General features: G+C 38.3%; 1 protein-coding gene across 1 annotated transcript; it reads right to left on the bottom strand.

The window, feature by feature from the left end:
• Positions 1-19,153: 19,153 nt before the first annotated feature.
• Positions 19,154-120,005, bottom strand: MRC1 (mannose receptor C-type 1). The gene is made up of 30 exons (XM_045085022.1): positions 119,755-120,005; positions 107,321-107,722; positions 103,874-104,047; positions 99,395-99,559; positions 91,046-91,159; positions 88,063-88,209; positions 84,302-84,487; positions 75,745-75,902; positions 74,054-74,164; positions 66,729-66,844; positions 64,343-64,491; positions 61,722-61,921; positions 57,931-58,058; positions 56,910-56,997; positions 54,866-55,010; positions 53,266-53,307; positions 51,655-51,818; positions 50,226-50,293; positions 46,744-46,844; positions 45,933-46,075; positions 45,436-45,550; positions 42,346-42,512; positions 38,938-39,040; positions 35,463-35,695; positions 33,181-33,346; positions 32,182-32,331; positions 23,033-23,146; positions 22,336-22,500; positions 21,188-21,229; positions 19,154-20,086 (listed from the first exon to the last, which is right to left on the bottom strand). The coding sequence occupies exons 1-30, from the start codon at positions 119,813-119,815 to the stop codon at positions 19,836-19,838; spliced, it is 4,368 nt and encodes a 1,455-aa protein (XP_044940957.1). The 5' UTR covers positions 119,816-120,005; the 3' UTR covers positions 19,154-19,835.
• Positions 120,006-130,135: the final 10,130 nt, after the last annotated feature.

The following is a 130,135-nucleotide window of genomic DNA, read 5'->3' on the forward strand; positions in this document are numbered from 1 at the left end:
TCCTCTGAAATGCTGCTGATGATTTAGTACCTATTTTATGTGAGGATTAAATGAGAGACTGGGTAGAGTACATCAGCTAGCACTGATAATGTGAAATGAACATTATTGTTATTATTATTAAAACCAGGATTTTGTTAGATTGCTTTCTTTGAGTTGAACCAGTTTCCCATAGATAATCTGTGACTGCCCAAACCTGGGTCTTTCTCGGATGTGCTCCATCATTACCTTTTAACAAGACTTCCGGTTAAATGTGGTATGTGTTTATCTCAGAGCTCTCCTCCAAACTCCATTATAATGACAACAGAGGATTTTTTTTTAAATAAAAGAAGCATAATACATCAAATAAAGACAACAGAGAAGGGACAACAGTGTGAAAAAAAAGGAAGAAAACCTTAGAAGGATGAAAATGGATGAGTGGACACTTCTATATGTACATGCACACACACATGTGTGTGTGTGTGTGTATGTATATAAATACTACTGTTGAAAGTTTCTTATATATTCTTCCAGAGAAATGCGCATATATAAATAATGTATGTATGTGTATCTATACATATTTGTGTGTGTATATATATACACACACACGCACACACACATATATATAAATATATATATATATTTGATCTCTAGAAGAATACACAAGAAATGTCCAGCTGTGGTCACCAGTGGCTAAGGGAGATGGTTGTAGGGGTAGGCAGTGTGGTGGTTCACCATCCTGTTGAATCTTTTAATTTGTGTACCCTGTATATGCATTATCTATTCATTCATGATGATGACAAATGTAACAAACACAGTGAAATACCTGACTCATTGTTCGCAGTACTGAAATTGGCAATTCAGCTCGAAATCCTTGATATCACGCCCTACCCAAAAGCCCCAGGGGGAGGAGTCATCTGGAAAAGGAGGGGTGGGTGGAGCTTGGACACCCGCCAGCCTTACATCCCCACCACTATGACCCCTTGTTCTGGGAGGCTGTCTCTGGTGAACACTGCTTTGCTGCTGGTGCCTTTGGGCCAGCACACGGGCCTTTCCATTGGGTTTCCCCCCCGGGAACCATCTCATGGCCAGCTCCTAGTCTGCCTTTGATGACCTGTGCTCCCTCTTGCCCAGGAAGGGAGTTCAGACAGATAAAAACCCTTGTTTTCCCTACTTCATTTCCTTTTTTATTTTTTTTCAAAGTCAGCTTATTGGATCAAGAGCCAGACTTCCCAGGCTCCATTCCTTGTTCAGCTACTTGTTAGCTGTGTGAACTTGGATGACTTTCCTAAACTTTCTATCAGTTTTCTCAGTGAAATGAACAGCTCTTGCCTTCATAGAGCTGTTATGAGGGTTCACCCAAATTAAATTAAATACTAGTACAATTAATGATTGTACATGGCACATAGGAAGTGCTCAATGAGCATTGGGCATTATTTGCATATTTACATCGTATCATACTCAGATATTTATTGAGCATGCCTACATCACCATATGCTGGTGAGATGATGATGAATGGAGCATGATCTCTGCCCACAATCACAGTTTGTCAGAGAAAAGCCTGACAAAAAGTCCAACAGCATGCAGCAAGCTAAGTACTATGAAACATACAACATGTTCTATGGGAATCCCTTATCGTCCATGGGCGCAAACAAAAGGCAAGTTGACTTGGGCACTAGTAAAATAGTGAGGTCTGTGTGAAATCAAGTGGAGGAGAGAAACTGGAAATGCCCTTGAACAAAATAATTATCACTGAGCCCAAATTGCCATCTACCTTCAACTCTCAAGGTTTCCTTGGATGATATATAAATAAGACTTCTGAAGTGACCCCATGGGGAGTCACACCTTATTCTGGCTCATTAGCAGACAGAAGCCTTCCAGCACTTCCTTGATCTAATAGCTTAGCCTATACAGGCTTCTCTGAGAGGAAGGTGAGAGAGTGTTGAGAAAGGCAAGGGCAGCTCAATCTAACAAAAGTTAGATCCTGAATGCACTGGGTTCACATTTCTGTAATCTAAATAGATATCTGGTAGTCAGATTTCATAGTCTCTTGGGTACAAAAAATTTTATAACACAAACTTAAAATTTTTCTTCCATTTTCTTCATCAAATGTGTCCTGCTTGCTGAAGTCAACAGGGGTATAATAGTGTAGTAGTAAGGTACATAGACTCTCAACAAATACTTAAATTTCTAAAGCCTCCAACCTTGAACTCAGCAGACATCATGATTTTCTCTCCCAGACTGACACTGTTCTCTACAGGTGGGGTCAGAGAAAGAAGTCAGCAGTTTGGCCTATCTCTTCCCTTGCATACTTTGTAAGCCTCCGGCTATCTTGTATCTTATGTAAAATGAGCAGCAAAGATTTACCCAGAAATGAGCAGCACTGAGAAATAGAATCTGCCCTCCTCACAACACTCTAGGATTCAGAGTGAGAGAAGCCTTTAGACAAGGCTGTGTGCACATGTCTTCCCCAGAGAGGAAGAACCCTATCAGAAGACATGATTTGTAACTGTAAGCTTTTCTTTATTTTCGAGATGTCAAAGATTTCTACAAGAAAAGGAGAGACAGAGCCTTGCTAAAGTCTGAGTTACCCAATCCTAGTCTCCCCCAGAGAGAGGGTGGAAATCCATTGAAAAATCCAACACCACCTGGTATAGCCTCACTTAAGAAGTTCTCAAATAAAACAGAGCTACCCTATGACCCAGTAATCGCTGGGTATTTACCCTAAAGATACAAATGTAGGGATCTGAAGGGGCATGTGCACCCAAATGTTTATGGCAGCAACATCCACAATAGCCAAACTATGGAAAGAACCTACATGTCCATCGACAGATGAATGGATAAAGAAGATGTGGTATATATATATATATATACACAATGTATATACATTGTATATATATATATATATACAATGGAATATTATGCAGCCATCAAAAGAAATGAAATCTTGCCATATGCAGCTACATGGATGGAACTAGAGGGTATTATGCTGAGTAAAATAAGTCAACCAGAGAAAGACAATTATCATATGAGCTCTCTGATATGAGGAATTTGAGAGAAAGGGTGGGGGGCTCTGGGGGGTAGGGAAGGAAAAAAATGAAACATAATGGGATTGGGAAGGAGACAAACCATAAGAGATTCTTAATCTCACAAAACAAACTGAGGGTTTCTAGGGGGTGAGGGGGGAGGGATAGGATGGTTGGGTTATGGACACGGAGGAGGGTATGTGCTATGGTGAGTGCTGTGAAATGTGTAAGCCTGATGATTCACAGACCTGTACTCCTGAGCCAAATAATACATTATATGTTAATAAAAATAACTTTAAAAAAGAAGTTCTCAAATACAGTGAAAGTGGGGGCACCTGTATGGTTCATTTGGTTCAGTATCTCACTTTTTTTTTCCCCCAAAGACTTTATTTATTTATTTTATTTATTTGCGTGAGAGAGAGCACAAGTGGGGTAAGGGAAAGAGGAAGAAGAAGACTCCCAGCTGAGCAGGGAGTCCAACACCAGGCTTGATCCCAGAACTCTGGGATGATGACCTGAGCTGAAGGCAGATGCCCAACCAACTGAGCCACCCAGGCACCCCAGGTGTCTCATTCTTGATCTCGGCTCAGGTCATGATCTCAGTGTTATGGGATTGAACCCCATTTTAGGCTCCATGTTAGGCGTGGATTCTTTCTCTCTCTCTGCCCCTCCCCCACCTCCACTCGCAGGCACATTCTCTCTTTCTCAAATAAATAAAGATCTGAATCTTTTTAAAAAAAATACTAAAACTTGGGTCATGATCTCAGGATTGTGAGACTGAGCCCTGTGGGATTCTCTGTGCTCAACAGGGACTCTCCTTGAAGAGTCTCTCCTCCACCTCTTCCCTCCACTCATCCATGCCCTCTCTCAAATAAATAAATAAATCTTCAAAAAAAGAAACAAAAAATAAAAAATAGCAAGAGTAAAAATGAACAATGTAACCACCTCACATATTTTAGGTAGCTACTTTCAAAAAATAAATAACAAAAAACAGTTTTGGGAAGGATGTGAAGAAATTAGACCTCTTCTGCACTGCTTGTGGGAATATAAAATGCTGTAGTCATTTTGTGGAAATGACTACAGTGGAAAACAGTATGGTGGTTCCTCAACAAATTAAAAATAGAATTACCATAGGATCCAGCAACCCCACTTCTGAGAATTACCCAAAAGAATTAAAAGCAGGGTCTTGAAGAGATATTTGTATACCCATGCTAATTACAGCATTATTTACAATCACCAAGAGTAGAAGCAATGAAGTGTCCAAAGACCAATGAATAGATAAACAAAATGTCATCTATACATGCAATGGAATATTATTCAGCCTTTAAAAGGAAAGGAATTCTGGGGCACCTGGGTGGCTCAGTTGGTTAAACATCTGCTAGGTCATGATCTCAGGGTTCTGGGATGGAGCCCTCTGTCAGACTCTGCATTCAGCACAGAGTCTGCTTCTCCCTCTACCCCTTCCTCCCACTCATGCTCTCTCTCTCAAATAAATAAATAAAATCTTTAAAAAAGAAAAAAAAGGAAAGGAATTCTGACACATGCTACAGTATGGATGAACCTTGAGAACACTATGCTAAGTGAAATAAGGCAGTCACAAAAGAATAAATGTGCATGATTTCACTTATATGAGCTACTTAGATAAGTCAAATTCATAGAGGCAGAAAGTAGCATGGTAGTTTCAGGGGCTGGAAGTCAGGGGAATGGAAAGGTATTTAATGGGCATAGAGTCTTAGTTTTGCAAGATAAAAGAGTTTTGGAGATTGGTTGCACAACAATGTAAATATACTTACTACAGAACTCCATACACAAAAATGGTTACTGTGGCCAATTTTATGTTATGTGTATTCTACCACATTTTTGTAAATGAATGTATGCATGGATTTAAAACAATTCGGCTGGATAAAGGTAAAGTTACCCACTAATTTCTTCACCCCTTCCTGCTGACACCTGTCAGCTACCTTAACTCAGTGTTTGCCTAACTAGGAAACCTCCCCCAATTGCAAGTGTTATTTCAACACACAAAAGAAAGTTAAAACAGTTACTTAAACTGGCATTTCTTAACCATGGTCTGCACATTTTGAAGAGACTGGCTGCTTTATAAAAATATCATTATCTAGACCCCATGCCTACAGATCTGCTTTAATCGAATTAGGGTAGGGCCAAGGACACTGGTACTTTTAAAAGCCTCCCAGGTGATTTTTGGGGCACCTGGGTGGCTCAGCGGGTTGGGCCTCTGTTCTCGACTTGCTTCGTGATCAAGAGGTCCTGGGATCTAGCCCCACGTTGGGCTCTCTGCTCAGCAGGGAGCCTTCCTCCCCCTCCCCCTCTGCCTGCCTCTCTGCCTAATTGTGATCTCTCTCTCTGTGTTAAATAAATAAATAAAATCTTAAAAAACAAAAACAAAACCCCTCCCAGGTGATTTTCACAGTAACTCTAGAGAAGTCTCCTCTCCTCTTTCCTCCACTTGGGCTTTGGGTTCCATGGAAGTGGATGATGGGGGGTGGGGTGCTGTGTTCCATTGATCATAGTCTCTCACTGCTGGCTCTTACACTTCCTTCTCTCCTAGGTCCTTTCTTAAACTCAATCATACTGAAATCTTTCCCTCCAGTAACTTGTGCCTGATTTCTCCTTCACCAGTCTTCTTGAAACTGCTATTGCCAACATCACAAATGACGCTTGTAATGCTAAATACAGCAGACAGCCTCACCCCATGTTTCACCTGACATCTGGCAGCATCTGGCCAAGCCTACTCCTCCCTAGCCCTCCTTCTTGAAATGCATCCTTTGGTTGGCTTTCAGAATATTCTAGCAGAATCCTTCCTCTCTGGCTTCTTTTGAATTTCCTGGTAGGTTTATATCTTGCCCCCTCAAAGTTGATGTTAGCTCTCTCCTGGATTCTGCCTAATGCTCTCTTTTAATATTTTAATATTTAAATTCTTCCATTAATTCAGTTGAGTTAACAAATGTTGTTGAACACCATCATGAGCCAAGGACTGTGGAAGGCACCAGAAATTCACTGATGACATTGGTTCCTGCCTTCGTTACATGGGGTGGGGGAGGAGGGCAGGGAGGAGAAAGGAAGAAACAAATAAAGGAAATATTAAGGAATTATGAGTGCTATGGAAACAAGCAGGAGGCTGAGTTGAAGACCAACAGAATCAGAGACTACCTTAATGAAAATGACCTGAGGGATCTAATAGCTCTAGATCTTGAAGCTGGGAAGAAAGCACATTCCATGTGGAGGGATCAATATGTGCAAAGTCCCTGGGGTGAAAAAGTTCTACTTTCTGAAATGCTGAGAGAGGATTAGTTGGCTGGAGTATTGGTGGTGAACATGTGGTAAGTCAGGGGCAGATCACATGGGTCCTACCAGCCATGGTAAGAATGTTGAGTGGTCTCCTAAATGAAACTGAAAGCTATTGAAAGGTGTTGAGTTGTGGAGCGACATGATATGACTTGCATTTTAATAAGGCCACTTGCTGCAAAGTGGAGGACAAATGGAGGACAACAGAAGCAGAAACTGGGAGATTGGGTAGCAGGCTTTTGTATTTTAGGCAAGATAAAATGAGAGCTGGACTAGGGAGCAGCCATAAAAAGAGAAAGACATAGATAAGACCAAGGACTGATTTGGGGAATTGAATTGAATAGACTTGGTGACAGATACAGAACATTAGGGATAGAGATGAAGTAAGAATGGCTCCAAGTTGTCTAGAGTGAGTGGTTGGATAGCTCATATTGCTATTGACAAAATGGAGACCAGAGGGGTAATAGCATGGGGGCAAGCCTGTGTTCTATTTTGTTAAATGTGAGCTATCTATGAAACATTCAAATAGACCAGTCAAGTAGGCAAGTTAAAAGTTCCAAGCAGAAGTTAAAGCTAAAGATACAAATTTGAGAATTATCAGCATGAACAATGTATTTTTTTAAAGACTTTAAAAAATCATTTGAGAAAGAGAAAAAGCAAGAAGTGGGGGGAGGGGAAAAGGGAAAAGCAGACTCCCTGCTGAGGAGGAGCCCGGATGACACGGGGCTTGATCCCAGACCCTAGGATCATGACCTGAGTTGAAGGTGAATGCTTAACTGAGCCACCCAAGCACCCCATGAACATGGTATTTATTCATTCTCATGCTTACTTATTTTTCTAGGATCTTATTTTTCTTTTCATTAAATGACTAGTTATAAAAACAATACTAAGTACTCACCATATATTTCACAAAGTTTCTAACTAGAATGGGCTATAAACATAACATTGTTTTAAAAGGCAGAAAAAAGTCAAGATCCACAAGGATTCTCTCTTTAGATCTGATCAAGCTGAAAAATGACCCAATAAACTAATTCTATGGTGAACTTGGGATTGCTTACTTCTATGCTGACAGTTACTACACTTCCCTGGTCTATAACATTACATTTTTTTCAATTTCAAAAAGAGGAGGGAGCTTTTAATTACAACATTAGTTTTATAACAAATCTATTAAGTATCTGGCTTCTCTCTTCAAACAATGCATAAAATAATACCTGATTCAGACTTAACAGATCACAAAGGAAGGAGAAATGTCCTTCCAGATTTCCAAGCACACTTAATACAGAAATTGTTTTTTGTGTAAGTATCCTTCCAGTAATTCCTACATAATCACCTAAAGTCTACTAATTAAGAACTTTGTGGGTGTAGCTCTTCTTGAAGCTTTTAAAGATAAATATGACAAGAGAAATTAAAAGGGGCACCAAGGGTAAAATCTGGTTAGGGTCATTCAGAAGCTTTGTGACAACAAGCACATATGACCCAATGGATCTTTCCTGTCTTGAGTTTGTTGCTGGCATCTTCAGCATTTTTATAAGCTCTGTCAAGACAGTACTGACAACAGCCTCATCTCTAGATTGTTCTGTCATCAGTAATCGGCGTAGTGTCTCAACCATGTTCTTGAAAGTTGTAAGGTTTCGTATTGTGCCTGTGTTGGGTGTGGCCTTCAGCCCCATGGGTGGTATAGATGGTATCCTCATTTCTGACTCAACTTTTCATGCCCTGATGGTGATCATTGCTGTCTTAGACAGGACTCCTTAGGGGTGATGGTGTTGATCATCCCTGTGATGGTACTTTTGGCCTCAACACTCAACCAAATGGATGTAGGTCTGCTTTCTGTACTAATACAGAATGGCCTGCCAGAATTGCAGGAGTGACCAGCTTCACAGATCTGTCAAATATTCGGGGAAGTTGTCATGTTATGATTGGTGTGTTCAGAAGAACAGGGTGTGTCCATCTAACCATTTACCTCTGGCTAGGTCCCAGCAACAGGTTTTGAGTTTGTAGCTTATACAGTTGTCATTTTTCTGTTGTGGTTCTTTATAGCACTTGACCCCTGGACACTTCTATCAGATACAATGGAAACTGAAATACCATTGAATGAAGAAAACAAAGTGAGAGCTAAAAAATGCATGATTATGGATATTGATGGCTACCCGGGTGTGGTACCAGTTATGGTCACTGAGGTACAACGTTTCCCATTGTTTTAGTTATTTTTGAGGGACACAGAGGAGGTGGCATCCACCAAAGTAGCTTAGGTTGGCCGATCACAGGAACTCTTAGAAGGGGATTGACTGTGTTCATTCCACTGAAAACTCACTCTCGTTCTCTTTAGGCCTTTTTTTAATCTTTTTTTTTTTTTTTTTAACTGTCTCAGTCTATGTGATATGTGTTGGCAGAAATGTCCTTTTAGCAAAATCATTCTGCTTCTTCTGAGAGAGAGAATATTTTGTGAGTGGTTCTTTGATATCCTGAGGTTTGGCACTGTGGGAAACGCTTGGTTGAAGACAGTCCAAAAGAACACAGTGGCTTGGATACGCTAAAGATCTACTTCAGGAAAGGTTACCCGATACCGCCCTGGCCTCCCCAAGCTTGTTCTCCCTGTTCCTCTCTGCCCTTATGGCAACCCCAGAGGACTGAGATTTTGCTGTCTGTCCAGGGAGAAATCTGGCTTTTAAACAAGAACAGGGAGGAAGCAAAACAAGCACAATGACTATACACATCTTGAGGGGGAGCTCAGAAGAAAGCTGTGGCTTCCAAAGTTCCAGTTGGCTGAGGCTTTTCGGGGATTGTGCCAGATTCTCCATTACTTGGCAGTGGAATCTCTGTCAGCTACTCAAGCGAAGAAGGCCCCACACTGGATCTGCTTCCTTCTTTGTGCTCTGCAAGATTGGCCTGGTGGTCCTCACTGGGCGAGGAGTGGCCCCCTGGATGGTAAAAGCAAGAGTCCCATTACCTGTCTTGTGGCACACACACCACAAGTGCTCCTGTCTGGTGTTTCCCGCAGAGCTGCCATGCAGGTGGGGAGGTGGCCCACAGCAGTCAGGGCCCGATGGGGTACCTGGGATATGGAAGCAGACTCTTCTGACAAGAGCAGTTCTTCCATAATCCATGTGTATTCACAGCCCACCGACACATGGGCGCAAGGCCCAGAGAGAAGTCCGGACGCAACCAGAGAAAATCAGGACTTTGTATTGAGACCCAAGGTCAAGAACACTAAACACATAGAGATCTTGCGTATCTCTTAACCTGGTATTTCCTCAAGGAAGTAAATCTTGCCTGATAAGCAAACTGTCATATTCAGAGACGCAGATAGCTAGAGACTGTCGATCCCATACCCTTCCTTCTTATCTGTTAGAAACGTCAAATCTCCTTTTCTGTCCCCACAGCTCAAGAGCCAGGACTTGGGGGTTTGGGAATTAACCCCTCAGCGGAATGTGATATTTGGCAGAACACACTTTAGGACCATCTGGAATTCATTCAATTACAGGCCACTGTGTCTAGCATGATAGGAAATTATCCCTATTACCTTCTTCCCAAGAGCTGCTCCTGATTTCCAGGAAACTGAGGGAAAATAAGAGATAGAATCCTCTTTGAAGTATTGCAATTTTTATCAAAGAAGCTGGTGAGGTTTCTTTTCCACCTTATCAAGACAATAAATGTGAATTACAGAGTTCTGATGGTCACAGCATTACAAGGTTTCCATGGACTCCCTTTTATAACATGAGCAAACCCTGACCCATCACAACTGACATTTCCATGAGACAGGAGTCTCTCTAGGGGCAATTTCTCTGCTTTCTCCCGCAGCAAAGAGAAATGATGCTTTTCACAAGGAGCTAAGGTTCTGTCCAGGACCACATAATATCTAGCTTTTCCCTTCCCTGAGTTAATATTCTAAGATTGGACAAGAGAGACAAATCATCAACTCACACATATTTGTTAATGGTAACTATAAAGGGGATAGAGGCACAGGTTAGTGTCGGGAGAATGTCTTAGACCCCTTTGGCTGCTCTAATAGAAAGCCATAGGCATTCTAGTAGATTCCGTAGGCCAGGAAACAATAAACATTTATTTCTCACAGTTACCAGCAGATTCAGTGTTGGGTGAGAAGCTGCTTCCTGGTTCATAGACAGTTGTCTTCTTTCTGTGTCTTCACATGATGGAAGGACAGGAAGCTCTCTGGGGTCTCTTTTATAAGGGCACTAATTACATTCACAAGGGCGCAACCTTCACTACCTAATCACCTCCCAAAGACCCTACCTCCTAAGACCATCACACTGGGAATTAGGTCTCAATGTATGAGTGGGGTGGGGATGAGGGGAAAGGCAAACATTCAGTAGAGAGATTAAGAGAGTTTATGAAAAGTAGTGCAGTAAGATTTTAGCATCAACAGCGCCTGGTTAATTAACAGAAAGAATGGAAAAACTGAAACTCTGGTTAACTCCCATGCTATTTGGCTATCCGGCTTTTACCTCAGGGATTATGGGATTATGTGAGATTTCTCACAGCTTTAAGGAAATGCTATCTCAATGCAAAATGATTCTGAAATTGAGCTCATCAAAAATCATAGCCTGAGGCCATCAGAATCTCCTGGGATGCTTGCTGAAAGGCAGATTCCAGGACCTCAACCCAGCTCTTCTTAATCAGAATCAGAACCATGAGCCCAGAGAATCTGTATTTTTGCATACATTCCCTATGTGGCTCTTATGCCCATCACGGTTTGAGAACCCCTGCCAAAACCCCAAATCAGGAGCAAGCCCACGGAGTCTCGAACTTTCCTGTCCTTAAAGAAAACATAAAGTTAACAGAAAAGAGAGCATGATCGCCTTTCGGAGTTCTCTCAGACTCCAGGAGAACTCTGTGTACATGAACTGTAATCAGACCCATAAGGAGAAAGCTGTGATAGGAATGGTTTTCACTCAACCCACAGAGCTCATTGCGTGAGATCAACAATCTTTGCCAAAATCTAATCGTGCAGGGACACCATGAATAACTTTTAATATTTTAAAGCCCCCACAGCACAGCCAGGATTTCCAGCCAACTCAGGGAGCCTTTCCAATGTCAGTGCCATCTTTTGTTCAAAATTGCTGCCTGTCAGGGACTCTTCCAAATCAAAAACATTATTTATAGAATGCTAAGGAAATTCTAATACCAAAATATGTGTTGCACCAGTTTGGATAAAAGTTCCAGTGGAAGAAATCTCCTGAAACATTTTTATGACAACATCTATTTAGGCTTGACCAAAAACAGTGTTTTAAGGAAATTTTCTTATTAGATATTTGGATACAATATGAATTCTCTAAGAAAAACCAGAAGTATGCAAGGGCAAATTGTAATATTACTATTTTTGGCTATATCTTCTTTTTAGTAAAAAAAAAAAAAAAAAAAAAAGTTACATTAAGGGCAGACATCCTACATCATGAAATTTACCAACTGCCCTCTGCTAATTTTGAAAACTATTACCATATTCCTGTTCTCAAGAATTTTGACCTGCTAGGAAACCCTGAGGAACAATTAACACCTTCAAGCCTGTACTGGTTAACCTTATTTCTTCGTTATCCAGTTCATAAGGTCACCTGGGAAGTTTTTATTGGTTTTCCTTCTTCTGTGCTGCTGGTCAAGTGGCCAGCGCCTGAGTCCCACTCCCAGATTCTCATTTTACAGGTTCGAGGTGAGGCCCAGGCAATTATAAAGGGCAACCCGGGTGGAGATGCCCATTTATAGCCAACGGAATAGGTTTTCCCTAAGATATTAGCAGAAAAGAAATTCTCACTAATACAGGGGCCTTATGTTTCTCATAATTCAAGGGTTCCTAAATTAACATTTTTCAGCCTCTGGTTTTGCCATGCCAACAGACTTGTTCTTTTGCACATCCCACAGTTGGGTAACCTAAGTCCCCAGCAGTCTCAGAGCCTAATTCTTCCTGCATCTATTAGAGTAACTTAGTGGCTCCAAACACAAAGGTCTGAGAAAAAAGGAGTGTGAGTTCTGAGGACCTCCGGAAGCGAGGCCAGGTTACATATGCAGCTTTTCGTGTGTTAAGGCACCAAACTAGCGAGACACGTTATGTCCTTGGTTAGGTCAACTGGGCCGAACCTGACACATCAAGGTGCTCTGAAGGTAGGGGTGTCTGGTGGCTCAGAGCATCTGCCTTCGGCTCAGGTCATGATCCTGGGGTTCTGGGATCAAGGCTGCAATCCAGCTCCCTGCTCAGGGAGGGAGCCTGCTTCTCCCTCTCCCTCTGCTTGCTTGTGCGCTCCCTCTCTCTTTCTCTCTCAGTCAAACAAATAAATAACATCCCTAAACAAACAAACAAACAAACAAAAAGGTGCTTTGAATGCAGATGAATCGAAGGGAGGACCAAATGGAAGGTGCCGGCTCTCTGTGTCTGAGGGTGTGACTCCTGAATTCTAGTCTCTACCACGTTCACCCCACTTTACTTCCTATCTACAACCAGTGGATTCTCCTCTCTGGTTTTGCTTCAGATTTCCTCTGTCTGGCATCTATTCCTACCGTCCCCGTCACCACCAAGATACTCTTTTCTCTCATCTTACAGGACTGTGCTCAGGTCTTCTCTCCAGTGGCCCCTCTCTCAGAAACTCGTCCTGACATTCAGAGTGGTTCTCTAATGAAGCTTTCAAATGAAGCATAATTTGGGGGGGCCTTCCCTTGCATGCATCCCTTTTAAGCTCTTGGACAGGGTCCTAGCCGTGTTTTCACACAGTTGTGTTTTTTAAAATAAGATGTGCCAAAGTAGGATATTCTAACCCTAAATGATTCAGCCTCTCTACTCCTACTACCCTTCCATTAAACTCCTTCTTGTGAGAAGGAGCATGAGCACTTTTGGGGATCAGGGAAAAGGGACATTGAGTTCGGAATGTATTTGGTTGGTTTAATGGAATAATATGTTTATGTGGTTGTCGGTATAGGTATATCAGTCAGGGTTCAGGCAAAGAAAGGGGACCAGTAGGAATTATTAACATGATAGATGGATGATAGATATAGATAGATAGATAAATGATAAATAATAGGTAAAGTTCTCTAGAGACATAAGGAATTGGCTTATGTAACTGGGCAGACTGTCTGAGCAAGTCTGAAGTCCACCAGGGAGGCCATCACAAAGGGAAGATCTGGAGCAAGTTGGAACTCCACGGGCCAAAACAGTTTCCTAAAAGCAAGAGTCTGCCCCCAGCCCCACCCCAGGGAAAGTCTAAGCCCAATTCTGAGAGACCATTTAACTGATTAAGCCAGGCCCACACACAATAATATCCCCAACTTAAAGTCACCTGATTTAGGGACTTCAATTACTTCTGCAAAATCCCTTCACAGAGCAGCTAGATTCACATTGGACTGAATACTGTGGTTCAGTCCTCTGAAACCACCATGTCAGTCAGCCACCTCGAGGCTTCTGGGAACGCACCCACCATCCACTGTATCAGATTGTCCAGCCCTCTGGAGAACCAGAATTTATTCAGTAGTGTGAGCATATCCTAATGTGCCCAGGATCCATGTAAGTGGATTTAGAAACACTTGAAACATTTGCAACGAGAGGCTAGTCTACAGAAATTCCTCCACTTACCACAGGGAAGAAAACTGAAGTAGAAATTTCAGTTGTTATCCAACCAATTCAAAATGGAAGGGTCAAGAAAGGTAGCATATACAATTTACCTGTAAGTTGGAAAAATGTTTTGGAACATCTCAGAAAAACAACTGAGAAATTCTTTTATAATTCCTGGCAGACTGCACATTTGGATGTCTAGAAAGTATACTTTATTTTGTCATTTTAAAATGTATTCATCAAAGAAGGCACCTGGATAGCTCAATCAGTTAAGTATCGGCCTTCAGCTCAGGTCCTAATTCCAGGATCCTGGGATCAAGCCACACCCGGGCTCCCTGCTAAGTGGGGAGGCTACTTCTCCCTCTCCCGCTGCCTGCCCCTCCCCCTACCTGTGCTCTTTCATGCTCTCTCCCTCTCTGTCAAATAAATAAATAAAATCTTAAAAAATATTTTAAGGAATTAGAATAAAATGCAAGTCGCATTTAAATTATTAGCTGATTTGATACAAAATACCAACCTCACCAAGCACTCATAATATACCATTATAAAAATGTCAACAAACTGATTAGAGATTATGGCCAGATTCAGAGGTATTTACAGTTACTTGTTACATACACATACGCACGCACAGGAACTCAAATGAATGCCCTAAGTATTAATGCTTATAGATGAATGAAATTCAAGAGGTTTTTCCCATAGTTTACCTTAATGCTAAAATGTATACTATATTATCAATCACAAGTTAAAGAGTTAAACTATAAACTATGAAAGAATTTTTCAAAACTTTGCTCTATCATGCTGAAGACTGCATTATCTTTCTATTCTTTCTATAAAAAATGCTGCAAAACCATTGCCATTTAAAGGGGTGTGGTGGTTAATTTTACATGTCCACTTTGCTGGGCCATGAAGCCAGATATGGGCTCAAGCATTATTCTGGATGTTTCTGTGAAGGAGTTATTTTGGATGAGATTAACATTTAAATCAGTGGGCTTTGAGCAAAGCACATTATCCTCCTTAGTGCAGGTGAGGCTTGTCTAATCAGTCGAAGGCCTTATCAGAACAGAGACTGACCTTCCTTGAGTGAGTCCCCCCGCAGACTGACCGCCTTCAGACTCAAACTGCAACTCTTCCCTGGGTCTTCAGCCTCCTCACCTAACCTGTTCATTTTGGAGTTATCAGACACCTGCAATTGCATGATGCTTTTCCTTAAAATATCTTTCTATCTTTAGATAGATGAGAGCTAAGTAGATTAAAAAGATAGTTGAATGTTAGATAGATAGACAGACACATTCTATTGGTTCAGGTTCTCTGGAAGACTCTGACAAATACAAGGGATAATCAGAAAGAAGGGTTCTGAAGTATGTGATGGGCTGAATTGAGTCCTTCCACCCCCGCCAAATTCCAATGGGTGAGCCCTCATCCCTAGTAACTCGGAATGTGACTATATATGAAGACAGGATCTTTAAAGAGGGTATTAAGTTGAAAACATAGTCTTTAAGGTATGACCTAGTCCAGTCTAACTGGTACCTTTATACGAGGAGCTAGGACCCACACAGAGACACAGGAACTCCTGCACACAGAGGGACCACTATATAAAGGGGTTGGGAAGAGGGCAGCCATCTGCAGGCCAGAGGGAGAGAAACATCAGAGCACCCCACCTCCTCCCGGCCAGTACAGTGACCTTGAACTTCCAGCCTTCAGAACCGTAAGCTGTAGGAAAGCTGAAAGAAAATAAACGTGCATTGTTTAAGCTACCAGTCCATGGTGTTTCATTATGGTAAATCCTAGAAAATGAATACAAAGTATATCAGGCAGTTAATTATTAAAAAATAAATCAGGGATGCCTGGGTGGCTTAGTTGGTTAAGCTGCTGCCTTCGGCTCAGGTCATGATCTGGGGTCCTGGGATCAAGCCCCACAGTGGGCTCCTTGCTCAGCGGGGAGTCTGCTTCTCTCTCTGCCTCTGCCTGCCACTCTGCCTGCTTGTGCATTCTCTCTCCCTGACAAGTAATTAAATAAAATCTTTTAAAAAATATTTAAAAATAAATAATAATTTGTCCTGAATTTATGATATTTATTGTAGCTGCCAACTTTTAAAAATGTTATTAAAATGATATTAAATGATATTTTGATATTTATGATATTATGATATGATATTTAATGATATTAAAAAATGTAACTTCTTGTTTCTTTTTTCATTTTGAATAAATTTTCACTTTTATACCTACTTTTTCATATTACCTTTCTTCAAGAGGGTACCTCCCAAAGTTAACCTCTTGGACACACAAAACTCAGCTCTGGCATTGCTGAAACCATGGCTACATCCGCCACTGCTCCATTAAAAGCTTAAGACAAATTATATTTCAAATTGTAACGATATGAAGTGAGGGCTGTGCTACCTCCCCTTACTGTGGTGATCATGCTGCAAGACATACAGATAGCAAATCATTATGTTGTACATCTCAAACTGACACGGTTCTATGTCAACTCTATCTCAAGAAAGCTGAAAAAAATGTTAAGATTTTATTTATTTCCTTGAGAGAGAAGAGAGAGAGAGCGCGAGCACATGAGCAGGGAGAGGGAAAGAGGGAGAAGCAGACTCCCTGTGGAGTGGAGACCCTGATGTGGGGCTCAGTCCCAGGATCATGACCTGAGTTGAAGACAGACGCTTAACCAACTGTGTTGCCCAGGGCCCCAAGTTGAAAAAATATCTTAAGCCTATTTCTACCAGAGGATCTCCCATATCGTTGTAAAATGATCTGGGCTGTGCACGACTGTGGACACTCACTGCTCCGTACCCGTATTTGAGTCTCCAGTGGGTGTCTCCATGTCTGGCCCATGTGACGGGTGCTCCTGAAACACCTGACGGACGACTGGGCAAACATACAACCAGATGCACTAGCAACTACTGAAAAGTGAATTCAGAATCTGCCAGTCTCTACAGATACCAATTCTAGTTTTAGAGTTCAAGTTACAGATGATTCACATTGTCTGAGCTCAGCTGGGGGAAAAAAATATCCTTAAGAGTCTTCCGGCTGCTGGATTCTGATGCAAACCTAAAGCAAGCAAGTGGTCGAGGAAAGCAATTAAACATTGGGTCTGCCAGATAGAATTTCTGGTAAAGAAATGAAACAAGTCACCTCCAGCAACCAAGACCCAAACTGCATACAACTGCTCTTCTCCACCCTAGCTGTCTCTTGCCCACCAAAATATCCCTGATATTTTACTGCTGTGTTTGGATATTTGTGTAGATACAACTGACTTAACTATTTGATTATATATTCGAGTAGATAATGTGAGTGCAGATCTAACACTCAACACTGCGCCAAATGTGGACTGTCTGTCAGAAAGGCAAGATGTTTCATTCTGAAATACGTGTTTAACGTTTAAAATGTTTTCTGTAAATATGTGGCTCTGAGTTTAATGACTTTTGTAAATAATTTTTAAATCATGCTCTTTTATGTATTTCTCCTTATTTTATATTTCTAGCTCTCTCCTGTATCTTATGGGAAAAATATACATGTATTAGGAAAAGGAAATATACAGAGACGATACAGTGTATACATATATAAGGAATATATACTGCATATAATATATATGTATAATATATTTTAGTATGTATAGTATATATGGATATATACTTATTATATATTATATAATATATAGTATAGTGTATATATAGCATATCTATATACTATGTATAGAGATAGTATCTATATATGGTATATATCTTTCCGTATAGGATACATATACTATGCATACTCTATGTATACTATGCAGTATTTATTATAGATACTATAATATAGATTATATATAATATATATACTACAGGGGCACCTGGGTGGCTCAGTGGGTTAAGCCTCTGCCTTCGGCTTAAGTCATGATCTCAAGGTCCTGGGATCGAGCCCCACATCAGGCTCTCTGCTCAGCAGGGAGCCTGCTTCCCCCTCTCTCTCTTCCTGCCTCTCTGCCTATTTGTAATCTCTCTCTCTGTGTCAAATAAATAAATAAAATATTTTAAAAATATATAATTACTATTATATATATATATATATATAAAAAATAGGCCTCATATATAATATAGACCTCTCTGCCCACCTGTGATCTTTCTCTGTGTCAAATAAATAAAATCTTTAAAATATATATATAGTCTATATAATATAGTATATATATACACTATATATCTATAATAGTTATATGTATACTATGCATATATATAATATATATCTGTATCTATCTATATGATATACTATATATAGCATCTGTAATATACTATGTATATATAGTATATGTCTATATATACTATATAATATATATAATAGATACTATATATGGTATATATGTGATATATGTATAGTATATATTGGTATATATGATATATATAGCATATATTCCTAAAAACATATCCTAATATATATATATATATTATATTAGGAAAGTCATTCCTTTAGCATAGTTCGCTACAGACAGCTGTGATTCTACAGTCATCGTTCCCCATTGCTATTTCTTCAGATGGAAAATGCTTCATTCTTACCAAGAAAATAAAAAGCAACTTGTCCTCTGCTGTTTCAAGTGAATTGTTTGTGCTCAGCAACCTTTTCTACAACTACCTGCCTCTCACTTCCTATTTCTTTCCACCTGTTACTCATCTAAGTTGGGGTATTAGAAACTCCATCCTCATCCTACCCAATGTTCAGCTTCTTCATCTATTTTGAATTACAGACTTACCTGAAAATCTGCCATTTTATTGCCAGTAAAGAAAAAAAGAGCAGGCACAAACACAAATTAGTACAGCATTATGCATGTAATTTTTGGATGTTCCCAGACCTCTTGACACTATCTGAGTCCAGTCCTGGGATTGCAGGTCTTGATAAAGGCCGGGATGAGCTGATAGTGTGGTAGCTGTGCGAGATACGAAACCTCCCAAGTATTACACAATGAACCAGGAAGCTTTATCTAAGGCAACATTTTTTAAGACAAAAAGGAATGATTAATTATTAAAGTGAGAAAAAGATATTAGAGACCTAACTTTCAGTAACAGTGCCTTTGTTGAATTCTGACTTGAACCAGTGTTACAGGAGAAGATCTGGGGAAATTATGCAAGTCACTGTGGGGAAAAAAATTCATTTTACACCTATTTTAGCAACACATCTCTCCCAAATAGATGGAGGGTTTAAAGAATTCCTCTACTAATCATATTATTTATTTTCAAAGTAAAGTATATGGTAAAACAGATAAATAAGTCTTACTTAAAAGAAAATGGACATTTACCAAGATCACCAAAATACACATATATTAAAAATAGACCTTGTCTTTGATGTTTATTTCACATTATCTACGTACATCCAGTTACGCAAATTTACATTTTTATTTCACATCTTTGTGTTCCCGATATACATATTACAGGACAAAGAACACCTTTGCAAGATTCAGCCTGGGAAACCCTGCTAGAAAAAAACAAGATTCTCAGCTGCCTCATTCTTTCTGCATGTGTACAAATACAATTCTAAGTAACTGAAGTAAAAATCAAGACTGGTAAGTGAAAACAGGGACTAAATTTTCATGCCACCTGAGGTTATCTGTACCTGAATTTTTAAATGGTCTTCTAATTACCGAACATTGCTTTGGGAGCTCCTTGATCTATTTCAGGAAGCTTAGGTCTTTGGGGTTCTTCTAACCCACATGCAGTTGATCCTGGCTACACACTAGTGATGCTTAAATTTTAAGTGGGCATTCTCGTGCTCTGTGTTCACCTAAGCTATTTTTCAAGTGATAGTCCATATCCTTATACTTCTTTCATGAAAATCCCTTGCCAGACTGGAACAGGAGCAATTATTTCTTCAATTAGGCAAAGAAAAAGGACAGTCCATTTCACGACAGTACAAATTTTTAAAGAAACAATCACATTGCATTAAAGACCTTAACATTTTAGTTATAATGTTATGAAATTCAAATATATCGAAATCCCATTAGGATACTAGATGCCTGCATGTTCATTCTGTTCAATGTTGCCCATGAGATCTTTCATATCACTAGTTCCTGGACTTGATCTGCTGTTAAAATAGAGAGTGTTCTCAAAAGTGCTTTCTTGAGGTAAAGGCACACGTCTTTTCTTATAAAAGAAATACGCCGCAAGGCCAGCACCCGCCACGATCAGGAGGACCACGATGACCACAACTCCTGCCACACTAGAAGACGGTTTGGAAGGGTCCATCTTCCTTGGGTCAGCTAGAAATAAACAAAATCGTGAGGAGAAAGATGGAGAGAGGCCAAAGATAGAATGCTATGGAGAACAAGACAACTTTCTTTTTGGAAAAGCTAAAATGCATAAATGTCCTTTCATGTCAAATATTCCTTGACATTGGTCAGGCAGAAATGCAGGACATGAAAACAGAGTCCACGTGACCTAGAGGATTGTTTTAGGTGTAAGATTATTATTCAGTTGCAGGAATATTCCATTTGTTAGTTAATCAGGGTTTTTTTTGTTGTTGCTTTTTAAGGATTTATTTATTTATTTGAGAGAGAGAAAGTGAGAGTGTGAGCAAGAACAAGGGGGAGGGACAGAGAGAATCTCAAGCAGACTCTGGACTGGGCAGTGAGCCCTGCACAGGGCTCGATCCCAAGACCCATGAGACCATGATCAGAGCCAAAACCAGGAGTCAGATGCTCAACCAACCGAGCCATCTAGGTGTCCTCTAAACATCGGTGTTTTAAAATATGTACACCTGTTTCAAAAGAATTTAATGGTGCTTACAAATACATCATAGGAAGATAAATAGATAATCATCATCATGATGATTTTAAAAAAGCAAAGGAGAAAACTAAGGAAAAGAGAAAATCAGAGTAGAGGGAATCTGAACTCATGAGTATAATTAGTTAATAAATAACGCCAAGTAGGCTAATAAGGAGATTCAAGCAAACCATTAATGTCACTCTGAGTTTTTCTAGCTGCTGACAAAATGGGTGAAATAAGATCAGTTACCTGGTTCAAGTTGTCTATAAAAATAAAATTTAAAATATTGCTTTTTAAAAAAAGAAGAAAACCACAGGGATTCTGGAGAGGAATCTCTCCTGTGGTTTCTACAAGACACCTCTGTAATACAGCAATATTTTCGATAGTATCTATGGTAAAAACCCCAACCTGACTCCCAGGCTTGCTTTCCTAGAGCATCATTCAAGGGAGGCTGATGACATATTGACAAAGGTTAATGTAAGTCACAATTCTACTGAATACAGGGGATATAGGAAGGTATTATTATGGTTTTTAAAACAAACAAACTGTATTGATATATTACGAGTACAGAACTTAAAATCTCATAGTGATCTTACCTCTTGTTGTAACTGACGTATGTGTAGGTTCAGGATCAACAACTGTTGGTGAAATAAAAAAAATTAATTAAATACTTATAAAACCCCAGAATAATTGCATGCAGATAGTGACTATTATTTGTTTCACAGATGCATGGAATCCTCCATATTTGGTCCATGGGGATATGATATGTAGAGATAGATGATAGAGGATAGATAACTAGAATTTAGAAGACCTATGTATGTATCCATCCATCCATCCATCCATCCATCCTGTATCAACATCCTACAACTGTAGGGAGAGTTTGAATACAATGAAATTCTGAAAATACAATCCACTGAGTTGCATTTGACCCACTGTACTGACCCTCAAAAGATCCCAACCCATCCAAAAATAAGGCATTCTAGGCTGTTTTGAAATTGGTCTACTGAAGCCTAAGGCACCACAAGGCACTTGAAAGAAAAGTAAAATAAAACTCCAACACTCCACCGAAGTGTCTAAAACAGAGTTTTACAAGACTAAAGAACAACACAATTCCTAAATAATAAAATCTACTGGGGGGTAGAGTATTAATTTACCTAACTTATTTATTTAATTCTATTATCTAATTAATAATTTTATCTCTCAGGAAGGATATTATGTGAAGTGGAATGGCATAAAAATATTATTAAAGTCTAGAAAGTACTACATCGTGGGCATAGAACATTATTAATTCCCTCAATTCTTGTATTTACATGATCTGCTGCTTAATCTCAGAAGGAGATTTAACTGGTCTTACATGATTTATCCCACAGTGAATTCTGATCCCTCTCCAGAACCCCAATCCCTTCTGGTTTGGTGGAGAGGGCAAACTTTATCCCTTTTTCCTTTTATGCCATAAGGCTTTGCAAGCTGACTCCTCAAACCACCTGCAACTCTATATCTGTATGTCTGGGGATCCCATCATAAATGTATGGATATATCTAAATCATTATGTCAGCTTCGCACACAGAGTTTGGTCCCTCAGAGCTATGGACAACTGATCACCGGGGTTTTATCGCTTTCATGGGGGAGAGCTTGTATAACAGGATCCGTAACCACATTATAATCCCACACCTGACCCCTTAATATTTGAAAGAAACTAGGATGGACTGTGAACACAGGTACTGCAAGGAGAATTCTTACTTACTTTTTGGTCTTTTACAAATATATCCTTTGTAGGAAGAACAGTGAATATTATTCCAAAATCCAGAAGACGCAGATAAAGCTACACAATCATTTCGTTCACCGGAAGGATCTCCTGTGTTCCAGTTCACAAAGGAGACTGGATTGTTGTTTATCCACAGCCATTTTCCTGATGATCAAATAAAGTCAGTAAAATCAGAGGTTAAAAATCAGCCATCTTAAAATAAATTCCACTTATTCATGCAAAATTTCTAAACGTATTATTTTATACTATAATCACTGTTGTTGACAACCAGACTTTTAGTATGCAAGATTATAATAACCAATTATTACAGAGCAAAAAGACTGAAAAGATTATGTTTCTTATTAGCATTATTTGAAAACTGATTCCTAATTAGTACAAAAATATATACTTAAGCGTCCCTATTTTTTTCTTCCTGGCAAAAGAGAGAAATTATTTTTTAACTCTTCTTAAACTAATTCAGCTACAGAAAACACTTTAAATCAACAGCTTTCAAGATAGCATAATATGAAGTCATTTAAAATTTCAGTTCTTATTTTAAATGGAAGTATAAGTTTGAATTTCTAAACTCTTCACAAATTTATCATTATTTAAGGCAAGACTTTCTGGAACAGAAAACTTTTTTTTGCACAGAACACTTTGAAATGTTTGTGATTAAATAATTGTTCTGCAAATTTACCTTCAACATTTCTGAACAATCCTATCCAAAAATTGGTTTTGCTTTGAAGTGGCTCTACTCGATAAGACAGAAAACTTGATTCAGCAGCACTTTCAATGGAAACCAAGGAGGAGCCTGCAAAGTATAAAAAAACAACATTGATGGAATGACATTTAAGTAGCTAATAATATTTTTATAATGACAGTATTGATAGAGCAATAAAAATCACCCCAACATCTCCACTTAAGGGGAAGAATGTCAAAAAGTGGACATTTATCTTCTCAAAGTTTCACTTTCCCTGCTAAAAGTAAGATTTGGAGGGGAGGTTGCCTGGCTGGCTCAGTCAATTAAGTGGCCAATTCTTGATTTGGGCTAAGGTCATGATCTCAGGGTCATGAGATCAGACCCTGAACTGAGCTCTATGCTGACTGTGGAGCCTGCTTAATATTCTCTCTCTCCCTTTCCCTCTGCCCCTCCCCTGCTCATGCTCATTAAAAAAATTTTTTTAAGCATAATTTATTTTTTAGTTATTTTTATTAACATATAATTTATTATTTGCCCCAGGGGTACAGGTCCAAGAATCATCAGGCTTATGCATTTCACAGCACTCACTATAGCATGTTGGGGAGGCCCAATGTCCATAACCTAGCCACCCTCTCCCTAACCCCCACTTCCCAGCAGCCCTCAGTTTATTTTGTGAGATTAAGAGTCTCTTACAGTTTGTCTCCCTCTCGATGCCATCTTGTTTCATTTTTACCTTCCCTACCCCCCACAACCCCCACCCTGTCTCTTAACTTCCTCAGAGAAATTTAAGGAAATTATCAGAGAGATCATATGATAATTGTCTTTCTCTGATTGATTTATTTCACTCAGCACAATACCCTCTCATTCTATCCATGTCAGTTGCAAGAGGCAAGATTTTATTTCTTTTGTTGGTTGCATAGTATTCCATTGTATATATATCTTCTTTATTCATTCAACTGTAGATGGACATTTAGGCTCTTTTCATAGTTTGGCTATTGTGGACATTGCTTCTATAAACATTCAAGTGCACGTGCCCTTTCAGATCACTACATTTGTATATTTGGGGTAAATACCCAGTAGTGCAATTGCTGGGTTGTAGGGTAGCTCTATTTTCAACTTTTTGAGGAACCTCCATGCTGTTTTCCAGAGTGGTTGCACCAGCTTGCATTCCTACCAACAGTGTAGGAGGGTTCCCCTTTCTCCGCATCCTCACCAGCATTTGCCATTTCCTGACTTGTTAATTTTAGCCATTCTTACTGGTGTGAGATGGTATCTCACTGTGGTTTTGATTTGTATTTCCCTGATTTAAGCATAACTTTTGTATAAGACACTAAACGAGCTGCTGAAAGACATGCAAAGACCAATAGGACATGTCTCTCTCTCTTTTTTTTTAAACTCTGCTGTAATGTTTCACCGGTACTGCAAGCTCAACATGTATAAAACAAAACTCATAGAATTCTTGTCCTGAAATATTATTTCTCCTTAGTGCTTTATGTATCAGTGAATGGCAGTGGCAGCATCTTTCCACTGGCTCAAGCCTAAACATGAGAATCATTCTCGACTTCCACACTTTCTAGTGCCTACGCCTAAATTCTGTTGATTTTACTGTTTAAATATTTGTCACATCTGTCTGCTTCTCTATGTTTCTACTACTTTTACCTTAAGAATGGCCACTAGTATCTCACATTCAAATTACTGCAATAGCTCTCATGGTAGACAGAATCTAAGATGGCTCACTTTGATCCCTGCCTCCTGATATTTAAGTATTTATGTAATATCCCCTTTGGAGGGGAGTTTGGTTGTAGCAATGTGTCTGTGTGTGAGTTTTTTTCTATTTGACTACAGTTGACACACAATATTACATTAGTTTCAGGTGTACAACTTAGTGACTTGACAAGTTGATATATTATACTGTGTTCACCAGAAGTACAGTTACCCTCTGTCCAATTATATCACTATTATATTATCACTGCATTCCTTATGTTCTGCTTTTATTCCCTTTACTTACCAATTCCTTAACTGGAGGCCTGTATCTCTCCCTCTCTCATGTTCACCCATTTTGCCCAACATGCCACCTCCCTCCCCTCTGGCAACCATCAGTTTGTTCTCTGTATTTATAGTTCTGATTCTGCTTTTTGATTGTTTATTCCTTTTTTAGATTCCATTTATGAATGGAATAATATGGTATTTGTCTGACTTATTTCACTTGGCAAAATACCCTCTAGGTCCATTGTGTTTCTAAAAAAAAAAAAGAAAGCACAATCTCACCCTTTTCATGGCTGTGTAATATTCCATTTCATATATACCTATATTACACATTTTTCCTTATCTTCTTGTCTAATGATGGACATGTAAGTTGCTTCCATGTCTTGGCTATTATAAATAATGTTACAATAAACATAGGGGTACATATATCTTTTTGAGGTAGTGTTTTTGTTTTCTCTGGGTAAATACTCAATAGTGGAATTATGGGATGATACAATAGTTCTATTTTTAATTTTTTGAGGAATTTCCATACTGTTTTTCCACAGTGGCTGCCGCAATTTACATTCCCAGCAACAGTGTTTGAGGGTTTCTTTTCCTCTACATCCTCACCAACGCTTGTTATTTCTTTTCTTTTTTATTTTAGCCATTCTGACAGGTGTGAGATGGTATCTCATTGTGGCTTTGATTTTTACCTCCCTAATGATGAGTGATGTTGAGCATCTTTCCATGTGTCTGTTAGCCATCCGGATGTCTTCTTTGGAAAAATGTCTATTCAGGTCATCATAGAGTGTGCCTTAACAAGGTTATGGCTCAGGAGATAGCATAGATAGATGGATGGATTCAAAGAGAAAATAGGTATGATATGTAACTGACATGTCAAATGGAGAGAAGATGTTTTTAGGTGGAGCCACTAAAGGAGAGCATGCAGAAAAAGAATTTAAGATATTGAGAAGCATAGGATTTCAAGTGGAATGAATAGAAAATAATTCCAAGAAGAGAAGGAATGAGAGAGGAGACAGAGAGAGAGGGAAGCCTAGAGCTTCTTTGAGAATATGGCATGCAGATACATGGATTCCTCCGTATTTGGTTCATGACAATACGACATAGACAAATCATGGATAGATAGACCTATCTACTGGGAGGAACTTAGAGTGTTACTAGATGGCTCAGTTTGGATGGACTACTCTAGTCAACATATGAAAAAAGACTTGGGTTAGGCCTCTCTGAAGATGGAAACAGATTGGTATTTAAGGTATTGATAAAGAACACTTAGTTTTTTTAGGCAGCAGGGTTAATTATTAATCTTGCTCTTAGGTATAGGACTGTACAAAGTAAAAAGAGAGAGGAAAACTGAAAGACTGGTTACATTACTATGACATCAACATCTCTCATTACATTAGAGTTGATTCAGTATCAGCATTAGAGTTTAGAGTAAAAATCTATAGCTTTATAATAATAACAACTAATATATTTTAAGCACTTTATGCCAGATATTTCACATTGTGCATTACAAGTATGATCTCACTAGAAATTTACAATTATCTTATTAAATGAGCACTACTGTTACCTCACTTTATAGATAAGGATCCAAAAGTACAGAGGGGAAGTAATTTGTCAAGATCCCAATGATAGCAGAGGGCATGATCCAGGCATTCTGAATCTCAGAACCCTACACGTAACTCTATGCCTGCATCACATGGTACTGAGTCCTGGATGATCCCCTTGGTGATTGTTTTTATTGCATGATTACATATTTCATTGTTTAATATATTTCAAAGACAACAACCAATTCAAAATATTTTGGACATGTTTTGATAAATGAGAATCATTTATTTTATTTATGGGAAAACATGTTACCTAAAATTGAAAACAAAGTTTCTCCTTATTCATTGCAAGTTAAAACTTGCATTGAAAACTTGGATAAAGAGTGAGCTTCATGGTGTTTTAACTTGTTCTAATTTCATTGTCTTATCCTCAGTCTCTGTTTACCTTAAAAACAAATAGCACCCAAATCACAGTGAAACCAGCAGCCTAGAAGCCACCAGAATACTCAGAATGGGGTTGGAGCTCTTTCAAAGTCCCAATTCAAAGAATTTCCATTATTTTATCTGACAGTTCCATGGAAAGTCTCACTTGCAAAGTTTGGCTTTATTTATCCTAATTCAGAACTCAACAGTGTAAACAGCCTCCTTCCTGATGGCATTTTTCTTTTTTTTTTTTTAAGATTTTATTTATTCATTTGACAGACAGAGATCACAAGCAAGGCAGAGAGAGAGGAGAAAGCAGGCTCTCTGAGGAGCAGAGAGCCAGATGTGGGGCTCAATCCCAGGACCCTGGGATCCAGACCTGAGCCGAAGGCAGAGGCTTTAACCCACTGAGCCACCCAGGCGCCCCTGATGGCATTTTTCCATAAAGAAATAATGGTCAAAAATTCTGAAATTTGGGGTGCCTGGGTGGCTCAGTCATTAAGCATCTGCCTTTGGTTCAGGTCATGATCCCAGGGTCCTGGGATCAAGCTTCAAGTTGGGCTTCCTGTTCAGTGGGAAGCCTGTTGCTCCTTCTCCACTCCCCCTGCTTGTGCTCCCTCTCTCACTGTGTCTCTCTTTGTCAAATACATGAATAAAATCTTTTAAAAAATAAAATTTTAAAAAATTCTGAAATTTGACAAAAAACATTAATGTATACATCTAGGAAACTCCACATTTATCCAAATTCCAAGTAAGTTAAAGGAAATTCACACCACAAACTGCCAAAAGAAAGAGATTCTTAAAATCAGAAAGAGAGAAGTGACTCATCATGTACAAGAGAACCTCAAAAAAACTAAAACTGATTTCTCAACAGAAACCATGGGAGCCAGAGGGCAGTGCATGAGATACTCAAAAGGCTGGAAAAGAAATACTCAAAAGGCTGGAAAAGAAAACGATTGTTGATCAACAACTTTCTATCCAACAACACTATACTTCAGAAATGAGGGAAAAAAATAAATTCATAGTTAAACAAAAATGGACAGAAATTGTCACAAGCAGATATATGCTACAAGAAATACTAAAGAGAGTTTTTGAGGCTGAAGTGAAAATATACTTGACAGAAACTCAAATCCACATGAAGATATAATAAGCACTAATAAAGGTACCTAAGTGAAAATAAGAGACTATGCATTTATTTTTTGTTTATAACTCATTTTTTAATAACAAGGAAATTAAAATGGTACATTAGAGATTATCTATTTAACATGAAAGAAAGTGGAAATGGAGAAATAGAGGAGCCAAAAGACACAAGATATATGGCAAATAAGTAAAGTGGCAGATGTAAATCCTACCCTATCAATAATTATATTAAATATAAATGGATTAACTGATATAATAAAAAACGGATTGGCAAAATAAATTTAACATTAAAATAAGAAAATAAAAATAAATTTTAAAATTATCTAATTATACGTCACCTGCAAAATACACACTTGAGATTCAAAGACACAAAAAGATTGAAAGTAAGAGCATGGAAAGAGATATACCATGCAAATAGTAACTTAAAAAAAGTTGAAGTAGCTATACTGATACTGGACAAAATAAATTTTTAGACAAAAATTGTTGCTAGACACAAATAAGGACATGTATAATGATTAAATTTTCATTTCATTAAGAAGATATAACAATAATAGGCACATATATAACATACATATAAGAAGATAGAGCAATTATAGACATATATATGTAACATACAAAATATGTATGTCCCATACATATATTCTATATATATAACAGGTATGTATGTATGTATTTGTGTGTTATATATATATATATATATAAAACATATCTATAATACCTCTCTATATAACATATCTATAACAATTAAAGACACACATGATGTTACATAGATATGATAGTAGAAATGAAGAAATAAAGGAACTAAACCAACATATGATATATATGATATTTATACCCTACAATAAAGCCCCCCCCCAAATGAACAAAGAACAGTCAAAGAGACTTCACTTGACTCAGAATTTGAAGTCAAAACTTACAGCAAGGGACTAAGATGACAAAATAGGAGGTTCCTGAAATGTCTTCCTTCAAAGGCACACTAATGAACAGTTAGTTACACATGGAGCAACTACCTCAGAGAAATCCAGAAACAAGCTGAGTTACTCTGACATATGGGGTAACTGAGAGTATCTCTACATCTAAAGGAGTAGGAAAGGCTGAGACATACTCTATAAAGCCTATCTCCAGTAGAGCACCACATAATCAGGAGTAGCCAACTCCCAGCTTTCCCCTGAGGAGAGAAGGGTTTGGACCACACCTCTAGCACTCCAAGTTTTAAAGCTTCCCCCTAAGGGACAGGCCACCAAACTATCTCACTTTGAAAACCAGTGGGGTTTGCAGCCATAAGACCCACAGGATGACAGAAAAACAAAGAAACAGTTCTTAAATGGTCCCCACCCCCACACTCAGGACTCAGCTAAGAGGAAACAGCAAAAATGCCCATTTTCCAGCCTTTTCTTGGAGAGGGACTGACTGTGTATTTTACAACCCACTGCATGTGGTCCAGCTGCTAATTTGCATGCATCTAGGGGCAATGTGTGATCTTCCATAAAGTCTGGGGTATCTGGGGGGGGGTAATTCCACCACCTTTTTTCTCTGATTTGCCACAATGACAAAAGCACGTCACCAATATTTCTCGGGAAGGAGCATGTGTACACACCTGGCTTACATATTTTCCTAGCTGCCACTTGAGAATCTGGCTTCTGATCAGCCTGCATTTATGTGCTGACTGTGATTTTCTCCTTTGGGACATCACAGGTTCCTTGCACACCCTCAACTACTGGGAGCCACTAAAAACAAAGATGGCAGCTTAGACCATCACAAAGGGTTAAGGGACAAACAGGAGGTTGGGTTGGGTTGATTGATGAGGTTCATCTCCTACATGACACCGGGCTTTCAAAACTGGAAGAGGTATTTGTTTTATCAAATGTGCAGCAACCAACACAGAGAATCAAGGAAAATGAAGAAAAGGAGAAATATGTTCCAAACAAAAGAACAAGATAAATCTCCGAACAGATCTTAATGAAACAGCAGTGACTGATTTACCTGACAGAGTTCAAGGCAACAATTATGAAGATGCTCACTGAGGTTAAAAAAGTGATAAACAAAGTGAAAATTTCAACAGAGAGAGAGAGAGAAAGAATCAACAAGTACCAAACAGAAATCGCAGGGCTAAAGAATAATGGAACAGAAACGTACAGAGTGGGATTCAACAGCAGATGGGTAAAGTGGAAGCAAGATACGATAGTCTCCAAGAAGAGCCAACCAAATACACCCAGAGGAGCAAAAAGAAGAAAACAGGTGGCAAGCTACCTGTTTTAGGTATCTATCTATCTATCTATCTCCCCAAGAACAATGACTATACACACACACACACACACGTACACATATATACATATATACGTGTGTGTGTGTATAGTATTTGAACACCAAAAGCAAAAGCAACAAGAACAAAAATAAACAAATGGGATTACCACAAACTAAAAAGCTTCTGCACAGCCAAGGAAACCATCAACAAATTGAAAAGGCAACCTATGGAAGGGGATAAAATATTTTCAAACTGCATATCCTAATAGAAGTTTAAGATCTAAAATGTACAAAGAACTCACACAATTCTATAGCAAAAAAAAAAAAAAAAAAAAAAAAGACTCAATTAAAAGATAGACAAATAGACCTGAATAGAATTTTTTTTCCCCAAAGAAGATTCAAAAATGGCTAACAAGTACAAGGAAAAATTCTCAATGTCTCTAATCAACAAGGAAATACAAATCAAAACCACAATGAGATGAGGTATCACCTCACATCTGTTAGACTGGCTATTATCAAAAAGACGAGATAAATATAACAAGGATGTAGAGAAGAGATCCCCTGTACACTGTTGGTGGGAATGCAAACTGATATAGCCCTTATGGAAAACAGGATGGGGGGTTCTACAGAAATCAAAGACAGAACTGTCATATGATCCAGCAGTCCCACTTCTGGGTATCTATATATGCGAAGGCGACGAAATCACTTCTCAAAGGTAGCTTTCCACTCCCATGTTCCCTGCAACATTATTCACAACAGTCAAGGTACAAAAACAACCTACGTGTCCATCAACAGATGACTGCATAAAGAAAATATTGTGTGTGTGTGTGTGTGTGTGTATGTGGGCATGTGCATATGGAATTGAATGGATGACATGGTGACTATAGCTGATAATGCTGTACTGTAAAAAAATTGAGATTTACCAAGAGAGTAGAACTTAAGTGTTCCAACCAGAAAAGAAAAAAAAGGTAAATATGTGATAAGTGATATGATGTATTAATTAACTTGACGGTGAGAATCCCTTCACAATGTACACCTGTGTCAAGCCACCACATTGTATACTTTAAATGTCTTATAATTTCATTTCTTGATTATACCTCAATGGAACTGAAGGGGGAAAAAAGCCTAAAAGTAAAAAGAAAAGGTCAAAACTCAAGGTCAACTTTTCAATGAATTTGAAGGAAATGAGAATACAGCTCTCATATATATATCGCTGTTGGATAAAGAACACTGACTTAGAAGATAATCAAAATTTAGTATAAGAACAATTCAGTAATTTTTAAAGTAGAATTTAATTTAGTGGCATTTTTAAATGCACCCTGATAAATTAACTTAATTTAACATTTTTATTTTGAGAGGAAAATTATCCATTTATGTCAGGTCTATTTGAGTTTTTTCTTGTTTTTCTTCACACATGAGATAACACAGGCTACATGCTTTTCTATTCACAGTAAAGCAAAATGGCGCCTGGGCACTGTGGGAACTTGAGCTTTTGGGAGAAGAGGTGAACATAATACTTTGGACAACTGATAATGACCATCCAAACAATTTAGAATATTAGGGCAGAAAATAAGAAAGACTTGTTCGGCAAATGATTACTTTCTACTGTATTTCTTTAAAACATTGAGGCTATAGTGTTGTGAATTACATTGGGGGGGTTGATGTTGAGCATTTTGTTATGGTACAAATTATGGAGAAAAATAAACAGGTATCTTCACATTCCATATGATTTAAAGTGCAGTGTTATTTGTATGACAGTAGTCCAGAATAGAGGATGATGGCATTTTCTGACATCGATGTGGCACTTACCCATTCGGAGGCATTCCAGAGAAGCTTGACCCCAGTTTCTTGTGTACGAAGATTCGATATAGTAGCAGTGACCGTGGAAAGGAATCCATGCCGTGTGTTCTGACTCTGGGCATCTGCCGGGTAGCTGTGGGGGCTCAGTGGCAGGGATTTCTGTTAATAAAAAGACAGTTCAAATAAAATAAAATCTAAAGTTTCTGTAGTGTGATAGAGTAGCAGCTAAGGAAAATTTTATTGACGATTATTTTTATGAAGTCCTAATGGTAATTATTTGGATCTGACGTTTTTGTTATTGGGTGTCCTTTTTACTTTATCTTTTTGGTTTCATTTTAAATATATTTCAATAGACTGTATTCCAATAGCATAGAAATCAATCACAGTCATCCTGAAGAAGGCAGATTTATAAACACTTACAAAGATGTTTAGTTCCTTAAAAAAAAGGTCACCTAAAAATAATTTGCTGAGAAAGTCCCCCTTTAAGTCACTCTTTTCTGGAATCCTAACGCCTAGTAACACTTGTTAGCTATGACTCATGTCTCTGATATAATGAAATGGGACAGTTAAAACTCTAGGAATGTATCCTTGTCCACTTCTAGGACTGTATTCTACGAAAGCTAAAACCATAATCTCACTGACTCTGATTAATCTACATGCACCCTGATAAAAATTACTCTGATACAGATATGCTGTTGATATAAAAGGTAATCATAATTTCCTGACAAATCTGACATCATAGATGCAGAGGATAATCTCAATAATAAAAATTCAAAAATCGAAAAAATGCAAATAAACTCTAGCACTGAAGAAAATTTTCTCTATTATTCAGATCTCTATATATTTGTTTATTCCCAAATCAGTCTTTTTGTTAGGTGAAGGGACAGGTTTTATTATCTTATTCTTAATTCTCCAAAACATGTTACTGTTTAATAATATCAATAGCAGTAGGTATTAGCTTATTGAGAAAATGCCAAACCCCTTGATTGTTTTTGTGTATTCAATTACCATCTGATCTTTTGCAGAGAAAATAAAAACTTTCATTGCAAGATGCGGTCTTCCAGTAGCCATCAGAATCCAGATAAACGCATGCTGATTTCAGTCTGGGCTCATCAGCAGCCCAGTTAGTGAACCTCATCTTCCATTTGTCAGTCCAAGCATACTCATTATTGGTCTGCAAGAAGAAAAACCAGCATTAACAGAGAGTCTCGCCTCATTTTGAAAACACCAAAAAGACCCAGTGAGGAGCAGTATATTTGAGACGACGATTTGACAGTCTCCAACATTTGGGAACAAAAAGTACATTGTCTAAATAAGTTCTACCAACTTAAATTCAGTAAATGTCACTTTTCTTTTAGAGAGACTCTCAGAGTTCCCCTTAACTATACCCTTGGAAACTAATTTGAAAAACACAGACTTCACCTACATCTTATTCTATGAAACTCTTTCTTCACAGGTTTTCAGCATAATACAAATTTTGTCTTCGGAACAAATAAAATGTTTATTATATTATCAATGAAATGATAATGAAAGTTAAGTGATTTTCACTGATAGGTGTTGGAGAGAAACACTTATCTCTTCTGATCTTCTCATTGGTTAGCTTTTGAAAAAGTATACATGACAAATGACAGGTGAGATCAGATGGATAAGTAACAGAGGAACCTAGGTGTCTTGCTTTCCAGTAAGGTGGTCTTCCAGCAAATAATGAGAGTATTTTTACACAGTTGATTGTTTTATTCAGTTTGTACATTTACTTTTTTATTAAATTTTGTAGAATAAATTTATGATCACATATAAATTAATTAATAACATCAAAAATATTACTAATCAATAATATCCTCTTAACAGCCTGAGAGATTTTATAAGTAATGCCTAAAAATAAGATATATAGTATTAATGAGATAAATGAATTTTGAAATGATTCAAATATCTCCCATTTTAACCACATTATTTCATTTACCAAGCCAATTACCAAAGATTTAATGACAAAATCAAAAGCATGTGTTATTCCAAGTTGGGATTTTGTAGTATTCTATCACATTTAATCACATAATACTTACATAGTCATTAATTCCACAGACATAAGGAAGATAATACTACTGTTTTAATTATAAAGGTTCGGAGAGTGGAAAATCTACTTAATCTTTCTAAAAATAAATACAAGCCTGTTTTAAACTCATGAGAGATCTGTGACCATGTCTATAAGAAGAAAATGAGTCCATAAGAGAAAATGAACTATCAAGAAAAGTCAACATAGACACAAAAATGTCTTGCCTAAGTTTCATCACAGAAATCATTATGGAACCACTTTCTTTTAAATGTTCACTTCCCTACTCAAGAATTACTCTGCCCATGAAGTGCACCTTTTTATCCCTGTAGCACAGAATTAGAAGCTCTCTCAAATCTGACACCAACCTGCTTCCCAGTTCTAGCTCCTTCTGCCTTTTTGTCTCTTCGTGGTACTCTTTCTTTATATCCAGCCATCCCAGACCACATCTACAAAGCCCACTTTCTCTGAGAAGCCATCTTGACCTTCTACCCTCACTCAACCCATACCTTTTGTCTCCTCTTATTAGTGCTTTTATACAACTCTCTTGGACATTTTCGATCTTGTCCCTTAGTTACTTGCTAATAGCTAGTCATCGCTATTCTATTAGGAACTCTGCCGGCTGGCTAGCTAAATAGATGGAGGACAGATGGCTCACAGGGCATCAGAGAAGGCTCATTATAGGGATATTTTGGCAACTTCATCACCACTCTTCTTTCCGTGCCCACTGCCTCCGCCCACCACTCCAATGCTCCACCAACCTGCCTTTTTCTTTTATGCCACACAGAGAATTGACTGCAGTGAAATTCTTCGCACAACTTTAGAGCCAATAACTCTAGGGCTTGCCTCGACAAAGAAAAAGTGTCTCATGATCCAGGAACCATGCCCCCGATCTGCTTCCTTAATTCCAATGGCATAGTTGTAATTGGGACACCAGAGAGGAGTAAGTTAATAAATAAAAATGCTTAGATGCAGAATCTACTTTTAATATTCAAAAGCAATTTTATAGTTAATATAAGCTATATAAATCTTTGTTTGATTTCTGACAGAGATCACCAGCTTGCCAGATCCTTGAAGGCACCGGGGTCCTTGCAAGATTGGGTCTAGTTCACGTTCACATCTTTCACATTGCCCGGCAGTGTCTTGCATGTAACAAATACCCAACAGAATGAACAGAAAGAGAATCGTATTTAATCACAATTAACCAATCACATCAAGTCCCCACATGTTCCCAGCATCTTACCAAGTTACTGTTCAGGGCGATCCACACAGGTTCATTAAATTTTTGCATTTGCATCCATGCAAATGCATTACTATAGGGATCTAGAATGCTAGCAATAAGGGAACTGTGAAGCTTGCAATACTTCTCCGCTTCATGCCACTCTAACTTTAATTTCATGAGTGAATAGTTACTTTCACCATATTTAACAAAGCCATCTGTTGGAATTGTTGTTGGAGGATTAGGCAGGGAAGAGGCTGGAACAAAAAGATTCATTTTTCATTAGCATTATCAATCACCATTTCTTTGAGGGGTTAATGGTCATGTCGTCTATTACCATATCTCATACGTTATAAAGATAATCAGGATAGCATAAATCTAAACCATCAGGTGTTAAAAATATTTTCATGAGTCATTTCACACCAAAAAACAAAGCTCTGGTTTTTAATCAGTATGGCTGGTTGAATGAAATAATTTCCAAACTGTATTTAGACCATTAATATAGATATGTAATCAAGTTTTTAAATTAAAAAAAGAAAAAGAAAAAAAAAACCCAAAGGCTTGCAAATTCAATGAGATCTAGTATCTGAATGAAAGAAATGACACAGTTTAATTCCATCGATTAAAGAATATCTACCATCCTGTCGTTACTAATCTTTGTTTTACCATCTTGGTCATATTTCAAGGGCACCAACAGAGCTTCCTCCCTCTCCTCTGTCCGCTGTACCCTCTCCATGAATTTGCATCTATTTGACTCTACCTGTTAGTAATAGACCTTCCAGAGCTGGCTTTAAGTTTTGGCATGAAGCCAGACACCAGTCCTGGGTCATTTAACCCTTATCCCGGGATCAGCCTCTTCTCCTACTGATGATTGCTTACACCCTTCATCCAGGGCTCCCATATCTTGACCAAACCGACTCAGGGAGTAGAGCCTAAAACAGAGTCACTTTGGCTTTCTGAACTTTTCCCCTCAGTCTTCCAGTATGCATCTCTAATGGCTGTTTAAGGCCCACCCATCCTTTGTGCCCATTACTGTCAACACCCCAACAAGGGTTTCTTTCTGTGTCCCTTAATGGATGCCCTAAAGTGAGAGGTTAGCAAATGACAGCCAGAGGGTGAAATCTGGCCTGTTTGTTTTTGTAGCCAGTGAGCCAAGAATGGCTTTTAAATGGCTGACAAAAATAACAACAATTAAATAAAAATAATATTTTGTGACATGTAAACATTGTATGAAATTCAAATTTGTGTCCATAAATAAAGTTTTATTGGAACCCAGCCACATTCACTTGTTTACATGTTGCCTGTGACTGCCTAGCATCATGTCAGAGCTGAGGAGTTGCAACAGAGAATGTATATTTGTTGCCTAAAATATTTACAGTGTGTCTCTCTACAGAAAAAAAATTGCCAATTCCTATTTTAGGGTTCTAGATGTCCTTGCCTACCAATTTTGTCTTGGCTAATTCACAGACGTGTTCCACTATAACACCGACCTAATCTACCATCTGCCTTGGTCTGTCGCTATCCAAATGCCAAAAGTGCTTTTGATTATGCCTAGTATGGTAATGACTTCATTTCGGCCAAGGCAGCTTCCCCTTTCTTCTGCTGTTGCTGCCACCTTGTGTTGGTAGAAGAATATCAGTAAACCAAGAGACTCCGACCAGCACCCTTCACGTGGTACATACAGCCTATAGAGACTGAATGATCTTACCATTTCCCAACTTGTGGAGGTCTGGATTTGTCTTAATACCCGTGGAGAATGTGGGGACCACTAAAACTGCCAAATGAGACTTCAAGTAAAGCTTTAAAAAGTTTCACGGAAGGCTATAGGCTATAGGCAATTAGGAAATCTGCCCAATTTGTTTATTAAGACATTCATAAAATGACTAAGAAAAAACTAAACTGTTGAGAAATTATTTTCAGGTGGTTGGATTGTGGGTAATTTTTCCGCCTTCTTTATGCTTTACTGCATTTTCTAAAATGTCAACAAAGAACATGTGTTACATATTTTTTAAATGGGTTTTATTCACATACATACATGAATATATATATATGAATAAAATCATGAAGGCATATGTGAATGATGATAAATATTTTTTATTTTTAATAAGCTTTTATTAGTGGAAAATATTCTATCACTTATGTTTATAATAATAAGAAAAAAATTTTCAAAAAGCTTGTGTGTCAGCATTCACTCCTGGAAGGATATCCTGGAAGGATATTCCCTCCTTTCCTCAAAACATGGGCACAGATGGCATGTGTACTTTTCTGGTGGCCTAAAATTCTGCAGCCATAGGACAGAGCATAGAGGGAAAAGCAACAGGTCCTAGACCAGCTTTTGAATTAATGAAAGCTTAGAATTTCTGCAGCACCTTTCAATCATCTGAAAATATCTCAGGCGATTTTCACTCATGGTCATGAGTTGACCGTAGTTGCCTGATTCCCTGGAGAGTGTTGGAAAGTCAGTTTGATGTATTAGAACAAGTACCTTCTAGTTCAAACTCACAAAGAGCTGTTCTCAGAATGAAAGCAACCCCCCACCTGCACCCTCCCCTCTAAACCACCTTTTAATTTCTGGCCCTCTTTTTGTGTAACTAGACATTTGTATTCTTCTTTCACTGGACACGAAAGTGTGTGCAACCATAATCTGGACTCTAAGCAAATATGCACATTTTATGTTTTATTTTTGTTTAACCGCAGGGCTTCCTAAGATACGAAGTGAAACACAAATCAGGTATCTACATTTTTAGGGGCACCTGGCCAGCTCAGTGAGTGGAACATGCAACTCTTGATCTTGGGGTTTTGAGTTTGAGCCCCACACTGGGTACACTCTTAAAATCATTAAAAAAAAAAAAGACATCTACATTTTTAAAGGCAGAGTATATAGAATGATGGTGCATATATGATGTTCTGTGCCAATGGTTCTCAAATTAGGCAAGCAGAACCGAAGTATTCTTACTGTGACATTGTTAAAAAGGAACAGGTAGGCGAATATCCTACATTTTTTATGAAGTTAGAAAAAGTTCCAACTTCAAGGGTAATCTGCACAAATTTTTTTGGTAGTGGATGAAGGGTTACACTCATGAATAGTTTCTAGAAAATGTCACCTTTTCTCTTGTGCTTGGGAATGGCCATTCTTTAAACAAAATTTTATGTTTTTAGAGTAGTTTAAGGTTTAGAGCAAAATTGAGAAGGAGGTCATTTTTTAAAAATATATTAAGGGGCGCCTGGGTGGCTCAGTGGGTTAAGCCTCTGCCTTTGGCTCAGGTCATGATCTCAGGATTCTGGGATCGAGCCCCACATTGGGCTCTCTGCTCAGCAGGGAGCCTGCTTCCTCTCTCTCTCTGCCTGCCTCTTTGCCTACTTGTGATCTCTCTCTATCAAATAAATAAATAAAACCTTGAAATATATATATATATATATATATATATATATATTTATATATATATATATATATTAAACCACCCAGCTCTATGGGCAGGCAAGGTTTGGGAGAACCTACCTGGAAGGGTCTGGCATATGTAACCTCGTTTACTGTCACACGTGTCATCCATCCATTTTCCTGCATCCCTCGACTTCCCTCCAATAATAACCACACAGTCAGCCTGTACATTTGTGGAGAAAGAAAAATAAAAAGTAGTGTGACTCAATAATTGTTTTAATCAATTCATTAATAAGTCAGGAAAAAGCCTCATTCTTAACCACCAAATTTAAAGATGATCCTGATTCATGTACAGTCACATTCAATTCATCCTTTTTTCCAGGAAACTGCTTGCACTTTCCAAATGAATCTCTCACACTGAATTCTTGCTATTTTTAATTAAAAACCAGATAGATTGGGATTATTTTAGAGAAACTTTGTTATCATAAATGGTATACACCTCTATCAAAGTTTTGCAATCAAATGTTAGGAGAATACAATATCTTCTCCATATAAATTCTCATGACTCAAATCCCAAAACAGGTATCCCACAGTTAAAGAGAAATGAGTATAATCTATATTTCTTCATTGTTAATTTAATTTATATGATTATCATTATGGATTCAGAGCAAATGGCTGGTATGTAACTAGAAAGTTTCACATGTTATTTGCAAACGTACATGGACGTATGCCAGGCTGGAAAGACTTTTCTATTTTTTGTTGTGGATATGTTTGCAATATCAAACTTCCAGAGGACAGTCTATGAGCCAAAGCAAGTAAAGAAAAACTTGCACCTGCCAGAGTTTTCATCCAGGGTCAGATGAAGTCTTTGATTTATCATGTGTTACATTTCTTTACCCATAGGCTCTAGCAGTTAGAGCTCACATCTATAATAACTGACATTGTACTAAGTACTAGATGCATATTAATTCCTGTAAGCTCACAGAAATCCTTAGTGGTTGGTCCTAGGAGTATGCCCAGTGCATAGATGAGAGATATGAGGCGCAGGTTCATTGAGGCACAGGTTAACATGCCCACAGTTATTCAGCTAATAAATAAGAGTTAGGATACAAACCCCAGGCATCCTGTCTCCTGGCATAGATGACAGCACTGCACTATCTTGCTCCTCAACAAATGAGGAATGCAAAGCATACTGTGAGCAGGAGTGCTCCCCAGGAAGGGTTTCTTTTTTGGTAAAGAGCCACAAAGGAAGGAAAGATTGGGTATTATCTTGAACAGACAGGACGACTGAAACTTCTCTCCCATGCGGCAGTGAAGACCTAGGCCAGCATGCCAGTGCAGAGGAGAAAGATGGAAAGAGCCCCAGTCCTTAACTTTACCCCCTATTCCCTGATCCACAGCTTGTGCTGCTCTAGCTGCCCCCAGCCTTGTTATCCCGTGAACTTCAACTCCTAGGAACTCCCAGGCCCACATTTAGATGCTCCGTTCCTTCCCATCTTCTCTCTTGGCCATTCTTATCTTCTTATGTTCTTATCTTATCTTACGCTGGCTTCCAGCCCATGCTCTGCTCCAGAAAACCTGTACAGAGCAAGCATGTTCCCACCACAGAACCTGTACGAAGAGTTCTCTCACACTCTCTTTATCACAGTGTAGTGAATCCTTGTCACTTTTCAAGTCCTGAAATTGTAATGACACAGTATGTGTGTTTTGATTCCATTTTTGCGAAATAAACTTTATTTTTCATGCACTAAGAAAAAGTCTAAAAATAAATTCAACAAAAAATTAACTGTTTTTTCCCCTGGGTGGTGAGATTGTAGATTTTTGCTTCCATTGTTTCTGCTTATCTTTATGTTCTCAAAACAAAACAAACTTGGGCAACAATAATTTTTTTTCTTTTTGCTTTACATAAAATTCACCCCTCACACAAATTTTTCTAAGCAAACCTCACCTCACTCCATTCTACTTTAACTTCTTCAGTAAGTTTCTAGCCCTCATGAATGTTATGAAGATTCAAAGAATTTCTCGATAGAAAATCATTGACCCATCATCTAAATGTATCTACCCTACACAGAGCTCAGCCAATTAACTATCATAAAGGTACCATTTTGATCAGATCATTTTTCTGCTCTAACCTTTTCTCACTGCCCATCTGACAAAGTCCAAACTCACTCCTGGAACAACTACATTTCTCTAAATTCTAAACCTTTCCAAGTTTACCTCTACTCCTTTTCTGTATAAAAGCCCTACTACAACCCAAGTCATTTACTCCTACCCAGACCTACCTGCTGCTTTTTTTTTTTTTTGGGTGAAGATTTATTTATTCACTTGACAAAGAGAGATCACAAGTAGGCAGAGAGGCAAGCAGAGAGAAAGAGAAAACGAGAGGAAAGCGGGCTCCCTGCTGAACTGAGTGCCCGATGCAGGGCTCAATCCCAGGACCCTGAGATCATGACCTGAGCCAAAGGCAGAGGCTTTAACCCACTGAGCCACCCAGGTGCCCCACATACCCAACTTCCCAGATCATTGTTTTAAACCTCTTGAGGAAAAGACCCAGAGCTGATTTTTTCCCCTCTCATATTCCTTCTCTTCATCAAACGAGAGCCTCCCTAAGTGAGTACTGACTGACTAGATCACTCTATCCTACAGTAAGCTTCTTTCCTCCTGCCTACTACAGGGCTCTATAACTGAGCCTGTTAACACACACTCACACTTCGTACTCTCTTCTTTCCTGTATCAGACTTGCGGTCTAACATAAGCATAGGCTTCTTTAATGTCAGAACAGAAGCTGCTGTTTCTTCATGGTTTTCTCAAAACCTAACGTGGTGTTTAACATAGACCCGTTAACTGTTCAATGATGCCAGATTAAAAGTATGAAAATACGGGCACCTGGGTGACTCAGTGGGTTAAACTTCTGCCTTTGGCTCAGGTCATGATCTCAGGGTCCTGGGATCGAGCCCCGCATCAGGTTCTCTGCTCAGCAGGGAGCCTGCTTCCTCCTCTCTCTCTCTGCCTGCCTCTCTGCCTACTTGTGATCTCTCTCTCTGTCAAATAAATAAATAAATTTTTTAAAAAGTATGAAAATAAACACCCCTCTGTCTCTTAGGCTAACATGTGAGAGCAGCTAGCAGTGTTTGGCACATGGTAAATCCTCTATGAATGGCAGATAACTTCTACCTTTAGAAGGAGTCATAGTTGCGTTAATACTACAAGCTTCAAGAGTTTCGAGGCAGCTGATACAAATAAAATTGGCAACTCTGGGCTCAAGTATACATCCTGACCGAAACACAGATCCAGAATGGAGCTGGTTTTCCCATCCCTTGAGACCGCCACCACCTACGCCACAAGCTGAAGAGTTTGTAATTGAATTTATACCCTTTCCCTCAAGGCGGGCTGAGTCTGAAACACTTAAGATCTGCAAGAATGAACCAGATCAAGAACCCTGGTAGATGTTTCACAGATGAATCAACAATCTGCTGCCCTTAAGCAGGCTGACCGTACGCAGAGAGGGGACCTGAAACTGATATTTACATCTTCATAGGAAAGACTGCTCCGTCTTCCTCCAGGATAACCTTTCCCCCAGTTCGTATAATGAACTCCTCGCCCATCTGTCCAAAGGAACGTGTGCTCTGAATTCACATCATTCAGCCCAGTCCAGGCATTAAACGTGGAGTCCTTCATATGATAGGTAAGAAATGCTGAAAGAAAGTTCCACAAGATAATTTTAACCTTTGGGGAAAAATACTCAAAATACAGAAAATATTCAAAATATGTAAGTTTAAAATACTGAGTATGTGATTAAGGTCTTTATTACTGTTTAAAACCACTTACCATGAAAACAAACACATTCTAACCTTACATTCACCTTATCACTTCAGTTTGTACTTTGGAAAGTTTCATATAATCAAAGTCTAGGTTTTATCTGGGCCACTGCAGATAGCTGGACAGGCTGGGCCGTGCCCAGGGGCAGTGGGGAACTGGGACAAGGGTGGCTGAGTCCATCCCTGGCCCCGGGAGTGCCATGTCATATCCCCTTCCCCCCAATCTGGGCTGGGGCTGCCTGCCCGCCTACAGGAAGCGCTAGTGTTTCTAACACACACACACTCATCCTAGGAGTTAGCAGGTTTCCTGATTCTTTAGATAAGATAACCCTAGGGAGGCAAACAGGGCTCTTAACCCAGAAAACATCTAAAAATGAAACCTACTTGTCCCAATAAGATGCTTGAGGCTGTCAAGTTATCACTACACTGGATTTCCAAACCAAAAGAGCTACCCGATTAGAACTTTCTTTGGCAGCAACCCCTAAGGGGCCAGCAGCATCCACCCCATGTGCTCGAACCCGGGGGTGTGTATGTGGGGGGGGGGGGGGGATCACTCGCATCATTACGAGAGAAGATCTAGAAAAATGCAGCAAATGTAGAGCTAGGGTGGCCTTTTGCTTCCTTGCCTGTTCTGTGGCCGAAAGGAGGGTGGCAAATGCCCAGAAGCTGTAAAAGGCTTCAACGAACACATGCCCCATCCCGTGTGTGTTTGCCCGTGAGCATGTATCCCACACCCCCCCAGCCACCCCCATGGCTGGCAGCCTCTCGGGCCAGGAACCAAGGCTGCCCAGGTGAATGAGCACTAGCTCGACAGAACAATTTCCCAGCACCTCTGCTTAAACCCAGGCTCCTGAATGCGAATGGGATATGGAGTGACTAAGTGTCCGAGTTACTCAAAGAAAATACAAAACAGAGAAGCTGTTTATTCATGAAACAAACAATTCCACAGAAGGGCCACTGTTAAGTGTTTATTCTCCTGTTAGAGTATATTCTCCCTCTGCTCAGGGATTTGCTTATTTCTCAACTAAAGGTTAAGGAAAAAAAAAAATTTTTTTTTTCAAAAATTTTCAGGGGGAGAAGAGCATGGCTAGATATTTATTTTGGTTTTGTTTTATTTCCTAAATAAGATCTTAACTTTCCTCATCCCCAAATTAAAATGAATGTGGAAAAGCACTACCTGCCAATATTTCAGCACTGACTTTTTTTTCTGCCAACAACCACAAGAAGAATTCAACGTGTGCCGGTTTTGCCAGGAATAATGTTATTTTATCTGAAAATTGTTTCCTTCTGCACATCTCTATTACCCAGGTTCTAATTCTGTGATGCCAGGAAACAGCACTTTGTGGTTAAGAGAAGAAATCAATTATTATGTTTCTCTGTTGGGTAGTTAAGCCCAAAATATGGTAGTCCAGTTAGAGAAATATTCTATTCTGTTCTACTCTATTCTATTCTGAAAATGTTTCTATTGTGTGTTGTGTTTTAACCCTTTTCTTTCAGGGTCTGGCAAGTTGCTGAGCTTGACAAAGGCTCTCAGTGAAACCTTGGTTGATTTATTAAATTTCGTGTTCCAAGAGAGACCATGACAGCATTTACAGAGGATAGGAAACATTTGAGTGAGGGTTATAGAAGTTTCCTGGGTCTTTCTTCTTTGTATATTTTCGGAGACATGTAAATGATTCTGGAAGTCAGAGAATCCCAAAACCAAAAGGGAGCCTGAAATTATGCAGTTCCTTATCTCCCCCTCAAGATCTCACATAAATTCATTCGTAAAAATATTTACTGAACATCTTTCCTACTACGTACCAGTCAGTCTGTGTGACTCTACAGCAGCCAACTGAGAACTTTCCAAGGTAAGCCTTTTCACAGCCCTTCAGAGAACTTATAAAGCAGCTCATTTAATCAGTTCTAATTATGAGAATGGCCTCCTGATTTGGAGCCTAAATCTATTTCTTCATAACAGCCCTTCATTGGTGCCAAGTCTTCATTCTGGAACAATACAGGTCCACATCTTCTCTTTACAAAGCCCACACCCTCTCTTTTCCAGGCTGTGAAAACTGGAAGTCTTTCAGACATGCCTCACTTGCTGCTGCTGTGGCTTCCAAACCCTCTACGGATTTAGTAACATCATCTGGCTGGTCTACTGGTAGTTAGTATCGTCCTTCAGGTGACGAATCACTCATTTAGCTTAGTCTCTATTTCCGGTAAGGTGGCCATGGAAAGACCATGCAGGATTGGTCATCTCTCTTTCTCTTGACCCGCTATATGGATATGGTCCGTTTTCTCTTTCAATATTTTCTTCAAACCTCTGGTTTATCCTTAATGGTTATTTTTTGAGGGAGGGGGGTGTCTCAATTTGTTCAATGTTCCTATTTAAAATTAGTTTTATTGCATTTTAAGGTATGTGATTAAGTGATTAGAAGTGCAATAAATTAGCAATTTTCCATTTCACTCCTAGAGCTACTCTACTTCTTTGGCTCTTTGGGGAATAAACCAGTTTGGCGGAAACAGAACGGAATGTAAGTCGAAGAGCCAGTTTGATTCCTTAGCAACGGGCTCCCGGACAAGTGGGGTGATGATAACTGACTTCACAGAATTGTCCTAAAAACGAAAAGGTTCTTTTCAATGCCCAGGACGGTGGCTACCACTGAATAAAATCGTTCTCCCTGTGTCTTTGGGTTTTCTCCCCTGCCAGGTTTTCTCCCCTTCCAGGTTTTCCCCTGGAAAACCAAAATATCATTTACTATCAGCAGGGGGAGAATTACATATTTAAATGCATCACTAACCGTACAAGTCTGCATACCTTGCTCTTTTTCATTGCGGATCGATACCAGATTTCCCCCAAATCCTATGCAAGCTTTCCGTGCCTCTTGCCAATTTTTTCTTTCTTCTTCAACAAATCCAAAGATTCTGAAACACTTGGATGAAAAAGGGAAAAAAGGGACTAAATAAAGATACTAGTGTTTGCTCTAAAGAAATGAAAATTTTTCATGAAGCTGATAGCTACGCATAAATTTTCTACAACCAAATAGAGATCCAAAAAGTTAAGTGAGATTTGTCACCCATGAACTTCCTTTGCAAAGTTTTTTTCTTCCTTAGAAGAAAGGACACACCCATTTGGAGACTATCTCCAAGCATACTCTCCATTTCCATAAAGAATTTGGCATAGGAGCCTCTATCTATTCTTGCCTAAAATTTTCTAAAGTCATTGATAAGCCAAAGTTACCTCCGAGCTGAAAGATGTGCATTATAGCTCTCTGTATTGATCAATGCCAAGACTACAACTAATATTCGTAGTACCTTGTTATTGTAAAAATTCCAGCCTTCCTTGCAACCTCCTGGGACTGAAGGCACTGTTGGAATAACAGTGGCATTGATGCTGCTGTTATGTCTCTGGCAGATGAAGGCATTTGGATAACCACAATTAATGTCATTCCAGAACCCTGGTAAAGGACAAAGTAGCCAAGTTAGACTTACATATTTGCATTTAAAAACATTCTTTTAAAAAAACATACTTATGTTTTATAAAGATTCTCAGAAATGGCTGAGACTACAAACATTTTTACACAAGTGACTAGAAAGATCTATGCCCTGTTCTTTTGTTCTTTCACTTAAACTGGTAATAGTTCAACTTTCTAGACAGCTTCCTATGAGCCCAGAATAAACTCAGTGTTGCAGATGTATTATCTAAATAGCCCTTAAGAGCTAATAACAATAATCTAATAATACCTAAACTTAGCTATACCAAGCATTTGCTTAGTGTTTTAGGTATATTGCATCTTTAATCTACTCAACAACAGGTAAATTCTGCCATGATTCTCATTTTACAAAGATGTGGAGAGAGATAAAAGAGATAGATAAGTATTCTGGATATTTTGCTCAAATCAAAACATGAAGAAATGTTACATAAAATGAGAGGTAAGATGTCTGTGTCATGTAGTAGAGCAAATGTCAAACTTCCATTCTCACAAACCAGTGATGCTACTGAAATTAAACTTTTTCTCTGCTTTTCTTGCCTGATTGAAGTGCATGACTTGCTACATTTAGCCTAGGGTTAGGGGAGGGTCAACACAACATGCCACAAGGCAAACTCAAGATTTTTATAGTCTACCTGAATTTGAGTACATGGTCACGCAGTTTTCATCATCATTTGCAAAATTAGGTTCACCTGTGGCCCAAGCCACATAATCCACTTTGCTTCCATCCATCCAACTGTAAAAGAAAATTCAGGCAGTTAGCAAAAATTATCCAAACATTAGGATAATAGGCTACAGCTTGGTGTGCGGAATGGATTAGCCAATGAAGATGAACAGGGCATAGGATCTTAAGCAAACAGAAGAGAAGATTCTAAAGAGACCAGCAGGAAAACTCCCAAGTGGTTGGTGTTTCCTGTGGCATTTTGCTCCTCTTCAGCAACCCAATGTCTTGGCTCGTCTGTCTTCTTTTCCCTCCCTAGAAGAAGCTACCTTTAGTCTTGAAGTGAGAAAGGTCATGGAGATCTCAGTTTCTTTGGAAGGGGACCAGAAGCAAAAAGCCTCTCCAAGTACATATTAGGCATGATTCCCACAAAACAAAACCACCCATAGAGAGAGACCAAGAATTCAGAGTTTCTCGTTAAGCCTATACTCTGATTTTCATATTTATTCTAGGTTTCTCCTAAGGTATGTGGGCTGATGTTTATTTTCATAAATTATGGAAATTCAGGGACTATGAGCTGGAAAGAGAGCAAGAGATCATCAAATGCGACCCTCTCATTTTAGAGATGATTAAAACGGTGCTTGCCCAAAGAAGCATCAAGCATTTCTGATGTTTAAAAATAATGAGTGTGAGTTTGGATCTCTATCTCAAAAATGGCAACTAATGGTCACACAGAACCCATGTGGCTAAAACATCTGTGCCTGAGCCAGGAAGACATATCTGCTCTTCAAACTCAGGAGAACATGTGTATTAGTGAACAAGGAAAGAAACCCCAAAAAATGTATTAATTTCCTCCTTCCCACAGCTTTTCCTGGACCCTGTATCTAATAGAAAACAGTACAGCCATTCCTTTGAAGGGAAAGCATTTCAAGCAGTTGAAAGGGTATTTTAAAGTAATGCTGTGAAAGCACACGTGGGGCAACATAAAAGGACCCTTTAATTCTGTCCACCAAGGATGGTCCAAATGGGAATCATAATTTTCCAAAATAAGTTCAGTATTCATATACGTGTGATACATCTTCTTAGTAGATCACCGGCTAACACATGATGATACCCTAAAACAAAGATAGGTGGAATTATGCAAGATTAAATCTTGAGTTAAATTTGAGTTTTTTGAGAATTATGATGCTGAAAATATTCAACAGGATTTTTAAAAAATTCTTTTTGTCTTTTTAAAGACACTTTTTAGGCAAAATAGATTCTCTGCAGACTGACAGAGACAAGAGGCCACAGTGAAGCAGGTCAGCCCCCTCCAGTCACTCTTGGCAGGGCCCCATCAAAGTCGTATCACCAGCTGGGCTGTGTGTAAGCAGCCCAGACGAGGGCCAGCACCACTCCAGTGTGAGTCCAGCTCCAGGGAGAGGGGAAGAGAACCACATGCCAGTCTGACCGGAAGCAGGCAGCTAGTCTGACTGCAGGCCCCGCCCAGCACTCAAAGCTTCTCAGGGGACCACACAGGGAGAGTGCCTGCAGTCTGGTGCTACTTCATCTCTGATAAACTCCCATCTCTGACTCAACTCAAGCCCAAGGCAGCCCCCAACTGGCCCACGAACACCAGAGGGACCAGACTCTGCCCACAACAGGCAGAGAGCCATCACAGACTGGACCGAAGGTAAATATAGCTCTGCCACAATGGTAGGAACCCCTGTGGTAACACATATAGGTGACAACCTGGAAGCACCATTTTCTGGTGAAAAGGAGACATTGCACTGCAGGACCTCTTCTTCATAAAGCCACTACTTTCAAGTGTGGGAGGCATAGATGACTCTCCTAATGCAGAGAAACAGACACAACAACAGACAGAATGAGGAGAGAGAGGAATACGTCCCAAATGAAAGAGCGGAACAAAATCACAAGAGACCTAAGCAAAATGGAGATAAGAAATATGTCTGATAGAGAATTTAAAGTAATGCTCAAAACAAACTCAATGGACTTGAGAAAAGAGTGCAAGACCTCCATGAGATCCCCTACTAAGAGACAGGAGATGTAAAAAAGAACCAACTAGAGCTATTGGACTCACTAAATGGAAATAAAAATAGGCCACCTGGAATAAATAGCAAACAAAAAGACATAGAAGAATGGATCAGCCACCTGGAGGACAGAGTCATGGGAAGTAATCAAGCTGAACAGATGAGAGGGGGAAAACACACAAAATGACAATAGATCCAGAGAATTCAACAACACTGTTAAGCATAACAGTCACATGACAGGGATCTCAGAAGGAGAAGGGCAAGAAAAGGGGGCAGAAGATTTGTCTAAAGAAATAATAGTAAAAACTTCTGGGAAAGGAAAGAGAAATCCAGATCCAGGAGGCACAGACAACCCCCTACAAAAGTAACCCAAAGAGGTCTGCACCAAGACATAAAGTAAATAAGTTGGCCAATAGTAGTGGTAGAGAATTTTAAAAGCAGCAAGAGAAAGGAAAGCAGTGACATACAAGGGAAACCTCATATGGCTATCGGTGGGTTTTTCAGCAGAAACTCTGCAGGCCAGAAGAAAGCAGCATGATAAATTCCAACTGCTAAAAGGAAAAAAAATCTACAGCCAAGAATACTCTATCCAGCAAGGCTTTCACTTAGAATAGAAGGAGAGATAGAGTTTCCTAGAAAAACAAAAGTTAAAACCAAAACAAGCCGTGTCCCTGTCACACAAGTCATCGGTCTGTGGGTCCCAAATTCACAATCCAGCTGCCCTCCTGCCCAAGTCAGCATGCACGCCCTGCTACCTACTCAATGCCAAGTTAACTCACCTTCACCTCAGATTGCCAAGGGCTCAAACTGAAACTCTTCCCCTCAAATTCTAGCCCCTGTGCTCAAGTTTGTGCACAAAAGTCAGCCTTAATATAACCGCAGAATGAAGCAACCCAAACCATGATACTAATTCTGTGGAATACACAATGGATAAAAGGAGTGTGCTAGGCTGAGAACATTGCCAACAAGCACACCAAAGAACAATACATGCAGTATGTGTCTGGTTAGTAAAAGAAACAAACCTGGGGAAAATAAAACAGGATGAAACCAGAGAGGGAGACAAACAATAAGAGACTCTTCTTAAGCAAAGGAAACAAACTTTGGGTTGTTGGAGGGAAGGTGGGTGGGGGGATGGGGTAGTTGGGTAATGGGCATTAAGGGGGACACTTGATGGAATGAGCACTGGGTGTTCTATGCAACTGATGAATCACTGAACTCTACCTCTGAAAGTAATAATACACTATATGTTAATTAATTGAATTTAAATTATAAAAAGGAAACCCACAAAAAAAGTAAAGATGCTTTTCAGATTGAGAACTCAGTAGGATTTTTAAAAATGTATTCAGCAAAACTAGTCTCAAAGTAACTCTTAGATGTTTATCAAATCATTCTCTGAAGCAAAGTTGTTTCATTTTGATGTACTTACATAAACTTTTTATCCAAGCTGATCTGTAAGCCAATAAAATATGCTGGTTGTGCATCATTTCTGTTTACCTAAAAGGCAGAAGTTTACCTATAGTTCATTCCTTACTTATATAATAAGTAAATTCTTTTTTTTTTTTAAGATTTATTTATTTATTTGAGAGACAGAGAGAGCATGAGCAGGGGGAGGGGCAAAGGGAGAGGAAGAGAGAGAATCTCAAACAGACTTTGTTCTGAGTGCAGAGCCCAGTGTGGGGCTGGATCTCAAGACCCCAAGTTATGACCTGCACCAAAACCAAAAGTGATGCTCAACCAACTGAGCCACCCAGGCACCCATATAATAAGAAAATTCTTAAATAAACTTTATTTATTAATGAGGCAGCCCATTTGGGACATTTTCTAAGGGAGGATTCATGCAGAAATTTTGTTGTACATTCAAAGTTCTGTTTTTTATAGAAATAATAAGAAAAATATTGAGGTGCTTGGTTAAGTCAGAGAAGCATGTGACTTTTGATCTTGGGGTTGTGAATTTGAGCCCCACGTTGGGTATAGAAATTAAATATGCTTTAAATAAAAGAAAAAGAAAAATATACACATCATATAAGAACCTGAATTTTAAAACAAATACCTCAAATCATTCTCTCTTATACCAAATGCTTATAGTAATTAAATTATTGAAGATATTCTTTTTAAAACAAAGTAACCATTTGGTATTTTGCTTCTAAGGAAAGCATATAATTTGTACAATTTAAGGAAATATCCTAAAAATTCCAAACCAAGATATACCCACAAAGATGAAAATAAGTCAGGCTACTCTTTAATACCTTTGTAAGCAAATGAATGTTTATTCTTTCATTATGTTCACCTTATTTTTGTCTGCTCTCTTTCTTACCTCCCTTCTGGTAAGGATTCCATGAAGATCTTAAAAAAGAAATACTGAGCTAAGGACCTTTGGAAAGAATAAACTGTACTCTACTATATGACAATTTTGGTACAGCAAAGAAAGATGTTTATGTAAATAATCAAGCTGTACTTTTAACCAACAATTTGGTCCAGCTAAGATAGATATTTAAGTAATCAAGCTACACTATACACAAAGCGTCCAGGATTGACATATAACAAGTAGTTAAGAATTATGATCTTCGAAAATCAAATTAGTGAACTCAAAGCCATGATGTCTGGGTCCATACAAAGCCTCAACTAAAAACATTCCAGGTTTTGTGATTCTGCACTGAATATTTAAGCCATCAGGTCACTCATTTCTGCTATAGCACCACCACCACCCCTCCCTTGGCATGGACATCTTTCTCCTGACCTGAGAAAATTCAAATTCAGCCCATAATTTGAAACTATACCATCGGGTACCAATAGTAGACATTATAATTTTTTTTTATCACGTCACTGTTTCATTCTTCAATTGATCAAATTCTTACATATTTCCACAGAAACTTCTTTTTACTTTCACTTTGAATAGAAACAAGATCACCAAAGTTCCTCTTGCAAAATTCTCGGGCATTGTCCATGGTTTTCTTCTCTTTGCTAAAATAATACTGGTAGTCTTTGTAAATAACCCACCCATCTTCGGTGACTGGTGGATCTGAAAAATTAATGAAAAAAGGATGATGAAGTTTACTTAGACAAATTCAAGAATCTGGTTCTTGTGGTACACAAAAGTGGAAAGGACAAAGTAGCTTTGTCAGCAATCTCTGCAACTCTGAGAGACCAGAATAAGCAGGATAGTTATGCCAAATACAGACTGAATTACTGAAGGCCAGATAGCTGCTTTGCTCCAACTCTGGAAGTTTTTCTCCTCATTTAAGTTCCATGTACGGTCAGTCATTGGGTAAAAGAAGTCCCAATGTTACTTTTATCAATGGGATTGCATAGCTGGCAGGACTTACATACCTGCACATATGATGTTCTGAGTTCAAGAAGTGGAAGCTGGGAGAAATCAACTTTCATCTCAATATAACAAAGAGCCTGTAACAGATGAACTTGGGCACTTCAGTATGTAACTGGAGAAAAAAGGAATTCACACACCAGGCGGGCTCCTAAGCCTTCTCCCAAACCATGGTGTTCCACAATCTGGGCTACTGTAGGCTCAATATGAGCCCCCAAAGGTATCCATGGCCTAATCTCTGGAATCCATAAATGTTACCTTGTATAGAAAAGGGAACTTTGTACAGGTGATTAATTTAAGGGTCTTGAGATGGAGAGAGATCCTATTATCATCCGGTGGGCCCTAATGTAATCACAAATATCTTTTAGGAAGGACATCCGACTACAGACGAATGTAATGTGATAAATGAAGCAAGGTGCTACACTGCTGGCTTTTCAAGATGGAGAAGGGGGCCACGAGCTAGCAAATGCAAGGAATGCAGTTCTAGAAATTAGTAAAGGCAAGGAATCAGATTCTTCCTTAGAGCCTCTGCAGGAAGCACAGTCCTGCCAATGTTGGCCCGGTGAAACTGACTTCAGATTTCTGAATAAGTGTGTGTTGGTTTAAGGCAATGAGTTTGTGAGGGGCACCTGGTGGTTCAGTCACTGAGCAGCTGCCTTTGGCTCAGATCATGATCCCAGAGTCCTGGGACCGAGCCCCAAGCGGGCTCCTTGCTCTGCCAGAGGCCTGCTTCTCCCTCCCCAATCCCCCTGTTTCTCCCTCCCCAATCCCCCTGCTTGCGTTCCCTCTCTCACTGTGTCCCTCCCTGTCAAATAAATAAATAAGTAAAATCTTAAAAAAAAAAGGGGGGGGGCACTGAGTTTTTGGTAATTTGTTACAGTAAGCCCTGGAAAACAAACTTTTTACATTACTAAAAAGAGGAGATCTGGCCCCTGGGATATGATTCAAGAGCCCTTAAGACTGCATTAAAATGCCTTATGTTTGTGCCTAAGATCCACACTTTCTGTCTAGAGGAAAAGATCCAACTTTCACAAGATTCTCAAAGATACTGAAAATTCCTAGGTATAAGTACATTTCATAGAGAAAGGAGAAAGAAAGAAAAAAGATTATCAGTATGCAGATCAGAAAACAAGGAAACACCTACTGTCTTGAGGAGCTGGTGTTGGCTCAGGTTTGGGTGTTTGTCCTGAAAAACAAAAGGAAATCAGATTTTTTAAAGTGTGCTTGAACTTCTGCAATCCCATGTCCTTCTGATTTTACTATTTTCATGGGTCAAAATATCTAAAAACACAACTGTTCTCTCTTTGTCTTTCTCTCTTCCACTCTCCAATTCTCCCATCAGGCCATGGAGTTGGAGAAGAAAGGACAGAAGAACTAGGTAAGTCATTGCCACCAGAAATTGGAAGATACTTTTCAGGCCCAACAAATGGTGTCATGGAAAGAAAAGAAAGGAACAGAGGTGTTGGATTCAGAAAGCCTGGCTTCAAGTCTCAGATGGGGTTTAAATCGCGTACCTTCAATTCTGTCAACAGCTAAAAGGAATTAGTCATACGTGTAAAGAGGTGGGGTAAAATACATGTGTTACTGGTATGGAGGAGATACTCAATAGATGTTTGGTTGACAGTTACAACATCTTATAATCAGCTGTGAAACTACTTAAAATTTCATTATTTGAAACCGTTAGAGATGAACTTTTTATTTATAAAATATTTTCTTCAAAGAATCTTATTTTTATTAAATGTATTGTTTTACTAAACCTGAACAAAATATTTTTCTTTCTAAGTAGTCAATATATCGGGATGTTGCGAGAACCTGATAAAAGGCAGGTTCCCCAGATGGTCTCATGCCATTAACACCTGTAAGTATAGAGCTACCAACAGTACATGGAGACGCTAGTCATCGGTGGCATGGAGATCCCTAAAGAAAAACTGGCCACTACTTATGCCTTCATTCTGAAAACTGTGAAAGCACTAATCTATGAGAAGTGAGGAAGACTCAGAGGGACAGTGAGAGAGCAACAGTGTCTCTAGCAAGTAGCCAAGGTCCCCAACAGCAGAGGGCAATGTGGTTCCACTGAACTGTTTACAAAAGAGGAAGCTTACATACATGGTGGTTCCAGGGAAGATCTGTTTATTCCTTGATCTTAACCTAAGAACCTGGATCCTTGGACCTCAATGCCTGACTTGGGTTTGTGGAACTTTCTGAGTTCCAGATCATGACTGACAGCATGCAGTAATATTTTTTGGCCACCAGTAACAACGCTGGGAATCACAGCACCAGAGGTCTCAAAATGGTGCTTGTTCTTTGTGCTAAAAACATTTATTTAAGAAATCCATATTTAGACTATTTGGGAAACTTTCACCTATCGGAGGGCTAACATAGGTCAGAGGGTAAATTTTCCAAAAAAGGAATGGCGTTTGCATGACTCTGCTTGCCGAGTAAAGTACCCACCCACTTCCGCCCCCTATAGAACCTGAGCCAGAAACACAGCTTGTGAGAACGACTTTAGAGGACGTGACTCTTGTCCAGGATTCCCGGGTGGCCTTTTGATCTTCTGTTCCTTTGGAACATTTATCTGTACTCAGTGACTTCATTCTGATCCTGTGAAATGATGGCCCCTGCCAGTTCCCTTATTTAGTTATTTTTTTTGTTCGTTTTTTGGTTCTGCTAATAAAGGGAAAATACTGGGATATCAGGAGGTTAGTTCTCCAACGTGAGATAAAATAAAAGACCGGTTAACATACCTTTTTGTATCTGGCAAATCCAGTTGTTAAGATGTTCACAGTTAATATCGTTCCAGGACATACCAGAGTCCCCTTTCAACTCACCACAGTATTCAACATTTTGATAATTGTTAGGTTCTCCATAAGCCCAATTTTCATATGAAACCTATGTCCAAAATATTACATTGCAACCATTAATCATTTTTATCAGGCCATTTCCTATCATTTATCCAAGTAGGAAAGTAAAGGTATATTAGTATTTTTTTTTAAATTCCATTTACTTTTCTTTGCAATAGCTTTGTTTTGAAAACAAGGTTTATGAAAATGGGTGAGAAAGAAATAGCTTGCCTTACATGGAAATTCTCAAAGTTGAAGAGAATATGCTGTTACTATACTATAAAATCCTCTTTGGTCTTATTCATAGAATGGATGCAGGGTCACAAAAGTGGGATTTATATATGGGAAAAACTTGGCAAAAAAAAGCCCCACTTCTCAGTGTTGGGAGTTCCTCAATCTCTAATATCCCTAATTCTTAAGGGCTAATATTTCAGTGTGTTGTTGGAAACTTTTCTCTTCATTAGACAGAGAAGTACAATTAGTTCTTCTTTTAAAGGAAAAAGACTTATGAAATACTGCTAACCAAGTGACCAGCCTTCATGTAAATTAACAGTGGAAATCAATGGCGGGCTGGGTTCCGGTCTACTTTGTAGTTTTCAGTGTGGAATCAGAGCCAACAGTTCTAGACAAAGTATTTTCCAGATATCAATATGAAATCTGAGTGTCAATGGAACTACCAAATAAATCACTTTACTCAAGGGCCTTGAAAAGTTGCTGATGGTTTCTAAGAGGAGGTAGAACTGAAATTACATAAAATCACTTCCTGGGATGACTAGAACACGAAATGTGGCCGGCATGTGCCCAAGCCTCTCACTTCTCCATTCCCGAGAATGGGGAAGGCTGGCAAGGCCCAGGGGTTACTAGTAGATTCTCAAAAGTTGTTTCCAGATCTCCTGATCTATAAGAAGCTATAAAATGCTCAATTTTTTATATTGTTCTTAATTATAATTCTAATACAGTTAACATACTGTGTAATGTTAGTGATTCAACAATCCTACACATTGCTCAGTGCTCACCAAGGTAAGTTCACGCTTTGTCCCCTCCACCTACTTCACCCATCCCCCACCCACCTCCCCTCTGGGGAGCACTACTTCGGTCTCTATAGTTAAGGATCTGTCTCCTGGTTTGTTTCTCTTTCTCCATTGCCCGTTTGTTTTGTTTCTTAAATTCCACCTGTGAGTGCAATCATCTGGTATTTGTCTTTCTCCAGTCCTGACTTATTTTGCTTACCATTGCACTCGCTAGCTCCATCCGTGTTGTTGCAAATGGCAAGATTTCATTCTTACCTTATGGCTGAATAATATCTCATTGCATATAGATATATATATACACCACATCTTCTTTACCCATTCATCCATCACTGGGCACTTGGGCTGCTTCCCTAGTTTAGCTATTGTAAATAATGCTGCAATAATGATAAGGGCTCATGGGTTCTTTTGAATTAATGTTTTCATATTTTGGGGGTAAATACCCAGTCGTGCTATTGCTGGATCAGAGGATAGTTCTATTTTTAACTTTTTGAGGAACCGCCATACTGTTTCCCAGAGCAGCTGCACTGGTTTGCATTCCCAACAAGAGGGCACAAGGGCTCTGTCTTCTCCACATCCTCGCCAACACTTATTTAAAATGCAACTTTTGAGAAATTTAACTACTTGCACACCAGTTTTACAATGATAGAATGAAAACATTATCTTATTTAAACAGTGAAATGAGTTTTCTAATTTTTTTTTCATCCAGTCCACCGTGTTTATAAGCTTGGGTGAACAGGAGAACTGTATCAGGGCAGGAGCAGAATAATGATCCAAAATAACATTTACTTTTGCATAGAAAAATGTTTGTAGCTATCACAATAGCCTGTCTTACCAAAAATTTGGATTAAGCCCAAGGATAACATCAAAATAAATACATGATAAAGAGAGAAAATGATATATTAAATCAAATTACTCACAGGAGAACCATCACTCCAAGTAAAGCCCTCTGAAGGACTTCCATATGTCAATCCCAACCAAAACAGCTCATGGTAGCTTCCGCTAGCCCTGCAATTTACAAGACATAAAGAAAGCTTATGTTATCGGATGAAACAAGTCTATATATGGGAAAAACTTGGCAAAAAAAAGCCCCACTTCTCAGTGTTGGGAGTTCCTCAATCTCTAATATCCCTAATTCTTAAGGGCTAATATTTCAGTGTGTTGTTGGAAACTTTTCTCTTCATTAGACAGAGAAGTACAATTAGTTCTTCTTTTAAAGGAAAAAGACTTATGAAATACTGCTAACCAAGTGACCAGCCTTCATGTAAATTAACAGTGGAAATCAATGGCGGGCTATAAGCTATTAGCTATAAGAGCTAATCAAATTTGAAAGTTACCTTCCAAACCAGGTCATGAGATTCAGTGACTAAATATAAGCATTATACAATTGCATTTTGGTACAGCCTATAAGTATACTGAAAACAAGACACCACTTGAGAATATATACTTGGAAAGCACTGACAGTCATTCATTTATTAACATTTCTTTAACATTTAATACGATTTATTGAGTGCCTTGTACTTTCATTTTTTTTTAAGATTTTATTTATTTATTTGACAGAGAGAGAAATCACAAGTAGGCAGACCAGCAGGCAGAGAGAGAGGGGGAAGCAGGCTTCCCGCTGAGCAGAGAGCCTGATGCGGGGCTTGATCCTGGGACCCTGGGATCATGACCTGAGCCAAAGACAGAGGCTTAACCCACTGAGCCACCCAGGTGCCCCGTGCCTCTACTTTTATAGAGCAATTCATCACAGGATTTATACCTATAAAATTAAAGCACTGGAAGTGAAACCAGATCAAAAAGGTCCTTTGGATTTGAGACACAATATAGGCACTCCAAGTAGCATTATGAGTCGACAGTTTCAAAAATATAAGAATTTTCTCAACATCATTAGCACCAAATAGGTAAAAGAAAGGAGTATTACACAGAAAAGACACTTACGTTATTAACCGCCATATTGCTTGCTGTTCTTCTTTATTATTGATACTAGCTAGGTCACCGCCCAGAGCTTTACAAAAATCTCGAGATTCAAACCAGGTTTTCTTCTCATGCTTTCCTTTTGCAAACAGCTAAAGATGATATCATTTCAGAATTTATTTTATACTCGATTGCTTATCAAATCAAGAGAGATAATTTTTTACTTTTCTTAAATTTATTTTTTATTTATTTTCAGCATAACAGTATTCATTATTTTTTCACCACACCCAGTGCTCCATACAATCTGTGCTCTCTCTAATACCCACCACCTGGTACCCCAACCTCCCACCCCCCCACCCCTTCAAAACCCTCAGATTGTTTTTCAGAGTCTATATCTCTCATGATTCACCTCCCCTTCCAATTTCCACCAACTCCCTTCTCCTCTCTAGCTCCCCATGTCCTCCATGCTATTTGTTATGCTCCACAAATAAGTGAAACCATATGATAATTGACTCTCTCTGCTTGACTGATTTCACTCAGCATAATCTCTTCCAGTCCTGTCCATGTCGCTACAAAAGTTGGGTATTCGTCCTTTCTGATGGAGGCATAATACTCCATAGTGTATACGGACCACATCTTCCTTATCCATTCATCCGTTGAAGGGCATCTTGGTTTTTTCCACAGTTTGGCGACCGTGACCATTGCTGCTATAAACATTGGGGTACAGATGGCCCTTCTTTTCACTACATCTGTATCTTTGGGGTAAATACCTAGTAGTGCAATGGCAGGGTCATAGGGAAGTTCTATTTTTAATTTCTTGAGTAATCTCCACACTGTTCTCCAAAGAGGCTGCACCAACTTGCATTCCCACTAATTTTTTACTTTTGATGAGATTTCACTCTATCAAAAGTAAGACACTGCTATGGCACAAAGCAATGTAATTGTCTTGGTTGAAAATCAATTTAGGGCTAAGTATTTGGGTAACAAAATGTGTAGAATGATATTTTGTTGAGAAAACCTTAGAAAATAAAAGCATTTTACAGCAAAGGAGAAATTAGATTAAAATCTTGCAGGTATACTGAAAAGTTATAAAAGTATATAAAAATTTCAGGCATATTGGTTAGGTATACAGCTCATTGTAGAAGACAGGATTAGTTTGGTTAAGTGTTAGATGGAAAGAGAGAACAGATTTATTATTATTATTATTATTATCTTAGAGAGAGAGAGAAAGCATGTGCAAGCAGGGGGAGGGACAGGGCAGCAGGAGAGAAAGAGAGAGAATCTTAAGCAGGCTCCCTGATTTGAGATCAAGAGCCAGACATTCAACTGACTGAGCCACCCAGGGGCCCCGAATAACTTTTTTTTTTTTAAAGATTTATTTATTTATTTATTTGACACAGAGAGAGAGAGATCACAAGTAGGCAGAGAGGCAGGCAGAGAGAGAGAGGAAGGGAAGCAGGCTCCCTGCCAAGCAGAGAGCCCGATGCGGGACTCGATCCCAGGACCCTGAGACCATGACCTGAGTCGAAGGCAGCGGCTTAACCCACTGTGCCACCCAGGCGCCCCTGAATAACTTTTGATACAGAGAAATTAAACACAAATAAGGAAAAAACTTCCAAGCAAACAAAAATTGTGCCAGAGTTTGTTATTCTGTTTAGCTTAAACAATGCATAACCAGGCAGTCTTTCAATACTTCGTTTTTAGTGTCTTTACTATGGTCTTGTCTTTTTTTTCCTTACAGTTGCGTATTTTAACAACTGTTGGAGCACATGCCACAAAAGACACTTGCTTGGCAAAGCATCTAAAAAGGTGATAAGCTGAACTAAATTTAACAGATTATGTAAATTAGGAAATATCTCATATTATCGTGAGGTCTGTATGAAATGGAATTGCAGACTGGGAAATACCTACCTTTATGCAAACACTATAGGAGTCCATTGTATCTACCAACTTTTATAATTTTTATTTATTGCTTCTCATGAGTCATGGTCCCCACCATCACAGGTTTGTGGGAAATGGGATTTGCTCGCAAGAGACCATGGCTGCCCAGCTGTCACTAAGCAACCCAAGGCAATCTTCACCTTGACCCTATCTTGAGCCATCTGGACAGAAGTATCTTGAGCAAGTTTCCAGTAATTCCCAAGACTCCTGTGAGAACTTCAACCTGCTCCACTGTGACATAAGATTTTATTTTCTTAAATAAATTTACCATCACCTAAGTTTTAATAATAACTCCCTTACCTTCATATGTACAAAGATAGTCCATCTATTTCCAAAAAAATTTTTGGAAATTTTTTAGTGAAGCACATATTCCAATTTGTTAAATACCTACCTGGGCAACATCTCTCCCAGAACCCTGTTCGCTTCACAGCTCTGAAGAATTCTGCTACTTCTCTCAAAACCCTGCAACAAATCTGCTCAGCCTACCACCTTGGGGGAATGACTGTGCATAGGATGAAACAGGCCTTTGTGTAGTCAATGCCAAAGTTTCCAGATGCCACAACAAACACCTGACTTGCTTTGTGTTCCTCCTCAATTAACCCATTTACAAAATCCTCTCCTGTCTTGCTCCTATACATTCCCTTCTAGGTAAATTACATGTTTACTCGAAACTGCCTAACCAGGATTGAACAGGTTATCAGTCTCTAGCAGTGGGAGTGACTAAACCGACTAGCCACACCCCTTGAGTTACAGAAGACTAACTACCTCATTCTTCTTCTTTTTTTTTTTTTTTTAAGGTTTTATTTATTTGAGAAACAGAGAATGAGAGGGAGAGAGAGCATGAGAGGAGAGAGGTCAGTGGGAGAAGCACACTCCCTGCCAGGCAGGGAGCCCAATGTGGGACTCGATCGCAGGACTCCATCGCAGGACTCCAGGATCATGACCTGAGCTGAAGGCAGTCACTTAAGCAACTGAGCCACCCAGGCACCCTAACTACCCTCATTCTGATACATGTTAGTAATTCTAGTTTTCCCTCAACTTGAGCTATCTTACAAGGCATGCCATGGCCATGTGCCACTGAAGGGACTGAATGAAAGAGGTCCTGAGAGGGGGACACTAGAGAATAATATCATTAAGCAGGAGATACGCACATTTCTGTATTTGACTAGAACTAACCTTCTCCAGAAAGGATATGACTTATAAGAGTGAAAAAAGTACCCCAATGCATAAATCACTGATGTTTTTGTCTCATTTGTTTTGGTCAACTTGACTCCCTAAGGAGAGAATAGATGGCGTGACCTTGGAATGGATGAAGTGAGAACAGAATATCAAATTATCATTTAAACGGCACAGAACAGCCATGTGCCCCTACCTAGCTGAGCCTTCCTCTCCCAGCAGGTGTAACAACCAGGGGCTAAATCAGAACAGTGGAGCATCACCTCTAGGATGCCTATGGGCACGATCTGTCCACGTACCTAAAAACTTGGACTCTAAGAACAGGGCGAAATGAGACACAGTGGGAGAGCACGAGGGCAAACAGAAATGTTCACTAAGATGCAAAGAGTTGGGAGCTCAGACTAAGCCGAGGAAGCTTGGCAGAGAGAAGAGACAGAGGGAGGGTGATGAAGGCAAGCGAGTGAAGAAAGCTTCTGTGAGTCACGTTTGTTGGTTGAAATGCAATTTGTCATTAGTGTGAACCCAAGGAGAGCTTTTTAAGGAACGGAAGCCCAGATCACCTTCCAGATGAATAAAATTGGAATTTCTGCAGGTCGAGCCTGAGCGCCGTGGTTTGGGGTTCTATTTTGATTCCTCGTGTGATTCTTAAGGCCGAAACCCATTCCACATTCTTTATTGACTTAGCGATCGATACTCACCTTGAAACACAAGCTTGTTTTACCGCTGGTGCCCCAATCCTCTGGACATTTGGGTTCGGGGGTTGTCGTGGGCTCCGGTGGGCGAGTGACTCCCTCTGCCCAGTGTTTGCACACATATTTTGCTTTTTCTTCACATCTCAAAACATCCCACAAGCCCCCTGCAACTCCAGTTCTCATGGCAACACATCCTGTTTTCCGCCCTGTATTAAATACACAAAGCCAAAGTCACTTAACGGGTGCTACTGACGGCTGGCCATGCTCGCAGAAGACAGTACACACTGGACTGTGAACTATGTGGTGGAGTCTGCACATGAACAAGGGTGCCTGTGTGGTTCAGTGGGTTAAGCATCTGCTTTCATCTCAGGTCACGATCCTGGGGTCCTGGGATCAGGTCCCTCATCGGGGCTCCTTGCTCAGTGGAGTGCCTGCTTTTCCTTCTGGATGCTGCACCCCCTGCTTGTGCTCTCTTTTAGTCAAATAAATAAACAAAATCTTAAAAAATTTTTTAGAAAGTCTGCATATGAAGAGAAAATATAGAGGAGAAATCTGGCAGTGTTTGGCAATTCATTTATGCTATTTTGACCTGTTATTTACCTTTTCTTTGCATGGCCCACATCCCTAACAGAATTTTGATCTCCTACATCAGAGTTTTGTTTTGTTTTTTTTTAAGATTTTATTTATTTGACAGACAGAGATCACAAGTAGGCAGAGAGGCAGGCAGAGAGAGAGAGATAGGGAAACAGGCTCCCTGCTGAGCAGAGAACCTGATTCGGGACTCGATCCCAGGACCCTGAGACCATGACCCAAGCTGAAGGCAGAGGCTTAACCCACTGAGCCACCCAGGCGCCCCCTACATCAGAGTTTTGATAACATTTTGTATTTCTAACATCTTTCAGGGTGCTCCCCATATAGATATCTAATAATATAATGATTTTAGTATGACAAAATTTACCATAATGGCAAAAGTAGTGGTTTAATTTTTTTTAAGTTTTTTAAAAGCCATTTCCCCCCCCATGGGGCCCTTATAGGTTTCTCAGAACAGAAATTTTTCACAGACTTCAAAATGAAATACAACTGAGCTAGAGATTTTAGTTATTTATTGACTTTGCAACTACCTTGGACCTGTTTCCTCACCTTAATATGCAAATATCACCTATCTTGGAGTTGTGATGAGGACCAGCTTTAATGGATAAAAAGGCTCATAAAATGAGGACTATAGTCAGCTTAACAATTTATAAATCTATTTTACAGTTGTGATTATTTCCAAATGGTAATTCATTAAGATAGAACTTTGAAAACACCAAGAATCTATGCTGCTAGCATGAGATAATCTTGTATTATTATTTTTTTAATGGACACTCAGGGTTTAGAGGTAACTCTAAAAGTTCTGGGAAGGCACATATTTCCCAAAACATTTTCTCTAAGATCTCTGATTTCTCTAAGATCTCTGATTCTCTATGGCTCTGATATCATCCATTTTTATTCCCTAAGGACATTCCAAAATTAATCCCTCAACATCCTACCACTGAATGATCAACACCCATAAAAATAAGGAGTTTGACCAAGAGAGTAAGAATTATCACTCCTACTGATGCTAAAATACATATATATTTTTCTTATATTTTTTTTAATATCCTCCACTTAATTTTTTTTTAATATCCTCCCCAGTTAATTTCAAAACAACTGAAATCCTACTGCCTTTCAGAACATTCAGTAATTCACCAAGAATCCCACTATCCACATTTTCTCTGTCAATAACTTGAGAATACAAATTAAAAGGACTTCTGAAGATTAGGACTTGTTAGGCCAAGTAGTAAGTTCATGCACTTGAACTAACAGTTCTCCTTTAGCTTTTCACCCAGACACAATGAAACATTTGCTGTTAAAGATGTGGAATTTTTGGAAGGTGTCACAGTGGATAATGTCACATGCTGTGATACCAGTGAATAAAGGCGGAAAACAATCATTCGGAGACTATTTCCGGAACTACTTACTAGGGAAGGTAAATCCAAACTGATGGAGAGGCATGGCGGTGTTCACGCCAAGTGACACAGATTTGGGAGTCACACAGGCTAGTCTAAGCCCACGCCTAGAATATTTCTACTCACATATGTTTTCTGAGTTCTAGTTTCCACATCTTTAAAATAAAGATCCTTCAACTTACCTGGAAGATTTCTTTAAAAAGATAAAATAAGATCCGGACATACAAAAGGCTAAGCAAGGCAGTGCACACAAGACCGTGAAATAATACATCCCACGCAAACATGGTTCTTTGCCCTGCCACCAAAGACCAGTGATGGTTCTATTCATCGTTGCACTCAAAAGTTTCAAATCCCTTTCATATAGTTTCAAGGGTACAGGAATAAATTAGCCATTTAGAACATCTGTGGCCATTTAGAATTTCCTAAATATTTTTCAGAGTAGTAGCAGACAATGAGTAGTTTTATCTTCTTTATTTTCTTAGACCAATGTGAACTAGTTAGAAAATTTAAAAAAAAAAGAAAGTGAAATACAAAATGCTGAGAACATAATTAATATATACAGTCTGTCTGGAAAGGTACACGGAAAGATAATGGACTGGTAGAATGAATGAAAACCTCAGCCCCAAGCAATTCACATACCTGGCATATCTGAATTCCAATGGGTGAACTGAACCTTTTCCTCAATGGTCCATTGAAAGGTCCCTTTGTTTTGCACATCTGAAAGTCCCGTCCAAAAATACCTTTCAGGCCTCAATCCAACAAAACTGGTCAGAAAGGCTTGTTCATATCTTAAGAAAAAAAAAATTAACTACATTTTAGAAATGTGAATTTTTCCAATTAGCCACATGAAATGTAACTCAGTTTTATGTTTAGGTTATGGTTTAGTTGGTAATCCAAACATCTTGTGTCCTAGGGATAGGTCATTTAAATTATGCAAATTTCTACTAAGGAAATGAGGGGGAAATATAAGAGAGCTAAGTAAATAAAATCATTCAAATATACTCAAACAATTCCTCTCTATTCCTCACCAGCCCCTCTGCCCCTTCTCGAATTATAAGAGAATTCTGGAAAAGCAAAGGAGAAGACTACAGCATTTCAAAATACATTGTTTAAAAACTTAGTCCAATTTCCAAATATTTAAATGTTCTATACAATTCTTGGTTAAGAAAACTGTGAGGTCATAACGTTATCAAGGAGGATACAGATGGAAAAATCTGTTGGCTGTCGACCATACCACCCTGAACGCGCCCGATCTCGTCTGATCTTGGAAGCTAAGCAGGGTCGGGCCTGGTTAGTACTTGGATGGGAGACCCCCACAATTTTATTCTCATCTCAGGTCTGAAACAGAAGAGAAAACTGAGAAAAATAGAGAAGCAGAGATTCAAACTCTAGAAAGAACTGGGAGCAGAGTCAGAAATTCCCACATTTTCTCTCCTTTTGGCTCTCATCCACGTATTGGCATAATCTGGTAATGACACAATTTGGTTAGTAAAGCGACCAAAGTTTGTCTTCACAGCCAAACATTACACAATAAGGCAGCAATGTAGGCAAAAATCTTTCTTTGGAGCAAAATAAAAATGAGACTCAAAGTTTCCAGGAACAAAGAGAGGTGGATGACTTCAGAGAGAGTAGAGAGGGAAATGGAGAGGTTACCATAACATAACATTTGTATGATCTTAATCTGAGTAATTTCATTCCCTAAATTGAACAAACAAAAAAATTTAAAAGTCCTAAACTCAGTATTTCTCAAATGTCTAGAAACCAAATTTGACCACAATTTGTGAGCTCCTGAATATAAATATCATAGAAAACAAAACTAAAATATAAAATTGTTTTATATTTTATAAATATAATGCAAATATTATAATATTATAATTTATAAATATTATAAATATAAATATTATAAATATTGGAGCAGCAATCTCTGCTCCAATAAACCAAAAGATCCACTACAGGGAAGCTCAGAATATGTTCCCATAGTACTTACAGTGGTAAAGTTCACCTTGTCATAAGATAAAAAGTATCTACATTCAGATTTTCACGCATTAGCATTATAGGAGTTTGCTACAAATATTAGACATTAAACCATATGTGAAAAAGAATATGGTTGAACTACAAGCACTTTTACCGAGACTATACAAATTCTATGATATCTTTCTTTTTTGGTTTTATCAAAGGATTTTTTCATATCAATAGTATTCTCTATATTTTATTGGGTGTGTCTTGAAAGGCCAATGGACATAATTTTTTGTATTTAAACTAGATACACTTTTCCCTTTTTATTACAAGTCAAATGCACATTTTAGAATTTAAGTATCTTCTATGCCTAATCCAGTGCTTTGAAAATATTAAGGGAAAAATAAATAAAAACTAAAACCTTAAAGATGGCTGGGACTCTAGAAGTAAAAATTATATAAAATGTTCTACGTCTATGTGATTTTGATATTTCTGACCTATCAGTCTAGTAAACCTAGCAATGCACACACACACACAAAAGCAAACAAACAAACAAACAAAAAAAAAAACAAACAAGCAACAAAAATAAGAAGAATGTAACAAAAGAAAGCAACAAAAACAGAAGAATGTAAAGGAATAATAAAATATTCAGTAAATCTCTCTACTAGCTTTTTAGGTGGAGATAATGGTAAAGATAAAAAGTAACTTTTTTTAACTAATAAATTTTACTTAGTTTCCCTGCTTGAAAAAATTAATCCATATTAGGTCAGAAAAAAGATCCACAAACTATATTTGCCAGAGTACTAATAAACTATTTTGAATATTGCTTTATAGTTCTAGAAGTAGCAAATATTTTATAGTGCTTACAATGAAGAATCCAAATAAGGATATAATTTTTAGTGCTCCTACTTTTGCAAGCCATACTTCAAGATGAACAGAAATTTACAGTGTGTCAATTTATAGAATTTAGAGAAATTTACAGAAATTTAGAGCACGTTGATATTTAGGCTTCTCTGAAAACATTTCATTATTTGACCTACATTCAAATAAAATTAAAGTGGTTGCATACCTGTCTTCAACAGTTGTTAAATAAGCTTTCTCATTTATACAGGTTTGGTTTGCTTCCATAAATGTTGAAAGTGTGTGTCCAATCATATAGCAGTAGAAGCCATGTCTTTTCCAGCCCTATTAATGTTATCAAGCAGATAATCAGGGATATTAATTAAATAATATTATTTTAATAATTGCTCTATCATGAAACATAAATTGATAAATGACAGAAGTATGTAGAGAACACAAATACGGAAAATTTGAAATGCAATGAAAAATATTTATATGAATAAAGAAAACAGTAGTACATTGTTCCTCTTATGACACAAAACTGGGGTTAGGGTATTCATTCTCTCCCCTCCTGATACATCTTCCAGTAAAAGTGACTTGTGAAATGCATACCGAGGAACCTGAACAGAATGGCTAAGATTTCTATATTAGAATAGCGAGCCACAGGAAATCGTTTGCTGAGTAGCTAACCACTACCACCAGTAGTGGTCTACTGAAGCCAAAAGGAGATAGTGACCATAAAGCTGAGTCATCTGGTCCTGGGAGAATACTTAGCAAACTTCTGGCAACATGATGCGGCATGGTTCCTCTCCCATACTTCAAATACACAGAAATGCTAAATAAAAACATAACATTAAACAAAAAATCCATACTTGATGTAATCTTCAGGTACTGAAAACATAGAGAAAACTAAAACGCTAGAATGGGAAATGCTCAAGCCAAGACTGTCATTGTCCAGTCATGTACCAGACCAAGACTAGGGTATTAGGCTTTAGAGGAAAGGGTACTAATGTCCATACAAATGAGGGTATTTGGCCAGCAGTCTACCTGAGGCAGGGAAGTGGGGCTGAAGTCCTTACATAAAGATGATCCCCACTGGGGCGCCTGAGTGGCTCAGTCAGATTATTGGCTGACTCCTGATTTTATGATTCACAATCTCAGGGTCCTGGGATTGAGCCCCACATCAGGCTCCAGGCTCACTGAGGAGTCTGCTTCAGGATCCTTTCTCTCTTTCTCTGCCCCTCCCCCTACTCATGCCCTCTCTCTGTCTCTCTCTCAAATAAATAAATCTTTAAAAAAAAAAAAAAAAAAAAGACGATGCCCACTAGGGAAAGTCCCTCTGGGAAAAGAAAGTGAGAAAACTCTATTCACAAAACCAGGCAATAGTAGATTCTCGTCATCCGCTTGGGGTTCTAGGTGCAGGGAAATAAGAAATCATTCTGTTAAAAATAAATACTGATTTTGTGCCAGAGATGGGTGCTGGTCCCATATTGACACTATTCACGTTGTATTAGACTCCACAGCCAAAAACATAAAATCTTGGTCTACAAAAGGAGAAATTCCTAGACACTCAGAAAAGTAAAATGTAGAACCACACAATAGAAATATTTCCACAACACAGGTCATGTAAGACTATGACTTTTGAAGGGTGCCTGGGTGGCTCAGTGGATTAAGTTTCTGCCTCTGGCTTGGGTCATGATCTCAGGGTCCTGGGATCAAGCCCCATATCCGGCTCTCTGCTCAGCAGGGAGTCTGCTTCCCACCCCCACACCCCCAGCCCCCGCCTGCTGGTCTGCCTACTTGTGATCTCTCTCTCTGTGTCAAATAAATAAATAAAATCTTAAAACAAAACAAAACAAACAAACAAAAAAACACTGTGACAAATTTTGAGGCTTAGGGTGGATATGGGATTGGGACTAATCATGGTCAAAATTTACAAATCACCTGAGGTTCATTTTAAGGGAAAGTCAGAAATGTAACATAATAAAACAATCTGGAAACAAACAAACAAACAAACAAAAATAAGCATGTTTCAGGAGTGCCTGGGTGGCTCAGTCAGTTAAGCTTCTGCCTTCAGTCTGGATTGTGATCTCAGGGTCCTGGGACTCGAGCCCCATGTTGGGCTCTCTGTGGGGTGGGGAGTTTGCTTCTCCCTCTTCCTCTGCCCCTCCACCCTACTTGTGCGCGCTCTCTCTCTCTCTCGTAAATGAATAAAATCTTAAAAAAAAAAAGTCTCAGATGATTTAACAAAAGAAGATAAAAGGAGAATCAATAACTAAAGATCAAAATGCTATGAACAAAGAACAAGAGGACCTGAACACACAAAAAATAGAATTTCCAGAAAAGAAATCTATAAAGTTTAAAACTCAATGGCCTTATTAAATATAGAAAATGTGGTTTCAGAAAGATTAGTCATATGAATGAATGTAGCAGAGAGATGAGTGTACGAAGGAGATTTTAAAAAACAGAGAGAGAACACAAAAAATAGAATGAAAAGGTTGAAAATCAACCTAAGAAAAGTTTCAGAATCACCAAATAAAATTACTGACTGATAATTTTCAAGAATTAAAAGAGACAAATTCTAAAACTGAAGAACATTGAGTACCAAACAAAAGAGAATTAATCCAAATCTCAACATACTGTGCTAAAAGCTAGCAGAATGACAAAGCCAATGAGTAGATCTTAAAATCAATCAGAGAGGACCCACTTTTTAAAAAAGAAGAATTATCCTAATAACAGGAATTCCAATGGCAAAATAAAGGCTAGAAGAAAATGAAATGTTATATACATAGCACGGTCTGAAAATGGCTGTCAACTGAGCATTTTAAAGCAGGCTACCTAAAATTATTACATAAGGTGATGATGGAACAAGACATTTTCAGATAAAGATGGGAGTTTTCCACTCCCGTATCACCAGTGGAAAAGATCACAAAAAGATTTACTTTGGCAAGAAGGAATTTTAAGTCAGGAGGAATAAATGGGCTGAAAGTCACACTGAACAAAGAAACCAATAAATGCCTTAGTGAACAGGTCTAAATGTATAAATAGCAAAGATAGCTAATTACAGGTGGGAAGTTAAGGAATGGGAAATTAACATGATGTATAGTTTAGTTATTATTCTGTATCCATGTCAGTTACCTAGCTGTTTGCACTCTTGCTACATAAGAAGCTCTCACTTGAGGGAAGAAAGTAGATGGCATGGGGGAATTCTCTGTACTTTCTTTTTCAGTTCCTTGTGAGTCTAACATTTCTAAAATTAAAAAAAAAAAATCATGTTTAAGTGGAATAATGAACTTCATTTTGTTTAGGAAGCAGAAGAGATACTGCTTAACTTCAAGTCAGAAATATATATTAAATACCTAAGGTTAGGATACCTGGGTGGCTCAAGTTGGTGAACCATCTGCTTTCGGCTCAGGTCATGATCCCAGGGTCCCAGGGATGAAGCCCTGTATCAGGCTCTCTGCTCGGCGGGGAATCTGCTTTTCCCTCTACCTCTCCCCACTGCTCATACTCTCTCTCTCTCAAATAAATAAATAAAATCTTAAAAAAAAAAACAAAACAAAAACAAAAACCTAAGTTTAACCATTTAAAAAAGTGAAATGTATTATTCCCAAACCTGTAGAGGAGGAAAATGGGATCAAAACATTCAATAGGGGCACCTGGGTGGCTCAGTTGGTTGAGCAGCTCAGGTCATGATCCTGGACTTCCAGGATCGAGTCCCACATCAGGCTCCCAGCTCCTTGGGGAGTCTGCTTCTCCCTCTGACCTCCTCCTCTCTCATGCTCTCTATCACTCATTCTCTCTCAAATATATAAATAAAATCTTAAAAATAACACAAAAACATTCAATAGGACAAGTGGAATGAAGGAAAGGACAAACAAGAGAGAAAAGAAATCAGAATAGTAAATAAAATAGAGCTCAGAGTAAGATGGTAGAAACAAAGGCAAATATATCAGTATGAGGAAAAAAACAAAAAACAAAAAACAAAAAAACTAAACTCATGTTTGCCAATAAAAAGCCAGGGTTCTTCAAATTAGATAAAAAGTAAAAATGCAGATACATATTTATAAGAACCATTCCATGATATAGAATGATTAAAAACAATTAGTTGGAAAAAGAGATTCTAGGGAAATACCAAGCAAATATAGCTTCTGTGAAAATACTGATATTATTTAAAGTTGACCTTATGGTTAAAAAAAAGCATTATGAATAAGGAAAATAATTACATAATTAAAGGACCTATGTATCAATAAGATATATCAGATCAAAGTATAATAAAACAAAGATCAAAGTATATATAACACAGTGTATATACAAAGTATATATAACACAGATCAAAGTATATAAAACAAAAGATGACAGAAGTGCAAGAATATTTTTTGAGCAGACAAAATAATAGGAATATTAAGAATATAGAACATCTGAATAATATAAATTGTTAAGTTTTTTTCTAGTTAACATATATAGACCCCGAACTGAACAATCAAAGGTCATTCTGTTTTACAAATCAAAACCACAATGAGATACTACCTCACACCAGTGAGAATGGCTAAAATTAACAAGCCAGGAAATGACAGATACTGGTGAGGATATGGAGAAAGGGGAACCCTCCTACACTGTTGGTGGGAATGCAAGCTGGTGTAACCACTCTGGAAAACAGCATGAAGGTTCCTCAAAAAGTTGAAAATAGAGCTACCCTGTGACCCAGCAATTGCACTACTGGGTATTTACCCCAAAGATACAAACATAGTGATCCAAAGGGGCACGTGCACCCAAATGTTTATAGCAGCAATGTCCACAATAGCCAAACTATGGAAAGAACCTAGATGTCGATCAACAGATGAATGGATAAAGAAGAGGTGGTATATATACACAATGGAATACTATGCAGCCATCAAAAGAAATGAAATCTTGCCATTTGTGATGACGTGGATGGAACTAGAGGGTATTATGCCTAGCAAAATAAGTCAATCGGAGAAAGACAATTATCATATGATCTCCCTGATATGAGGAAGTGGAGATGCAACGTTGGGGGTTTGGAGGGTAGGAAAAGAATAAATGAAATAAGATGGGATTGGGCGCAAGACAAACCATAAGAGACTCTTAATCTCACTAAACAAACTGAGGGTTGCTGGGGGGCGGGGGGTTGGGGGAAGGGGGGTGGGGTTATGGACATTAGGGAGGGTATGTGCTATGGTGAGTGCTGTGAAGTGTATAAACCTGGCGATTCACAGACCTGTACCCCTGGGGCTAATAATACATTATATGTTTATTTAAAAAATAAAAATAATTAAAAATAAAATTACCAAAAAAGTCATTCTGCTCAACCCCACTGAAAATTTACCAAAACTATGAATTAGACCATGAAGAAAGCCTCAACAAGTAACAATAACCACAACTAATGATCACAATACAGTGAAATTAAAATCAATAGTTTCTAATTATTTAAAAACTAAAAAACAAAATTCCCATCACTACCACCAAAACCTCTACCCAATATCAACACACACACACACACACACACACACTTCTAAATTCAAGAATCAAAGAAATCTTAACGGAAATAAAAAATATTTGGAAGTGAATCATAATGAAGTACTTGATAAGAAAACTTGGTTGGTCCAGGGTTCCACGCTCACATTCCATTTCTGTAAGTATTTAAAAACACATTCGTTTGAATGTCACATTCATTAATCTCACCATCTAAAGTTCCTGGTAGTAGATTCTATAACTTCAAGATTTTAAACTCATCCAGGAGATTACTCGTCAGCTGGGTAAAGAAAACTTCTATGTAAAACCGCTTAACATTTGTATCTGTCAGACATCCTGGAATCTCAGAGACTCAGGACCACTTTGCCCCAGATTGCCCACAAAGGTAGCAATGAATTGAAAACTGAATCCTACATCTGTATAATATACCTGTGGTTTTGAATTCTCAAAAATGTCTCCACACCACCAAGTGTCTATACCCAGACAGGAAAAAAACAAAAACAAACAAACAAACAAAACTCACAAAAAAACAAAAGAAACAGTCGTATCTTTCTTTCCTAGTGAATGGATTTTGTTGTTGTTGTTCGATGTTCGAATCCTTCCAGCCCTCTGAGCCACAGGAGGTATTTTTAAACTGACCAAATTATTTAATGTCTCTGAGCTTCGGTTTCTCCTCCTGTCTACTTAGGAACATAATGTTTATCCTTTAAGATCATTGGCAGCATAATAAATACACTCAACAAACAGTTATGGATATTATCTTATTTATCTTACTACCACCCTAAGATTAAAGTGGATTTTATCAGACATTATAGATATGACAATTACTAGACCATATTATATATATATATATAAAACTTTTATTATCTATATAACTGTTATATGTATACAAACTTTGATCCATTGTATAAAAGTAATCACATTTAAATATTATTTCTTATTTATAGAAAATTACAATAATACACACTCTCCCATATATCCATATGATTAGACAAAGCAAAAGTAAACACACTGGCAGTGAACCCAGTAGTTTCAGTGTGAGACATGGGGTCAGGAGGCCAGGGTTCTAGTCTTGTTTCTGTCATTCCAAAACAGTCATAGCCTCTCTGGGCCGAATTTCCAGAACATAAAAATTAAAGGAGGGATTGCACTTATCACAAAGATCCTCTATATCGTTAATGGTCTCTGATTTTGTGTCTGCTCCATGTTTCTTGATGATTTATTTGGACAGTCCTAAATTATGTTTCATGAACTCTCAGCCTTCTGGTGTTTGTGACAAGATGATCTGATCACAACATGACGAGCTTGGAAAGAGATTTAGTTTCTATTTTATTTTTATCCAAGAGAAGTGAGAAAGGAAGAAAGAGGAAGACAAGCAACTCAGCAGTTAAACAGGAAAATGATAAACATACACCCTGTATTTTGGAGTTTCTTTCTGCTCTTAGAAATTGTTTCACAGAGACCCTTTACTTCAATCTCAGAGTATTAAGAGAGATGCAGGGAGCGGCGACAAACTGAGGTATAGGCAAAGATGACACACGCTTAGGTGGCTGGCGTGGTTTACTCCATGGTTACCACCAGCTACCACCAGCTAGTCACAACTGCCTCCCGCTGAAGGGATCTTCTGGGAGGAATCCCCACCAGAAGCAGCATCCTCCATGGAGGCCATCCTTATAAATGGAGAAAATGACAGGATAGTTTGCTATCTGAAACTTAACAGTTATCTATTGGATATGTTTCTACCACTTTTCCATGACCTGAATCTTGTTACCCTTACCAGGCTCCATGGGCATGTGGTTTTATTCTCTGTTCTTGTTCCCCCATTGGGGTAGGAGAATTTCCATGGCATTCTGAAAGTTGCTGCTGACCACATGCAGCCACGGTAACTGCAGAGAACACCCGAAGAGGCCTTCAGGAAGAACAGTGATACCAAACCCTAACAAGAACCTGTTGAACATCTAAACAGCTGGAACACTTGGCTACCTATGACACCGCCAAAAACTAAAGCCAAGAGATCACATAATATTTTCGGGTCTGAACTTATCGTCCATGCTCTATACTCACTTTCTGGCAGCCTTGTTCTACTTCCACTGTTCCCGACGGCTGGGTTTGAGATTTCATCTTACAGATGTAGTTAAGAGGCCGTTCGCAGGCCCGATCTGCCCAATACCCATCCTGTGGAAAGCAGAGAGAGAGAAAAAAATAATAGTGATTATCAGATATTTGACTCTGAGGCAGTTTTCTTGTAATTGGGCCTCAGGAAAGAAAAACAAAGATTGTTAAGAGAAAAATGGCATCTCTGAAAGGAAAGGTAAATTGACATTTTATAAGTCAACAGCAAATTTGGTTCTGGCTGCAAAGATGTGAAAGAGATTGAAGCTCCCCAATATGTTTTTATATTTTAACTATCCCTGCCACTGTGTAGAAGAATCTAGAGAGAAACTAAAAAAGCTTGTCAGCCTTTAAGTGGTGGTGCCAAAAGAAGGTTTACATGCAGCCTTTGCTGTCGACTGTTTTCAAGTTAACCAAGTAGAGAGAAAGTCATCCAGAAAATTCCCTCACCCAACACACCAAACTCGAAAACACACCTGAAACCAGTCATCTCTCCTCCCTTTTCCAGTTCATATTAATGAGTGTCCTCTTGGGTCTAAGGTTCTACCTCCCACTCTGCTTCAGATGGCACCTACTCCCCCTTCCTTAGAGACCTCACGTCAAAATGGCCTCTCTTCTCCCTCACAAAACTACTAACCACCTTGAAAAATGTTTTCTCTATTGTCTGCCTCTGATTCCTCATTTCTCACTCAGTAACAACCCACTGCCATCTGGTACTCAACCTTCAGCCAGAGTAATATTTCTAAATTGAAAAATTGGTCTTGCCACTCCTGGACAAAGGCATATTTTCTCCACCTCAGCAGTTGCTAGTGTTCTTACCCACCCTTCCACCTCTTACTCTGGGCTTTCAGCCATATTGTCCTTCAGTTCTTCACAAGAATGATGCCTTCTGGTTTCCTTCACACTTTGGCCTACCCTTTCAATAGTTAGCACACTTACTTTTTTCTTAAGCTTTCAATTAGTCACAATGAAAACAATCCCATGATGAAACAGAAGCTTATAACTAGTGAACATTAGGTTTGGGTCAGTCATTGTGCTTGTTATATGCATTAACCCATTCCATCCTTATATCTACCATTAAGCTGGGTACAGTTATTATGCCCATCTTATAAATGCGAAAATAAGCCATGCATCAAAACCCAGCCTCTCAACCACCATGTTCATTACCCATTAGCAAAAGATAATTTGATGATATTCTTCAGTCACTAAAGTCATGTATAGGACATAGACACAATTTTTTCATATGTGACATCTCCATGTATCCTAAAATAACATAGGTAACCCTCCAAATACAGAGTGCAGATTGTGGAACCCATAACAGACCTAAGTACATCAACTCAGAGAAACCAGTCAAAACAGAACCAAAGCTCTCGTTTGCTCAGTCAAGCTCTTTGTATTGCCCTTTAGAACTCAGCAAAAGAACAGTATGAATACGGGTCACTGGTTAATTTTGTCCTTGAACTGAAAGTTTCTCTCTGTTGATTTTCTAGTAGTCCTCTTGAAAATTTGACTTTGCTAAACAACTGAAATACAGATAGATCACCTAGACTAATACCAATCTAAATGGTGATGTGTAGTGAGTGAGGCAGGAAGAAAAATACCCTCTGGCTTTTGCTAGATATCAGCAAATAAAGTTGCCTTACCTTGCCTTTCATTACAACGCAGTCTTCCTGCCTATTGTTTTCATGGCTCGGTTCCCCACGGAGCCATTTAGTAAATGTGACAGGGGTCCCATCACTCCACTCAAAATACATTTGAATCTTGATGTCATTTAAGCCAATCCATAACTCATCATTTGGCTCTAAACAGGAAGAAAGACACAAAAGTAATGTACATATGTTTTCTTTCCAAAAATCGGGAGGTTATCAGGAAAGGAAGGTCCCCTGCTTTATTAACAAAAGTTCTACTCCCTTAATATTATAACGGATAAAAGACCATCTTCTTGAGTGTTAATCTGAGACGTCAGCTACATTTTACGTTGTCAAAATTAGTTTAATTGCACAATGTACTATTTACATTGTGAATGCAACTTTATTCTTTTATTTTGGGGGTATAATATATCTTCTGGCAGTTGGTAAAATGAGTCTGAAGTTGGTCCTTCATTATCCCCTACCTTGTGAAGCTCCTTTTTTGTTATAAATAACTTTCCATAACAACTGCACTCACAGTGTTAGAAATGTGATAGCTAACTTATCTATTACTCTATTTGACTATTATTAAATCTCATGAATGTTTTAAAGTATTATTAAATGCCACTTCTATTTTATTACTGTGTTGTGATTAACAACATTCTAGGTGTTTCTGTTAAAACTCAATATCTGCTTTGACTACTGAAAAAAATAAAATAAAATTTAAAAAAACTCACACAAAAAAGCTCAATATCTATAATAGGAGTGAGAACATACATAAACTGAGGGTTTGAGCTGTCTCCCTGACATTTGGGACTTATTTATTAGTATATAAATATAAGTGAATCTGTAACCATTTTCACCAGAAAATAGCAGAAAAACTCAAAGGTTTTTTTTCAAAAACAACCAGGTACAGATATAAAGTGTGATCATTTGTTTTATTCTATGAAGATTACTGACCTTACCTGAAGTTAGAATTCTAAAAATTCTAAGTATTATAACTAATGGGACAAAATTTAAAGCCTAAGTTTTCATAGCTAGAAACATAAATATTTGCAAATTCAAAAAATGAAAGTATACATAATTCAGAATCTATTTAATTTGTACTATTGGAAATTTCATCATGAATGACTGATTTATGTTCTTTAAATGGTAAAAATAAAACTACTTGTCAAAGGATTATAAAGATGATGTTGTAGTAGAAAATGAGGAAAATGCCACACTATATAGGAATTTCCCTAAATGGTTTCATCTCTTCCTCCTAAAAGTTGTCACTTAACTTTGCTTTTGGAGAAGTCCCTGACTGGCTCATTGCCAGCCCCAACAGATGTTTCCAGTGCCATGAGGCAGGAATGACATTGCCAGGATGATCCCCTTTTCCTTTCACTTAATATGGCAGATCATGATCTTTGGGGCAGCAAATACAGGCTTCAAAATGACCTCACATGTCCTTCCAGGATTTAGGTTCAAGACTAATAAAAACCTAAACCCTCAGGTCCCACAATTAAAATAAAGTATTAAGAGTTCCATGGGGTGCCTGGGTGGCTCAGTCGTTAAGCCTCTGCCTTCGGCTCAGGTCATAATCCCAGGGTCCTGGGATCGAGCCCCACATCAGACTCTCTGCTCAGCGGGGAGCCTGCTTCTCCCTCTCTCTGTCTCTGGCCTGCCTCTCTGCCTACTTGTGATCTCTGTCTGTCAAATAAATAAATAAAATCATTTTTTAAAAAAAGAGTTCCCTATAAATATTTTTTCTCACTAAATTGTGCACCTTTGTCTAGTTTTTGTAATTCCTAAGCACAAGGTAGACTCTATAAAAATATATAATACACGAGTGTAAAAAATTGTTAGCTCAATTGTTATGAGTCAGTTAGGGAAGCTGTTTTACTTGAAGTAGTCATAACTTATATGTGTAAGTCCAAATTTCTCCACTGTATTTCTATAATTAATATAAAAATATTTTTAAAAGATGCTATCTCAACTACCTAAAAAGTTTCTCTAGGCTTTTTATTTAGAAACAATAATTTTATAATTTTTTTTAACTTTAGCAACATTTATTTTCATTGTTTTAAATAAATAAGCTTTATCAATAATCAAAAAAGGGAATATTCCCTAGTGAAAATTTATTAATTCTTAAGTTGAACTATAAAGCAATCTTTGCCAGAGGTGGTTCAAGATGGCTGTATAAGAAGACCCTGAACTAACCCTACAACAAATCTATAGCTATATATGGAACAATTCCCTCTGAAAGTAACCTGAGAATTAGCTGAACAACTGCTCTTCAACAAAGGATAAAAAGGCCATGCTGAGATGGGTAGCAGGCAGAGACCTAGTCTGGCTAAAAACCCTACCAGGGTGTAGTGACCTACCATCAGGAGGGGTCTCATAAATGTGGACCTCCTTCCCAGCAAGTGAGGGCTTTGTTTCTCACATCAGGCACCCCAACTATCAGGATGTGTATTATAGATGAGTCTCCAAAATATATAGTTTTGAAAACCAATGGGGCTTAAATCCAAGAGAACCAAAGGGCTTAGGGAATAGAGATTCTACTCTTAAGGATCTGATATATAGACTCACTCACCCCAAGACCCAGGGCAAAAGCAGCAGTTTGGAAAGACCCTGGACCATATGCAATTGAGATTCATTTGCTAATCTTAAAAATTCTGCCAGGGGCACCTGGGTGGCTCAGTGGGTTAAGCCTCTGCCTTTGGCGCAGGTCATGGTCTCGGGGTCCTGGGATTGAGCCCCACATTGGACTCTCTGCTCAGCAGAGATCCTGCTTCCCCCTCTCTCTCTGCCTCCCTCTCTGCCTACTTGTGATCTCTCTCTCTGTCAAAAAAAAAAAAAAAAAAGTCAGAGGAGCAAAAGTCTACTGGAACTATCTCTAAAGAAAACTGCAAAAGGGCACCATTTCATTTTTGCATTCTTGCTCTAGTTTGGTAATGGTGGCACCAGTGGGCACTATTTTTGCACTGTCAATCTAACCAGCTAGTGCCTACCCCACCACACTGATGCTGAAGCCCTGCCAGAGGCAGGTGAGGGCCTCACCCCCCCAGGCCACTATTGCAGCCCCCCACAAACAGCAGGTAGCACTCCACCTCTCCACAGTTCTCCCAAACACAGCCTATCTTTGCCAGATAGGACCTGGGCTTCGGTAAGGGGGGACTATGTTTTGGGCCCCATTATGTTTGAAACAATTGGAGAAACAATTCAAGAAACAGCTAATGACTACCGCAAAGTTAAATGGTAAGGATCACTGCTCACATAGGGACACCATTCTAAGACTGAGAGAGATAGCTGTTTCACCTGACACATGGAATCAAACACATAGAGTTAGACAAAATGAGGAAACAGAGGAATATGTTCCAAACAAACAAACAAACAAAAAAATCCAAGACAAAAATCCCAGAAAAAAAACTTAAGGAAATGGAGATAAGTAATTTACATGTAGAGAACATTCCATCCCAAAACAGCTGAATATACATTCTTCTGACGTGCACAAGGAATATTCTCGAAGATAGGTCATATGCTAGGCCACGAAATAAGTCTCAATAAATCTAAGAAGGCTGAAATCGTATCAAGCTTCTTTTACAAACACAGTGGTACGAAATCAGAAATCAACTACAAAAAGAAAACTGGAAAAATTACAATGTAAGTTGTAATTTTAAAGCCTGTTACTAAATAAATAAATAAATAAATAATGCTACTGTACAACCAATAAGTCACTGAAGAAATCAAAGAAGAAATCAAAAAATACCTTTAGAAAAATGAAATATAAATAAACATATCAAAATCCATGTGATTCAGCAAAAACATTCAAGAGGGAATTTCATAGCAATACAAGCTTAAGATTCTCCCTCTCAGGACACCTGGGTGACTCAGTTGGTTAAGCATCTGCCTTCAGCTTGGTTCATGATCCCAGGATCCTGGGATTGAGTCCCACAACAGGCTCCCTACTCAGAGGGGAGCCTGCTTCTCCCTCTCCCTCTGCTGTTGCTGCTGCTTGTGCTCTCTCACTCTCTTAAATAAAAACTTAAAAAAAAAAAAGATTCTTACTCTCCCTCTGCCCCTCTCCATTTACACTTGCTCTCTCTCTCTAAAATAAAAATAAAATAAATCATATTAACATCTCAATAGAGACAGAAAAAGTAATTGACAAAATCAGTATCTATTTATGATAAAATCAGTCAATTGAGAATAGACAGAATGTACCTTAACATAATAACGGTCTTATATGGTGAGTCCACAACTAACATATTCAATGGTGGAAAGCTGGAAGCTTTTCCCTTAAGAATAGGAAAAAGGCAAAGATGACCACTTTTGCCATTTTTACTCAACATAATATTGGAAGTCCTAGCCAGAACTTAGGAAAAAATAAGAAATAAAAGGCACCTAAGTTAGAAAGGAAGAAACAAAATTATCACTATTTTCAATGACATGATTTTATAGACAACCCTAAAGAATCCACCAAAAAAAACTGCTAAAACTAGGAAACAAATTAAAGTTGCATGATACAAAATCAATATATAAAACTGTTTCCTTTTTATATACTAACAATGAACTATAAGAAAGAGAAATTAAGAAAACAATCCCATTTTCAGTTGCATCAAAAACAATAAAATACGTAGGAATAATTTAACCAGGAAAGTAAAAGACCTCTATACTGAAAATTATAAGACTTGATGAAAGAAATTGAAGAAAACACAAATAAAGAGATAGATAGTCCATGCTCATGGATTAGAGAATTAATATTATAAAAGCATCCCTGTTACCCAAAGCAATATACAGAGTCAATGTAATCCCTATCAAAATATCAATGGCATTTTTCACAGAAATAGAACAAACCTAAAATTTGTCTGGAACCACAAAAGACCCCAAATAGCCAAAGTAATCTTGAGAAAGAACAAAGCTGAAGGTATCACACTCCCAGATTTCAAACTATATGACAAAGCCAAATAATCAAAATGGCATTGTATCTGCATAAAAGCAGACACAGAACAGTGGAACAGAAGAGACAGCCCAGAAATAAACCCACACACACATAGTCAATTAATTTACAACAAAGATGGTAAGCATACAATGAGGAAAGGATACTCTCTTCAGTAAATGTTGTTAGGAAAACTGGAAGCCACTGACAAAAGAATGAAATAGGGCCACTACCTTACACCATACACACAAATTAATTCAAAGTAAAGACTTAAATATAGGTCTGGAAGCCATAAAACTCTGAGAAGAAATATAAGCAGTAAGTTCCTTGACATTGTTCTTGGCAGTATGTTTTGAGATATGACACAAAGGCAATGGCAACAAAAGCAAAAGTAAACAAAAGACTACCTCAACCTAAAAAGCTTCTGCATAGCAAAGGAAAGCATCAACAAAATGAAAAGACAACCTACTGAATGGAAGAAGATATTTGCAAACCGTATATTCATTAAGGGTTTATATCTAAACTATGTAAAGAATTCATACAGTTCAGTAACAACAACAAAAAAATCTGATTTAAAAATAGGCAAAGCATCTGAATAGACATTTTTCCAGAGAGTACATCCATATGGCTAAAAGACACATGAAAAGATGCTCAAAACCACCAATCATCAGGGAAATACAAATTAAAACCACAATGAAATATTACTTAACACCTGCCAGAATGATTATTATCAAAAGGACAAGAAATAACAAGTATTGGCAGCAACATGGAAAAAAGGGAACCCTCCTGTGCTGTTGGTAGGAGCATAAATTGGTGTCACCACCTTGGAAAACAGTATGGAGGTTTCTCAATGAATTAAAAATAGAACTACCATATGATACAGTAATTCCACTTCTGGGCATTTATCCAAAGGAAAAAAACACTAACTAAAAAGACATATGCGCCCTCAATGTTCATTGCAACATAATCTACAACAGCCAAGATATAGAAGCAGCGTTAGTGTCTATCAATGGATGAATAAATGAAGAAGATACTGCATATATATGTATTCCAATCTGTACACACACACACACGGATACTATAAAGCCATAAAAAAGAATAAAATCTTTCCATTCACAATGACATGGATGGACCTTGAGGACATGATGCTCAGTGAACTAAGTCAGACAGAGACAGATACCATTTGATCTCACTTATATGTGAAATCGAAAAAGCAAAACAAAGGAACAGACAAAACAAAACCCATACATAGAATAGATTTGTGGTTGCCAGACGTAAAGGAGAGAGCGGGGTGTTAAGGTGAGATGGGTGAGAGGAACAAGAGATAGAAACTTCAGGGGCACCTGGGTGGCTCAGTCAGTTAAGTGTTAGGTCACAATCTCAGGGTCCTGGGATTAAGCCCTGTGATGGGCTCCCCACTCAGCAGGGAGTCTGCTTATACTCTGCCCCTCCCTCACTCATTTTTTTTCCTCTCTCTCTCAAATAAATAAATAAAATCTTTTTTAAAAAAGAGGTACAAACTTCCAGTGATAAAATTAATAAGTCGAGGAGATGGAATACGCAGCAGGGTGACCACAGTCAATATTGGTAGCTAGGTATATTGTGGTGATCACTTCACAGTTGTGGAATCATTACCTGAAACTAACAAAATGTATGTCAATTATATTTCAATAAAAATATTAATAAAGGCTACCTTTGTCAGCCAACTTCCTTACATAACCAGAGCAATAAACATACCAGCTTTTCCTATTACTATAACATGTTATAGAAAGTAAAGAAAATTTTGCACTTTGGCACTACAGCCCCTTAACTAATCTGGTCTCCAGTGATTCATCTGCAAACTTTATTACCTGCTGTAAGCATTGTGACTTGTATGCCATGCTATTATTCAGACACATCAGTCCTGCTTACATTATTATCGTCTGGTCTGAATTCTCCAGAATGGGTAAGCAGAGAATATCAAGAAATTGTTTACAGGCTGCCGCAGGCTATTATCAGGGTCTATTAAACCGAGGGAAGTACACAGAAGAGAAAGAATCCCATTTGGCACAAGTGTTAGAGGCCCTGATGTTTTGGGGTCTTTGCAACTGCTCTCTGCGACTACGCTGCTAATTCCCGTCTCTTTGTCAACTGTATTTTCCTTCGCCCCTCCTCCCCCAACCCTGACTCCTATCAATTTTCAGGCAATAAACGTCAGGAAGCCGTCCCCACCATCGCCACCATCCATTTCCTCTTGTTTTGCTGGCTGGAAATGAACAGCTGCGGCTAGTCAGCAGGCTTGGGGGGAAGCAGAAAATGATCAGCATTTAACCAGCAGGTACCCCTGCTTGCCAGTTAGCGCTCTGTTCCTCCTCGCCTGCCTCTTCTCCAGGAGGAGTTGTTCCTAACTCCTTTTCCCTGGTTTTGTTTTTGGGGTTTGTTTTGTTCTGCTTTGCTTTGTTTTGTTTTTGATAGAACTGATTTTTGAAACCTTTACAAAATTTTGTTCAGTACATTTTCTTTAGAATCCTTATGTACCTAAAATTGAGGCATACATTTCTTTAAAAGTTGGAGGCCAACACCTAACCACCCCAATAAACTATCCTGCTATGCTCAACACCATAGCAGCGGTAGCTAGGTTAAAAAAGAAAATAAAGTCCGGAGTAAGAGATGGTTTATTTAGAGATGTTTCTGGTGAGAGTAAACATGGCATTAAAAAAGAAAATACATAATCCCACCATGGACATTGGGGAGGGTATGTGCTTTGGTGAGTGCTGTGAAGTGTGTAAACCTGGTGATTCACAGACCTGTACCCCTGGGGATAAAAATACATGTTTATAAAAAATAAAAAATTTTAAAAAAAAAAGATCATTAAAAAAAAAAAGAAAAGAAAATACATACGCACCACTACTTCTAATAACTGGAGCATTACTGGCAAATCTAAGGTAGACTGCTCTGAATGCGATTATATAGAGAAAAATCAGATTTTTAAAACTGTCAATTGAGGGACGCCTGGGTGGCTCAGTGGATTAAGCCGCTGCCTTCGGCTCAGGTCATGATCTCAGGGTCCTGGGATCGAGCCCCACATCAGGCTCTCTGCTCAGCAGGGAGCCTGCTTCCCCTTCTCTCTCTGCCCAACTCTCTGCCTACTTGTGATCTCTCTCTGTCAAATAAATAAATAAAATCTTTAAAAAAAAACTGTCAATTGATTGCATATTAAAAGAAAAATTAATCAAATCATCTCTTGAATAAAAATTCTTTAAATCTCGGGATGCCTGGGTGGATCAGTCAGTTCAGTGTTCAACTCGTGATTTCAGCTCAGGTCATGATCTCAAGAATCCTGGGATCAAGCCCCGCATTGGGCTCCATGCTTAGTGAAGAATCTGTTTGGGATTCTCTCTCTCCCTCGCCCCACACCCCCATGCTCTCTCTCTCTCTCTTTCTCAAATAAATAAATAAAATATTTTAAAAATTCTTTAAATTTCTAAACAATTTTTACTTTTTATACATGATTAATATTTATTGTATGCAGTAAATAATCTCACTAATTTTATTAAATTAAAACTATTAAATCATAACATTTGTAATTAAATGGATAATGATTAAATTCCAGAGATGGATGGAGAGTTGGGGAGAGAGGGAAGTGTATTACTGTTGTAGATTTCTCACCATATCCCAGTTGGGAGATGATAAAGTCAAATTCCTCGATGCTGTGGATGCTGGCTAGATCGCCACCTTCCTTCCGACATGCAGTCAAGGCATCTCTTTGGATTTTCTTCTCCTCTCTGTGAATCTTGTAGCAGTGACCTGCATATGGCCACCACTGACTTGGACAGTTAGTGGGCACATCACTTTCTAGAGAAAAAAGAGTTTTAAAAATTATAACAAAATTTTCTATCATTTGATACACAAAACAATTCATAGTAAACATTTAAAGGTAATATTTATTTTTCGCTTTTGGCATGCATATTCACAAAAGATAAACTAGGTGCGGGCAGAAGAGCCACCAAAAGCCCACAGAAACTACCAGAGCATGAGCTGACCACCTGTGCCTTTGCATGGCCTCTGGCTTGCTCCTGCAAGATGGCATATGATACTGTTGTGAGCGAAGGGATTTAGATTCAGAAGTCTTTTGATTTTGCCACAGGTCATATGATCTTGGGCAAGTCACATGACAGGAACCAAAGGATCCGTATGTCTGAAAACGTTTCAATATTGATAGCAATACTAACAGGAAGCTATTTATCCTCACTGTGTTCTTCTAGACTAGAAACCATTTAAGATAATGTTATATCAATTACAAACACCACAATAATTATTATTAAGTCAATGAGCAATAGTGGCCAACATCCTAATTATTGCTACTAAGAGTTAGGGTTAAATCTCATAAATCGTGACTTCATGTTGCAAAAATGAACTGTAATAGTATTGAGCTGGCGAAAGGGAAAGGAAAGACATTTGAGGGCAGAAACTCATGTAATTCATCCTTGTATGCCCTAGGACTGGCATGGGGGTTGGCACAGGGCTGGTGTAATGAATGTAGGTTGAGAAAATATATTGGATATGCAACAGCTTATCATTACCATTTATTGATACTCTTTCAAACTGCAAGTTAGCAATGCACCTTACTTAACCACATGAATGTTAATTTATACATGTTTGGTAGTGAATGTTCTCAGCATGCTACCTTAGCATATGCTCAGTATGGTAAATGTGTGTTATTTAATGAATCCCTTAAAGCCCTTTTTCCCTATAGACCAGGACTGTCTGCCACATGTTTGGGTCCCAGATTCTGTTTACAGGAGTCATGTAAGTAAACAGTCACGCATGATGACCAAGCACTGCATTATCATCATAGAAAACATGCACATGCTTAAAAAATCCCAGCCCCTCAATACAGTTTAGATATTCTACACTTCTACTTACATTTAAAAAAAAAATTACTATAACTCTGGAGCCCTCTGGTGGGATATTTTGATCTCGCTATCTGGGATGCTGAAAATAAAGTCAGTAAGTGCTGAGGCCTTCAAAAACTGAACCAATGACCTTTAAAAATATCTTAAAACATGAAGACGGCCAAGGAAAAGGAGGTCCAAGGAGCAGCCAGAAAAGATCTCTCGTTCCTGTGGAGCAACACTGTCTAACAGAGATACGATGTAAGTCATGAATGAGAATCACATACATGGTTTTAAATTTGCTGGCAGCTGTGTTAAATAAAAATAAAAAGAAACAGGCACCTTTAATTTTAATAATTTATTTTATTTAACCCAGTATACCCCCAATATTATCATTTCAACACGTAATCAATAAAAAAGAAGTCACGAGATATTTTTACTCGTTTGTGTGGGAAGTCTTGGAAAGGCTATATGCATTTTACACACTTAGAGCACATTTCAGGTCAAACCAGCCCTGCTTCATGCTCTCAGTGGCCACTTGTGGTTGGGGGGTCATGTGACGGTGTGGTTCTAGGATCCCAGGAATTATGGCAAACAGGGTAGCATTGCAGGGACCAACAGGGTACAAGGTAGAACACTTGCCCCAGGGGGTCACCAGTCATGTGCACTGCATAATTTTAACTCTCACAGGATTTTCCTCTGTGATTTATTTGAATTTATAGATAAGACAGAATGATTCATCCAGGAAATACAGAAAATTCAAAACCCCATGTCAAATGAAGGTTAGCAAGTAAAATGAGGTGGGGGATAGTAGAGAAATTATGCTAATTTATGGAATGCTTGACAGTATGAACACATTTTCACAGGCAAAACAGGTATTAATATTTCCTGTTACAGATGAGGAACCCAAAACTGGGAGTTAAGTAACAAGGCTAAGTTCCAGAATTCTGCTTCCTGTACCAGAGAAACTATTTAAAAAAGCATTCTCATCTCCCCCTACATGGTAATTCCAAGTCTTCAGAAGGAGAACTGTATGACTTTATCCAAGGAGAAAGAATTATACTTTTTCTCCTATGGGAGGAATAGAGAAGATGAAGTACAAAATGATTTAGGTCTCCCAGACACATGTTTCTAGTCATAATATCATCAAACCCAAGAACCAGGACCATTGTCTGTACCCACTGGAGATCATGATCATTTCTATCTCTATTAAAATTGCAAATACAGACCTGTATACCTGGGGCAAATAATACATTATATGTTAATAAATATTTTAAAAATTGCAAATACACCTACTTTTTGGTCTAGCAACTACACTTCTGGGAATGATCACACACATGAAATGACATGTGTATAAAATTATTCACTGTAGGATTGTTTGTAAAAATAAAAAATCAGAAGAAAATTGAAGGTCCATTATTAGGTGACTGGTCAAAAATATACATGGTCTCTCTCTAATGTCTATTATGAGTCATAAAAATAAACCAAAAAGCTATTTTTGTACATATGGAAAGATGTCCACATTTTTTATCTGAAAAAGGTGAAAAAGATATGTATTGTATGCTACCATTTGTATAAAGCAGATAGAAATAATCATAAACATATTTGTTTATATATTTATAGACTAACCAGATAAGGATAAACACCCAGAAACAGTTATTTATCCAGGGACGAGAACTAGGTGTTAGAGGTTAAGAGGTAGAAGGAAAATGATATTATTTTCTATCACTTTATAAATTTTGATTTTCCAACCATGTCAATCATATTTTAAAGTCAACTTTTTTTTAACTTTAGAAGTCAAGGAGAGAAGTCAAGAATGCCATACTGTCAGATTTCTCAAGCAGAATACACACATACATACGTACATCCCTCTAAAGTATTAAAGGTCTCTCCAAAAACTGCTGATAGTGAAAAATGAGGGTTGTCTGCTTTCTGTCAATTTGAAAAAAGGGTGCATTCTTGTGTTAGTAACTTAATTCTTCTATAAAATTATAAGAGAGAGCATAATTGACTTCTTTTCCCAGAGTCTAGCCAATATATAAAATTCAGTTAGTATTTTTGGATGTTTTGTCCCATTTCTGTGAAGACTTCCACTGAAGACGCTAAACTTACGGCACGAGAGCCCAGATAAATCCTTAAATAGCCAGAATATAATAAAAACATCCTTTGCAGATATTTATTTCCTAGTTTGTATTCCTGTTTTGTCACATGTGCAAGTTTTATATATCCTCTGAATATCCTCTTCCTCACTGAGAATGTGTGAATAATAATGCCTTGCTCATAGGGCTGCTATGAGGCTAGAATTCCTATTTATGTTCTTTCAAAGGCTTTGTACAAGCCTAAACACCACAGCACACTCAGGAAATGTTAGTGACCATTACTAGTAACCAACAAAAAGAAATTCCGGAGGCCTATGACTACGTTTACTCCATAAATTATCAACAAAACCTGTCATTTCATACAGTTGTGCTTGTCTATAATTTTCTTCTTTCAATTAAAGTATCTTCTATACTTCAGACCAAATAGATCACTTACCAGAGGGAATCACAAAAGAATTCAAACTTGTGTTGCCCTTTTTACAAATATAGCCTAGTCTCTGAACACATTCCAGATTTTCCCATTTAGCATTTTTCCCAGGATTTAGTGACACACAGCTTTTTCCAGGTTCTGTTGATGGACTTCCTTTGGGGAAAAGGAAAAATCAAAGTTGAGTATCTATTTCTTTTCTTATCGCTGGGTCGCTCTAGTGTCTAAAATGTTGATTATACAAGTTCACTTCTTTGAAATAACTCATTTCACAATATGGACAATAAAGCTAGACTTTATAATCCTAAACAATCTTCACATTGGGTTTTGTTATGTATAATCAATCTAGAAGTAACTAACAAAATGCAAAACACACAATGTCCTAAACCAACCACATTAAACATTGTAAATACCTACGTAAGGCTAACAGCGAGGAGCAAACTAGAGAATTTCTGAACATGGTAGGACTTGATCCATCTGGAGAGAGGAGATGGCAGAGGAAGACAGCAAAGAGGAGAAAGACTGGGGAAGGGAGCTTGGGAGCTTGAGAAGCAACAGGGCATAGGAAACACTGATAAAGTCCACCCCAAACTCAAGACTCTTCCTCACGATTTTCAACCGAGCCCACTGAAGATTTTTAACCACTAACCCATCATCCCATATCTTCCTGAAAATTGATAAAAGAACCAGATAAAGTCAACTTTGAGGGGTGCCTGCTTTCGACTCAGGTCATGATCTCAGGGTCCTGAAATCCAGCCCTGCATCAGGCTCTCTGCTCAGCAGGGAGCCTGCTTCCCCTTCTCTCTCTGCCTGCCTCTCTGCCTACTTTTGATCTCTCAATGTAAAAAAAAATAAATAAAATCTTTAAAAAAAGTCACCTTTGGGAATGCAACGGATACATTAATGCCCACATTTCTCATGTCTTTTCACTAGTTAATACAGGAATTTCACTAGTTAAAACCAGTGTTCTGAAAACTAGCGCCATCTCTCACCTAAAGACAGGTTGATGAGACACCTTTTGTTAATGATTCTGTTTTGTGACCTCTGACATGTATATAACCTGGACCTGGACCTCACTTTGCCTTCCTGTTAGATGGGAACCGTATCTCCTGCTCCATAAAGCTTTTGTCAACATTTTTTGTAAGTTTTGGAAGAGCGCACAGTGAAAAACACTGCCAATGATAAGAACTTAAATATATCAATTAGTTGTCTTTAAATGGCTACCATAGATATAGATTTTAGTTCACACTTCTCCAGCATTTGTGTAAAATATCCTCACTTTAAATGTGAATGTATTTTAATAGATGTATTTCTTGGTAAGTACACAACTGAATGTTTAATCAAATATTTCATGCAATAACAGCTTCTAATATTCTACAAGGTTTCTGATTTTAGTTTGAAGAAACTCTCCAGAGAGTTTCAGATTATTTCAGGAGGTGATTTAACCTTGTACCTCTTATTTCTCAGGAATTTGGTTTAATAAGGGAGGACATTTCTTTTCCTTTCTCATCAATATTCTAATTTCATTCCTCATTTTCACTGCAGTTAGCCCCCCCAATTTTCTCACTGAACCCTTAGAATGCAAGTGGTTAAGTATTACAATAATTATTCCAAAATTGCATAATAAATAAAGTGACCTGCCAAACATGCAATAATTCAGCAGCAAAAAATAAACTCTAGTTCCTTAAAAAAATCATTATTATTTAATGATCTGATTAAGCCCAACTGGCATTCTCTAATTTAATTTGACTGAGTGGGCAGACTAATCAAAACCTCACCCACGAGAAAGACATCTTATATTCCTCTACCGTAATGTTTAGTTCCCATATTGTAGAGGAAAACAAAGCTGACTCTAGTGACAGCCCTGTTACTCTGCACTGAAGGAATGCATCGGATGTGGAATTTCATAGGACAAGCACATCAGTTTAAACCAAAATATATCCTCTAAAATTTCCCTTTTGTGTTTTGGCATCTATTCTGAGCTAGCTAGCTAGCTTGCTTGCTTGCTTCTTTCTTATTTTCAAAGTTTTCATTTCATTTAAATACATTTCATTTTCTTTAAATTAGTAACATAGAAGAGAGTTTAGTTTCCTAAGCCCAATGCAAAAACCATTCAGTGGCTTTTAAGAAAGACCATATGAAGAAACACTACATCAGTATTTTCTCATAGCAGAATTAGTAAATGAAATGTGACCCATCCTTTCCCACACCATGCAGACATTAGTAATCATTAATTATTATATTCTTTGCTAATAAACCAACATTAGTATGGGGTGGGATTGGATGTGGGGATGGGGAGTTCTGAATCACACTCCATAGAGCACCTCAAGCACAAAAGTGCTAATGAATTATTATGCTAGCATGGAATATTATCATCGATGTCTGAAATGCCATTTTAATCCAACTCTATTAGATTAACCACAGAAGAAAATGATGTTAAGCTCCTTATAACAATGACAGAAAAATCATAAAAATCTCAGGGCTCCAGACAATGAGAAATTGTCCAGCCCTAAATAATTAATATTCACTTAAGTTCACAGTATGTGTGTGTGTAAATGTAAATAAATACATATACAATCTTTGAATATACTATATAGCATTATATAGTATATATATACATACATCTCATAAGTATAAATTTCATATATAAGCACTTTCAACTGGAACATTGTAGAATTTGAAAATTTGATTTTGAATATAACAACTAGCAAATCAAGGATATTTAAAGAATGTGTACTTTAACAGAGTCCTGTATTGATTTGTGTCATAACTCTGCCAGACAAATCTCTAACCCGGGAAGCAGGTATAACTTTATGGTTTTATGACATGCAAATCTAGTTGGCAGATTTCAAAGGAATGTGAGAAATAGACTATATTTGGTAAAGTCTCACAATTCTTTTTTTGAGCTCTCCATGTGAGATGATGAAGATCACTATGGTATCCAGATAAATTAAATCTTCGTGTATTTATCCACAGACAAGCTAGACCCTACCTGGTAACCAGTTCAAATACCGGAATGGACTGCCACTGCTCCACTGCCATCCAGTGTTGAAACTCAGACTGTTAAGTCCAATCCAGAGTCCTGAGGTCAAGGAACTGGTTAATCCTATGGAACAAAAGCAAAACCAAACAACAAACAAAAAACAAAACTGACATTTGGAAAACACAATGGAATTGAATTCAGAATTAAGTGCTTGGATCAAAATGTATTAGAGAGAAGTAATAAAAAAAAACAATGCCTAACATTTCTCCTTGGATTCTCCTAAGGTAAGTACAACTACGACCTCCATTGGCAGATAAAGAAACAGAGAAACAAAGAAAGCCCAAGTAAGATTCTTAGTGAGCTCCAATAAGATTCTTGCTAAGCTTCTAATCCAGATATGACCAGGCTTAGACCCTATCATCTTGGAATACTCTTATCGGATAGTAGGAGTGTGCTTTTAATTTGGATAAGACTCTATCAACAAAAAATAATTTTACTTGATTTTAGAGTACAAATAAGATTTTTTAAAAGATTTTGTTAATTTGTTTGAGAGTCCACAAATGAACAGCAGGAGGAACAAGCAGACTCCTTGATGAGCCCAGAGCCCTACATGGGCTCCAACTCACGACTCTGAGACCAAGACCTGAGCAGAAACAGTCAGACATTTAACCAACTGAGCCACCCAGGTGCTCCTACAATACAAATAAGATTTATTATAAAAAAATTTCCAAGTTTCCTATCATAAAATGTTTAATAAACATTTCAATCTCTCATTCTCATAAGTTATTACCTAACCTTCCAGAACTTAGTCTACGACTTTTATCTCACATTTTTTAAAAATCAATTTTTCTTTTTATTAATATTTTACTTAAAGTCTAAGTGAAATTCTTTGGCTAACATAAACAATACTTTGTTTAGGCACTTCATAAGTCATAATTACAATATTTCAAACTCTGTGCGGTTGTGGGGGGTGGTTTGGTGGAGGTTGATGTAGAATAAAAAAACAAGCCACATGGACATGTGCCCTGTGGTGTCAAACACTCTGATTTGTTACCTACCTATACTTTTAAAAAACAGATTCTCTGTTCTCTCTACTTGTTTTTAGTTGATTAAAGAGGACCACAGAGGGGGAGGGAAAAAGTGAATGGGAAGGAATCAGATAGGGAGACAAACCATGATAGACTCTGGACTCCAGGAACCAAACTGAGGGTTACAGAAGGAAGGGGGGGAGGGATGGGGTAACAGTGATGGGTATTCAGGAGGGCACATGTGGTGATGAGCACTGGATGTTGTAGGAATCGTTGAACACTACATCAAAAACTAATGATGTACTATATACTGGCAAGTTGAACATAATAAAAAAGGGGGGGGTGCATAAAAAGCAAAACTATCCTTTGTCTGAAGTAAAATACCAAACTTAAGTTGGTATTCTTGTCAATGGCGAGAATTACCACTTACTCTATTCAGACTACTGTATGTGTCCATTTAATCCCACAAACTATGATAGGTGTCTCGTGACACCAAAGCCCAGACTCTACAGTTCTCATGTAACCAACTGAGCTATCTCAAAGTCACTAACACTTCCCCCAATTTCTCATTAGCTCACATATGCATATATTCATGTCACCAATTCAAATGAATGGAGGTCACAGCCACTCAGTGCCAAATAATCAGATCTCACATTTATGGCATCCACTTCCGTTAAAGGGCAGATGATGGTCTTAGAGGTCATGGGGTCTGAATGTTATACTCAGTACATTCAGAATCTGGAAGCGAGGCACTCAACAAAGTGCAGTCCAAATACTAACTTGAGGATGTTGATTAGGTTGATATTGATTAGGTAGGTTGATGCTTCATAAACCGAACTGAATTCGATACTGGAATTATTTACTGAAAAGGAAACCCTATGTGTGATTTCTTTAAATCTCTTCATTTTACAGAGGAAGAAATTAAAGACAGAGAGATTAAGAAACATGGGGAGAGGCAGAGGATTAGCAGATCAGGTTCAACGTGGTTTCTCCAGTAGATTCAATCCCAGTTTAAATTCGTTTTGCCTGTGAGTTATTACTATAATATGTTTTCTAGATAACTTTAAATGTCATAGCACTTTTAAATAAACAACAATGAACCAGACAGCTATTCTGATACGTGTCATTCCTCTCCAGACAAAAGTCTGTGCCGGAACTCACTCGTAACACCTGTGAAGACTCAGCTTTGGGTTCTCCAAAGTTGGAATCTTAAAAAAATAGAAATGTTTATTGTAAACTCTACCAAGGAGATGAGACGACCTAAAAGGGTGAGTCTTTGTATTTCTAAAGTCTTAAATCTCTGGGATGAGCATCACCAAGTATGACTGCATTTATTTAAAATAATATTAAAGTGATAAAAATGCATTCATATGAAATTAACTTTATAATTATTTATCTTATCAATGGTCACCTTTTATTTTTTACATATAGTTATTAAAACTATTTGAGTACTATACTATTTAGTCACTTTAGGATAAATTAATCAACTAAAAAGTTCTGTCCTATCTCATTTATGTAATAGTTAACTTATGATGTGTCAAGTGGAAATACTTGTCTACTACTCTGTGCCTTAGAAATGTCATTCTGGGATCAGGGTCACACTGATACTACATTTTATGTTAATAATTACTCCATTAAATACTATTGAACACTTAACGACTTTTTTCATAAATTACTTAAAGTTGTAGTCACCTGACTAATAATCTCTGTACGTAGAGAAGGGTATACTAGAGACAATGATGCTGAAAGTAGCATTTCACAAATGCTTAATATAGCTATTCCCCCAAATCAAATACTCTTGTATTTTAAAAAATTTATTCGTTAAGAAAATAAATATTTATAAGTTTTCAAAACTATAAGTAACTCACTGACTATGGAAAGAATTAAAGTAGATTTTTTCTGACTGCTGAAATTACTGTGTTTAGCATAACAAAGCAAAGCAGATAGCTTCTTAAAGGAATTATCTGTCCTCTGACATCCCGCCTCTGCTCTAGGTACTTGTAGACTTATTTTGAAGAATTGAATTAATAAATACTTCTTAAACCAAGGCCTAACACATAATCTGTGCCCAATAAAAATGAGCTATTATTATTATTACTATTCCGACAACTACTACTCTATGTTGAATGAGGTTGGCAAAAAGTATGATTAGAAACAAAGTTCAAGTTTTGTGTTAAATATATCCTCACTTAAAGCAAATGAGCATCGTCCACAAATTTCTTTCTTTTTTTTCTTTTTTTCTTTTTATTTTATTTATTTATTTGACAGAGAGAGAGAGAGGATAACAAGCAGGCAGAGAGGCAGGCAGAGAGAGAGAAGGAAGCAGGCTCCCCGCTGAGCAGAGAGCCCAAAGTGGGGCTCGATCCCAGGACCCTGAGATCATGACCTGAGCCGAAGGCAGAGGCTTAACCCACTGAGCCACCCAGGTGCCCCCAAATTTCTTTCTTTAATGTGCTTTTGTAATGTCACAGAGAGACCAAGAGTTGTTTTTTTTTTTTTAGCATTATAACACAAAATATCAATTTTTAGCATTATAACACAAATATCAATGAACTTTTTAATTCTTGCTTTTTCTGCTTGTATTGTCTGAAACAGTTATGCACCTACTTTCAAACCTAGTTATAACAGAAGATAAACTTGGGTCCAACATTGCCCTTTGCTTTCATCTCTTCCGCATTGTGGTCCAATTCATTGTCCAGCCAACATCAAAAACAATCAGAGTAGCAAGCCAGCTTTCACTTCCCACATCTTATTTCAGTTCTGTAAATCCTAATCCTGCACATGATGTAGTTATACCTCTGATTTAAGAATTGAGGATTAAATAGCTTCCCAACATTTTGGGGGTAGAAACAGAAGTGAGGATGATGCAATGACCATGAATGATGTAAGAAGTCGCCGCTGGGCAGACACTAACCCCTGCAGACAACAGGGAATCAGAGTGTGGGTTTAGACTAAGTTAACCAGAACAAGGAGTGGTTCACAACTAAATTAAGGTTCTCTTTAGTACTTTGGGGACCACCAGATCCTCACTTAGTTTGTGAATGTGACCTGGGAAGTCAGACAGTGCTCAGTTCCAATCTAACTACTATTTTCTGAACAGGAGGCATTAGGCATCTTTGTAGCTTCTCCCTGTTATTTCTTCTGTAAAGTGAAGAAAATAGTGTTCATTTAGGAGGTTGGTGTGAGCTTTAAAAATAAAGCCCAGGGGTGCCTGGGTGGCCCAGTGGGTTAAGCCTCTGCCTTCAGTTCAGGTCATGGTCTCAGAGTCCTGGGATTGAGACCCGCATTGGGCTCTTTGCTCAGCGGGGAGCCTGCTTCCCCTACTCTCTCTGCCTGCCTCTCTGCCTACTTGTGATCTCTCTCTCCCTGTCAAATAAATAAATAAAATCTTAAAAAAGAAAGAGAGAAAGAAAGAAAGAAAGAAAGAAAGAAAGCAAGCCCAGTGTCTGATACACAGCAGCTGATCAAAAAATGACAGCTAAATGGAACCAAGTCATAAAAATGGTTTACATCTTTTTATAAAAAAAGAATATTTAGACTGCTCACAATTCTCACATAGAATAAATCTTATTTTAAAAAGATAACTATTTATAGGCATGTATTTTTTTTTATTTTAGTGGCATATTTCCCCAAAGAAGGAAGATCACAATCCTTTACTCACACCATTATTTTCTAGATTCTTCCCTCACTACATCCCAATAAATCCTGAAAGTCATGAATATTTTCCCTCCAAAAACCAAACCTCTGCTTCACTTTATGAATTCCCCCGTAGGTTTTTTCCCCCCTAATGCATGATATTTTTTACTTAAAGAAAAGCAGGAAATACTGCAGATCTTGTTAATGAAATCACTCTCATCCAGATTTCAGTTAAAATTTGCTGACTAAAATTCCAGAGGCTTGGATAAGTTTCAAATGAGTATCTGAGGTGAACTCAGCCTCAGAATCTCTTAGGGCTTGTTTGCGCTCTTGAGGGACACAGTGATAACACTGGCTGATGAGGAAAGCATTTCCCGCAGCCCCAGCTGGAGCTGCTGTAATGCCCACACCACCCCATTCCTCTAGGCAGCTGCTGAGGGTAGGTAAGAAGTAACCTGGGTTCTCTCCTGTGGCTTCCAGAAAGCCAGGAAACAAGAAACGTGGAAAGTCTGGAAGAGTCAACTTGAAAACTTGCAAAGAGTCAAGATAAGACAACCCACAAATAGATTCCTTTAAAAAACAAAAAAAAAGGGCAACTGAAACCATTTCAACTTTTTTTTTTAAGTTCTAATTTTAATACATTACCCTCTGCTCGTCACCATACTTGGCCTCCTTGACCCCCATCACCTATTTTCCCCCCACCCCCCATTCTCCTTCCCTCTGGTGACCAGCAGGGTGTTCTCTATAGTTCAAGTTTGTTTCTTGGTTTGTCTCTCCCTCTCTCTCTCTCTCTCTCTGTCTTTTCTCTTTGCCCTTTGCTCATTTGTTTTGTTTCCTAGACTCCACATCTGGGTGAAATCCTATGGTATTCATCTTCCTGTAACTAACTTAGAAACCACTTCAACTTTCATAGAACTTTCTCTCACTCATGCCGGCACGCCCAGAAAACACCTGCATAGCCTTGAGTCATCTTTTCTCTTCCTTGATCATCTATAGGAATTCAGTTTTATTATCTCTTTCTGTGATTTCCATCCTGATTTTTAGACACGGTTATAAATATTAATCACGCTGACACTATGCCCCAATACCAGCGGCCCCGTAGATCGACGCAAAACAGAATAATTGAGCAGACTTGAGGCATAATTCCTTCTCTGAGGGTGTGAATACACGATGAGGTCAGAGGGCTCGTCTCCTGTCAGTCTCGGTAATAATAATGGAAAGAAAATGGCTAACTGCTGCCTCTACTCAGAGGAGACAATAAGTAAATGTTAAAGATTTCATTACAGTGGAGCAGTTCATGCTGTAGTCCTCAGGAAGAGAGGAAGAGTAGAAAAATGCATTTCGCAAGGTTGTGCTAAATAAATGTGTGTTTACTCTTTTCTCAAAAAAAAAAAAAAGAACGCAATAAACACCTGAAAATTCAATTAAAAGTAATTAAAAAAAAAACAATAGCAATAATAAAACAACGGCAATAAAATGTTCTGGTTACATTTAAAAAAAAAAAAAGTAATTAAAAATTCAAATTCAAATAAAAAGGAGAAACATGGTCCAGTTAATGAAGAGTATCATCCAGAAAGAGAAAAGGAGTCCAAGCTGGGGACACGCTCTATCCCTCGTATTGGCTCACATACTCTCCCCTTTACAGACGAAGTCACTGAGACCTAGAAGCTTCACAGTGTCAAAAAGCTGAGACCCAGGCAGTGGGGCTCCAGAGCTGACTCTTTACTCCTGCACTCTGCTGTCTGGGGGCTAGTGAGTTGGAATGCGTAGGCATGGCTGACGCAGCCGACACTAACATGGGAGTCCCTCAACCACTTGTCCCAGAGTCACCTGGGAGGTTAGCAATATGCAGCTTCCTGGGCCCCAGGAAGGGGGTCCCATACACCAATCTAGCCTCTCTGGAGTCTGTGCCCACGCATCTTCATCTTAACAAAGTTCAATGGTGATGAATAGGCACCTTCCCATTGAAGGACCACAGCACTTATCTTCTTGCCATAAACTGACCACCTCTCCACACATGAGGATGAGTTTCTATATAATCCTTTTTATTGTGTTCCACCATCATTTGCCAGTCAGCAAACATTCTTTGAGACTCTTCCTTGGAAGGTTCTGTGTGAGTCTCCTTGGGGGTTGGGGAGCATATACACTCATAAGACATTCCTGATTTTCAGCCACTTGCCCCTATAATCCATTCTCCACACAGCCTTCAGTTTCCTTTCTTCATGGCACTTACTTAAATTCGTATTTGTGTGTTTTCTTGTTTCTATTTGTTTTCCCCACTGAACTTTAATCTCCTTGTAGATAGGACATGACTGGCTTTGGTCATCGTTCTGTCCATAGGACCTAGACCTCACACACAGATACCAGCCACCATTTGAATGAATGAACAAAAAATAAGTGAATACATCTCTAGTCTTAGTGGAAGGGGGACATAAATGCATGTAGCTATTATAAAAGCAGCAAACAAGAGAAATGCAGCTAGAAATGGATAGGATTGCATTTCAGCTGTATAAAATCTGGGGAATTCCTGGCACATGGAATGGCATGGGAAAAGATGTAGCAGTGAGAAAGTATTAGAGAAAGATGAGAAACCCAAATTCTTCTGTCAAGACCGCAACATGCATGAAGGGGAATCAGAGCCAGGGGACAGATGACAGCCTCTGAACGCCAGGCAGAAGTGTTTTCTTAATTATTTGATAAGAAATAAGCCGGGACGCCTGGGTGGCTCAGTTGGTTAAGCAGCTGCCTTCGGCTCAGGTCATGATCCCAGCGTCCTGGGATTGAGTCCCACATCGGGCTCCTTGCTCGGCAGGGAGTCTGCTTCTCCCTCTGCCTCTGCCTGCCAATCTGTCTGCCTGTGTTCGCTCTCTCTCTGACAAATAAATTTAAAAAAAAAATCTAAAAAAAAAAAGAAATAAGCCACTAAGAGTTTCTGAACACGGTAAGTCATAGATCAGAGATCTGTGGCAGTAGTGTCCAGGTGAACCGGAGGAAGGGGATTCTGGAACAGGGGCCTGAGGATGCCTTGTCTCCCTGCTCTTTTCTGCTCCTGATCTCTCTGATCCCCAAGTGTGGATCTCAAAGCTCCAACGAATACTTTCATACCAAGCAAACATTCATTCTTTCCATCTTTACAATCATATGAGAACAAACGCTGCAAAAGCAAACACGTCGTGAAAAGAATACCAATAAGACGTGAAACCCCGTACAGCCTGCGAATTTGAGAGAGAGGAAGCCCAAAGGAGGCAGAGTTTCCGAGCTGCTCTCAACTCATCTCTGCCTTTTCCTTTTTTCCTTTTGACGTCTGTGATGCTGATGCAAAATCTTTGGCTTCAGATTAGACCTGGAATACATGACCACCACAGTCCCCTTGCCCTGTCTAAGAACATAACCTATTGTTTGCAATATCTTCTATTCTGAGCCTGGATCAAGTCTCAGAATCCTTCTTAACACGGGTTCTTGAGGCCGTCACAGCCGATGGAAGAAAGCTGGCTCCTAAGACAAAACCTATTTACCACTCCAGGGGCATATTTGTCCCCTCCCCTCCCCCACCCCCACCCTTTGTCACACCTGCTCAGGACGGACTTATCCTGATGTCTATAATTACATGGGCCATCTTCTTCTAAGCCAAACTGGACCAAAATACAACCATCATGATCTTACTTGCAACTTTGTTTTCTTTTCCCATCATTACCTGTCAAGTACGTTTGCTCGTGAATCTCCGTGATACTCAAGAGTTCAGCATTCTGTTGTTGGCAGCTTCTCCTCGCCTGGTGCCAAGTTAAAGCAGATTTGGAGTTTATCTGGTAGGCAATGCCAGTCAGCGGGTCTTTATTCCATAAGCTTTCACTGCCCTCAACTATAAAAGAAGTCAAATGCGATTGGCTGCATTAGGCATAGAAAAGACTTTCAGGTAACAACATTTCTTAAATGAGTCTAGGACCATTTTTGCCTGAAGCATATTTGTTTTCCTTTTTTTCCTTGACTTATTTTTGAAGTGCCTATGAGATTTTCTTCACTCCTCTGATGGAGTGGGAGTTTTCAAAAGATCGATTGCATCTCATTCTTTTCAAATGCCTATGAAAGGAAAGAGAGGCATTGTCTTCCTATTTTTGTGTTGGGATGTTTGGGATCAATTGAGTTGGGAACTGAGGCAAATGAAAATACTAAGAATAGAGATGCTAATCCAAATTCCTTAATCTAGAAAAAAATATAGGGGAAAGAGAAAAGATATAAATCTTCTCTCAGCAAGTAGATATTTTGCCTTCACATTCTAGATAGGTCTTTTTAGACCGAAGGCATGGGTTTTAGAAGGCCAAGTCATGCACTCCACCACCAGGATGACTGGACCTACACCCAGGCATGGTCACTCACTACTGGTTTGTCCTTAGTTCTGAAGCCTCATATCCCCATCTCTAGGATGTATTAAATCTGTGTATCCCCACGTCCTAGTAGACGCTGATTGTTAGATTGTTATTTTCATAGTAAAAAATCATTTTTGAGCTTATTTTTACCTTTGCTATTTTATGATTCCCAATATCATAAACTTAGTTTATGATTCAACTTAGTTGTACCTATAAAAGGCCAATAGTGTCAATGGATAAATATAATTTACAGTGTGTTACTTCTAAGATGTTTGGGAAATAAGTCAACAAATGAAGTATTTCTGAGTGTTTAGTATTATAAAAATGTCTCTTTTCTCTTCTTAATAATATAAAATTATACTTAAAAAGTCTAGGGAGTAATAATCTCTTTTCTTATTTATAAGGAAGAGAAATAATCATGTAATTTCTCAAATTTTCTGAGACATGTTCAACCTGCCAAGAAGTTGGCCAGTTTCCCATAAGCATATAGCCTATGCTGCCATGAATCTTTGTATGTGACAAGGAAGTGACCTTTTTCAGACAAAAACACACACTATGATATGAAACTTGGGGTTCCATGGCACATCAAAGAGGAAGAAAAATCAAAATTCCATTCAGGCAACAACATAGAAATTTCTAAGAGCTTTTCATTATAAAATTACTATATGATTACATAAAAATAAATTTGAATTGGTAATGTTTAATTTCAGTGATCACAATCTGAGATCTTACTAGTTCCATACCCAAAATGATTCTTCTCCACATAAGTGAGATCATTTAAATTAGACTGATTTGAGGGCTTTTTGAAGATGGAGATGTTTTAAAATACATATTTTTAGAAATCTGGAGGTCTAATATGGTAGAAAATGTGAGACACAAAACAAACAAACCAAAAAAAAAAAGGGGGGGGGGATAATTTTCTTGCCCAGGAATGGAAGAGAGGGGATACACATGACCCAAGAAGGAAATGCTATTTGACTCTTCTCTTCATTTAAAAAAAAGTATATTTTGCACTTTAGATCAAGGAATTAAAATCCATTTCTTAATGAGTGTAGAGGTTTGCTGACCCTACACCTCCCCAGATTGTTCCAATTCCTGCAGCAAACCAGCACAACCGATTTGGAGAGCTAAAGTTGCAAGCTATGGAGAACTGAGAGAAAGGGTTTTTTCCTTTTCCTGTTCTCATGATACTTTAAAATAAATGTCTAAACAGAAGGAAAACATTACAATAAACAATGCAAGGACCACAAAGAGCACTTATTAAAATGTCACTAGGTCAATAACTGATACCTCATCTTCCCGTATTAAACCTGCTACTTTAAGGCTAATAGGAAATAAAATGTGCTTTTTTTTTCCTTTAAGATTTTATTTATTTATTTGACAGACAGAGATCAAAGTAGGCAGAGAAAGAAAAGGAAGCAGCAGGCTCCCTGCTGAGCAGGGACCCTGGGATCATAACCTGAGCCGAAGGCAGAGGCTTTAACCCACTGAGCCACCCAGGTGCCCCTAAAATGTTCTTTTGAAAGGAACACAGAGCAAGGAAAATGAAATAGATTGGGAAATCACAAAGCCCTTTAAGAAAGGCATGAAATGTATAAAATGTGCTTTAAATTTTTAATGTATATTGAAATCAAACAATTTTTTGATTCCCTACAGTTATTTTACTTTCATATTTATAGATAAATGTAAAAGTAATACATATATGTAGACTTTAGAGACATATAAAATATGAAGATATATATTAAATAAAAAAATATATATAGGCTTTGAAGACATAAATTAGAAGTAGTAATACTAAAAGATTATTCAAGAAAATACTCAGGATACAGCTCCAACACACATTGATCCCAAGGTTGTGAGATTTTTTTTTGTGAGTCTGTGTGTGTGTGTGTGTGTGTGTGTGTGATTAGTGACTAGCTATTTGTCTTCCATTTAATGATAGATTAAATCGTACATACCTCCAACAACTCCTTCATCAATACCACTTAAGTGTGAGATGCTAGTTAGACCCACAAAATCCACACTCCCAAGAAACTTCATGATAATAGATTCAAAAATACCCTTTCTACGAAGCAAAGGTGAAAGACAGTCCTCAATCATTGGGAAACAAGTATTGCTTTATCTTAGGGGGGAAAATAGCTTGATTCCAACAAAAAAAGCCATCTAAAATGAGGTTAGACATCTATAAACGTTTCCCAGGAATCAAAGCTCTAAGAGTTGTTATAGGAGAGGCAAGTACAATTAATTTACCCAAGAACACGAGAGGAGTGTCACTATTAATGGGAAAGCCTCTTTTTGTAGCTTCTCACCCAGAACATAGGGACTGCACAAAGGACAGAGGACAGAGTTATAATAAATATATGGCACTGAAAAATCAAATTTATTTTAAGTGGGATTATAGATCAAAAGAGAAATAAGCATGATTCTTAGACTTCGGGATTTAACTTAAAAAACACTAAAACATTTTGTGAATTATTTCACAGTAGAGCTTGGAATCATGTGACTGTATGTGGGTGTGGGGTCCCCACAATTCAGTTGTAAGCAATGCTCTTGCAATTCCCGTGGTCTGACAACCATCCCGGACCACATTGTCACCCAGACTCTTCTCCAGCACCCATCCCTCTGCAGGCCAGCAGGGGAAAGTTCTGGGTAATAGCACAAAATGGGAGCTGCTGTGATCCATAAAGTCTGAAGGAGCAAGAGGGCAGACAGTAAGAACTTTAGGGAGTAGAAAAATGAAGGGGGTAGCTGGCAACAGGCTGATGATGTAGGGTAACAGGGAAAGCAGAAGAACCCCTCCCTTGCCTCCTTCTTGAGTCCTAACCCCTTCTCCCAAGGCTGATGATCTCTTCCACTGCACCCAAACCTGTTACACTGTTTCTTTACAGATTCTTTTTTTTTTTTTTTTAAGATTTTATTTATTTGAGAGAGAAAGAGAATGAGAGAGTGAGAACCTGTACAGGGGGAGTGGCAGGCAGAAGGAGAAGCAGACTCCCCACTGAGCAGGGAGCCTGACCTGGGGCTTGATCCCCAGACACTGGGATCATGACCTGAACCGAAGGCAGATGCTTAACCAACTAAGCCACCCAGGCGCCCCTCTTTACAGATTCTTGAGTGTGGAAGGAACGTAGGAGAATTCTTATGTTCTGGCTGCTTTCCCATCAATACCATGCAAAACTACTTACTTTGTATTACTGCAGTAATGGGTTTTCATTTTAAAAGTCCCTTCAAGGATAAAAATAATCCACTTCCAGTTGATTCACAGCTACATTAAATTAAATGATACTGTTCTTAAATTTAAAATCATTACTATTCATTGCTATGACTTTCAGGGAAAGAAGTCCTTTTCATTATATGGGCAAAAAGTCAGGAGCCCCTCATATCTTTTTTGTTCCATCAAACTATAAGCTTGCTTAAATTTTATTTTTGATCTATGGCTTAATAAAGGTAAACCCTGGGGGGATATTCAGTATATATTGTATCATAAACAGTATAATTTGTCGTAGAGTCTTAGAAAATAACAGATAGTAGCAGAAAACATTGAAGGGAAGAAGCAGTTGGCAGAAATAAAGGGGTCATATGATGCAGCGTAGGGCTGAGGGTCAGAAGAACTGTGTCTGGGCTTCAGCCGGACACCTTCTTCATTATAAAGCGGGACCATGACATCTGCCCAGGGTTGTGGTAGAGTGTGACAAGTCAATAAATGAGAAATAACTTTGAGGGGGAAAATGGTCTCAATAAACACAAGGTCTATCGCCACAGTGCTGTACTAAATGTGGCAAACTTTTCTCGGTGATAACGTTACTTACATTTCAAGGGACAATATCCAAATAGCTTGTCTGCATCATAGTCTGCAGTGGTCCCACACCAGAGCCATCCGTCCGATCGCCCAGCACTTGTGCAATCTGCATACCACTTGTTTTCAAACTTGAATGGAAAGGCACACGTTGCCCCATTGGCATTGCCCAGCAGCGTGTACATGTCTAGAAGAGATACAGTGATCACACTTACAATGTCAGTCAATCTTCTGACCCATGGCTTTCCAATAAGAAGGATGCTGAAAGAATGGGGTCTTCTTTCTCTGACCACATTGGATATTTCCACACAGGAAATTCATTTCTCTCTGCCTTCTCTCTCTTCACCCATCTTTTGCTGAGTACACACAGCATCCTGTGTTAGGAACAAGTCTAGTACCACCTCATATCTGCTGTCTTTTAGGACAGATTTTCCTTTTTCTTCATGTGAGGCAAAAGTAGTAAGTTCTACTGACACCTGTCTTGACTTCTGCATTTCTCCCAAAACAGGGAAGAGGCCATTCTTCCTCTTGCTTGGAATTACAGAATGAATGACCCTCTAGATGGAAAAATAGCATTACAACTGTGTAACTCAAACACACAGCCAAAAGTTAAATGCCCCCCCTACCACTTCCTGTCAAGCCAGCCTCTACTAGAGTCCCTCAACAATGACTATGAGAAAGGGTCAGAATTTGGATGTAACTCTCTAATCCGCATCATGGAAAGAAAGCACTCAAAACCATTGGATACCATTGACAGTCAATATTTGTCTTTCTTAAAACTGAATTCAGACAGAGAAAATGGGAATCTCTGGGTTTACCTAAAAGACAAAATTGAAACAAATAAAAAATCATCATTGATTATAGTTTGGCTGAAGCCAAAGGATTAGAGAAGCTCAAATCTCCACCAAAACCACACCATCCCCCATAGCCACATTGTCCAAAATACTTAGTGTGTCTCTCTCTGTAGGGACACCCCCCGGGGAAACAATAACCTTCTACAGAGAAAATTTGTCCAGGATAAAAACACTCTTTTCTCAATTAAGTGTTTTAGATTCTATGACTTTAAAAAGTCCCCTAAAGACATCTCAAAATCCAATTTAGACAGTATAAACCGTGTAAAACATACATCACCACACCTAACATATATTAAAATCATAACACGCATGAAGTTCCTTACCCTCTTTCCTTTCCCTTTCCTCACTGTACTTATCCGGTCCTCCTGACAAGCTAGGTTTATTTTCATTGACCACAAAATTACTTTTTCGCCAATTAGCTAATTGTTAGGAACTTCAAAAGGCAACTCTAGCATTTGCCCCACTACATTACAGGATCAGTTTTCCAAATCATATATTGTATAAGGAACATCCTGGATTTAGATATAATTACACCACTCTTAATCACAAGGTCTCCTGTGATTTTCTTCACGTGAAGAAAATCTGTTAAGACCACCTCAGGGCTAGTTGTACTGTTCATTAAATTAGCCAAGAGATTTTCAGTGCTGGTTTAGAGTTCTCAGTCAGAAATGGCCTTTTGAGGAGTAACCGGACTTAGTTAACAAAGTCCTGATGAGGCCTAAAGAACCAAGTTCTATTCCAACCACTTCACTAACAAGTCATGTAACTGCAGTCAATTTTTCTTCCTCTATGGTCCAAATTCTCAGACAACACTCAGATCCTTCTAAGTCTGAAATTCTGATTTCATTATTCTAAAATAATCCCTGACCCCAGCCAGCTATCTTCCTCAAGTTTTCTTAAGAGAGACAGACTCTACATAGACCCTCTCTATGTTGTCTTCAGATCGAAGGTGTATTCCAATGAGTAGATTCCAAGATCACTCTGAAGTGCTAGACCTTCTAGCAGAAAAAATCTTAAGTACCGAGAGAGATTTGGGGAGCAGGCAAAATGTGGTCAGTCTTCTTCCAACCACTCAGTTGCTCATAGAAATAATGCAATAGATTTTTAGACTTTTTCCCCTCTACCCCCATGTCCTTGGGAACCTTGGTATTTGCACTTTTGACAAGATTTCCTGGTGATTCTTAAACATGTAGTTTGAGAACCACCATCCTAACCCTAAGCATATTCTTCTCAAATTAGCAGGAGAGCACAAAGGATGGTGGGGATTAGAAGTGGGGTCTCTGTAACTTCAGTGATGTATTTTTAAATAAAATAAGGAGTCCAACATCTTAATGGCAATCTTCTTTGTTTGGAATCCCTCAATTAGGACTACTGTCCTATCTGTGGAATTTGACTCAGTCAAGTTTGATTCACTCTTGTCCTGCTAAAGTTTTCTATCAAGTTTCCCCTGTAAGGTTATACTACTTAGGCTGCTTACCCTATAACTTCTAAACCTTCATTATGATCAAGAAATGCCTCAGGATAGCCTCTTTCTGAACTCTACTTCTCTCTCTTCTTCAATGCCTACTTTTCCTTCTCTTCATGAAGAAGGAAAAAGGAAAGCTGACAAATGTGGCCTTACAAAGATCTGAACTCCCAGGCTCTGATGAGCTATGACAACTGGGTTCAACCAATCTTTGTAGCCTCAGTAACACAGTAATTTTGGAAACAGGTAATCTCTTTCTCTGACCTGAGGTCATTCTTGATAAGACTTCCGAATAACCAAGTATCCAAACCTGGAATGTGGTTATAACGTCATCTGACAGAAAGAGGCTTTGTAAAAGGCTTCCAGTTCTGTTTTATTTTTGTTATGTTGTTTCTTTCAAGCCCCCAGAGAATGAAATTTGGCCAAGATAAGAGAAAACTAAATACTCTGGTTTTATTTAACCTTCAACAGCTTAAGGAACCAAATTCATATAAAATTATTTTCTGCCCACAGGTGTTACCACTTTCTAAAATACTGGACTATGTTGCATGTTAATTTACAGGCTAATTCCTTAGCCTTTCTAATCTTCTGATTAGTACAGTCTTGTAATACCCATAAGGTGACAGAGAAACGTTGAGAAACTTAAAAGATCAAGGAATGTCAAGATTTCATTTCAGGCAGTCTGACTTGGGAAAGAATGATTTTCCATGGGTCATTTCTCTAGGGATAGCTTAAACCAAAGGAAAAGAGACATCTGGTTAAATTCATTTATCACTACAACCAGATAATGTCAAATAGGAGGAGGCTTTTGGTCAAAGGCCAGAGTGAAAATTCATTTTTTAAAATCATAATCCATAGTTTAAAAAAAGCCTTAGCAGAAGTTAAACACACACACACACACACACACACACACACAGTCATTCCATTAATTATAAACAGCTAAAGTATCATTCAGTAATTTTTACTATATTTATTCACTGTCATTTTCTCATAGCACACAGAATAGTTTAAAACACAAACATAATCAATCAGTAATTCTAGCACAGACTAAACAAGAATATACTTACATTCTTGAAATAGGTTCTAACTAAGAAAGATGAGAAAATTTTGACAGAAAGTCAAGATAGTCCGTGCTTCTTACCTTCATAACCTCTAGAGCATAAATCATCTGTTGTCCCATAGATTTTCCATCTGCTCCATAAACCGGAACCCTTGTAAAGCATAATATTCTTTTCTTGTTTATTGCCATAGTTAAAAAATAAATCTTCTCCCTTGATCCCCAAAAGTGTGTCATTTTTGCACTCCCATTTCTGAAGTTCGCTCTTCGGGTCACAGGCATACAGAGTGACAGCCACCCAGTCCGTTTTTGATGGTACCCCCAAACATAATTTAAAAGCAACACTCATAAGCCGGGATTCAGACACCCATCGGAATTTCTGTGCTTCATTGTCTTGGTTGCAAACCGCTGTTTGCACTGCACTGGGACTTAATGCTTCCACACAGCGCTTGTGATCCTCATTATATATTAAAAATTGCCTAGTGTCTGTTTAAAAAAGAAAAAAAGAACAAGAAAAGATGTGTAAGTGGATACATGTGACAAAGAATATTTTAGGTCAAAGTTCCCAATGTTTCCATTTCCAGAAAACTTATGTATGATCCCAGGAGAAGGGGGGATGTCCTTGAGACTGGAAAGAGAGCATGGGATGAGGGGTCTCTTCCCAGGGGGCCCCAGCAACTGGCCAGAAATCCTCAAGACATCCTAGTTTGTTATGGGAGCATTACTAAAGGCCTGCCTTAAATGCACACAAATTGTAGTGTAGTAAACATAAAAAGTCGAGAACAGAGAAAGAAATAATAACCATCTGAGTAAAGAAAATTTGGATATAAGGGACGCCTGGGTGGCTCAATGGTTAAGCGTCTGCCTTCAGCTCAGGTCATGATCCCAGGGTCCTGGGATGGAGCCCCATGTTGGGCTCCCTGCTCAGTGGGGAGCCTGCTTCTCCCTCTGCCTGCTGCTCCCCCTGCTTGTACTCTCACGCTCTCTTGCTCTTTCTCTGGCAAATAAATAAATAAAATCTTAAAAAAAAAAAAAAGAAAATTTAGATATGAATACAGTAAGCTGTAGAATTAGATATATGTGTACCCTGGAATAGAGTTTTGAAATCTGATTCATTCCTACTCTCTTTGAGATAGAGGAAGCTCATACATAATTATTCTAATTATAATATTGGTGAGGTTTTTTGTAACTTAAAAGATAGTTTTATTTTAGGAACTTTTACCCTTATGTTCTGCAAATCTTTGAACTAATGCTTTCTGGAGAGCCCTGCTAGAGAAGTGTTTTGTTTTGTTCTGTTTTCTCTTGCAACAGTAGATAACTTAATAGTGTAGCATCGAGATCTGTAAGTTAGTATCTTTTATATAATTTTGACTTTCATTTTATTGGCATACTCATGCTAGACTTTGTTTAACCAAAAGATATAAAAATGTACTTATAAGTGTAGTAATTTGTCAAGTTCACAGTAAAGATTAAATATGTTTTTATTTCATTTGTGGTAATATTTTGGACAATAACTACAAATAATAGTGTTGCTTTATACTTATAATTTGGGGCTGGTAATTTAAATAAATATGTGTAGATGACTTACACTTAGAGTATGTAGCTGCTAGCTGGCGAAACTGAATTTCCTCTTGCCAAAAGAAAGAAAGAAAGGGAGGAAGGGAGGGAGGAAGAGAGAGAAAGAAAGAAAGAAAGAAAGAAGAAAAAGAAAAAAGAAAAGGACCTGGTAAACATATTTTTCCCCTTGAAACAGAATTCATGTAAAGGTTTTTCCTTTTTGTTTATTTTTTTAAGAATAGACAAATGAAAAGAACTGACTTTTCATTTTCTGACATAAATATCAAATATGACTTCTAAAGATTTACTGAATTCCTGCTACACAAGTGTTCTTTCAAAATGAGCTGGTAGAATTTCAGATATTTGAGGGTCTGAGTCATTAGCTCATTATTTTAAATCAAAGCATCCCCGTGAAATGTAACAAAGTCATAAAAGTACCACAAGCAGAGTCCTTCACCATTTACAAAACATTTTCACAAGCCGTATTCTACTTACTGTCCTCAACACCCCTGTCAGGTTAGCACCATTACGTTCTGAGATCAGTTCTTGGACCATTAATTTAGGGCTTACGAAGATCCGTGCCTTCAAAGATTAGTTTTCCCTGCCCTGCTCCTGCATTTGCTCTTGTCCCACACTTGTTAGAGACCTCCTGCCTCTAACCTATCTGGTTTCCTAATTTGGTGCCACTTTGAAATTTAGCTGGGCTTCCTCGGAATGGGGTTCTCATTGCTCTTGGTTTGATTTCTTGGAATTGGGACTCAATAGAGTCTCAACTCATAACACCTGCTTCTGTTGGCGTCTCTGGAGGTGACATCTGTCAACTGAGCATGCGCTGTCCCGCCGGAGCCCCTCCCATCTAGCTGAACTCCTTCCCAGACTTGATCTCATCTTGTTGCTGCTCATGTCCTCGTGTGACAAGATGAGTAACTTTCTGCATTGGCAATAAAATAAAAATACTAATAATATGCTGTCTTGTTCATAATAAAACAGGAGATAGAAAAACAAAAAGTTTAAAAAAAATTGCTATGATCATTTACCTCACATAAATGTACATCTAGGCTCTTCTAATCTAAAATGGTAATGAAGTCTGAAAATTTTGTTATATTGATCTGTAAACTCAACTATGTGGCCCTTTACATTTAATTTGTTTTCAATTCTGCCAATTGTTTTCCTATTGAGACTTATCTTCCACTTTTTAGATAGTTTAGCTTAGTAACATCTCATCAACAGTAATATCTTCTGTATCATACGTCAGTATCACTGAACAGCCAACATTTGTTCATCATCCAAATTTAGTCATACAACCAGTTGGTCACCAGCCATTTAAGGTAAGGTGCTTGAAAGTTTTCATGCATAAATAGTGTTCGTCCTTTGGAGATTTCTATACTTATTTGACTTTCATTTCATGTACTTAATTTTCATCTGTAGTTCCATCTTAATTTTTCTCTAAATATCATGGCAAACATCCAGTCTTCTGTTTTTCATTAATGGTGACATTGTCTACTCATATCCATAAGCCCAAAACCTAGGATATCCTGGATACCCAGCTCACCTTCACTTTCTAGAACAAAAGCAGAAATCTACTGGCTCTACCCAAAAATATACTGTGACAATTTTATGTGTCAGCATGGCTAGGTCATAGTACCCAGAATTTGGTTAAACAGCAGTCTGGATGTTGCTGTGAGGGTTTGTCTGTTCGTTTGTTTATTTGATAAAATTAACATTTGAATCAGTTAAATTGTTCGTTTGTTTATTTGATAAAATTAACATTTGAATCAGTTAAATTTAAGTACAGTATCCTCTGTACTGTGGGTGGGCCTCATCCAGTCAGTTGAAGGTCTTTAGAGATAACAGACAGAGGTCCCTGAAGAAGACAAAACTCTACCTCCAGATTGCCTTTGGACTTGAGCTACAATATCAATTCTTTCTTGAGTTTCCAGCCTGCCAGTCTACCCCTGTAGATTTTGGACTTGCCAGCCTTCACAACTGCAGGATCCAATTCCTTCAGTATCTCCAGAAAGAGAGACAGAAGATGACCAATAGATGGATAGATAGATAGATAGATGATAGATAGGTATAGGGATACACACACATATAAACACACTCACATACCCTATTGTTTCTATTTTTCTGGAAAACCCTGGCAAATATATATATTCTAATCCATTATTTTCTCTCTTTCACTATGGCCAACACACTAGACCAAGCCAGGATTAGTCTCACTCTGGTCATCTTCTCTTTGAAATGCAAGCATCAAAAAAGATAGCCCTTGAACTCCCAGCTTTCTGGGTGAGATGGGCCTAATTTGCCACCTGACTCCAAATTGTAGTACCTCCCAAATGTAATGGGTTGTTTTCACTTAATGATGTAGAAGAGTCCGATTTCTTTGTTTTAGCAGATTACCTGTGATATGCATCCCATTCTAGTTGAGTGCTTATTCCACCATATTTTTTTTTCTTTTTCTTCTACCTTGATGAGGGTTTTCTAAGTTTGGAAGAGATTTTGTTTTTAATTGTATTTTCCCAAAACTTTAAATCCTTTAAGAGTGTGCTTTTGTACACAAGAGAAAAACATCAACCTCCACATCCTAGCTCCCTAGAGAGGACATGATCCTGTCCCTGCTCTCACCCACCACCTTCCAGCCACAAGGCCTTTCTGTTCCTCAAACCCTTCATTTCCACTTGAGAAACTTCATAGTTCAAGTTCCCTCTTCTTGGATACTCTAAGGTCCCAGCTCAAGTGTCAAGTCCTTAGTGAGCAGATGATCCAAATTTTGCTCTTTTTCTATATAATGTTCTTAATCATCTTAAAATATACTCTTTATAAAAAATCATTTAGTTATGTTTTGTTCATGTCCTTTTACTGGGATGTAAATCCCACAAGTAGAAAGACTTAATCTTTCTGATTCAGGACTGTATCATCTCTTTTTGGAGCAAAATATTCTGTCCACAAATATTAGTTGAATGAATGAAGGAACATAAGTTTAATCTGAAACATCTTGACTAATAACCCAGATACATTAGTTTATTTAATAACTGATGAATGGTGATGGGTATATTTCATGTTACTTCTTCCCCTGAAAGTTTATTTTTACCAAAGAACAATTCATAAATTGTTTATACAAGGAGTACTTGGAAATGAAAAGTTTCTATTTCAATTCAACCTTATCTATTCTGGTTTCCTTTATTTATCTTTGACATTAGGGAGCAGGGCAAGTTTGATATTGTCTTTGCTAGACAATATAAGGAAATGCAACATTATCACTCTATGATTCCACAGTAATCCATTATTCTTCTCCCCCACTAATCAACATGGAGTTTTCCTTGTATCACTGGTCTCTGTACAGTTGCTCTGATTTCTTCCTCTCAATGGAGTCAAGGTCTTGACCAAAAGACACATTGTGGTATGTTTTTTGCCACCATTAACCATACCAATGTTTTATACATATAAACGTCCTGTTCTCTGTCTATACTAGTTATGTAATTATAAGAGAAACAGCACAAAGTTAACAAATGAGGACAGTAGAATTGTTATATTCCTTTCTCTGCCATCTCAATTATGGGATTTAATGTGTGTTTTTCTTTCTGCTTTTAAAATACACATCAGATATATATTTACAGAATTGGGGGCACCTGGGTGGCTCAGTGGGTTAAAGCCTCTGCCTTCAGCTCAGGTCATGATCCCAGGGTCCCGGGATTGAGCCCCGCATCCGGCTCTCTGCTCTACAAGGAGCCTGCTTCCCCTTCTCTCTCTGCCTGCCTCTCTGCCTACTTGTGATCTCTCTGTGTCAAATAAATAAATAAGTAAAATCTTTAAAATATATATATATATGTATATATTTACAGAACTGAAGAGACCCATCTTTCATCTTTAACTTTATCTCCCTCATCTCAAATTAATTTTTCTTATTTTTTTGAAGATTTTATTTATTTATGTGACACACAGAGAAACAAGAGTGAGAGAGAGCACAAGCAGAGGGAGCAACAGGCAGAGGGAGAGGAAGAAGACTCCCTGCTGAGCAGGGAGCCTGACATGGAGCCTGCTCTCGGGACCCTGGGATCATGACCTGAGACAAAGGCAGATACTCAACCGACTGAGCCACCCAGGGGTCCCTCATATTAATTTTTTGATAAATATGTACCAGGCACTGTGCAGGTGACATTGTAAGGACAAACCAAAGACAACTTCTGTGCCCCACTGAGCTCATACTGCCTGTAGCTAATTCAAAGGCAGAAACCTCAAAGGTCAAAATACATACAGGAAAGAAGCAATGATAATAAGTTTCAGTTCAGTATCTCAAGTAAAAATAAGTGAAGACTAGGTAACCAATAACATAAGTGTGAATATTCTTTTTTTTTTTTTTAATACATTCCACACCCAGCAAGGAGCCCAATGCAGGGCCCAAACCCACAACCCGAGATCAAGACCCGAGCTGAGATCAAGAGTAAGACACCTAACCTATTGACCCACCTGGGCGCCCCATGAAGGTGAATATTCTTTTCAGCACATTTTAACAGTTTTACATTTTTCCATAACATCAAACAAATACTGAAATTTCTAAATTGACTAGCAAAGAAAATTAGGTTATTAAATTTGACCCTCTAGAGACAGAACCATTATATGCTCTATTTCCTTACACATTTGTAGACCTTCCCCATTATTAATAAATGAAATCCTGACTTGCAAACATGAAAAATGATCTTTTGCAAGATAGAGAAACTGGATACAAGGAACATAATTGGATATTTTGTAGCAGGTGGTGCCAGAACCCTACTTATTTTTCTTGCCTTTTGCCATTTCAGTGCATGCAAGCCCCACTCCTCAATGTCAGCACAGCATCTCTGGGCCTGGGGTGCATCAGAGGCCCCCGTCCCCACATGCTGCGAAGGCAAGAAGGGTTGGAGAATGAAGGCCCCCAGAAAGGGCTCTTTACCAGTGACTGATAGCAGCTGATGAAGAAACAACTCTAATCTTTGGCATATTGGGTGGGATGACATAGTCCGCCTTATCACCCAGAGCACCTGAGCAGGGCTGAACTCCAGCTGTCCACAGTGGCCACGGCTACTTCCCTTCCCATCTCACCTCCCCACACCTCTGCCATTGTTTCCTGGGACTGTTTCCCATATGAACGACTTCACGCCAATCACCATCAGACATAGTGTCTTAACCCAAACCAAGAAATCTGTCCCTAAGGCCTCAGTCAATGAAGGTAAAACCTACAGTGGTGTCCCCCAAGGACCAAAGTTAAGTGAAAAGCAAATATTTGTCATACACCAAGTACATGCAAAAATCTAAGCCAAGTGCTGGGGGCAAGGGCCAGACTAAGGATCACAGTGATAGGTGTGGCAATATCAAATAAAAGAATAAAGGAAAAATTGAGAGTTATTTTAGTTTTCACTCTGATCCTTCATTTATTCACCAAATCTTCAGAGAACCTAATACTTTAAGTCACTGCATTTGGCCATTTGGGGAGGTCCAAGGGTGAATCCAATATGGGTTATGACCTCAGGAGAAAGGTGAGGGCAGGAGTTAAGAAATTTCTCCAACTTCCTGTCTCACTTTCTAAAGATAGGAATAGCTACACCCTTCCTGATTTTGTTCACTCTCGTCTCAGTAGGTCACCCTCAGTCTGCTGATCTCTTTACCTGTGTCCTGGATGCTACTCCCTTCTGCCGCTCAACTTGTTCTCTTCCTTTCTTTCTCTCCTAGATCTTCAACCTCAGATTGCCAGGCCCTCCCCCAACCCTAGGACACACAAGCAAAATCTGTAGGTTTTGAACCTACACCACTCTTTCTTCTTTCTTCTTCCCCTCACCGTCATGCTAACTAATTAATTAGTCTTCATGTATCACGTCTATAGGAGCATGACGTAATCCGAGCTCTGATGCTCACTGGCTATAGGACTTTGGTCAAGTTTCTAAACTACTCTGTGCTTCCTTTTCTCCATCTGAAAGATGAGGGGTCAATAATAGAACCTGCTGGTTGTTGTAAGGATCCAATGAGATCTTCTAAATAAAGCACTGAGAACAGTTCCTGACCAGTGGAAATCGCTATATACATGTTAAGTATTATCATTAACTTGGGAAAATCAATCTTGAAGACAGCATGAAATGGTTGAAAAGAGGATGAGACTAGAGAAAATAGAGCTGTTGCAGCAGCCCAGAGAAAGGAACAGAAGAGCAGAGATCATGGGGAACTCCAGGGTTTCCAAACTCAAGAGACAAGTGATGTGGTGGAGAAAAGTGTATTCTTGGGGGTCAGCAAACTTGTGATCAGATTCTGCCTCCACCATTCACTAGTTGTGTTGCTCAGTTAAATTCACCATTCTTGCCTTGATTTCCTCATCTGTAAAATAGGGATAATAATGTTCCATGATAGACTTGCTATGAATTTCTGAATGAGATAATCTGTGTAAAAAACCCAGCACATCATTTTGCATAGAGTAAATATTGCAGGGTTAATGCTCTCCTTCCCCTCCCTAAGTGAAATGTCTTAACAGTTGATACAAATAGAGGGACTAAGCCCTTTTTTGAAATACTGTTGTTTCGAGCACATTTTATGTCTTTCCTTGTCAACACACTCCAGCTGGCAAATTCTTAGCGTCAGAGCCAGAAGACAATAATCAAGAATCAGCTCAGGTCCTTAGTGGCTAGCTAACTTCTGAGCCTGTTTTCTCATGTAGTAAAAGGTAGGCAGTAACACCTACCCATCTTACCTCATGGGGCTATTGTGAAGGATCTGAAAATGATTAATGAATGGAACGAGGAATCTGAACGTGCTTTGTGACTTTAACTTGGTTTGTAAGTGGACAAATTTGTCTTAGGATGCTTTCTCTTTCCGATGTCAGTTTCAATTCTTTTTGAAAGGGTCCTTGCTTTCTTACCACCTTTACTCTCATTTGTGTTCTGACTGATTTCTACTAGTCTCTTCTATGGCCCAAACTAACCACATGATGTTTCCATCCAACAATGCTTGATGGTGGCCAAGAGGCAAGAGGACATTAGTGTTCTCATTTTGATAACAGTTTGACTCCCTCTCAGCTATGGAAATATGTGACTTCAGAAGCTGCTTTCCTTTTGCTCCACTCCTCTTGTGGCCTCCGTGACTTCTTAGTTCTCCCTTAGCTGCTTGCCTACCAGTCCCAGAGGCCAGATCTGAGTGTTGAAGGATGCCTATGGTCTCTAGCTCCCTTTTGAGGGCAAGGGTTTTTGTCTTTAACTGAGGTTGAGCACATATGACCCTGGAAAGTTCACATTTAACCAAAGATGATGACTCCTATTGAGAAATTAAGTTCAGCGTCCTCATAAGGTGCTGAATTGTCATTAGCAAAACAAGTGTCATCTAACAATTAACCACAATATCCTACATATGCAGAACTCCATTTTTAAATTTCAGAAAAGTCAGATAAAGTTTGGAACAATAGCAGGAAAAATAGACAAATATAAGAACACTGGAGGCAAAAAAACAATGACAAGAAGTTGGTTTTGCTCAGTAACTTTAGATAAAGTGTGTCTTTAATCTGGTATCTAAAAGAAGTCATATGTAAAGGAAGAAATGAAGAGACTAGAAATAAAGAAAAATAGAAATATCATAGGGAAAATTTCATGAAAATTAAAATGACAAAGGGAATGGCCGTGGGGAATTGTTTCTGGAAGAATTCTAGATTGATATTAACCAATCACTCATTCAGCAAGAAAATACATCGCTTCTCTTTAATAGAAAGAATAATCCCTTGGGAGTCAGGACTCCTAAACCCTAAATGGGTTGTGCCATTAACTAGTTGTGGGACTCTGGAAAGATCACTTAACCTGTCAGGACTTCAATTTTCTTACCTATAAAACACAGAGGTTGGATGCTGCATGAGACTGAGCCAGGGATCACGTTCACTGTATTTGTTTGACACTCATTGGCTAGTGAGGTCCTATTGTTGGCATCTTTTCCAACTCTGCCTCCCGTGACATAGCATTCATAGTTTGAAATCAACTGTAGCAGGAATCTTACACCATGGCAATCACTAAATGCCACAAATCAGTGCTTTTTTTCTTCTTCTCTGAGAATTGATTGTTAAGTTTACCAACACACCATTGCTAATGAGCTAAGCCATTCCATTTTAAGCTAAAGTTCTCAGCTGAGGTCTAAACTCTGTGCCTGAACATCTCTCACTGTATCACTACTATGACTATATCCCCACTGAGATCTAAACATTAGTGCTGAATGCAACTCTTCCTGCTAACAGATAGTAGGGCAAGAGAAGCAGAAGAACTCCATGTATCACCCCTCACCCCCTCCCCCGCTTAAGCTTGGGCTCCTGGCCCCTCAAGGTATGATGTGGGTACTCCCAGCACTGATGATGTGTGATGCACTATGGGAGGTAGGAGAAAGTGTTCTGAGTTATAAATAAATAAATAAATATATATATAAATATATAAACCACAGAAAGTAGGGAGACCTTTCTGTGGGTTTTCTTCATGGGCTAGGACCCAGGGCAGCTGGTGCAAGGGATGTGGGAATTCAATACCCTTTGTTCTACTGCTTTATTATGAAGCAGTAACTAACCTTTGTCCATGTGCTGTGTGAACCAAGAAAAGGTAAAATCAGAATTATAGGATTTCAAGTTAGAGAAAAAAAATTTGGAAGGGACTCCCTTACCCATTTTTTTTTTTTTTCAAATTCTCTGAGTAAACACATCTTTAGCACCTCCCTGCTTCTCCCATATTTGTGCCTAAGAAGAGGAAGGCATTCATCAGAGCAAGGCATCCTGCTGTCTCAAGGAGGGAAACTTTCCTAAGCAAATTGAGAAACATTTCTTGCCCCAAAACATTGAGTCAATTTAAAGAAAATTAGTACCTATGCTGCCCAATATGGTGGCTATCAGCTCTGAGGGTCTATTGTACCCTAGAAATGAGGCCAGTCTGATTTGAAATGTGCTCTAAGTACAAAATACATACTGGATTTTGAAAATTTAATGTTTAAAAAAATCAATATAAAAATATCCCCATAGATTTTATCCTGATAAAATGATCAGGTGATGTTAGTGATCTTCACTGAAAATATTTGGGTTAAATAAAATATATTCATAAGAATCAATGTCACCTGTTTCTTTTTACTTTATTAGCATGGCTACATAATTTAACCAATGATGTTTCTATTGGGCTGCCTGGGTTAGAATCCAGGTCACTTACAGAGCCCTCGAATTGTTCATTGACATTCTGTTTGAAGACCTTCAGTGACAGCGAACTCACTCCTAAGCAGACAATCCTATCTAAGACAGCACAACTCTTGGATTTTCACTGGTCTTAGTTTTAACCTTTGGGGCCCTGAAGCATACATTAATTCCCTGCCGCAGACTAACAAGACAAACACTGTGTTAATGTCTAACTCCAGCCTGTGGTCGTCTCCCACTTGGGTTAAGCATCTCCTCCTCCAGCACCCCTTACTCACTGAGGGATATGCTTTGTAGCCAGCAATAAAGCAAAATATCTTTTCAGGCTCCAGGAACCTCAGCACGATTCCTTGGAAAATCTCTCCTTTAAATACTTAATATACTGCTTTTATTGGATAACTTGTTACTGCTGTGGGAACAAGAAGTCACTATTTTTAATAACTAGCACTTGGGAAGCCTTTCTATGGGCCAGACTCTGTTCTAAACATTTTCCATTTTGTAACTCATTGAATCCTTACAAAGACTTGGTGCAGGTAACATTATGCCCCCCATTTTATAAACAGGGAATCTAAAACACAGAGTAACTAAGTAGCTCCCTGGCAAGGGCAGGGGTCTTTCACTTGAGCTTTTGTACTCACTACTACTTCTTTTTCCTTTTTCTTTTCTTTTCTTTTTTTTTTTTTTTTGCATGAGGTTTGAACTCACCATCTAAGATTAAGACCTGAGCTGAGGTTAAGAGGCAGATACTTAACTGACTGAGTCATCCAAGTGCCCCCATATAATTACCACTACTTAATGCTCATTGTGATTTAATGTTTTCTGTGGTCAGCACCCTCTCTGGAAGTCTCCTGGTGGCGGGCATTTCTGTGTTACTGGTATGCCCCAGTCCCGCCCGCACCATTACACAGAGAGTGTGGAGTGCCCTTGGAACAGAATGCACACAGATGACCTGTGCTCTTTGGGAGAAAAGAAGAGAGATCAGGAACGAAAGTTCAAAGTTGAGATCCCTGCGATCTCATTTCAAAAGGGAATGAAAATTCTAATGGGTGCTCTCATTCTGAAGTTAAACAGGCTGAGTCTAAAGGACTAGAAAAGAAAAGGGAGACTCGACAATGTCTTTAAGAATTGAAAAGCTAGGATTCTGTTCCTCGTGAGTAATCACCAGTCTCCAGGGGAAAAAAAGGGAGTGGGGGGTGGGGAGAAAACAAGTGTAAATCAGTTTGAACAACTTGGAATACTGATGAACTTTGTAGCTGTAAAAATCTATGGATCATTAAAAGGTTTGTTCACAGAAAGAGACGCGTTGTGAAAACCTCATGGAATCTGTCCTTGGAGGATGATCTATGACCCTGTCCTTAGACCCACCATGAAGAAAGAGAGCAGTGCCTCCCTCCTTTTGGCCAAAAACATTCAGAAGATATTTCTCATTCAGAAGATATTTCTTGGTGCTTCGACAGGAATATTGTGAATTGAAAACCAGAACAAACTACAGAGGAAATGCCTCTAAGAACAGAACAGGGAAGGAACCATGGGACGTGAAAGAAGTCAGGAGAAACAGGGGTTCTGTGGGGCTGGGGGTCACGTAGCACCTCTGGCCTGAGAGGCAGCCTCCCTACTCCATGTTCCCGGCTTCCAAGAGGAGGAAAACCGTCTCCCCCGCCGACCTGGTGGTGCAGGGGACTTCTGCTTTCCTCCTCACCACGGTATTAAAAGGAATCCATTAACCTTGACCCAAAAGGGAAGGTGTGCCATCTCCCCCAGGCCCCAAGTCAGAAAGCTTCTGTTTCAGTCAACTTACCCAACAGCTGTACAGCGACCGGAATGAGAGGGAAGAAAACCAGGAGCAGGGACAGCCTCATGTCCCACAGTTGATCCTTCAACTTGCACTAATGGAGAGGAGGGGGGAGGCACTCAATCACCCCTTCCCCTACTCTGGTCTCCGAGCTGCCCTGCTGAAAAGAGGTGTGGAGGAAGCTCTCACTTTTAAAGGGCTTCTGAAATTAGGGAAAACCTCCAATAAGGAGATATCCTGTCACATGATGGTAGTTGGAAAAACAGGAATTCAAAGTTACAACTTTGCTTTGTAAGCTAACTTCTGAGAAGAGCAGACACAGAGGAAGGGAAGAAAGGGACACATGTGGGAGAGGGGTGAGGAGGGGAGGGTGGCGAAAGGGTGATGGTGAGAAACGCGGAGCCAGGCTGGCCTGCAGAGAAGGGGAGAAGTGAAACAGCTGTGTGGCTCAGGGCTGCTCAGAAGGGGCTGTGCGAAAAAGAAGGCAGGAGGCCATTACCTGGCCTGGAAAGTTGGGCTTCCCTCAGTGAAGCAGCTGAGCCCACGGTCTCTCAGCAGACAGCCTCACTGTAGAGTGACAGAAATGGCAGCACTAAAAAGGACAGTTTGGGTGCTGGAAACATTATCTTAAGGGCTGAAATGGATTCCCCTCATTGTGTATACTCAGTGCTTGGAGTGTCGTGTCTTTTTTTCTTAGCTTCAAAAGACACCGTTCTCACAAAGCTTTGTTCCTTCAGTCAGAAAAAAGGTGAGAGGCTAAACCCAAGAGGGAATCTCCTCCAGACTAGGAAGCAGATAGTTCTAGAAGGCTTTCTCTAGAAGGTTCTCCAGAAAAACGGAGAAAACAGGGATAAAAGATTTGTAATAAAGCCTCAAAGCCCAGCCTCAACCATACTCATCCTCTTCAACTTCAGAAAGGTCCTCTTAAAGGAGAAAATGTGCTTACTTAGTCACAAGGATGTATATCCATTACATGATGGATGGAATTCTTTCTTTAAAAACAAAAATGGGAGCAAGTGGCTCCGTTGGTTAAGCGTCCGACTCTAGATCTCAGCTCAGGTCTTGATCTCAGGGTTGTGACCCTAAGATCATGACCTGAGCCAAAGGCAGACACTTAACTGACTAAGCTACCCAGGCACCCTCTTTTTTTTTTTATTTTAAATGAGTAGTTTATCATGAAGTAGCCCTAAAATTGACTATTTTTGTGAATGTTATAAAAGTTAGAAACTGCTTCCTAGGAAGAAATATGATATAGTCTCCTCGCTGATTTTTTAAAACATTCTAACTTTAAGATTATTCAGACAGGATGCCAAAGGTGATAAAAATGTAGGGCAGAGGACAAGAGTTTGTTGTTTTTGTTTTTTCATTAAGCTAAGACTTGACTGACAGAAAAAGTTAGTTATGAAACAGAACAGATAAAACAACATGTTTGTTTCTGAAACACTGTTTCACTGATTTATCACATACACAAAAAAGATATTTTAAATGAGTCATTCATGGCTTTTAAATATAAATAATTTACATAAATACAAAAAATTTGGCCCAATTTAGATGTATATCAATTTCAGAAGCAAAGAAAATGTAATTACATTCTCTCTACACTCACCCTCAAAGTTTTTTGAATTACACAAATGTGTCACATGGCCAGCCAAAATCAATGGTAAATTTGTGACTCTGAAACAAAAGGAATCCAGTTGTCCCACAAAGAATTTACCTCAAATAAGAATTTACCTTATTTTTTTTTTAAGATTTTATTTATTTATTTGACAGACAGAGATCCCAAGCAAGCAGAGGCAGGCAGAGAGGAGGAAGCAGGCTCCTCGCTGAGGAGAGAGTCCAACCCCGAGCTCGATCCCAGGACGCTGGGATTATGACCCAAGCCAAAGACAGAGGCTTTAACCCACTGAGCCACCCAGGTGCCCCAGGCCTTGAACTTACTGAAACAAAAATATATCAGGCTAGAAGAGGTGTACAGGCAAAAAAAGAAATGCAACTTTTAAGAGAGTGATATCACAAAGGATGGTGGACTGGGAAGCTCTAGGAATCCATCACCTCATCTCATCAACTATTGAACTGGCAGCAACTGTCTGAAGTGACTTCTGGAACTCTGGGCTATAGTAGAAACTTTGAAACACCCAGTGGAGAACTGGAAAATTTCAATGAACTTCAACATTTCCCTAATGGTAGTGGCTACTATCCTCTATCCCCAATCTTTGTGGCTGGCAGTGTTCGGGTGGCAGAATGATTTTCCAGTGTAGCTTGCTAGAGTCAGAGTGGACAATAAAGACTTTGTCCTTCAAAATATCAGAGTTATGGGTTCTGAAGACTGACCACTGCTTTTAATTGCTTTCAATACTTATATTCAACATAGTCCTAGAAGTTCTAGCTTGAGCAATTGGGCCAGAAAAAAAAAATTAAAAGTATCAAACTAAAAGGAAGTAAAAGTGTCTCTCAAGAAGTAAAATTATTGGGGTGCCCAGGTGGCTCAGTGGGTTAAGCCTCTGCCTTTGGCTCTGGTCATGGTCTCAGGGTCCTGGGATCGAGCCCCGCACCAGGATCTCTGCTAAGGAGGGAACCTGCTTTATCTCTCTCTCTCTCTCTCTCTCTGCCTGTCTCTCTGCCAACTTGTGACCTCTGTCAAATAAATAAATAAAATCTTAAAAAAAAAAAAAGAAGTCAAATTATCTCTTTTCACAAATGGCATGATTTTATATGTGGAAAACCCTAAAGCTTCCACCAAAAAAAAATTGTTAGAGCTAATAAACAAATGAAACACAACTGAAAGATACAAAATCAAAACACAAAAATCCGTTGCATTTCTACATACTATCAATGAAAAATCTAAAAAGGCAGTTAAGAAAAAAATTCCACTTACAATAGCATCAAAAAGAATAAAATACTTGGGAGTAAGTTTAACCAAGGAAGCAAAAGACTTATACAATGAAAGCTATAAAACAGAAATTAAAGAAGACCTAAATAAATGGGTTCATACAATGGAAGACTTAATATTATTAAGATAACAGGACTATCCAAAGATTTCTATAGATTCAGTGCAACTTCTATAATAATCCCAATGACATTTTTTGTAGAAATAAAACAAAATCACAAAAATCACATGAAATCTCAAGGGATAGACAGAACAATTTTGAAAAAGAATACAGTTGGAGAACTCAATTCATACTTCCTGATTTCAAAATTTACCACAGAGCTATAGTAATCAAAATAGTGTGGTGCTATCATAGGGGAAACATAAAGACCAATAGAACAGAATAGAAAGTCCAGAAATCAATTTTCACACATGTGCCAATTGATTTTTCACAAGGGTGCCAAGACCATTCAGCGGAAAAAGACTAGTCTTTTCAAAAATGGTGTTGGGAAAACTGTATCTCCACATACAAAAGAATGAAATTGGGCCTTTACCTTATACCATATACAAAAATTAACTCAAAATGGATCAAAAACCTAAAGTCAAGAGCTAAAACTATAAAACTTTTAGAAGAAAACATCAGGGAAAATCTTCATGCCATTGGATTCAGCGATGAGTTTTGGAGAGTGGAGGTGGTTAACACCAAAAGCACAGACAATGAAAGAAAAAAAAATAGATAAATTGGGCTTCACTAAAATTGTTTTTAAAATTGTACATCAAAGGATGCAATTGAAAGAGTGACAAGACAATCTGAGAATGGGAGACACTATTTGCAAATCATATATCTGATAAGGGATTAATAACCATAATATATAAAGAAGTAGAAGTCAATAGCAACAACAACACAATCAATCTTAAAAATGACAATGAGCTTGAGCAGACATTTCTCCAAAGAAGACACACAAATAGCCAATAAGCACATGAAAAGATGTTCAACATCACTAGTCATTAGGGAAGCACAAAAAACCACCATGGCATACCCCTTCACACTCATTGTTATAGCTACTATCAGAAAATGAAAACAGAAAATAATAAGCATTGGTGAGGATGTGGAGAAACTGGACCCCTTAGGCACTGCTGGAGGGAACATAAAATGATATAGCCACTGTGAAAAATAGTTCAGCCATTCCTCGAAAAGCTAACATATCATTGTCTTATCATCTAACAATTCCACTTTTAGGTATATATTCAAAGAACTGAAAACAAAGATTAAAACAGATATTTTTTTGTACACCAGTGTTCATAGCTGCATTTTTCGTACTAGCCAAAAGATAGAAGCAACCCTGTTCACCTACCAGCTGGTGAATGTATAAACAAAATGTAGTGTTTGTCATACACACACAATGGAATATTATCAATCATAAAAAGGAATCTGATTCCTGCTATAACAAGTACAACTTTGAAAACATTATGCTAAGTGAAATAATCCAGGCACAAAAGGGCACATATTGTATGATTCCACTTATATGTTATATGTAGAACAGGAAAATTCATAGAGACAAAGAATAGAGGCTACCAGCAAGTGATGAAGGGAAAGTGAATTTTATTGTTTAGTGGGTACAGAGTTTCTGTTTGAGATGATGAAACCTAAAAATAGGTAGTGGTGATAATTACACAACATTGTGAACATACTTAAAGCTCCTTAATTGTACACATAAAAAGGGTTAAAGTGGGAAATTTTATGTTACATATATTTTATCACATTAAAATAAAATCTGTTACCATATTTTTCTACTAAGTTTTGCTTCTGGTTTTTGCTTAACTGTTGATGATAGTAGTAGATTTTGTTAAGGTTTTATTGATCTGACACAGAGAGAGAGAGAGAGAGAGAGAGAGATCACAAGGAGGCAGAGCAGTGGGGAGAGGGAGAGGGAGAAGCAGGCTCTCCACTAAGTAGGGAACCTGATTCTGGGCTCAATCCCAGGACCCTGGGATCATGACCTGACCTGAAGGCAACTACTTAACCCCCTGAGCCACCCAGGGACCCCAATAGTGGTAGCTTTTAACTAGCACTTCCTTCAAGCTAATCAAGTATTTCTATAAAATTAAGGAAATCCTTACTTTTTTAATTGCCAAGATAATTGCTGAACTATTTCATTTCCTCCTAGACATTCTCTTTCTCAAGTATCACGTACTTCACACCCACTCAATTCCATAAAAGATGAACTTGGTGACTCTTTTGCCCTGAAACAGTTCCAAGAAAATTAGCTCAACACATATTTTGTAAACTGTTCTATCATTTTCCATGGTTAAAACTGGCAACTGATTCAGAAGTTTGTTTTAAGCAAGATTATCTTTTAATGGGCAAATTGGCTCAAATGTTATCATAATAATTATGATCCAGAAAAAAAAAGAAGATATAATGATGCAGCTGAGTATAAATTTAAAAATTTAAAGGATGGAACACTGTTTCTTTATGTTCTTATTCCTCACATGTTCTGATCTTTACCAAAATATGTCAAAACACCAGTAATGCATTTGCAGTTTACTAGAAAACAATTGCCTTACTGCAATAAAAAAAAAAAATATTGGATTATTTATCTAAAATTTGTCTTCAGATAGGATATTTAGATTGATCATAATTTACAGTATATATATGCATATTATTTGAAGGCCTGAGTTTCACAGTTCTCCAATTGGTGTTATGTTTTCTTTTGTTTGGCACTGCACACATTTTTATAATAAACTTATTTAACTTTGCAAAATAACTTAATTAGATTGTTATTTGACCCATTTAATATTTGGGAAAAATGTAAGAATAAGATTAAAAATGTACTTTATGGTCTGAAAATAACCAAGATTTTATAGTTGGAAGCCAAGACATAAGAACATTAGATTTCTTTTCCAGAACTACAAAAATAGGTAATGTTATCTATAATATTTAGCAATATAGAATGTAAATGTTGTATCTATTCACTGAAATATTCTAGAAATTCTACTCTCTTAGGTATCTAAATCTTCAAAAATAAAAGGAAAGAAGAACATTGTAGACAAAGAAGAGATTTCTGGAAAATCTATTAATATTTTAATTTCAATGCATGAGGAATTATGACTTTTTAAATAGGTACATCCTGAAAAATTAAGATATATATATATATATATATATATATATATATAAATGAAAACTTTCACAGCAAATATTATTACAGCAAATATTATCCTGAATACATATAAAATCATTTTTTATATATTTAAGGCTATACCGCTTTTTTTAAGATTATTTTTTAGGACACTTCGTTTATAATAAAATTGAGAGGAAGGTATGGAAATTTCCCATTTACTCCCCTGCCCTCACATGTACATAGCCTTTTCCATTATAATCATCCTCTGTATTCTGCCTGTTCATCTTATATTGTCTCTGTAGTTTTGCCTTTTCTAGAATGTCATATAGTTTGAATCATTACAGCATGCAACCTTCTCAAACTGGCTTCTTATATTAGTAATATTCAGATAAGTTTCAGGAGGCTTTTCCTGGCATGTTAGCTCATTTCTTTTTAGTGCTGAATAATATTCCATTATCAGAATTTCCATAGTTTATTTAACTATTTTACCTACCCATTTATCTGCAGAAGGACATCTTTCTTGCTCCCAAGTTTTGACAATTATGAATAAATAAAGTTGCTAAAAATAACCACATTCAAGCTTTTGTGTTGACATCAGTTTCCAGCTCCTTTGGATAAGTGACAAGAAGCCTGATTGCTGGATGGTATTGTAGGACTATGTTTATTTTCATAAGAAACCATCTTTCTGTCTTTCAAAGTATACCATTTTGCATTCCTGTCATCAATGAATGAGAATTTCTTCTGTTCCACATCCTCCCCTGCATTTTTTCTTGCCAGTTTTTTTTTTTTTTTTGGCCCTTCTAATCAAGGTGTAGTGGTATCTCATTGTGTTTTAATTTGCATTTCCCTGATGACATATGATCTAGAACATCTCTTTGTATGTAAACTTGCCATCTGTAAGGTGTCTATCCATTTGATGAGGTCCTTTTCCATTTTTTAATTAGGCTGCTTGTTTTCTTTTCTTTTTAATTTAAATTCCATAAGCCAACATATAGTACATCATTAGTTTCCAATATAATGTTAAGTGATTCATCAGTTGCATATAACACTCAGTGCTCATCACATCACGTGCTTTTCTTATTGCCCATCACCCTGTTACCCTAGACCCCCACCCACCTCCCTTTCTGCAACCCTCAGTTTGTTTTCCTAGTCAAGAGTCTCTTGTGGTTTGTCTTCAGAGTTGCTTGTTTTCTTAGTGTTGAGTTTTAAGAGTTCTTTGTATATTTTGGATAACAATCTTTATCAGATATGAATTTTGCAATTATTTTCTTCCAGTCACTGGTTTGTCTTCTAATTTTGACATTGTCTTTCATGAAGCAGAGGCTTTTTAATTTAATGAATCAAGCTCATCAATTATTTCTGTATGGATCATGCCTTTGATCTTATACCTAAAAAAGCATCACTATATCCAAGGTCATCTAGGTTTTCTCCTATTATCTTCTAAGAGTTTCATAGTTTCATATTTACCATTTAGATATATAATCCATCTTGACTTAGTTGTTGTGAAGGATGTAAGGTCTATACACAGATTAATGTTTTGCATGTGGATGTCTAGTAGTTCCTACACCATTTGTTGAACAGACTACCTTTTCTTCATTTTATTAATTTTGTTCCTTTTTCAAAGATCAGTCGACTACTTTTGTGTGGGTTTATTTCTGGTCTCTCTATCCTATTCTATTGATCTGTTTGTCTATTGTTTTGTCGATACAATATTGTAGCTTTAGAGTAAGTCCTGAATCAGGTAGTATCAATTCTCCAACATTGCTCTTCTCCTTCAATACTCTGTTGTCTCTTCTGAAGATTTTCTCTCTCCATATAAACTTAGAATCAGTTTGTCAATATCCACAAAATAACTTGTGAAAACTTTCATTGGGATTGCACTGAATCTCGAGATAAGTTGTGAAGAACTGACATCTTGACAATATTGAGTCTTCCTATCCATGAATGTGAAATGTCTCTCCATTTATTTAGTTCTCCTTTGATATTTTTTTATCAGAGCTTGATAACTGATGATTGATAGTGTTGTTGAGTTCAACCATGCCCTTACTTACCTGTTGGAACTGTCCATCTCTGAACAGGGATGTTGAAGTCTGTGTCTATAATGGATTTATCTGTTGCAGTTTTTGACTCATGTGGCTTGATGCTCTGTTTTTAGGTTGCATACATGTTAAGAATTTTCATGTCTCCTTAAGATATCCACCCTTTACATTATGGAATACCTTCCTTAATCCTGGTAACTTTCCTTACTTTGCTATCTTCTCTTTCCAAAATTAATATAGCTGCTACTGCTTTTTGTTTTTGTTGTTAGTGTAAACATGTTTTTCTCCATCCATTTACTTTTTATCTATAATGTGTCCTTATATTTAAAGTGGGTTTCTTGTAGACCAGATAGTTGGGTCATACTTTTTGATCCACTCTGACCATCTCCAACTTTTTTTTTTAAGATTTCATTTATTCATTTGAGAGAAAGAGAGAGCATGCACGTGCACATGAGCAGGGGGAGGGGCAAAGGGAAAAGCAGACCTCAGGCTGAGCAGGGAGCCTCAGGCGGGGCTTCATTCCATGACCCCAAGAACATGACCTGAGCCATAGGCAGCACTGAGCCATCCAGGCTTTCCTGACAATCTCTGTCTTTTAAGTGGTGTATTTAGATCAATGACATTCAGAGTGATTACTGATAAAGTTGGATTAATATCTATCATATGTATTGCTGTTTTCTTTGTTCTTTTTGTCTTTCACTCTTTTTCTGCCTTTGATGGTATTAATTGAAAATTTTATATGACTCCATTTTGTCTCCTTTCTCAGGGTGTCTGTTATTCTTCTTTTTTTAAACATTTTCGTGACTGCCCTAGAGTTTGCAACACATTTTTACAGCTAATCCATGTACAGTTTCAAATAATGCTATACCACTTACCATGAAACTTTCTTAAAATTTAAAAAAATTCCTAATTCTTTCCTCCCATCACTTGTATCATTGCTGTCACTCACTTTATTTACATGTATTTGTATAAAGCATGTAATAAATATATATATGATATATACATATGCATACATAATTACATTGTTGCCATTATTATTTTGAACAAACTGTTCTCATTAGGTCAGTTACAATTTTTTTTAAATTTTTATTTTCCTTCATCTATCCATTTTCTGATGCTCTTCCTTTATTTGTATATCTCAGTTCTGATTCATTTTTTTCTTTCTCTCCATGTTGTCGCAAATGGCAAGATTTCCTCTCTAAGAACTTCTTTAAACATTTCTTGTAAGACAGATCTATTGGCAACAGATTTCCTCAACTTTTGTAAGTCTAGGAAAGTATTTATTTCTCCACACCTTGAAGAATGATTTCACAGGGTACAGAATTCTAGGTTGGTAGCTTTTTTCTCTTAACCCTTTAAGTATTTCACTGTTCTCTCTTTTGCTCGCATGGTTTCTGAGAAGGTGGGTGTTAAAAGTAAGGTGCTTTTTTTCCTTCTGGCTTCTTTCAGGACATTTCATCTATGACTTTTCTATAATTTGAAAATGATATCCTGAGGTGTAATTCTTTTGCCATTTACCTTGTTTGGTGTTTTCTGAGCTTTCTGGATCTGTGGGTTTGGTGTCTCACAGTAATGTGGGGAAATTCTTAGTCATTATTGTTTCGAATACTTCTTTAGTTCCTTTCTCTCTTTCTCCAGTTCTAGTATTCCTATTACTCATAACTTATGCCTTCTGCAGCTGTCCACAGTTTTTGGGTACTCTGTTCCATTTTTTTTTAGACTTCATTTTCTTTGATTTCAAAGATTCTATTGCTATATGCTTTAATGCAGAGATTCCTTCCTCAGCTGTATTCAATCTACTGGTAAGTCTACTGAATGCAGTCTTCATTTCTGCTACACAGTTTTTTGTTTCTAGCATTTCTTTTTTGATTCCTTCTTGGGATTTCCATTTCTCTGGTTGCACTGCCCATCTGTTCTTGCATGCTCTCTACTTTATCCATTTGAGCCCTTATATTAACCCTAGTTGTCTTAAATTCTTGGTCTGAGGATTCTAACATCCCTGACATGTCTGGTTTTGATGCTTGTTCTATCTCTTCAGGTTTTGCGGGGTGGGGGGGGGGTTGTTTTGTTTTGTTTTGTTTTTTGCCTGTTGGTATGCCTGCTAATTTTTTCTTGATAGCTGGACATGGTATACCAGGAAAAAGGAACTTCTGTAACTAGGCCTTTAGTGATGTTCTGGTGAAACGTGTGTGTTTCAGAGGGCAGCATTTTATAATTTATGACCACGTCTCAGTCTTTAGACAGTCTATGCCTCTGGACTGTGAACTTCACAAGAGTTTCCCTGGTTTGTTTTGTTTTGTTTTCTCCCCTATCCTTAAGTCAACAAGATAGCTAGAGTGGGCCAAAATTGGGTCAGCTTC

This window comes from Mustela putorius, unplaced genomic scaffold, assembly GCF_011764305.1.
Source record: "Mustela putorius furo isolate JIRA1106 unplaced genomic scaffold, ASM1176430v1.1 tig00000827_pilon_pilon_pilon, whole genome shotgun sequence".
In the NCBI taxonomy this organism is placed as follows: domain Eukaryota; kingdom Metazoa; phylum Chordata; class Mammalia; order Carnivora; family Mustelidae; genus Mustela; species Mustela putorius.

Bases quoted from the DNA above. Each gene is read 5' to 3' on its own strand.
- MRC1 (XM_045085022.1), bottom strand. From the start codon at position 119,815: ATGAGGCTGTCCCTGCTCCTGGTTTTCTTCCCTCTCATTCCGGTCGCT. The intron at 74,165-75,744 runs GTAAGGCAACTT...TGCTTTCCACAG, and splicing joins GCGTTGTAATGAAAGGCAAG to GATGGGTATTGGGCAGATCG. The intron at 39,041-42,345 runs GTAAATATCAGT...ACAAATGTACAG, and splicing joins GCAGTCTTTCCTATGAAGAT to GCTGACTGTGTGGTTATTAT.